Source organism: Diceros bicornis, chromosome 4 (genome assembly GCF_020826845.1).
Source record: "Diceros bicornis minor isolate mBicDic1 chromosome 4, mDicBic1.mat.cur, whole genome shotgun sequence".
Lineage (NCBI taxonomy): Eukaryota > Metazoa > Chordata > Mammalia > Perissodactyla > Rhinocerotidae > Diceros > Diceros bicornis.
Genome location: NC_080743.1, coordinates 44498873 through 44635405, shown reverse-complemented (window position 1 = coordinate 44635405; position 136533 = coordinate 44498873). Strand labels below are relative to the sequence as shown.

Genomic DNA, 136533 nt, shown 5'->3' with positions numbered 1-136533 from the left:
GAAGATCATATCTGATTCATATGTATCCCCAATACAATATTCTTTGTATCCTGAATGCCTGGCATACTGTTTATACATAATAGGGACTCAACAAACCTTTGTTGAAGAAATGACCCCCAAACCCAAACCTCCTCTTAATTTAGGTAAGGCCATCTTAGACCTACTCCAAGAGAACCTAGAAGATGAGAGAGCAATATGATACATTCGCGGAGCTGTAAGAACCACCTGTGGGGACCAGCAATACGCAGAGCACCACATTACCATGAATCAAGCCAAATGCCAAGTCCCACCACAATCTGGTGAGCAAGTAAAAGAATAAAGAATCCCTATCCCTATTCTCAAGTAACGACAAAATGGACACACACGGCAGACGCTCTATTTAACACATGGTAATAATAGAAAATTCCAAACTTCTAACAATAATAAGGTATCCTCGGTTACCATCCACACCACCACCACTCCACGGCCTTGAAGTCTACTTACTTTCATACTTTTCATGTGGCTTAATTCAATCATTCATCAAATTCACTTCTATCTCTGAGGAGCCACTGGTATACCAGTGGTAAAAATCCACATCCCACACCCTCTTCTGGGTCCTCTGAGCTAAACTCACCTGGGTACTTAAGTTTTCAAGAATAAGAGAGTCCAAAGCAATGGTGGAGAACACACAGGTTTTCCCAGTGCCAGACTTAGCTTGAACAATTAAATCTGCGAAGAAAGAACAATTATTACTAGGCAGTACTGGCTGAAGACGCTTAGGTACCGACACGAAATCACAGAGCTGGAAGGGTCTCCAGGGATCACCTACTTGGCCCCTACGCCTTTAGTTAACTCTCAAAAACGCATGAGGCCATATCCAGAAAGATGCCTCGTCCCTGACTCTCCACCTGATCTTCTCAAACTCAGAACCACTTGTCAGTGCTGGAAAGGACCCTATCTATCTTCAACGTCAATACTGCGCCCCTGTTTCACAAAAAAGGAAACTGAGCCGCTCTGCCCCAGGCCCAGCCCTGCACTGGCGGCCGCGAGGGGCTCCTCCCGGCCGGGCCCCGCCGCCCCTCGGCCCCCTTCCTCGGGCCCTCCCGCCCTCACCGAGCCCGCAGCGCCCCAGCGGGATGGCCTTGAGCTGCACGGGCGAGGGCCGCTCGAAGCCGGCCGCCCGCAGTCCCTCCAGCACCGGCCGCGACAGCAGCAGCGACTCGAAGTCCGCGGGCTCCGCCAGCAGCACGTCCCCCGTGCGGGTCCGCGGGCCGCCGACGTCGTGAGCCGTCCGCAGGCTCCGCACCAGCCCGGGGCTTGGCTCCGGGGCGGAGACTTGTGCCGCCGCCCGCTCCGCCGGCATAGCGGCCTCCACGGTCCCTAAGGCCGCTGGGGCTTCAAACGCCGCCGCCATGGTAGCCGCGCCGCCAGATCTCGCGGTACTGGAGGCGATGTAGAGAACCTGAAAGCGAGAAGAAGAAAAACTTTATTGGCAGTCTTCCCGCGAACACACGGACACGCCTTGCCTCGAAGAGGGTGACGGAAGTCGGAGGCTTAGAAAGACTCGGAAACAGCGATAACAACAAAGAATGTGGCTGGAGGAAGGCGAGGAGAGGGAGGAGAGGAAAGCTGAGGCTACCTGTGTGCGGCCTACAGAGGGCGCCGCGCGCTCACGGTGGGGGCGCCGCCCCGCCTCCCGGCCCCCTCGGGCGGGTCCGTGCCGCCCCGCGCCCCCGTCGCCACCCTCGCAAGGCCGTCTTTGTGATGCGCCCGGTGCGTCACGCTCCCTGCCTCCGCGCCCCCGCCCCGCGGTCGCCTCCTCCCGAAGTCTCCCGTCCCCCGGCCCGACCCGCAGCCTCTTCTGCGCTCGCGGACGGCGCCCCGCGTACAGCGAGACTTAGGGTTTACCCGCTGTCTGGTGTATGTCTGCCTGCAGTCCCGCTTTATTCACCTCTGTGGCCCCGGCCCCTGGCACAGTACCTGGCACAGCGTGACCGCTAATAAAAGTAAATTGAATTGGAACCGGGAACTGGACTGACAACTCCCGAATTCGTGTCTCCACTTCAAACCTCGGTCTAAACTAGACTTGTACCTCCGTCTGCCTTCTCAACGTCTCCACTTAGGTGTTTAATAGACATCTCAAATGTAACGTAGCTTCTGTGTGTTGCCCCGCCACCATCTCATGGGTGACAACTAACAGTCTTTACCACTTCCCCTTTAGGTCTCTGCTCAAATATCACTTTTTCAAATTGGTCTTTCCTGAACACGCTAAGATAGCTCCCCCATCCTGTCGGCTCCTCCGTCTTTCCCACCACTGTCTATTCCCTCGTTCTGCCTTATTTTACTTCAAGGTACTTATCACTACCTGGAATTATATGTGTGTGTTATTTGTCTCCCCCACTCTATGAGGACGGGACCTACTCTATTTTGTTTTCTCCCGAATCCCTAATGGGAAAAACAGAATCTGACACATAGTAAGTGCTCAATATTTATTGAATAGATGAGCTCCTATAACAGTCTTAGTCGTAATTCCAAATTTAAGTATTTCTGGAACCTAATCTTATTCACAATTCCAAACCTAAAGATACTCTGCATCCAACCCCAAGTTTCACCTTTGTCCTTTTATCATAATTCTGGTCGTTCTCTCTCACCCCCTTCACACACACACACGCACGCACGCACGCACGCACGCAGGCACACACAGAGTGATGATCCTGATTCGAAATGATGTAGGAGGGGCTTTGGCATGGTAATCCCATTGGAGAGGAGTCCTGAAGATGCATTTTACTTAGAAATTTACAAAACATTGAGAAAATGTCAACTGTCCATATGAAAGAAGGGAGACTGTTGGGAATGGGCACTAAAGATTCCAGGCTTCCTCTTAGTGCCCCACCTCTTTCATCCACTTCATCCCCAAATCCCAAATCTGGGAATTATTCTTGACTCCACCTTCTACTATCCCTCTCTCCTTTCTAACGATTACCTGGAGGGCAGGTAAATTTGCCTCCAAATATTTCATCCATTCCTTTTCTCCAGTCTCCATAGCATCTATCCTATTTTAGGCCCCTTCATTATCCTAACTATTGCAACAACCTCTGGAATGGTCCTCTTGCCCAGAATTCCTTCTCTCTCCTAGCCACCCACCCTATAAGTGCTGCAGCAATCTTTCTTAAGTGCATATCTTAGGTTGTTTGGGTCCAGTTTCAGATTCAGCTGCTTTTGACAACATTTTTATTTCCCACCCCAGGTTCCTACTTCACACTATAAATAATTCCAATCTAGCTCTTACAGTATTCTGTTTACTTGTTTACGTGTCTGTCCCTCACACTAAATGAACTATGAGCTTCTCAAGAACGGGAATTTTGTCACCCTAGGATCTCCAGGCCCTTGGTAGACCTAACAAACATTGAATGGCTGACACTTTCTTGCTCAAAAATCTCTGCTGGATCTCCATGTGCACAGCAGCATTCCTGTAGAACTCACACCAATCCCTGACAAAGAACCTGGCTCTCATCCCAAAAGAAACAAAAAGACTATTTTTCCAGAAAAGAATAACTATAGTTTTATAGACATTCTGTTATTGTGTTTGCTGTTTATGATGTTTTGTGGACACAAATATTGCAGTAATGTTACTAGGAATAAATTGTATTGCTATAGCTAAAAACACAAATCAATAAAATTTTTTCCTCAATAGTTAAAAAGTGTAATAATTTTGTTGACCATAATTTTTAGGGCTGTAAAGATAAAACACAAAGGTAAAAGACCATTTAATAACTAGGTAAGGTGTGAGAGTAACATACACAGAAACCAGGTGGTCTGCTGTCTGCCTCCTGGCCTCCCCCAGGAAAAAATCACAATGGGACCCAAGCCCCTTCTTATGCTGTTCTGTCTACCTGGAAAGCCTTTCCTCATCTTATGTACCTGGGAGCTTGAGGACAGCAAGATTCTTGTGAACTGAAGAAGTGGGAGTAAGACTTAGACTCAGAATGGATGTTGAGGTTCAAATGGTCCCATGCTATCATTTCGCAGTGGAGGTCTCTGCACCCAGAGGAAAGGAAAACAATGTAAATGAAAGCATGGATGTAAGATGGCCCACCCTGGGTGTGAGGATCTGGGGGAGGATGTGGAAAGAAGAGAAAGAGCTAAGGTTTTTATAGCCACTTTTTCTCATTTGGCCCTCAAAGCAACAAAGGGTAGGCAACATTATTATTTGCGTTCAGCCTGCAGACATCTCTTTATCCATTCTTTCAACAGAAATCTTCTGAACATCTAATATGAACCAGCCAAATGCTTGAGATACAAAAATGGGACAAAATAAACAGAGTCCTTGCCCTCAAGGAGAAAGACACACACAAACAGGTGGCACTGATAAAAGAGGAAATAGGCAAGTAGCACAAAGTGGTGTAAAATCATATGCAGTACTGACATTTTTCAGGGCCTTAGTTGCTCAAAGTGTAGCTGTCACGTGGGAGAGAGTGTGAACTTCTGAGAAATTGAGGAAAACAGCTTTTGGCTTTCAGAGAGCAATAGCTTTCTTCTCTATGCTCTTCTCATCCCCACCTAAAATCAAAGTGGTTTAAAACATGCATAGAAAAGCATGAGAAAGACTCGATGCACAGATCATTCCTTACCTAATCCCTGGAGCCCAGCACTTCGGCCAAGACAGCAGCACCAGGAGAGGAACCTGAGCACTCCCATGAAGCACTGGGGGCTGATTTTCTGAGCTGACTTGAAGCATAGATAAGGAGTTCATCAGGCAGTGGGGGTGGAGGGAGAGCTCACCAGGCAGACAAGTTAGGAAGATATTCTGGGCAAAAGGAACAGTTTGTGCAAAGGCGTGGAAGCATGAGAAACCACAGTAGTATAGGGAAGGTACGGGCTTTAGTGTGAACGGAGGCAAGTATGGCAGCAATTACCAGGAAAGCGGCTGCAGGGATATATTGGTCCCACATCGTGGAGGACCTTGTCTGTTACCATAAGGAATATAAAATGAATGTGTCGTGCTCTCCCAAAGCGGGGTAGTGTTAAGAAGCAATAAAGAGAAATTCAGTTGGAAATGTAGATTGGGGCTTGACTGATGGCAAAGGAGAGGAGTTTGGATTTTAACTTGCAAACCATGGAGGATCTTCTAAATTTGGGATCTAATTGGTGGCAGGTAACAGCAAGGCCCGCCTTACACACTGTTTCTTGCACCTAATAGCTCCTGGCTCTTTTAAGTGTTGACACACTGCTTTCCAAGAGCCAGTGCTTACCGTGTACTACTTATCCAGTGAACAGGGACTGAGCACGTGCTTCCTAGTTCTCTTTCCCACCTGTATTCTTCAGTTCATCTGCTCAGTTGAGCAGCTGCTCAGTGACAAGCACCACCAATAAACTTAAGTTATATTAAGTTTATCAAGTAATAATATCTGGCCTTCTGGACAGAATTTACTGTTTCATGACCCGCTCAATCCTATGTGGCTACCTCCCAACGTGGAGAATAACTGTTTTTACATGTGCCCCATGGCCTATAGGGAGACCACATCTTTGGTACCTTTTCAGACAGGAATTGGGAGAAGGGGCAATGCAGCAAGGTCCAGTCCCCTGCACTCTGCGCTGCCACCTCCCACCAAGAGGATTTGTCTGGCTGGCTTTTGGTAAAGAACCCCAGGCCATCCTCTTTCTCTACAGACAAGATTCCCCTCTGCCCAAGGCCCATGTTGATTAATTGCCCCCATTTAATACCACAGCCTCAGTCTTTAGGGAAGAAGGTGTCACGTTTGCTCTTCTCCCAATTCATTCTTGTCCAGGCAGCATAATAAATAACCTGCCCCTGTTGGCAGGGAGTTTATTAGAGACTGATGGGACATTTAACAATAAGTGGGGGCCTGTGATTTATTAGGTAGGGAGGTTCATGGCATCTCCGAAGACTGGGATGTGGAATTTAATTGATAAAGCGGCTGTCAGCAGCAATGAGATGCACTCAATAGAATACGCATTTGCGGGATTCTCTTTGGAGCTGTCAGGAAGGTTTCTGCTAATTATATTCAGCTCCTGCACATGATGGTCTCTGTTGGATATCTGGGTAAGAGACAAACGGCAGGGAGGGGTGCACCTGTCAGTTGCCCAGCCCGATGGAAGAATGTGACACAAATGAGCAAAAGGAAAAAGGATTCCCATCACCCTAAGTGAGGGTTCCCTTCAAGAGGCCTTTGTCTCTCTTCTGCGAGCTGCTCAGAGCAAGAGATGCTGAATACCCGTTTCCTGGAAAAGGAGGGAAATGAAAGAGTTAAACAGCAAGACAAAAGATTTGTTCTGGAATTCTAAACTCCCTAAACCCTCCGGTCTCTGCACCAGAGACACCCTGCCTTGCTCTCCAGCCACTGACACTCGTATATACAACACACACACCCAGCAGCACAGTTTCCCTCCTTCCCCCCAACACACCACAGACACCCCACATCCACAAAGCCCCCCTTGAACCCCTGGTTCAGGGGGCTGCTCCTCCTGTCACTGCTGCTTTCATGCCAAGAACAGAGCCGCAGAAACTCAGATGCATGGAGTCTCACATTTTTTTTGCTGTCCCCTAGCTCCGGAGACCTCAGAATCCAGGCTAAGAACCTGGAAATAAATGCCTGTGGTCTGGAGTGTGCAGAGCATACAGCTACCTTACTCCCTCAGCCCACCCTCCACTCAGTTTCTTGACAATAAGGGAGATTGGTTCTATCTCCAAGGGCCATTGATGATGGCACAGATGATGGCACCGCTCTGTCCTCAGGTGGCCTTGAGCCTTTCCAGGGCCACTTTGCTCACATTTTCTATTCCCCTCTCTATTCCAGCCCTCAGGCTATTGCTCTGCCTTAAACAAGGCCATGTAAGATACAGAGAGGGGCTTTCTCAAGCCAGAGCCTGTTTCCCTCCTTTGATCCTCCCGCCTCTATTCTTAGGTCCCAGGAGATTGGTCTGCCTCCTCCTTCCCTCCAGGGAGAGAAAGAAAAGGGGAGGCAATAGCCAGGGAAGAAGAAGTAATTGTCACTGTCTAATCTGAGCCTCGGTGGTGACACTGAGGGACCTCGGCGCGGAATGGATACAGCAACTGGTTTGATTAAATCAAACCTCTCCTGCAACCTTGTTAAATTAAACTGACAGGCTGGAAGCAGATGAGGGAGGGCAGGGGGATTGTCGCTTTGGGTGGGGGCAGGGGAAGGTTGGTAAGAAGATCAGATGGTAGCAGAGCGGCAGCCTGCCCTTTCTCTTATTTGCTGACTATAGATAGGAGAGGAGATTTATGGACATGAGATGCTTAAGTACCTGTCTGAGCATAGGCTGTGAAACCCACACAGAGGCAGACTGCTGCCTCCCTGTAGGCTCTGCAAATTCCCGTGGCAGTCAGGCCTCACATTTGGAACAGTGCTCTCGACATTTCAAAGGGCCTTTAAGCAATTTACCTTCACAACAGGCAGGTAGCAGAGGGATTATTTGCCCCACATTATAGCTAGAGAGACTGAGGCATCGAGAGATTACAGGGCCAACTAGAGTCAGACAGAGGGGCAGCAGAGCCAGTCCAAGACCCTACGTCTCCTGCCTGCCAGTCCTGGCCCACATTACCTCCAACACTATGCCATACGGCAGAATTTCCCAGGATTTATTCCCTGGAACACCATCTCTTCTCCCACCAGAGAACTGTAATCCACACAGCTTGCTTTGTGGGCCATCAGGAAAATGCCAGTTCCTACTGGCTTAGTGCAGCTCACCTGCAAAGCACACTGCCGGCTTACAAAGGTCATGAGGCCATTCTAACAAATTCATATCACTCTCCCACATGCCCAAGCTCTTCCAAGTCATTTCCACTCTACCTAATTACTATTCAGGAGGGAGGAGAGATATTGTTAGCAACACCAGCAAATAGCAATAGTAGAAGGATAACACTGATACCCTGCTGGCTTCCTCACCTGTCACCCAGTTCCTCACCTGCCAAAGCTAATTTTCCACTCACCAGTGGGTGAGAGCTCATTTCAGAGTGTCTGAGCCACACACACACACTCACACACGTACATGGATACACAATGCCATTGTGAAGAGAGTAACGCCTCACCCAGGGTGCCCTTGTTCTCACTTCAGATGCTCTCCAATGATTTGTTTATTGACACCTCCACCCCTTTTCCATCTCTTTTTCGGTAGGGAGGACACTGGGATGGGGATGCTGGTAAAGGTGGTGCATATTGATTACCAGTGCACGGCTGGGAGCCTATTGGACCTTGCCTCCTCCCAAGGCAGACTCATCACACACCAGTCAGTGATCAGATCCTGGGACAAGGGGACTAAAGGACAGGGGACGGGGGAGAGCAGCAGACTTCTGACCACTGTCACCACGAGGAAGCTGGGTGAGAGAGCTGGCATGATGTGGTAACGTTTGCTTTATGAGAACAAACAACTATTTGTTTGTGCCACACCGGCCATGGTTTCACCATGCTCTTTCCCTATGGTTATTGCATGTTTTGATCACCACTCTTGGCCTGCAAAAGACAGCAACCAGCAGACAGACAGATAGATTGAAGGTACTTAGATAAATATCACCAGCCTCCTAAACTCATCTTTGGTGTTATCATTGGGCACACCCAAACCCAACCTCTCCAATCTATCTATCTATCTGAAATCATAGAAAGATCTCCTCTAAAGCAAAGAGTTGGATTCCTCTAGAAACTCCTGCCAAAGTGAGGTGGAGAGAAAGGAGGTCTTGAGTAGGGGGGCAGGGGAGGGAAGGTCACTGGGTCTGGGTTCGTGTGCTGCTTCTGCCATTGGCAAGCTGGGTGACCTAGGGCAAATCACTTAACTTTTCTGTGCTGCACTTTCCTGACTTGTAAAATCAGATGCTTGGGCAGGAAATGCAGACTGTTCGAGTTGTAAAATTTTAGAGATCACAGAGAAGAAATCTGAGACCCAAAGAGTTAAATTACTTGTCAAAGGCCACATGGTGAGGCAGTGGAGTGACTGAGAGGGCGTGGTTTCTGGAGCCAGGGTCAGAGCGTCTGTGTGACCTGAGGGGGTTCTGGCTCCTCGTCTCCCTTCCTCGTCTGCAGAACAGAGGCGATAGGAGCCCCTGCCTCCTCGGTGGGTTTAGGAAGAACAGATGATGCCTGACACAAGGAAAGCCTTCAATAAATGTAAGCTAGCACCACTTTTAGTGACAGGCCGGAGGTTCAGACCCACATATCTTGATTTCTGGTCATTCCATGAGGTCACAATCCCCCAATTATCTATAAAGTCCTTTTCAGCTGCAAAATTCTATAATTCAAAGGCAGAAAAATTAAAATGCCAGTTATTTCCAGCACCCTCCGGCAGAGACACAAAAGACCATTTGGGGGATTCATTATTCACTCTCCATTGCCTCAGTCACTTTCTATGGATGATGATTCATGGGAAATAATCACAGCAAAGAAAACCTGTCCAAAGGCAGGGAGGAGGGAGGGCAGCAAAAACCCAACCTCCTTTGCATGTTCGGCTCCTATGCTTCGATACGCATCTCCATTTGTTCAGTGGTGACAGTGTGTCTTGGCCTTGTTGCCTTTCTGCTCTGGGAACTTGAGGCTGTCTCTTGGTCTAGACTGCTGCTGCTGCTGGGAGTCACTGCAGTCCCCAACCCCAAAACCCTGGTTTTGAGGTTGAGGGAGAGGGACCTGCCTCTCTGGTCAAGCAGAAGCCCTCACAGAAGAAGCTGTCACCCACAGCACTGGCTCCACTCAGGGGCTCCAGGCTAAGGTCTCCACCAGACCTCGGGGCCGGCATCTGATGGGGGCTAGCACAGTCCTCTGGCCCCTGCAAAGGACCAGAAGCAGCTTAGGAGCCAACCTGTGGAAGCAAATATGCAGTAAGCCAAACCTGAGACGTGATCTCTTTTTCTCCTCACCCCATGACCTCAGGAGGAGAAGTAGGTAGCCTTCTTTTTCTCTTGCTAGCAAATCCCTGGCAGGCCACCAACCCCTGGTCCTTGCTTACAGCTGCCAGAAGCTGGTGGAGATGGCCAAGTAGTGTGTATAAGATGAGCTTTCATTCTGAGTTGCAGGCCATGATAAGGTTACAGGGAAGCCAGCACTGGGCCTCCAGGGAGTCCAGTGTGGCAGAATGTCCCCAGGAGAGTGCTGGGAGCAAGTCACGTTTCTTCTCGGTGCAGTTCACATCTACCAGGTTAGTTTGCACAAATTCTATAAGTATTTCCCTTAGCTGTGCCCTGACATTCTTTGGGGGTTCTTTGCAGTTGAAAAATATTTGCTTTCCCAGCAAATGTTTGCAAAATGGAAATATTTGCTTGCCAAGGAGCAATGAGACCATTGCTTAGGCACAATAAGCACCAGGCCCATGGCTGCAAATAGTTCCAAATAGGGCTCAGTAGTAGCCCATAGACTAACTGCTCATTATTTGGACTAGCCTAATCTTGCACTTAAAATTCCCTCTGAATTGTTCAGGTGAGATAGCCCACTCGTCATGAAGTTTTCTCAAAATACTATACCGCTTTTTCTTCTTCCAACACCTTCCTTCTAGCCCCCTCCAAAAAATTTTAGCACCTGCATAGCCGATAGCCTGGTCTTGCAGCCCAGTGACTTTGTAAGGAGTTAAGGCTACAAGTGTGGTGTCTAGGTTAGCACTATGCATAAAAATGAGGGCATTCTGCGGATAAGCAACTACCAGGGCTCACCACCTCAATGGCTCTAGTTGTCTCAGTAATCCACCTTAGGGCACATCCCCCCTGCTCTCTGCAGAGTAGGGTAGTAGAAAGAGGTTACCTTGGAAACAGGTAGACCTTATTCCATCACCACACGCACCAATCTCTTTGGGCCTCAGTTGCTCTGTATGTAAGTGGGGAGAACAACACTCTATGTTTGAAGACACTGAAAGTTAACGGAGCTTTTTATGACCAGAGTCTTTGAATCCTCTACCCAGTCAAAAGAATTTTCAATTAAAACCCAAACCGAACCTTTCTTTTGGAACCGGGAAGCCTCCCAACATGTAGGCCACTTCGTCCCCCTGCTGTCTTCCCTGGCGTTGGGATTATAAGGGGCAGAGGAGCTCAGTCTTCTGTCTAAGGTGGACAGAAGAAGATGTCATGAAAGCTAGGGGTTAGATTCTTTCAAGAACAGCTGGGCCTCAGTCCTCCCCCATCATCTCAATGTGTTCACACTCAGACACGCAGTCTTTGTTCAGCACTTCTGGGCCTGCCTGCCAGGCGAGGTCCTCTGCCTGGAGAAAAACAGTACCGCAGTGATATCTGAACACATTCCAATAGCACATGTTTATCTCTAGGGTCACCCTTTCCTGTTGATGCTCAGGAGGTGTGAGGGGAGTGGGGAGGGGAATTGGGATAATGGCTGTTGGCAGCCACAAGGGGTGGAGGCATGAGGGCACTGGAGACAGGGACCCCGCCCTTGGGAGGGTGATGTTATGATGAGGTTTCCAGACTGTGTGTGGCCTCACATCACAATGAGCTCCCCAGCTCTTCCGTTACCCGTGGAGATGAGATGAACACTGCCTCACTGAGGGGTGCATCTTCCAGAGCTGGCTAGGACTTGGTGGGTGGGGACATCCAGGTGTGGGCCATAGGGTCTGGAGCCAGGAGAATGGCAGTGTTTCCATTGTTTAGTTTAGGATCTAAGCTTTGTTGGGACACAACTGGTTCTGCCTCTGCCTTTGAGCTCAGTCATTGGTGCCAGGACCTTCAGGCTTTGGCAGTGGGACAGAGGGGGCCACCCTCCCTGACTAGGCTGGGCAAACCCCAAGAGTTTGATACTCTTTGACACCATTTCCAGGAGCTGCACCCTTTCTCTCAGGAAAAGTACCCACCATACACTTAACCCCACCAGCAGGGGGAAGATGCCCAGGTGCCTTCTGAGGGTTCCACCCCAGCTCTGGATGGCTTTGAGAAAGTATGTTCACAACCAATCTCAAGACCTTTGATTTATTCTTTATTTTCAAGTGAGATAGTCTCATCCTCCCTCCAGGATGAGTTTTGGGGGGCAGGAGGGAGGAGGCTGAACCATTTCATTCCTCTTCAGCAAAAATGAATCACGTCCTCCATCCCCCATCCCCAGCCCAGGAATATTTACCCATGTTTATACAACCATGGCAACAGGCTTTACCAGCTACCACTTAAGCCCTTAAAAAAAGAAAAGTGGAAGGCAGCCCTTTTTCCTGCTGTCTCCTGCGCTGCCCAGTTGACAGAGCTACCTCTTCAGAAACAAGAGGGGAGAGAGCCGCACACAGCAGGGTGTAATGTCGGCCTCCTCAGGAGCAAGGGAGAAGAAAGTTGCAATGGCCCCGCATCATGAAAGGACTTCAGAGTTTGACAGCAATTATCCTCCAAAGTCCTGTGAGAACCTCACAGTAGCAGCACCTCTGTCTCATCCGGGCCCTCTCTTTTGAGAACTGCACTGAGATTATGGTCATAGATTTTTTTCTCACCACATCCTTGACCTTAAAAATGGATGGAATGCGACCTGGCTTTGCTAACGATGTATTCTTCATCTCTAAGATGGATTCCTCTTGTCCTGACTACTTCGCAGATCATTGTCAAAACAGAGTTTTATAAGGAGTATAAAAGTGTTAGATTCACAGAGGGTTAAACTATAAGCAGGGGAAACTGAGGTCAGTAAAAAGAAAGCATTTGTCCAAGGCCATACTATGTTGTCAACAGTCTAGAAGACGGTAACCACGCAGTCCTAAATTCTTGCAGAGAGATCAGCCTGCATCTCTTGGAGTTTGAACCATAGCCACCATCCTAACTTGCAAAAGGATTCTAGCCCATGAGCTCTCAGAGATGGAGAAAACCAAGGGCTTAAACTTGACTCTAAAGACTTTCAACCACAGACGCGCAAATGTTTACTCAGTGCCTCCTACAGCCTCTTACTGTGCCCGGTGCTGGAGATCCAACAGCGAGCAAGCATGGCCCTCCGGGTTGGGGAAGCCTTTTGTGGCGTTTCTCCCCGAATAAGACTTCCTCCGTGGACTCTAAGTCAATGGTCTGGTCTCGCTTTCTATGCCAGTCCCAGAAGATTCAACTCCAGAATTTGCAGCTGGACCGCAGCTCCATACTTGTGGGTGGCTCCTCCTCTCAAGACTCCTCGGGTCCCATGGAAGGAGGCCCCTTGGGGATCTTGGCTCACAACTGCAAGGAAGCAGGAGACCCGGACCCGGAGAGCAGAAGGAAATGTAATTTCCGGCTCTCTCAGCGGGCGTTGGAAACGCCTGAGCAGATTCTCAGCTCCATTCCGCAGCGGTCGGGTTTTCGGTGCGGCGCGGGATCCTGAGTAGCGACCGCGAAGGGAGCGCGGGCACCTGGGCCTGGTGAGCAGCCGCCGAGACGCAGGCTTCGCACCGGTTCTGACCCACTTGCGCCTCTTCTTTCTTTCTCTATCCCTCGGCTACCGCTTCCCCAGCTTCGTCCAAAGGGGGTACTCAGGGCTAGGCCAAGACTTAGGCAAGGTTCACTATAGTTGAGGACCTGGGGTTAAGTGGAGGCCATCCGACTGGACTCTGCCAAGTCTTCTCTTCTGAAGTTGTTCATTTTTATCCTCCCTCCCTCTCTCTCTCTCACGTTTCAACAGTAAGCAGAAGTGGCGCTCTTAGCGGACACGGATCGGAATCACGGCAGTGCCTGCATTCTCTTTCGCGCCTTATCTCGGGTCTTCTGGTTCTGTCTCACTCAGAGACCCCAAATTCTGCCTGAGGCAAACTTTCCCCGTTAATCACCTTGAAAAAACACGTCGCTAATTGCCCTAATTACTCTCGGGCCCTGCAACACCGCCCCCGGCGGGCCAAGCTGGGTAGCGCGGCGCCTGGGCACGGGGAGGGAGCCGCAGCCCGGGCGCGTGCGGAGGAGGGCGCCGTGCGCCCCGAGCTCGACGGAGGAGCGCCCCGGCCGCCTGCCGCCCGCCTCGGGTCCATCTGCCGCAACTCCGCGGCGCGGGGCCTGCTGGAGCTCGCACACCTCAGGTGCTCGGGCCGTACCTGTTGATAGAGTCGGAGCATCTTTGAGTCCCCCTCCCTTCCCCAACCTTACAGAGCGCTTCGCAAGAGGCCAGAGCAAGAGTTAGGATAACCGACGCCGGAGTACAGGGCAAGAGAAAGGCCTGCTCCTCCTCTCCCTGCCCACCCTATTGAAAGCAGCCCCCACCCCATTACCCGTTGTATGTTTTCATAAATAATCACTATCTGAAATTACCACGTTTATTTTTTATCTGTTTGTCTCATCCCTTCCCTCCTCCCGCCCCATGTACGTTTTTGAGAGCAGATACCTTGCCTGTCTTATTCAATATTCCCAGCGCTACAACCCTGCGGGGAGTACAGTGAACCTTCCACTGCTTTGTGTTAAATCAGTGAATGGACCGAGCGGCGGCTCCTCCGCTCCATGGGTGAGGAGTGAAGTGGGAGGACCCTACACTAGGTTGTCAGGTAGAGCCACACTTCCATAGTCCACTTTGGGGGGTAAGGAGGAGGAGCTGCTGAGCGGCGTCTGGGGTGGACGATGTTCCTTTCCTGATGGGAGTTTGGGAAAGGGCGTTGACACTATGGCACTCAGCCTTTTACTGAGACCGCTTCCTAGTGCCCACTCGTAAGACTGTGCTCTCGCTTTATAACCAAACTTGGGTCACGTGCTTTGTTGGGGGGCGTGGGCACAGTTTGATGTCACGATAACCCCCGCCGCGCCGCCCAGGACCAGGTGTCCCCCGGCCAGCCCCCCGGGAGCGGCGGCCCTCGCCCTGTGCAAACCTCCACCGCGGGTCCACCGCGGCAGCCCAGCCCGCGCCCCCTGTCCGCTCTTCTCATTGGCCGAAGGCATCCCCCCTGAATTCTCATAGGCTTTCCCACTTCTCCCTCCGCCCCCAGCACGGACCGCGCGCCGCGAGCAGCCGGGGAAGCAGCTCCAAGTCCGGGCCTCGGAGCAGAGGCTCGGTCGGCGCTGCGAGAGACGCGGCGCGCAGGGGCCGGGAGCGCAGTTTCAGTGGGGCGGGTGTTCCCACCCCGGACTCTCCCGTGGAGCGGAGCCCGGCAAATGGGCGCCTGAGGAGACAGAGCAGGGAAATGGACTGCTATTTGCGCCGCCTCAAACAGGAGCTGGTAAGAGAGGAGAGGGCGCCCGGGCCAGGGCGGGCTGCGCCGCCCCGACCGGTACCTGGCCCCCGGCTGGGCCCCGGAGCCGGGACGGGCGGGGCGGAGGCAGGCCGGAGAGGAGAGGAGGGCGCGCGGCCGGGCAGGCGGAGGGCAGGCCTGTTGTGAGGCAGAGGGCCCCGAGGAAACTTGGAGCGAAGATTTGTGAGAGTGAGGCAGACGCGAACAAGTGACAGAGACAGAGCAAACCCAATCCAGCCTGAGGGGTGCCTGGAGAGCCCGAGGGAGAGAAGAGGGCGCACCCCGGGAAGGAAGGACAGGCAGACGGATGGGACCCAGGCGCCCGCGCGCGGTGCTGGGGCCCTTCGGGGCGTCCTGGAGCGCTCGGGGCGCCGGGAGGGTGCGGGCCGGACCCTGCGGGGCCAGGAGGGCAGCCCGGGACTGCTCGCTCGAGGGGAGCTGGCACCGCCCGGGGCCCCCAGCGCTGCCGGGCTTGGCAGAGCTAGCGCGGCTGCGGGGGCAGGCTTGGCCGGCTGTCTGCCTGGGCTTGTCTGCCAGGAGGGAGGGGGCTGGCAGCTGTGATGGCGGGGGAGGGCCCTGCGGGAGGAGGGGCGCCGCCAGGCAGCTCGCGAGCGGGAGCTGCGGAGGCCCGGCCAGATGTCGGGTCTGGGCTTGGGGAGTGCGGAGGGAGCGTGCGGAGGCCGGGGGGTGCAGGGGCTGGGAGAGGTAGCTCAGTCTGGGGGAGATCACCCAAGTGTGGCGAGGGGTGCCTGCTTAAGCTCTGTTAGGTTGATCCTCACTGACTTCATATACAAACCCCCACCTGCCAGCTTTCCTGTTCTTCAGCCAACAGAATTCAGATATTATGGATGTCCCCCTCGGCCCCCGTGCCATCTCTTTGTCAGCCAGGCTCTCTCATGTCTTCGTCTCTGCCTCTTTTTGTCCCTTTTAGTTTGTTTCTCCGTGCGTCCACCTCTTCCCAGTCTCACTTTTCTCCCCTCCTCTTTCTTCTTACTTTTCAGAGCCAGGGGCACCCAGGCTCACAGCAGCAGACCTGGATCCAGAAAGTGCCAGCCCATGGCTCTCCAGATTCCATGACAGCCTCTCCCACTCTTGCCTGCAAACTCCACACTCTTCCGCTGGGGAGGGGACTTGGCAGCTGCGTCAGGGGCCGGCTTCGGGGGAGGGGGAGCTTGAAGCGGCAGGTGTTCTCATTGAGGCTTTCTGGTCAGGCCCCAGGCACTCTTTCTTCCTGTCTGTCCCACTCCACGGCCTTCTCAGGTCAATGGTCACTTCTCTGGTACTTCCTCCTGAAGCCCTTTTTGTGGTGACACTCAGATGGGAAAGTTTCCCAGAGAAATGCTTCTTCCGTGAGGCATGGAAGAGTCTCCATCCTGTCCCTTCCCATGCTAGTTTTCACATGCTTCCCATGTCACTTTGGGATGGCTGGCCCCAGCCCACACATATGCAATTCTGACTTTTCCCATTCATTTGTCCAATACCAGAAAGAAAGGTCAAGGTCCTCATAGATTATGTCTGAGGTCCAAGGCCCATGCTGAGAAAAGAATCTAATAGAATCCTCCTTTTATGCTTGGAATCTGGGTCCACACCACCCACCTCAGGATCTGCCTTAATAGAAGGTTTGTGGGTGTTCCTGGCATGAGCTTGAATTTTAAAATCCTGCTGATTTGCATTTTTTACAGCACCCTAGGTGGGAGGTAGTGAGGGGAGGAAGACAGTCTGTGGATGCCAGGAGAATAAAAGAAGCAAGCAGGACTCTGCACTGAGCTGAGCTCCAGGTCCTGATTTGTACCCTCTCCTGCCAAGGACGTGAGCCCCCTGTCCCCAGAGGAGGAAGGGGAGAGACTGAAGTCACCCAGCTCCCCATTAGCTTTCATTTGGCCCTTTGTCTGAGCAGTGTCAGCCTTTGACTCTCTTGGAGAGGAAGCCAAATGCCTGGCCTGGGGCCCAGAATGACACTCAGATGGGAGAGCTCTGCACTCCCCCCCTTGGTGCTCCGCCCCCTCCCCAGTGCCAGTCTGCCCAGAAAGGAGACAGAGCAGAGTGACAGGCAGAGCTATTAGAGTCTTGTTGGCTCCCTGACTCCTCAGCCCAGTGCTTAGGTAGCTGGCTCAAATCTCAGTGCCTCAGTTTCCCCAGTGGGAGTGAAGGAGAAAGTAGAGCTGAGTTAGTCCAGGCTCAGCCCTTGGCCCCTTGCTCTAAGGACTGTGGGATGAGTTCAATGCAGCTTGGTTGTAGCTGGGATAGGAAGGTGTTGGCTTGTTTATACCCCAGGTCTGCAGTGAGGTGGGAAGGGCATACAGTCGGTTTATGTCATGAGCTTGTGGCGGTGGGGGGGGGGGGTTGTTTATCTCAGGCAGAATCTTCCCTGCCACCCAGGAGGACTGTGGTTCCTGGCTTTGCCCTAAGTTAGTGTGTGCCCAGGAACGGCACTCATGTAATACTGGTCAAGTTCTGCATTCATTGATTCCACTAAATTCCCTTCAAGAAGCATAGTCCGGCAGATACTGTCAGTTCAACCCGCTGGAAAAGGAAACATGAACGGATTGTGAAGGGTATTCTGTGCTCCCCTCCTGAATCCTGGCCCTGTCCTTGGCCCAGAAAATCTAGACAGGAAGAATCTGTTCCTGAAAACCAAAATAGCAGAATTTCCCAATTTCCTGAAGCAGAAAATTTGCATTGTAACAAGTGAGCACTGCGGGGAGGCTGAGGGTTTGGGGATCCTGGCTCAGTTAGGTTGATATCTAGAGAACTGGCCCTTTCCTCTGCCTGGAAGGGGATGGGGATCGGGTTTCAGGGATGAAATGTGGCAGGAGAGTAGCAGCAGCTGACGCACTTCTTCATTAGGTGAGGGGGTAGGGCTGCAACTACCCAGCAGGGAACATATCTCTCCCCTCTCCAGCCGCCAAAGAGGGGCCCTGGCGAACACAAGACCTTGGGACCAGCTGTTCCTTACACACTGCTCCCTTGAGGGCTTCCAACAAATGCGGTTGACACAGGCACACAGAGGAAGCAGATGTAAGATGCTCACAGGGCGTTCCTCATGAGTTCAGACCAGTGTAGAGCAAATAGAGTGCACAAAGGCTGAATGAGCCGGGATCATGAAGTACAGCCAGGCTGGGGAGGCTTCCTGGAGGAGGAGGAGGTTGATGAAGGCCAGCTTCTGGAATATCCATCCTAGCTGAGGCATGGTGAAGCAGCAGAGAGACTCCTCTCAGGCTGGGGAAGGTGCTTTTGGGACACTTCGTGTTCCTAGAAGGCAGTTCTCTAGCCGCTAGTGGCCACAGGTTCAGGAGGTTCTAACATTTGGAAGAGGACCAGGGCCTAAAAGCAAAATAAGGAGGAGAAAAGAAGGTGATAGAGGAGATACTGTAGGAACAGCCTTCAGCTCTTGGGACAAAAGAGCAAATTGTTCCTGAGGCAGAAAAACCTTTTGCAAAGGATCTTGTAATGTGGTCTGCCTTGATGTTAGAGCTGGGGGAAGAGGACTTTGGACTAGACAATGTGGTGTGGTCAGTGGGAAGAGCGTGGAGCATAGGATTTGGGATCAGGCCAACTTGAACTCAAATCCTAGCTCTGTGTGACCGTGGCAGATTGCTTACCCTCTCTGTGCCTTGGTTTTCTCATCTGTAAAATGGGATTTTTAAAATACCTACTTTATATACCTACTGTGAAGATTAAGTGATGATATATGTAAAGTGCCTCCCCAGCTGCATGTCCTTAGCACATAAGACAGTGCCTGGTGTGTTGTAGGCACGTGGTAACCTCCATGTGATGATTTGATCAGACTGGTGTGCCTGAGTCAGTCATTCACAGAACACGTTTACTGAGTTCACACTATGTTTAAAGCACTTTACCAGGCACTCGTACTATGGTTACAGATATAAACAGACACAGATCCAGCCCTCAGGGAACTCACAGTTTAATAGGAGAGATAATAATAATAACATTTATTGGTGTTAACATTTATTGATATGCCAGGCATATAATGTATTATTTAATTGCCAGAGCAACACTAAGAAGTTGTGCTTCCATTAGTCCCATCTTATAAATGAGACATGGGGAGGTTAAGTGACTTGGCCAAGGTCATAGAGCTGATAAGAGGCAGAGCTGGGATTCAAACCTAGCCAATCTGACCACAGAATCTACACTCTTAATCAGCACATGTATGCAAACCTCTAGTACGGAAATAGGGATACGTGTTCTATGAAAGAGACAAGTTCAGTGCTCTGAGAAGGGAGAAATTACCTCTGGCTGGGGGAAAGCTTCCTGGAAAAGGTAGCATTTGAGCTAGACCTTGAAGATAAATAGGGATGTGAACCAGAGAAAAACAGCATTCCAGGCAGATAATAACACAACATGAGCAAAAGGTATAGAGATGGAAGTAATGGGGATGTTCTAAGACTGTCTAGCGGGGATGTTTGAAAACTCACTTGAGTTTGGCTAGAACATAGGGTGTGTGCAGAGAAATTGTGGGCAACAGAGCTGAAAGAGTTGTTGAGAGCAGACTATGGGGGACCTTGAATGCCATGCTAAAGAATCTGACCTTTTCTATATGCATTGCAGAGCAGTATGATCAGAGTCGTGCCCTGAGATCCAGCAGGTGGTATGCAGTGGAGGTGGGGTGGGGGGAGGAAATCGAGGCAGGAGGATGAGTTAGAAGGTTATCACAAGAGTCCATGCAGGAGAGTATGAAGGCCTGCACCAGAAAGGAGGAAAGGAGGGTAACTTCCTGAGGTCCTTTAGATGCCCAAGGAATTTGAGTGACTGACGGCAGTGAAGAGGAGCCAAAGCTGGTCAGGGGAGAAGGGCTCGGTGAGGCTGAGAGGCCAGTTCCCCAAAGGGGCAAGATTGGGCCCCTCTCTCCCCCTGTCTGCCTCTTGCCCGAGCACATGGCCCCAGTAGATGGTTCAGTTGGGAGAGTGGGCCCATCCGTTTCACACTTCTTTCTTTGCCCTCCTCCCTCCTCCAGCTCTTGGCACAGTTTCTATTTTACCTTCCTGTTGAGAGTTCCAGCCAAGGGCAGGGGGCTGTGAAGGTCCCTATTCACTGAGCTGGAGAATGGGCCACTTGGCAAAAGCAAGGCTTTTCCCATTTCCGGCCCTGAACCTCCTTCTAGCTTCCAGAAGGGCTGAAAGGAACTGTGTGGGGATCTTGTGAGTAATGGGGGTGGGGGGAGCGAGGCAGGGCACAGTGCCAGGTCCATGGGCAAAGCTGGAGCCCATGTCAAAGGATTCTGGCTGAGCTGGGGGAGGGTGTGAGATGGATGGATGGAGGGCACAGCTGTGGGATCAGTCAGGGGCCTAGGAGAGGGCTTGGGAAGGTTGCCGAGGATGCTCGTGTCACACTTTCCCATCCCCGCTCCTCCCACACCACAAAGGGCCCAGCAAGCGCCAAGGGGGAGGTGCTGTCCATGGGCAGCTGACCCCACACTACCCCCTCAAGGGCTCAGGGCTGGAGGTCCAGGATGGTGGGGTTTGGCTTCCCCGCGGCATCTTCCCCTCAGCCCCAAGCAGGCAGATCATCTTCCCTCTTCAGAGGATTCGGTGAAGAGACGCCTTCCCTGGAAATCAACTAACTGGGGCTTGGAGTCCCTCCAAGACTTCGTGCTCTTCCTCCCCACAAGTAAGAGGGCCAGGCTTGGGGTCCCAGTCCTCCCACTAAGACGCCTCGGAACCTCAGGCAATAGATCCGTGTTTCCACTAGTGGCACTCAAGATGACATTAGGTGATACTCAGATGAAAAACACATATATATACCATCTATTTATGGCAAGCGATATACATTTCACACAAGTTCCTATGTAAAAACGTTTATTTCTATAAACAATTAGTAGATTTAAGTAAAATGTTAACTAGGAGACTAGATCGTATGTAGATATGGTGAAAGTCATGAAGGCAGTCTAGGGAAGGGTGTTTGGGAAACCCTGAGGGAGAAGATGAACCTCTCAGATCTCCAGTCTCCTAATCCATAGAGTGGGGATCACTCCCCGCCGCCGGCCTCCCAGAGTAACTGTGGGGATCGGAAAAGGCACTATAGAGGAAGGGCAAGTGCCACACACATGGGAGGGACTGTCATTTTACAGAGGCAGAATCTGAAGCACAAAAGGTTGGAGAGTCTGCCCACTGTCACGTGGCTGAGTTAGTCCCCTAGGACTGCAGGCTGGGTCTCCAGATACAGCCCGGGGCTCTTTACAAAGACCAGGAGGGTGTCCGGCAGCCTCTAACACAGGGAGGAGTCCAGGGGCTGATTTAAACTGCAGGGGGAGAGACTAAAGTTTGAAATGAAGAAAATTTTTAGAATGAAACATTTCGAGGCCCAGGAGATGCTGGGGAGCGGGAGAGGGACTGTGGGGTGGGCTGGAGTCAAGGATGGTGGTGAGACCCTTCGTGGCCTTTCTCAGAAAGGATTCCCACAACCCTCTCTGGGATATGCTTATTAAAGTTATGAAATTGGAAGGTGGAGCAGGTTAACTCTGTGTGTGAGAGTGTGTGTGTGTGTGTGAGTGTGTATGTGTGTGAGTGTGTGTGTGTGTGACTGTGTGTGTGTTTGTGTGTGTAATTAGGGGTTGGGAGAGAGGGAGGCGGCTGTTAGATCCATTCTCACTCAAACTAATCAGAACCAATTAGACCCTCATGACTTTTCCAATGGACCCCTGAGGGCAAGTTCGGTATGATTTGGTCTCTGTCCTGAGGCAGGGCCTGAGGCTCTGAGGCCCTGGGAGGCCAGAGAGGAGCCTGGAGACAGGGATTTAATGGTGAGAATTTCTAGCTTGGGATTCTCTCTGATTTGGCCCCTCTCCTCTGTTCCCACCTCGCACTGCTCTCTCTTCTCCCTCTTTGGTTCCTGAGGCAAGAGAAACCCTGGGATCTGAGAAGGTCTCACGCTCTGGACGAAGACAGCAGCTTGCCCTCTGGCTCTTTCTCCTTGGGTGACATCATTCCTTCTCTTTGGGTGACATCTTTCCCTTGGGGCTGGGAAAGGCTGCCCTGCTGGCTCCCCTCCCGGTCAAGCTCCAGCTGATGCTCCCACCTCCCCACTTCCCCTGGCCCTCCCCACTTCCCACACTCTGGCTTCCTTCCTCGATTGTCATCCCTCGAACAGCTGCCTCCTGGCAGTGTCAGCGCCGAGCTGACGGAGCCGGCGTGAGAGTGGGCAAGAAGAGGCCGAGGCTTCCCTTCCTTCCTCTCTCCTTTCTCTGTGGGGTGTGGGGGTGGGAGGGAAGGGTCAGGACAAGAGATGTGTTTCTCCTCGATCAGACCAGATAGATGAATGGGATCCTATCATTACTGTGTGTTCAGGTTCACTGAGGAAGAAATGTTCTGGAAGTTCTTAGGAAGTCTTAAATTAAGATAACAGCCAAAATTCACCTTTAACAGCCACGCGTAAACACACATTGCCTCACCTAATCTGCACAATAGCTGTACGAGGCCGGAACTCTTATTCCCACTTTAAAGAATGGAGAAATCGAAAAACAGAATTTGAGTAACCTGCCCAGATCCCACTGCGGTTACACAGCAGAGCTGGGATTCAAACCCTGTTCCATTTGTCTCCAGAACCCAAGATCTTAACCAGTACAGAATATCATTTTCCATATGAGTGTAATTTCAGCTCTTGTTTACTTAAATAGGGCCTCTGTTTTACGCGCAGCCCTGAATTCATACATGCCCACACATTCGTTCTCACTGGAAAACGGTACAAAATGTCGGCATTATTTTTTAAGGATTTTTCCATACTAGAAGAGATTGAATGGAGTCATTTCATTCCTCCACTGCCTCTGACCTGGACTGTGTTCCGCCTTCTGGAAGGAAGCCTGCAAGCTCAGACTCCTTGCCTCCTGTGAAATGAAACCTTAAGAAATGTCCCTGACTCTTTCTCCTTGTGCAGTGAGTTACTGCCTGAGGGCAGCAGGCAGTCTGGAGGGGTGATTTGGGGTGCTCAGTATATGTTTTGTGGGTACGTAGCAAGCGCCAGGTGCTAGCTAGGTTCTGGGGAGACCTAACGATGTGCAGGTCTCAGTCCCTGCCCCCCTGCTGAGTAGATGCTCAGTAAATGATTCATGAGTGACTGGGCATTTAAATGCACGGAGGAGCTGGGGTGGGTACCTGAGTCGCAGGACTGCAGGGAAGAGCATTTTAAGTTTCACAGAAGCGGTTCTGACAGGAGCACGGGGAACGTGCGAGAGAGGAGAGACATGCCTGGAATGGAAAGTTGGAGTTCTGTCATGGTGGGTCTTGGCCACAGGATTTTATTATTAGGGGGATGGAGAGGCTTCTGAGTGGCAAGTGACATGATCAGAGATGTGTGCTGGGAAGACTGATCCGGTGGCTGGAAGGCCTTCGAGGGGGCTTCCGTAGCATTCCAAGGGACAGAAAGGCAGATGTGAGGCACCTGGGGACAGGAACAGGGGCGGTTGGATAGAAAAGCCAAAAATGACTCCGAGGTTCCAGGTTGGGGTGACAAGGAAAGTGGTGTGAGAGAGGGGGCAGAAACAGGGATGTCAGAGGAGAAGCGGTTTGCCAGGAAGGGACCTTGAGGAGTTTGGTTTGGGGCTTAGAGTCTCCTCTGACTCTGCTCTGGGTCTTCCCAGCTGCGGCCGAGCTGCCTCCAAAAGGAAGGGGTCAGGAAGGTGGAAGCCAAAGGGGTCAGAACAAGGGACCATCAGCCGGCACAGCCACTCTACAGGCTGTGTCTCTTGCTGCTGCTGCTGCCACTCAAATGGGGCGTGGTTGCGTGCAGGGCCCCGAACCACCACTTCTTCTTGCCCTGTTTTGGGGAAGGTGCTGAGTGTGGGCAATCCTACACCCAGCAAAGGCCTTCTTGCCTTCAGGGACAGTTAGTCCTCCACTGCCTGTTAGTGCTGTTGGCTCAGGAGAGCCTGGCCTGGCTCCTCACCACCGCCACGGCTGGGTTTGACAGGGGAGGGTTTGACCCCGAAGCCTGAGAGGGTCAGCTGCAGAGCCTCTGTGCCTCCCCTCGCAATCCCTCCCCCACTCCGTCCTGTGGGCTTAGCTCTGTGTGTTAGCACGAGGCCGGGAGGTAAGATGATGCCTGCGGGTCTCTGGGGGGCTTAAGAAACAGATGGTCCCCACACAAGAGGTTTGCTGTTGGTAACACGAGCAGATCTGGGAAGGGAGCTGGCGGGACCAAGGCAGCTTGGGCCCGGGGACAGGAACCTCGTGAATGTTATCAGACAAGCGTCCCCCACCCAGCCTCCAAAGTCGGCCCTCACCCAAGTCACTCTCTCAGCCCCTTCCAGCTGGCACCTGGGACTCGGGCCTTAGACACCCACAAAGGGACCAGGGAACTGGCCCCCAATATCCCCACTCTTTGCCAGGGCAGCAGAGCCAATTGGGCTGGGAAGGCAGGAAGAGCACTGGAGCCAAGTCTGAAAGCAGCTGAGGGGAGACAGGTGTTTGGAAGGGAGAGAAGGGCTGGAAGAGCTGGGCAAGGGTTTCTGCACACAGCAGCTTCCTGGCCCCCTTATTGCTCTCCTGACCAGCCAGATGAAAGGAATCCCCAAACCTACCCTTTCTCTCAGGGCATCTGAGCTCCTCCTCTTCCCGCAACGTCCCTTTCACCCCTTCTGCACTACCCTGTGGAGCACAGAGTGGCCTGAAAGTCCAGCCCCAGCGCCCAGCCATGCTGAGGCAGTGCTTGGAGTCAGGACTGTAGCACTTGGCGTGAGATGTCCTGTGTGGAGTCCCAGCAGTATGAGCTGGTGACCTTAGGCAGGTTGCTTCACTCGCAGGATGGTTAACTCATTTGTTAAAATGAGAACGATAAAAGCAACCTCATAGGGTTTATATGAAGATTAAATGAGATGATGTGCGTAGAGTACTCAGCACAGTTCCTGTCACACAGTAAATGCTCACAAATTACTGTCATCCTCCTCCTCCTCCTCCTCTCAGGGAGGCTCAGGGGAAGAAGAGGGCACAGACACAGAAAGGACAGAGATGGCCACAACTTTGTGTACCCTCACAATGCCCTCAGCTCCACATCTTACTATCTATGTAATCTTGAGCAAGTTACTTATATGCCTCAGTTTCCTGATCTATAAAATGAGAGCAGTAATAGTCACTACCTCATGGCGTAGTTGGGGAGATTAAATAGAGATTAATTTATACATATGCATACATATGTACACATATGTACCTTAGGACTTGCCTGCCTTAGCAAGTTAGCTACCATTAATATTATTTCCTTTATCTAGCCATATCAGTGTTAAAATTCCTCCCCTCCCAGCTCTGATCTGCAGTGTATGAGGCTGTACAGAGGTGGGGTCAGTGGCAGGCTGGAATGACCCTGGAGGTGTGTGTTTGGGGAGGGGGTCTAGGTTCAGGGCCAGTGAGGGGCAGCCCTTCCCCCAACACCCCGTGGCTCACTGGCCCTGTACCTTCTCTTTCCTCTGCAGATGTCCATGAAGGAAGTGGGTGATGGCTTGCAGGATCAGATGAACTGCATGATGGGGGCGCTGCAGGAACTGAAGCTCCTACAGGTGCAGACAGCACTGGAACGGCTGGAGATCTCTGGAGGGGGGCCTGCTCCAGGCTGCCCTGAAAGCCCCTGGACACAGCCGGAAACCCCTCGATGGGAGGGTGGCAGAGGTCCTGCCCGGCCTGTGGCTTGCTCCCCCTCCAGCCAACCTCCTCTTGGCAGCAGCACCAAGTTTCCATCCCGTAGGAGTGTGTGGGGGAGGGATCTGGCCCCCCTGCCCGGGACTCAGCTGCCAGAGCACCAAAGCCGTGCCCAGCAGGGGCCAGAGCTGGTAGAACCTGATGACTGGACCTCCACACTGATGTCCCGGGGCCGGAATCGACAGCCCCTGGTGTTAGGTGACAACGTGTTTGCGGACCTGGTGGGCAACTGGCTGGATCTGCCAGAACTGGAGAAGGGTGGGGAGAAGGGTGAGACTGGGGAGGCAGGCAGGCCCAAAGGAGAGCGGGGCCAGCCCTGGGAGCTGGGCCGCAGGTTTGCCCTAACGGCAAACATCTTTAGGAAGTTCTTGCGTAGCGTGCGGCCTGACCGGGACAGGCTGCTGAAGGAGAAGCCAGGCTGGGTGACCCCCACGGCTTCCGAGCCCCGAGCTGGCCGCTCGCAGAAGGTCAAGAAGCGGAGCCATTCCAAGGGCTCTGGACACTCCCCCTTCCCAGGCACTGCGGAGCCCAGACGAGGGGAAAATCCTTCCGCAAGCTGCCCTAAGGCCCTGGAACCCTCACCCTCTGGCTTTGATATTAACACAGCTGTTTGGGTCTGAATCCTAGAAGCAGAAAGTTAACTGGACCCAAAAGGGCCAGGTCTCAATGCTGGGCCCCTGGGAAGAAGGGCGGGTGGGCGGTATGGCTTTCAAAAGCCTAACTCCAAGTTCCTTTCCCAGAAAGGAGGGAGAAGAAGCAAGAGTGTCCGCAGAAGGGCTCACGGGCTGTTGTCGGGAGAGGCCATGGCAGGGGCTGGCTGGTGGGGGAGGTGAACGTTCCTGGACTGACTCTGTGTGTGTGTGTGTGTGTGTGTGTGTGTGTGTGTGTGTGTGTTGCTCACTGTGGGGCTGGAGGTGACAGCAGGGAGGGGACACTGGGAAGAGAGCGGGAAACCTTCTGACATTCCTTCCCTGTCCCCAAAGACCTCAGTGGAACAGTCTGTATGGGTTAGGGCACTAGGGCCTCAGATTCCCCAGAGGCCCCTAGTAAGGACACCATCTGTAGTGTCCTCAACCTTTTAACTGTTTGCTTCCCTGTCAAGGTGCCGCTCTAGACACAGGTTTTAAACCCCAGCCTCCAGGGAGTGGGAGCCACAGAGAGGCAAATTCCCACCCCACCCCTTCCTGCTGCCTCTGCGACTTCAGCCCATACCTGGGTCCTGAGAAATGGGCTGAATGAGGAGCATATGTATAAGGAGTACTTGGGGAAGCCCCAGATGCTCCTCACATCTTTTCAAAAGCACAGGAGAGGAAAGATGCTCTTTGTATAGCACTTTACATGTTTGGAAGCCTTTTCATATCCATTATCTCATTAGTAAGTGGCCAAGTAAGGCAGGTATTATCCCCATTTTCCAGAAGAGGAAGTAAGCCTAGATATGCTGCTACCTGCCCATGATCAGGCCCCAGGCAGGAGGCAGACCAGTGCAGGGCTGACAAAGGAGAGGCCCAGTGTGTGGGCCCTGGAGCCACACACACTCCTTCCCCAACACCCTGTTTCCAGCCCAGAACTCCACCCAGAACACAGGAACATGTCAATACACCAGTGAGGCCAAGGCGAGCCCAGAAGAAATACGCACTCACTTTAAAGAAGTTCCTAGCTCCATCCCGCGGCCTCCCCCACGAGGCGCAGCCCTAGGCCTCAGCTTCCTACCTCAGCCAGGACCAACCAGGGCGGAGAGGGAAGGGCCGGGAGCAGCAGCTCAGCCCCCGCGGCACCTAAAGCTTCCTAAAGCCAGGCTGGGCACGTGGCCCGGAGCGAGACGCCGCGCAGATCCCGGCGCCTCGGCCGCCCCCTGGAAGCTGCCGTCCCGCCCACTCCGGCAGGGAACGCCCACTGGCCGGGAAAAGACAATGTGGGTCCCTGTTTGGGCCGAGCTGGCCCGCGAGGGCACTCCCTCTCTCCTCCCCTTGCCGCCTCCTGGCTGATCTCCCCTCTGCCTGATGGGGGGTGACAGCTGCAATTAGAGGCAAGATGCCTTCCTGCCCTCCAAGCATTAATAGCAAATTGGAGAAGGAAAATAACAAGAAGGCTCTTCCTGCATCCTGGACCCCCAGGGGGCAAAGATAGAGCGAGGAGGCTTAGAGTGAGCAGCTCCACAGCTGGAGTTGGGGGTGCTTAGGGTCACTCTCAAATTCCCACGCAGTCAAATCATAGATGTTTAGTTTTGAGTTGCAGAAGCTGTAAGAGGAAAGGTGCTAATTTTTTTTTTTTTTTGAGCGTTCACTCTTTGCCAGGCAGTGTGCACATGTCTTACAGACTCCCAAATGACCCTATAAGGTATTTTCCTCTCAGTAAACCAGTGGAGGCTTGTAGGGGTCATGCAAGCTGCCCAGATCAGGCTGCAAGCAAAGAACTAGGATTTGAAACAGGGTTGTCTGGCTCCCAAACCCCTGTCCTTTCCTCTCCTGCTCTCCCTGGAGTTGGTCAACTGAGCTAGCCCTTTCTAGAGGAGTCTCCCCTGCCCATCCTCCATGTCTTCCCACAGAACTCTGATATGTCAGTCCTGGGTGAAGGCCCATTGGCTGTGGCTGCCTTTGGTGGCGGTGATGTGTGCGTGTGTAGAATGTGTGTGTGAAGATTACACTTACTGCTCCACTGAGTCCTGACAGGAGGGAGCCGTGGGCTGCTGGGGGGTGGAGAAGCCATCCAGCAGTTATTCAGGACGGCTCCAGCTCCGAGTAGGGAATGATTCTACAGGAAACCAAGTCACCTCGTGGCCATTCATCTGCGACTCATCTGTTTTGTGGACCGGTCATAGCAATTCAGGCCAACTGAACAAAACGTTATGAACACCCGCCAATGCCAGGCATGGGGATAGGAACTAAGCACAGAGCAATGAGAAGGACGGGGTTTCTGACTCAGGGTCCAGTGGGAAGGAAGAAGCAACTCTTAACCCATCGGTTAGCCAAAAGGGATTCAAGGGAATGAAAACTTATTTTAACTTGGGCCAGAACAAAACAATTAGGAAGTGACATTTGCTGCCAACATAGTTCACAGGTGTCGCCTTTCACCGTCACCTTTGTGTTCTTATTTCCTCCTCACCACACTCTGGGAGTGGCTGCTGTTACTCTTGTATTACACAGAGAGGCTCAGAGAAGTTAAGTGACTTGCCCAGGGTCACAGTGGCAGAGCTGGGATTGAAACCCTTCCAATTGATTTCCAGTCTTGTGCTTTTAAACTACCCCACAAATTGTCCATTTCTGCCCCAAAGCCAAGTCAAGAGGAACAACAAACCTGTCCTCCCCATATCATCCGGGCCCCTGCGTGGATAATACATGGAATGCTGACTGTCCGGTGGGGGAATTTAGCCCCAGTCTTGAAAGAGGTGATGTAACGCCCCGTCCACTATGTCATGCTTTGCTAATGAAAGATTATGGCCGATTCATTTTCCACCATAATTTTTCCTTTTCCCTCCTGGGCTCCTGCCGCGACAATAATGGAGACTGTATTTTATTGAAGGTGAGGGAAGAGGTGAATGGGAAGGCCTGGAGCCTAAGTGAAGCAGGAAAGTGTAGGGGTGGGAAGCCGTGTGTGTGGGGGGAGGTAGTGGAAGTAAGGGCAGAGAAATTGACAGCTTAATTCTGCCCCTGGGGCTCATTTTATGGTTAATTATGACATGTAAATAAGCTGGAAGTTCATTTAATACCCTCCCTGGCCTGGGGCCCTGCCTCACACCTGGCCCACTTCCCTGGCAGGTACAGGGGTCCCCTGACTGGCCCAGGCATCTGCTCAGGGCCCCACTTGCTTCTTTGTCGCCCTGTGGCCAGAGTGTGTCTATAGATGTCCCTGAGACCGTGAGCAGGAGCTAGAAGAGTCCCTGCTGGGCGTGGCGGGTGGCCTGTATGGTCTCCCTCTCTTCTCTTTCCAACCCTGAGACCTGGGACCCCTTTTTTCCAAAGGGCGCAGGGCCCCTCTCCCTCAAGTGCTTCCCCTGCACCCCACCCCACAAACCTGCCCTGAGGAATAGAACCCGGTTCAGCCCTGTCCCCACCACATCCCACTGTTCCCAAAGCCCTGTGGGGAGAGAGCTCCTCTGTCTTGCCCAAGACACACTAACATTCCCCACAGTGCCTCCATAAAGGCAAAAGCACAGCCTGTCTCCAGCTTTCAACCCATCTCAGGTAACCTCCCACCCAGGGCATTAGGCACTTCTGCCAGTGCCATGGCATGAGCACTGGATTTGGAGTCAAGACAGGATTGGAGACCCAGTTCTGTCACTGTGTAAGCTTGAGCATGTTGCTTGGCCTCTCTGAGCCTCATCTTTCTCGTCTGTGAAATAGGGATAAAGCAGAGCTGCTGTGAGATTTAAAGGACATAATGTACCTAAGAGTGAGGCACACCGCCTAGAACACAGCAGAAGCTCAATTTATATTGGACTGCCTGCCCCTTGCTCCAGGCACTAACCATGTGACCCCGGGCAAAAATGCTAAAAAATAAAAAGTTTTCTCTGAGCCTTGGTCTCCCCTTCTGTTAAAAAATGTATACTGGCCCTTATTACCTCACACAATTGTAGCCAGGATCAGAGAAGACAATAGGTGTGATCGTGTTCTTGTACATTGTAAAAATATTACTCAGAAGGGCTGTTATTTGCAAACTGGGAACAATTTACTTTTCCATGGAAGGATGATATGCATATGTGTGTGTTGGGGGGTGGGGCATGGAGAGGGCAGCGGCAAGGGCTGAGCTCAGAAATGGTGCTTCAGGATCCACTGCCTGAGGACGAGCTCTAGGGACACTCCCACCCCCTGCACCCCAGTTCCCCTCATTCCTGACAAGGACTAGAGAGTTGAATGAGCTAAGTCCTGATAGTTTTGAGAAGAGTCAGGCCCCTCATGGGCTCTCTGCTCTTTAAGGTCTTAGCCCCTAGAGTCCCTGCCAGGCCCCACATCTCTCCCTTCCTCCCTTTCCCAGCCACCCTGGGGGATAACAGCCCAACAGTGCTTGTGGCTGTCCTAGAATCCCTCCCCTCCGGATTGGGGGAGGCAGGGTGGAGACAGGTTTCTGTGAAGCCTCAGGCTGGTGCTGTCCAAGGAAGGGTGATGGGCTGGAAGGGCCAAGCAGACCCCGGGGATACAGGGCAGGGGCATAAGGACCTCAGAGTATAGTCACCCCCTCGGCACTATTATTAGAACGTCTCCTGCCTCCCTTTTGTCTCCTCTACCCAAGCCTTAAAATGGATGATGAAACCTCTCTCCCAGATTCCCTCTGAATTTGACAGAGGACTTCCTTCCTACCCCTCTCAATACCCTTCAATCAGCCCTGACATATCCCTCTTCCTCCCACCTCCAAGCCCAAGATATACCCCCCAAATTCCGGCACATGCACCCACACATGCACGCACAGCCACCACAATTAAGTTGGCCTTGCCAGTGTCCCCGAAACAAAGTCCACATTCTTGACCCCCACTGGAGCCCTCCTCTTTCTTCGTCCTGTATAAGTGTCCCCCACCCAGGGCTCTCTGAAAGCATCTTTGTGTTCCTGGTCAGAGAGAGGCCTCCAAGGAGCACTAAGTGGGGGAGCCCTTCTTAGGACACCCTGGACACAGCACTTGGGGCAATAATAATCTGACAAGGAGCCATGACATTCACCTTACACTTGGCCTTGTCCCTGCATCTTGGCCGGGCCCTGGGTAGAGGAGGAAGCAGGATCCTCGACTATACCAGGTCTCAGGCCACAGCTGCTGCACTCCTTGGCTTCCACTCCACAGAATCCCTTCACCCTGGATATGCCCCTCTGGGCGTATCCCTCAAGATGACTGCTCCATTCCAGGGACATAGGAATCACTGCATGAAAGTACCTCCCGCATGTTGGGCACCTCCACCCTCCCTGACCATGACCCAGCTCTGGCCTGTCTGCCCTGCCCCTCTTTCTGCTCTCTCCACTCTGAGAGACGTCCCCTAGTTTCATCCAACTGGCCAGGGAGGGGTGGGGTTCAGCACGGCAGATGCCACCTGACACCCAGTCTGAGGCTACTTCACGCCTCCCTCGAGGGGCAGGTGTTGGTTTGGGGGTGGGAGGGACAGGATCCTCGCTCACAGGAAGAATCAGGTTTTGTTTTCTTCTTTCCCCTGCTCCGCAAATGTTACTTCCGCCGGCTGCTCTCTCTTTCCTCCTGCGCCTCTCCCTTAGCCCCCCTCCTCATCTTCTCCTCCTGACAGAGGCTGGACCTGCAGCTGCAAGGAAATATGCTGCTGTGCTTTGGAGGACCAGGGAGGAGGTGAAGGACCGGGGAGGAGGTGAAATGTTGAGACCCTGACTTCATCCTCACTCGCATCAGTCTTCCCTTGGTGTCTGGAGGCCCAGCCCTGCCCAATCAGACCCCAGAGGCCTGGCTCAGCCTTGTTTCCAGGCACTTCTCATCCCCCACTTTACCCTCTAGGGAGAGGAGTGACTTCAAGTGTTCCAAGCTTGGGTTTTTTTTTTTTTTTTTTTTTTAATGCTCCTAGGTCTTTGCATCTGCTGTTTCCTGAGGACCCCAGTTTCCCCACTGCCTCACACTGGCTGACTTTTACTCATCCTTCGCTCTGCGGTTTAAATGGCATCTCCTCCATGAAGCCCTCTCCAAAGACCTCATCTGTGCTTGTACCCAACCACAGGACTTATTTTGTAATTATTTTGAGCACCTCCAGAGTGGCAACTTCCCACTACTCATTTCTGTGTCTCCAGCACTGAGCATGGGCTCTCAGTGTGACCTCTGCTTCTCAGTGTGACCCCAAGCCCTCAGCTGACCGGGCTCCTGCGTCTCCCGTCTCCTGCTAATAGATTGTGAGACCAGCAGTCAAGGCCTCCTCAGCTGCCCCCCAAGGCCCACTTTTCACTCCACTCTTCAGCCCACTCCCCAGGAGAGGGGAGCTGCAGCCACTCACTTTCAACAGAGCAAACTCTCTGTCCCCAACCCCCTGTCCAAGCTGTTGTGCAGCCCCCGTCCCTGGCCTGCTGCCTTGGCTTCTGCAGCCCAGCTCCCCAGGCTGATTCTATTCCCATGCAGGCTCTCCGACCCCTCCCACCCAGCTCCCTGTCCCCCTCAGGCTGCTGTCCCTGGCAGGCTGTCACCAGGCTGCCCAGAGCTCGGGCCCTTCAGATGATCACAGCCGTTTCTCTCCCATGCCTGCTCAATCCCAAGTGGATCCCAATTTCCAACAGGAGGACGTCGCCTTTACCCCAGCCTCCACGTTTTCTCCTTTTCTGCTTGCTCCCTCTCCACTGGTCTTCCTGACCTGGCTCATCTTGTTCTTTTTGGCAACCACATCTGGCCCCAGACTTACCCTCCCCTAGGAGTTTTTCCTATCCTGCTTTGCCAGGGGTCCCCACCCCTAGTGGGGACATTGAGTCTGCTAGATTCTCCTTCCCCCATTGTGATTATGGAGGGTCAGGGCGGGGCACCGGGGAAGGAAGCTGAGAGTTGGGTGTTGAGCACCCTCCCTCCCTCCAGCCCCACTACTGGCCACACTCCAGGCATTGTCTCCTGGGGTCTGAGCTGCCAGAAAGTCACCATGTGTACAGTTGTCTGTGTAGAAGTGGTGGGAAAGGGGAGGGTATCAGGCATAAAATTATTTTTAAAAAAGCAACAGAGGTTCCTCCAAATGGGTAAGTGCAGCAGCTGAAATCCCTGCCTAAACTCAGCTCCCAGAGCAGAGGTGCCAAGGCTGGTACTCACTCAAAGCCTCAGCTGGCACTGCCACACTGCATGACTGGCCCAGGGAGCTTGCTCATGATCACAGGGAGCACGGGGCCAGACTGACTGAAACAGGTGTCAGAATCACTGATCTGAGGTTCCAAGCATCTGTTCAGATAAGTGAATTTATATCCCAGATAATAAGGGGTTAGGCTCTGCACCAGTGATTTCAAGGGCCCAAAAAATTCCAAAGCTTCTGGCCTGGGCTTCAGGACCCTGCTGGGAGTGTAGGGATCAAATATCTTCTTCAAACTTCTCCATTAAATGTATCCCTCCTGGGGAAAGCAGTCAAGGTCACCTGTGACCTCCATGTTCTCCTTTGCTAATTCCTCTTCATCTCCCAACCAGATGATGGAGTCCCTGGACCTATTCTCTATCTATACTCAGCACTAGTGATCCTATTCAGCTTCATGCTTTTTAAATATTAAATGGTAAATCTCCTGTCCAGACCTCTTCCTCTGAATTCCAGACTCATATCAAACTGCCTATTGTACATCTCTAGAATCTGACACATTTCTCACACTTAGTATGTTCAAATTTGAACTCCTGATTCACTCCCTATTTCCCTTCCAAACCTGCTCCTGCCATGCTCTTCACTATCTTGATTATTGGCCAAAAATCTTGGAATCATCTTGACTCCTCTCTTTCTCTCACATACACTCTACACGTATCAGTAAATCCTGTTGGCTCCACTTTCACACTTGATTGTTCAGTCTCCTAATTGGTCTCTCTGCTTCCATTCTTGCCTCTCTATAAGCTGTTCTCACTCAACTCAGCAACCACAGTATTCCTGATGATAGGCTGAGTCAGATCATGTTATATTCTTTGCTGAAATCCATGGATCCCACTCAGAGTAAATGCTGAAGGAAATTTGCTCCCTACTCAATCCCACTACCTCTCTGTTATCTCCTACCACTCTCCCCCTTGCTCTGCTCCTGCCATACTGGCCTCCTTGCTAGTCCTCCAACATGTCAGGTACATGTCCACCTTACGGCATGTGCACAGACCCTTCCCACTGCATAGAAGGCCCTTCTTTCCCCTAGGCAGGTGTATGGGCTGCACATTTCAAATATTTATTCAAATATCAACATCAGTGAGACCTAAACCTTCGACCCACTAGACTACATTCCCTCTGCCCGACACTCCTGCCCCTTATACTGCTTAACTCTTCTCTATTGCACTCATCATTACACACACACACTTGTTTTTTGCACCTGCTAAAAACTCCACAAGGGAAGGGATTTCGATTTGTATTATTCACTGCTGTATCCCTAACATGAAGATCAGCACCCAGCATACAGCGCAAGCACAATATTTGCTGATAGTCCCATAAGGATCATGTCTTGTTCTGTTTTGTATGCCCTACAAGAACTTTTACATGGTTAAAAGTAAGCACAAGAACTTGCACACGGTTAAGCTTAAAAAAATGCACTAAAAACAACAGCTCAAAATAAGAGTCACATCACTGATTAAAATGGGAAGGTTTATTAAGGTTTTTCCTTAAGAGGAACAGCCAAGCCCATGCTTCTTAAGAGAAGCAATTAGCAGAAAATGTATGTCACACCTTGGGCCCAGAATCACAGGAGGCTTCTTAACAAGCCAAAGAACTTGCATCCCTCAATTTAAAGCTCTTGTTAATGTTGGCAAAACAGAATCCATGCTGCCTTCTCAGAAAACAGAACTAGGCACACAGTTCAAAGTCTCCAGCTGTTCTCAACAAGAATATTTAAGCAAGACATGGCAATAAATGTTCTGCACATTCAACAAACCCAAGATGAAACTGTAGTAAGAAAAATCCATGTTCAATGCAATGTCTGTACTACATTTTCAAGAATAACCTTCATTTTTTACATTTCTGGGGAATAGAAATGCTAAAACCTAGATGGTTAGACTGCCTCAAAGCTCCCATTCATCTCCCTCCCTGCAAGATGGGCTCTTCCCAGATCCTGGACAAGCACCCAAACCACTCTGCCCTTTTAAGTTTGGAGCTGGGTCAAGAGGGGCCATTTTAACACACACATTTAAGTAGCACCTTAAATAAGTACAATACTCAAATAAAACAAAAGGTTATTTTACAAGTTATTTTCCTCCTCCAAATACCTGACAATTTCTTCACACTTTGGTTTCACCAAACATATATAATTTATAAGAGTGAATTTTATATCTTTGAACACTCTACTATGATTGCTTACAAAGGAAAATACTGAGGTAATCTTTATTTCTCTTTCTGTCCCTCAGTCCCAAAAACAAAAATCAGACACACGAACTGACAAATATACATGTATCTACGAGAATAACGAGGCAAAATATTTGAAACTGGGCAGGTCCAGAAAATGCAGAATGTTCATATGTGGAGGAACATAGTTCCATACCAAGTAACCTATTTTAATAAAGTTAGTAATAAAGATCAGTATCTTCCCAAGGATTAACTTTTCCCAAGTACATTCCAACTTCAAAGAAGCAGATAGTTTCACTGAGGAGTAAAGGGTGGCTAATTATCATGGCAGATCAAGGCCAAAGAGTGATTAGTTCACAGTTGTAGGGGGGAGAGTAACACATCAACATCCATATTTCTCCAAACATTCCTAAGAGAACTAACCCCGTGACCACAGTTCAATAAATCACAGTATTATTCATATCGTTGATGAATTTCTTATCTATCTTCCCTGCCCAATTAGACTGCAAACTCTTGAGGGAAGGACTGTATGCCTCTCTGTGAGGCATGGAGTATTTGTTTATAGAAGAGATACCTTGAACACATACTTTTAACTCAATCTCGTAGAAGTGTTAATTGATACTGAAGCTCCCCCTGGTGGAGGGTAAAATTATAGTTAGATTATTTACTGTTAACTTCTAAAACTAGATTGGGGGCACCACTAAGCCATTCAAGTTGTTTGTGTTTTAGTGGAAAAAAGCAAATTATCAACTCTGACACCAAGCATCATTTAAGTTCTGTTTCTCATATAACCAAAGCCATCATTCAGTACTTTCAATAGCCACAAATACTAATATGGTGTCAGTTCTTGGATATTTATCATTTGAGAGTCATATAATATTCTTGAGGAATTATTGATTTTCCAGCTATAAAAAACCATCTTATTTTCAGGCACCCTCCCTGCTGGAACCAAGACTAAGGAGTTCACCTAGGGACAATATAAAAGCACACCTATCTCACTTTCTAACAGGATACCTTTCCATCTTGCTTAGCAACAGCAGATTTCCTTGAGAGAGCAATGCATATCCCTGATTTCAGCTGGCCCTGCTCTGCACACTACTGTATGCCACAGGGCATTTTTCTTCACAGTTGTACCTTTATGTCAAGTGGCCTGTATAAGATGTGACAAAGGAATCCAGTACCTGCCATTTTTCTCTACCATGCTCTAAAATAGAGGACACTGAGTTTATGCTACTAGTCAAGCAGAGTGTAACTTGGAGTTATTCTTATCAAATGATTTCTACTTAATCTGGCAAATGATTACACAACGCAATCTAAGTAACAAGTAATATTTAGAAAGTTTTACTCGTTTGTGAGATTTTGTCTATGATTTTTCAGTTCAAAGAATGTTTGAGAGGTGAGCTTTAAAGAATGACCAGAGGACCTTAAAATGTGCCACCCTAATGCTTCGCTTATTTTTTAAAATTTATTGCATTTATTAGATATGTGGTCCTCAATCCCAGACATGAGTATAACTGGATCAGTAGGAGGTAAGTATTAGGTAACTAAGTTTATTAGAAACTCAAAAGAATACAATTTCCAAATATCTTTTACAATATTTTAAACATTTTCTCAGGTTGGTCAGAGCTTACATTGGGAATCTGGTTTTTAAATTTCAAGTTAGTAACTGATGGGCTGACCACACTCCTGGAAAGTCTCAGCAAGGCATGAACACTACTTCACACCTACTTGCAACGAGACAATATCTAGATCCCTGAGCAATGGTTCAGACTTTCTAGGACTAGGCTCCTCTTTACGATTCAGGGACAAGGCACAGGGTTTCCTAAGCTTGTTTCTTTCCTTCTCTTTCCTCTTAACTGACTAACAAGCCGTTTTGCTCCACCTCTATGGAGAATACATAAGTCATATCACCCTAGGTCCATGTCCTACTTAAGCCTCATTTTCTGTAAAAATGGAAAAAACAGGGAAGGAAAAGAAAAGCACCACTATATAGCCAGCTCAAATTTTACCTTAGCAATCTTCCATAGTGCTACTACTATACTACTTCACAAGTGGCTGACGGAAAAGCAACGGTCACATCCTTTATATGCTTCTTCACTTTTGCCCACTTCTCTCAAATTCTTCAATCTACTATAAAGCAAATTTGAAAATTTTACATAACATTTCATTGGTGGACTTATACCCAACAAATTAACAATGACAAAAGATTCCCTTGATGAAATTACAAGCTGTGGAAGATTTGAAATAGTAAAAGTTAAACCCTGATACAGTATTAAACTTATCTTTTTACATATAAAAATAATACACAGTGGGATATTTTATTCAATAAGATACAATCTTTAAGATCAAGAGAGAATATACAAAACTATTTTATGTAGTCTGATGTAGTATAGTAGGAATAAACCTATCTAGAACAGAAAGTATGAAGTCTGTTCTTAGAGAAATCACCAGTTACTTAGGGGTTTAAAGCCAAGTGTTCTGCAGGTACTAGGCAGAAAGGAGCTACTGTTGCATTTAAAATAATGTGGTCATTATAAAATAAAGGCTTTAAATCTATAAACAATAACAAAAACACACAAACCAAATGAAAATGTACTAAAATTTAATCATCCATAAAAGCTGTAATTTAATCTGACAGTAAAACACAAGAAGCAATATTAGAGTTGGTTTAGTATATTATATATTTTAGCTTTGAAAGCCATAGAAATCAGTTATCCCAGTTTTTTTTCCTATAAAAGACCCATTTTTCCAAAGCATTATGCACAAACAATTTTAATTAGAATATAATGACAGAATGATATTTCATAATTTTTTAAATATAAAATGAAGTCAATGACTCAAAAAAGTTATCTGCTGTAATGAGTTTGAGGGGAAATTTCATAATCTATATATCATTACAGATATAAAGTATAATGGGTTCAACGTTTTAGTGCTTGACAGGGAGGAATCATGATAAAAAGGTCAATATGAAATCATTTGATTATAGTAGCAATATCTAACATTTGAAATGCATCCATGCTCTTTTGTATAATCATATTAGAGTCAAGTATATTTATTTTCACATCTGTTATAACTGCTATTGCAAAGGAGAAATACTATTGTCTTATTTTCTGAGAGATATACACAGAGCAATTTTTTTCTCCAGGGAACTTGTGCAAACCAATATAAGATCTAAATTCTTCACATAATATATAAAACAGGAGAAGCCTCTTCAGATGTATGTTTTGAAGTCTGCAATGCTGGCACTTCCCAATTAGGCAACAGTTCTTCATTCCTGTAATCTAGAACATTGAATAAATACAGATATAAACATATGGTTAATTTCTTGATGTCAGAAGATGGTAGTAAACAAGCAGATATCCAATAATATAGAGGGAAACAATGACTTTGGCTGATCGTTTCCATGGAACTAAATTATACTAAATAGCTACGGTAACAGGGCTATTTTGAACTCCCTTTAAAAATGTTAAAAAATAGTTTTATTATACTTAGTGTTTCACATTACATCTGACAGTACTGTCTATAAAGAGGTAAAGAGTTATTATTTCATTTCTATCCCATTATCTTTTTTTTAAAAGTTCCTTTTCCACTAAAGAAATGACACTTTTCTGCCTGCATAAACTTTTCACAGGAAATTCTTTATTCTACCATTTTATGCTTTTATATATTAGGATTACCACTTTTAATAAAGGTTAAGAGAAAAAGAGATGATACAGAAACAGCTGATCACCCTATTCAAGGGCAGAAGAATCAAAGTTAGTCTTCCTGCTGACGAGAAAAGAATTAGGTTAAAGGAAGAATTTCCTGAAGATGATTTCTCTCCTAGGTCTTTAAAAGTAGGACATATTAGAAAGAGATGAACATGTTCCAATACAATTGTGTCTAAAGGCACAGGCTAGATAAGCTGCCCTCAAGGCTCACAAACTCTTACTAAAAATGTTATAAGTGCTATTTAAATCTACCCTGGATCTGAGGACTTATTAAAATGGGATCAACATGGCACTTCAAGTCTATAATGACAATAAAATGCTCTGCAAAGTACTCTGATTGCTAACTGACCTATTATTTGGTATTATTAAACATCCAAAGAGATCTCAGGTGACTTATTAAATATAGTTTAAGTTGAATCAACATATCAGAGCCTAAGAATTTATGCAACCAGGATGAGAGTCTTCTTTCTAGAGCTAGACCAAGATTTCTCTCCTCTAAAGTAAAACTCACAATAGACTATAGGACAAATGAATTTTCACAATGGGCCAGGAGATGGCACCTCTTCCTTTAAACATAAGCTAAAAGGACATTTTCTGAGAATTGGAAATTAAAGTAGGGTCAGCTAAGGTAACGGTATCATGAGCCAGTCAACTATAAGACAGTTAAATAATATATTTCAGAACAGGAACTGGAGCCCTCATTTTCCCTACCTTCGCACCATTACCTAAACATAGGCCAGTAATTTTAACAATAGTCACTTTCAGGGAGCTGATGATTTATAATTACTGAATCAAGACTTCATTAAAAGCCTAAAAACCAACCATTTGGCCAGAGCTGTCTTTCCTAGAGCTGACTACCAGAGGCAATCCCTATGCCCCTTTCTCCTTTCTGCCCATTTTCCTTCTACCTTCATTTAAAAAGGGGGTACAATTACTCAGTTGTTTCCCTTCAGAGAGAGACTCATTCACATCTCTAAGGACACACATATGAGTTAAACTGGTGCTCTGGAAGAGGTAATCCACTAAATGGACCCAAGAGATTTACAGGAGTTAGCACAACCAACTCTCAAGTGGGGACAGCTGACTTTCCTCTAACTGGACCAAGCTGAGTAATATTCACATAATTAGCATCAAATTACATCATAAATCCACCCCGTAAAAATATCTTTTATGGTGTTGTTTATAGAGTTCATAAAGATAAGTAGAAACTGTTCAGAGGATTTAGACATATAATTAAAGAAAAACAAACAGTCCCACAGGGCCTGGTTTCTCACTTGACAGGCATTTTCAATGCTGCCACTAATTTCTCTCCAAAGGGCTCACTTAATGAAAACTTAAGCGGTACTTAAAGTCAACTACTAGAAGCCTAGAGATGAAACACTTGAAAGAAATCAACCCATACCTGAGAGAAAATGACTACCAAAACTACACTGACATATCACCGCACACCCAAGAGAACGCTCAATGTAAAAAGACTGACAATACCAAATTTGAGGAGGATGTGGAACTCATAAACTGCTGGTAGGTGTGTCAACTGGAACAACGACCTTGAAACACTTTTAGCAGTATCTACTAAAGCTGTCCATATACACAGGACAATCTGGCCATTCCATTCCTAATTATGTACTGAACAGAAAGCATGCACATGGGTATAAAGACTTGTACAAGAATATGCACAGAAGAATTACCCATACTAGTTCCCCAAAAGAACCCAAATGTCCCTCAGTAGAATATATAAATATATTGCTAGTATACTCATACAATAAAAATGAACTACTACTATATACAACAAGGATAATTCTCAAAAACACATTTTTGAGTGAAAGAAGCCATACATAAAAATAATATATTACATGTTTTGTTTATGATAAGTTCAAAGAGAGGCAAAACTAATCCATGGTGCTAGGAATCAGAGCAGGGGCTATACTTGGGGAAGAATGACTATTGTTATTACGGGTGTGTTCACTTTGAAACGACTCATCAAATGTGCACTTAAGCCTTTTTGTTTCAGATGAACCGCTGTTTCACTTCAATTCAGCACGAATTTCAAAGTGACCTTAAAAGGCATTCTATTCATTCAACCACTATTTCGTGAATACCCACTCTGTACCAGGTACTAGGGACACAGTGGTGAGCAAAGCAGATGTGGTCCTTGCCCTCAGAGAGCTTAGAATCTCATGGGGAGAGAGACAAATTATCCAACAGATGAACGTATCTACAAGTTTATTTATCACATTTGTAAGTCGCAGATGCCTGGAAATACCCTAACAGGTGAAATGGGAAGTGGTTAAGGTTGGGGAAAGCCCAAAATAAGATGAGAAAGGCATTTGTTCTGCTTTTAGCATCTTACCTGGCTCAGAGCTGCTGCTTACTGCGGGTCTAAAGCAGCAGACATGTTTTCTTTCTAGGCTTCTTCTTTTCCACTGGTGTTTTTCTATTTATTTGTCTGACCAGGTCATAAAATATCTAAATAAAAACAAGAAAAAAGTACTTATTCAACCAACATTTGAGACCTTGTTCCACAAAACAATCTTGGTTCTGTTAAGTATTATTCTGCTCTTGGATCTATATTTTGCTGCTTTAACAGCAGGTTTCTTAGAAGCCCCAGGTGATGCTCAGTCAGGGTAGAGCAGGACTGACATTTATAATGAGGGAAATACACCTGCTCTTACATATTCAATATTAAATTGAGAAAAAGAATTAGTAGTGAAAAATAGGGAGTGAAATTATATTCTTCATGGACTCTTCTATGCCTCAAAACCTAATTATTAAGAGAACAGCTAATGCTCAATTTGACACTTCATATTTATTTTTAAAAAACTTCAAACTTACAGAAAAGTTGCAAGAACAGTACCAAGAACTTGTGAATATTCTTTACCCAGATTCACCAATTAGTAACATTTTGCCACGTGTACTTTATCATTTCTCCCTCCCTCTCTCTCTCCACACACGTACTCTTATTTTCTAAACCATTTTGAGAATGGTTTAGAAAATTAGTAGTCTGCATACTACAGGTCCCTTAATAGTTGAATGTGTTTTTCCTAAGAACAAGGTTATTCTCTTACATAACCATGTTACAGTTATCACATTCAAGATACTTAGGTATTGATACATTACCTTGTATCATCTACATTCCAAATTCCAATTTTGTCAGTTATCCCAATAATGTCCTTCATAGTAACCCCTCTCCCCGGGAGGGAGAATCCATCCAGGATCACATACTGCATTTAACTTCCTGTCACTTTAATCTTTTTAAAATCTGGAACAGTTCCTCGGCCTTTCTCTTTCATGACATTGCCATTTCTGAAAAATAATGGCTAGTAACTTTATAGAATTTCCCTCAATTTGGATTTGTCTGGTGTTTCCTCATGATTAGATTCATGTTATATATTTTTTACTGCAACAGGACAAAAGAGATATTGTGTTCCTCTCAAGTTATCACATGTAAAAGCACATGATCTTTGCTCCCCCTGATTTGAAGTAACAAATAATATCTGTTAATAAATCTTTTGAATTCATTTTGGATGAAAAATGCAAGGTATCAAAGACAAAAATACAATAGTACTTATTTCACAGAGGCAGATTATTATCTTTTTTTGGTGAGGGAGAGTGGCCGTGAGCTAACACCTGTTGCCAATATTCCTCTATTTTGAATGTGGGACACTACCACAGCATGGCTTGATGAGTGGTGTAGGTCCTCGCCTGGGATCTGAACCTGCAAACCCTGGGCCGCCAAAGCAGAGTGCACTGAACTTAACCACTGTGCCAACGGGCCAGCCCCCGAAGCAGATTATTTTAATTCTGATATGCTTATATGTTTTATAGTGCTAAATATGCCAAAGTGTTGGATCATGAAATAGTTCAGCTGAATTTGGTTCTCTGCTAGAAATGCAAACACTCATTTACTAGTGACCTGGAATAGAAATGAATATCACAGAAGCTCCTTACTATTACTTATCTTTAATAAACAGTACTTTGTAGAAGTGTATCAAAATGCCCTGGCTTTTAGGAGCATTACAGAGACAAATGACAAAATGAATATGCACTCAACAGACTGTGTCAATGTCAATTTTCTTGATTTTCATAATTGTGTTGTGGTTGTGTAAGAGGATGTCTTTGATCTAAGGGTACATACACTAACATTCTTAGGAGTAAAGGAGTGTGATATGTAAACATATGTGACAGACTGGTGAACGTATGTGACAACTGGTGAATCTGGATGAAGGGTAAACAAACTCTTTTTATTGTTCTTACATCTTTTCAATAAGTTTTTTCTTAAGATGGTACTCAGATAAAACAACTATTTACTTTTTTAAATGGTTCAAAGATTACAAGGCTAAATTGACTGTTAAAAAGAAGAAGAAGAAAAAAACACTACTGGAGTGATTTATCCCAAAGCGATTCATTTATATTCTTTTCTTTCTGCTCCATCCTCCCCACTCCCATCTTCTTCAAACCATTTAACTCTCTATTACTTTATTTCTAAGTAAGCTTGAAAACACAGAATTTATGAACAAAATGGTAGTTTCTGTTTCACAACTCCAAAGTCCAAGTTGCTTCACAGCTCCGAAGCCCTTTAAGAAATGAATGTGCATAAGCCATGAACAAGCTCTCATTAGTTCTCTAGCCTCGATGCTTAAGCTATAAAATGAAAAATAATAAAAGAATAAACTAAACAGTAAATTAATCAAAATCACATGTTTCTTCATGCTAGCCAGTTTCAGGTTTCTGGTACTACACAGAAAGGTAACTGATTTTATAGTATTATCCTCAGTGATTTCTTGGGCAAACATTGCCTACCTCACAGTAGCAGTTGGTTCAGGGATGAGGGCAAGTTTGAACTATAGTTATTTGGTTAGACATGCTGAAAGTCCCCAGCCTAGGTTCTTCCTCTCTCTAAACTACAGAAAAATCTAAAGGGAACACAGAATAGTTTCTCAACCCTCTGCCATTCCTCAGTCGGGATGTCTTGATTCCAATTATTATTCCAGCCTCAGCAAAGAATAATTAATTCTTAAGACAGATGTGATTTTGGTATAGCTATGTACTACTTTCAAAACATAGCAAAAATGGTGTGGATAAGAGAATTAGGGGGCTATTTAGCCAAGCAGTATGTCCCTGTATGATTTCATATTTGAGTCCAAGAATTGAATCTTGTGAAAGTATGATCCCTCTACCTCCAGGCATTCGGAAATCACACATACGTTTACAAGGCATTAGCTGTCTGAGGAACTATTAAGTATCAAAGGAACTCTGTAGCTGAATTATCAGGCTATAAAGAGAAACATTAAAAGAAACTCAATTACACCCACAAGAATTTCTAGCATAAAGCTTGTACGTTTTACAAAAGAGTAAAGATTCTTAACTAGCTAATGTATTTAATTTTGTTTTATTGTTTTTCTATTTTTGTTTTATAAATCCTCATGTCAAGGGTTGACTTCAAGACTGCTATGAAAAAGTGGCTCTGCTGCACTGGAAACCGCGACTCAGAGGGCAGTTCTACAAACATGTCATGCTTAAACAGTAAGGAGCACCTCATTCCTACTGTGCTCACCGGACCCTGGCCCAACCCAGGCTTAGCAGAGCCCTATGAACTTGGTGGGTAGGTGCCAGTGAGGGTGAGGACAGGGCCAGCAAGGAACCAGATTCCTAAGGCCAACCATTCTACCAATGGTGATCTTGCATTACTGTTCCCTTAGCCAAGCTCATTCACCAATCTTAATATGTTTTATCTCAAAGTTACCTTTTTTTTTTTTTCTTGGAAAAGTCAGACTGTACTAAAAACTAAAATTTTATGATTAGCCACGTTTTGCAAAATAACATCTATGAAACTAATACCACAACGGAAAAAGTTGAAGCTGGAAGCATATCATCCTTCCCTTCATTTAGTTGGCAGTGAATAAGAAATAACTGTTGTTCAAGATCTCAGCAGGACTGTTCCCCACTAGGATGTCAACTTCCTTAGCGCAGGAACAGCGTCTGTCTGGATGACTGTTACCCTGGTGTCTAACAGTGCCAGACACACAGGCACACAATAGATATTTGCTGAATAAATGAAATTTATGAATTTCTTATTTTTATATACTTGTTAAAATTGGTTTTACCTAAAAAAGCCAGCTTTGACATTCTTGATTATTTGTAAAACAAAGGACTTGCAGCAAGCTTAATTTTTATTCTTTTAGATGTTTAAAATAATTCGGTCATTTTAAAAGTCAGACAATAGTCTACAACCATAATATTAGTCAAGGACAAGTGACCTACAGCACCAATGGCCCAAGAGGAACATCAAGCAAAAGCACAGGACTCTGATAACCTAACCCACTCTTAACTCGCATCTATGGTCTAAGTGAGCTGGACTCTGATTGATTACTTGTTACGTTACAAACGGCAAGCACATTGCCAACTGAAGACTTTTGCACTAACAAGAAAGGAAAGAAGCCTACTCTGGTTTAAAAAGAAAAAAAAAGGCTTCTGTTAAAATTAACAAAAGCAGAGAGAACCTCAAGTTTTTGCTTGGTTGGTGGTGGCAGTTGGGGACTGCACTAATCTTTCAGGAATTCAGTCAACTACTGGCCCTTTACACCCAAGCAGACAGCTTATTTGTTAACAATTCCTGTCCACAACTATGTTCTCAAGATAGGGGAGTGCTTACGTTGGAAACAAAAAAAGCCTTGTGCACTTGCAGCATCAGGCCTAAAAGACAAGTGAATTACAGTTCCGTGTCCACACTCACACCAACTCCTCCCTTTGAGTCAATGCACCAAGGGAACCCGGGACTCAAAACACCAAATTCTGTGATATCCATGAGGTAATAACATCTCTCTGTATAACATAAGTTCATTATAATAATTTGATATATATATGATTTCCATTTATATATACCTATATAGGTAATTATTACAATACAAGGGTGATGTGAGAATTTTCACACACACTCCTTTCTGGCATATCATTTAGAGGCTCAGCAGGACTTTAAATATATTCTTTAAGTTAAACTTGCTCTTTGCCAATAAGGTAAATGTCAGTGTCCTCATTATAGCCATCAAAGTGACTTTATGCAAGTCAAAGAATAGTTTCTTATTTATTTCTTTATTTAATCTTTAAATTTTTTTTGTGAGGAAGATCAGCCCTGAGGTAACATCCATGCCAATCCTCCTCTTTTTGCTGAGGAAGACCGGCTGAGCTAACATCTATTGCCAATCCTCCTTTTTTTCCCCAAAGCCCCAGTAGATAGTTGCATGTCATAGCTGCACATCCTTCTAGTTGCTATATGTGGAACGTGGCCTCAGCATGGCTGGAGAAGCAGTGGCTCGGTGCACACCCGGGATCCAAACCCGGGCCGCCAGTAGCGGAGCGCGCGCACTTAACCCCTAAGCCACGGGGCCGGCCCCCAGAATAGTTTCTAAGAATTACTTACTGTTGTCTACAAATTGATAGAATAAAGACTGCTTAAAAGAACAAATTTTGTTCTTTAAAAAATTTGTTTTTTGCTGTTAACTTTAAAGAAAGGAAACTGAAAAGGCACTTGTTTGTGCTTCCTAGCAGCTGTAGTTACCTCATTAACGTTGATCTTTGACTTCGCAGAAGATTCTAAAAAGGCACAGTTACACCACTGTCTTGCTAAATTCTGACCCTGTTCTTTGCCAACTACTCGCTCATCTTCCAGGTCACATTTATTGCCAACCAAAATCATTGGAACCTGTGAGAAGGAAACAACATAAAATGAGCACTAACATATTCATTACTTAGCTTCTTATAAGTAAGCAACTGCCTGCCACCAATTGAAATGTATTAGTTAGCAAGAGAAGCTTCACCGAGTGCTTAAAAAAAGGTATATCTATGTGTGTTGGGGGGAAGAAGGTACATGGAGGGGGAAGAGCTAGGAAAAAATATGGAAGAGATTCTACTACAGTGATCTGCTAAATTATTTTAAGAACACAATCCCAAAATTCTCACGTGGACTACTATTAATTGCTGAACTTCCAAGTAGAAAAATCTGAAGGAAAAAGGAACCTCCTGCAATACAGAGAAAAAGGTATTTTTGGGCCGTGATTTAAGTGCTTCATCTCACAGGTCCAACAAATGCCAAAAGTAGTGGGAAGACCAATACAGTAACAGGTTCTACTTCTACATTTGACATGTAGATCTGAAGACCAGTTTAGGTGAGATGCTGAGGAGGATTAGCAATAAAAATAAAGCCATAAAGCAGGTATGTCTTCCCTTTTTCTCCATACCAGAAATTCTTGGCTATGTCCATACATAACTCCCTACTTCCAATAAAACAGGTCACTAACAGTATAATGTCCTTAGTTAAAAGGTGTCCAGAGAACAGTCATTTGTTTGTGAGGTGAAGGACACTATACAAAAGAAAGAATTTAAGGGACATGGTGAATCTTGTACCTAAAATAAGCAATTACCAAGAGTTAGATGAAACACACTAGGCATCTACAACTCCATCTATTTTTAGTTTATTACATGGGGTAAAGGGATTAATATCCCAAAGTTCAGTGATTTGCATGTAACTGGCTATGAAAACAGAACCGTCTTAGATAAATTAGTCATGGAAAGGAAGAGAACTATTCATTAGGTTACGGTTGGTCATGAGTGATACGGTATAAATCCCTCCCACCTACAATATTACCCAAAGTTAAGATCCTGAGCAGGTGCACATGTTCCCATTAATAATGAGAGAGAACACACAAAAACAGAAAAAAAGGTACAAATGAAATTTTATATCTTAATTTATACAACTGAAAAGGAACTCTCTGTAGCTCAAAGTTGAGGTAAACATGTAAAGTACACATCCCATCTTTGCAAAAAAAAAAAAAAAAAAAAGAACAATGATGCTATTCATCAAATAAGACAAGAATTCTAAAATAAAAATAAAATTAAAAAATACAAAAACCCAGTTAATTAAAATCTTTAACATAATTCAAAGGAAAAAACTGTATTTGAGTAAAAACTATACCAAAAGAATTTTAGAAACAGGAACATACCATTATGGTTCTTAATGACATTCTTTGAACAGTTTCTGACATCACCACCACCTTTCAAAGCTCAACCTGAGTCCCACTTTACCAAGTATTCTTCGACTCTTCTTCTTTTTTCACTGCATTTATCACGCACATAGCACAATGAGTACTTTATCATATATGTCCTCCTTTTCTAACCATTTCAGCATATAACTTGTAGGTTTAGAAAGTTTTAACATTTTTTTGGTCACACAGGCTCTTTTAGGCATGTGGAAGATACCCTCCAAATTCCCTACTGATAGAGAAAACAGACACTTTTTATTTGGCCACAGAGAGACGGCAGTATGTCTTATGGAGATAAAAGTACTTACATCTTCTGTGTCCTTAACCCGTAAAATCTGTTCCCTCAGGTCCTGTAAGTCATTAAATGTGGACTGAGCTGTAATAGAATATACTAGTGCAAACCCTTGGCCATTCTTCATATACAAATCCCTCATCGCTGTAAATTGCTCCTATAATAAAAAACACGCAATTATAAATATGATTTCCTGAACATATATTGGAACAATTTAAATCATAATAACCACAAGTGAGCTCCTAAATTTTTTTATTACATGCTATCATAACAGAAAACATAAGACATAATACATGGTTTCTAGAAACTCTGAGGAGAATGTTCTTGTTCCCTACTTAACGTAACTAAAAACAGTGACAATGAACTGTAGAATTAGAAGTGAAACCTTAACCACCTTAATTTACTTTTGTGAGATTTAGAAAAGCTGTATATAATTCCCTTTTATTTACAGATCCTAATTATATTATTTTGATGCTACTGAAGATGATTTCCAAGGTAGTGTTGCTGGAAAAGAGAAGTCCAAGTACTGAACCCTGAGGTCCTCCAACATTAAGAGGCTGGGAGAGGAAGAAGAATCAGGAAAGGAGACTTAGAAGTAACCAATATACAGAGAGAAAACCAAGCAAGTTTTTTCTTGAAAGCTAAATGAATAAAATTTTTACAGAGGAGGATAGTGATCAACTGAGTCAAGGGCTGCTGCAAATTAAAGGGAGCTGAGTACAAATACAGGCGATTGATTATGAATGACAGACCATGGACATGAAGCCATGTGAAGAGGTGGTTGAGGATATGAGGGTTAATCAAAAATGTTAGGATAAACGGACTGCAGGTTCCAGTGAAGTTAAAGGGTATGAAAGGAAGTGAGATGGAAAAACAAGAGGTGGTTACTGGAGAGTGGGATGCTTGAAAATGAGATTAGGGATGGTATTACAGTTACTGGTATTCACATAGTCTAGGGTAAGACCATGGGTGTGAATGGCTGAAGCAGGATGGAGGTCAAGGAACTGACAGGCCAAGGTGCTAGATCATCTCTAATATCCGTATAGATTCTATCTGGATACTAAAATCACTGAGAATTCCGACTGAAGCAGTATTGCAGAGGGAGCAAAAATCTTCAAGGAGTAAGGGGTGATCTGGGACAAGACTGATGAGCATCAACTACTTTCCAAGTTTTATGCAATTAGAACCCAGTGCTGAGTGCCAGGATGGGAGAAGTAAGTACAAGACATCTGAGAGCACAAAAGAAAGATCTCTGCAGGAGGGAAGAATTTCTTTAATTTGGACAAGCGGAAGAAGCAAGAACGCCCTCATGTGTGAAGGTGGTGAAAGAAGTAGCAAGCATTCTTGTTAACTGCTGGGGTCTCTGGGAACGGAGGGGAATTACTGCTGATTCAAAAGCTAAGAAAACTGGGGGGATGGGTGGCAAGAGGGGGAGATCTCTTGATTCAGCTGATGTAAAAAAGACATAGTTCCGGTGATCCAAAGCTCCCTGTTGGAATCAAGATCCATTTTCCCACAAAAGCCTGGAAAAATATAGCGTAATTAGTACCATAACTGCTCCAGTCTGCTTACATGCTTGTTTGAACTACCTGAAACTTTCTCATCATTTATAAAATTATAGCGGGAAATTTTGTGCTAAATTTTAAACAACTTATAACATTTAAGAATACCATCCATTTTAAAGCTGGGAATTGCCTAATACGAAAGTCTATGTATACGGAGGAAAAAAAGAAAAGAAAAATCGCTTAATGTGGCATTTTTTTTGTGGCAGTATAACTGGAAATCATCAGTAATTAATAACAAAATTATAAAGGTGATAACAAATGAAGACAATGAAAATAGCAAATCCACAGAATATACTATATAACAGGCACTGTGCCAAGTGATTTATAATCATGATCTCATTTGATCACCACAAGCAGGCTATGATGTACTAATGTCATTATACTCAATTAAAGATAAGAAAAACGAGGCTCAAAATAATCCTAAAGATTGCTGCCTTCATCATAAAACATGCATCTGTCACCAGCCCTTTGAGATGTTAAAGTGCTAATAAAAAGCAAAAATAATTTTTATAAAAACGAATGGCTCTGGTGCCAAGAGACAGTCTTATTTCAACCCAGAGGAATACCTATCTTAACTAAAATTTGAGATTTAAAATACCTTTTTAAAAGCACGAATAGCATAATCCTTACCTCAATACAGGGAGAAGAAACCTAACACAGATTCTGTAAGTGAACTCAACATACAATTTAATAGTGATATGTAGGCATTAAGTACATCATAGATGGTTTCATGCACATAAGAAAATTTAAGAAAACCTACATTTAGAGAATTTGTTCTTAATCACAATGATTACTTTTACTCAGAGGAACTACTCAGATGACAAAACTTGTTAACAAATTAAAATCTAACCAAAAAAAAAGAAAGAGAGAAAACATACTTACTGTTCCTGCTGTATCCAGGATTTCGAGCATACACTGTTGGCAATCTACTTCAACTTGCTGTTGGGGGGTGGGGGAGATTAAAAAGTAACATCAAAATGTTAGTCTGTTTTCCTTCCACCTCTTCACTCAAAGTACCTATTACAATCACAAAAGCCTTTCTCCAGCAGTTTGCTGTATTGGTGGAGAATTAACTTGGTACTACAATAATAAGAACGGGTCTCAAGTATGTTCTATTAATATTATAGAAGCCAGGACTGTTAACGCTGAGTGTAGATATTTTCTGACCACTGTAAACTCTGAGTAATGATTTTTATGTTATTATTAGAAGGCAAATGGTTTTACTGTGCAATTTAAGAGAAACTGCAACGAACAGGTATAGTTTCACCAGAAAAAAAATGCATAAATTATGTATGTTTATATTATTTTCAAAGAAAACAAAGCACAAAAGTATTAAATAGCTCAAAATGCAGACAAGATTTTGGGGTAAAGAAAATTTTGCCAAGCCACCAAGTTCAAGTTGTTAAAGTTTTACTAAAATGTGCCCCAAATTTAATCCATACGAAAATTTTAATTTAAAGAGATAAAGGGAAAACAGAAGTGCTAAAATAAGTAACAGTGAACTCATACAGTCCTCCAGACTAAGAAAAAGGTACTTCTTTGGAAAAGATGAAATTTTATACACTGAATTCTATTTGCCCAGTGTTTTATGAAAAAAGTGTTTTATGAAAAAAGAGAACGTAGGCCTAAAGAAAGTATCAACTACCAACTGTGTGGAAAATTTTTAATATAGAAGGGATTAAGAAAAGTGTTAAATCTTCAGCATTCTAGGTACAGATCTGCGTTTGTAGTTAAAGCTTTAACCAGCAACTTATTTTGGAGAAATTTCAGTAAAGCCACGCTGTCTTCTAAAAATAAACGTATTAACCTAAGGACTATTTTAAACTCTGCTTCTGTGTCAGGTCAGGGATTGATGGAGAGCGCCACTGGCGGTGCCACAAACTCACTGTCCCACCACTAATGGGACTAATGTGGTAACCTGCACAATCTGTAAAAAAGCATGTCTAATGAATAATGAATCAGGTCTGTAGTTTCTCAACGTATCCAGAGCACAATTTTGTTTCCAATTTGCAGATAACTAAACTGCTCTGCCAGTACTGCTTGATGAACTTAATTTAACAAAAGCTACAGCACTATTAAAGGTAAATTTTAAAATATCTAACAAAGCAATCCTTTCCTATTTGTTGAAAGATAGGTTTAATCTTTTAAATTTTTTTTGTATATCCTTGGCTACTAGTCTTTCTTATAAATACATATGTTTTTCCCCTCTAATATATTTGGGAAATAAAATCATGAAAATTCTCCACAATGCTACCTAATCTTACAATTAAATAAAACAGTATTTTTTCTCAAGACCAACTATTCAATTTCTTTTCCTTTTAAATAAGCTTTACTTTTTAGAGCAACTTTACGTTCACAGCAAAACTGAGCAGAAAGTACAGAGTTCCCATATACTCTTCTCCCGTTCCCCACCAGCTTCCCCAACTGTCAGCATCCCGCACCAGAGTGGTACATTTGTGACAATCAATGAACCTACAACAACACATCATTATCATGCAAAGTCCACAGTTCGCATGACAGTTTGCTCTTGGTGTTGTACATTCTATGGGTTGGGACAAATGTATAATGACATGTGTCCACCATTATAGCATCATACAGAATCCAACCATCTAATTTTTTATAGTCTAAAGGTGAAATATCTTTAAAGTTACTATATAACTAAACAAAAATAAAAACTTTCAGTCACTGGATAACTTCAAGCATAGAAGTGATCTTAGTTTTAGTTTACAAAAAGAGTCATCAAAAATATACCTACTATTTATATGCAATTTTTCTACATTAAAAAAATTTCCCATGAGGAAAATGTGTACATTAAAGAACAGATTACTAATCAGTAACGGAACACAGAGCTCTCTACAGCTAAGTAGTATTCTATGAGAAATATTTTGTCTTGATGAAACTTTTAAAAACAGATACAGAACATTTGTATCATTTCTCAAAATTATTTTTAAAAAAGCAATTCCACAGAACAAGTTTCAAAGCCATAATGAACTACTTGTAAGCAAGTGTTTACAAGTTTCACATTTTACCTTTCTGTAGGAATCTTCTATCGTTGGATCATATTTTTCAACAAAAATTCCCTGAACAAATTGAACTGTCTAGAAAAGAAAGGCAGAGAAAAGTGAAGGACTTAAAAGAAAAATCAACCCCTCTTGAATGTTACTTAACCTTACAAAGTGGTAAACATTAAATGAAATTAAGTGAAATTCTGGATAAATATGCAAATGTAAAGTATCATTATTTTTCAGTATAAGGTTACATCCATAACTAAGAGTACACTTACTATGAAAGAGCTGTTCATATTAAAAACTGTCAGCAATATTGCTGCTGACATTACACTGTTAAATAATTACTATATTAAGGTTTAAAACACAACAAAGATACAAACAAGAGCATAGCCTCAAACTCATTAAAAAATGAAAATGTGGGGCCGGCCCGGTGGTGCAAGTGGTTAAGTGTACGTGCTCCGCTGCAGCGGCCTGGGGTTCGCCGGTTCGGATCCCAGGCGCGCACTGATGCACCACTTGGCAAGCCATGCTGTGGCGGTGTCCCATATAAAGTGGAGGAAGATGGGCATGGATATTAGCCCAGGGCCAGTCTTCCTCAGCAAAAAAAAAAAAAAAAAAAAAAAGAGAGGAGGATTGGCAGATGTTAGCTCAGGGCCGATCTTCCTCAAAAAAAAAAAAAGAAAATTTATCAATATGTAAACTATTACTCCTTTAATGTATCAATAGTAAGTTTATCTCATGCCTGTGTTCAAAGGAGAGACAAAAGGTTCTAAATTTTAAAATGTCTTGAAACAGTGTAATTTCGAGGGAAAAGAAAAAGGAGATTAAAATCTATTTAATATTAAATTTATAATCATATTCAAATTTCATATTCACCCCAGAAGTAGTTATTTTTCTCATTTCCCAGCTGAGACTCAAACATACACCTGCCTGATTCCAAAACCTTACTCTCTTCATTGGAAAACAATGCCTACTTAGCTTTTTCAGATTATCTAATTTTATCTCTAAGATTTCTATAAGCACAGACTAGAAACTAAGTATTTTATCATTCGGTAAATGAAAAGTAGTACAGAGATGGTTGTGAAATATTTCCTGGACAGCTTTAAAACAGGGTCTGGTACATTGTTGCCTAAAAACAAAGGTAAGAATGTGGACTGAGGTCAGTGGACTGAGGTTAAATTACCCAGAGGAGTATTTTATACCTATTTTAGCTTGAGCTAAACAGATTATAACTTGAATACAGTAAACTTCAAACTTCTTTCTCCTACTAAGCTCCTTTTCTTCAAAGGAAACTCAGGATATAATCACACCAAAAACTTTAATCATCATTTTCATCAAGGATTTAATCACCTCATCATCTTAGTACTACATATAATTTAAATATGAAAAAGTCTAGTATGGCTTCCTAATAGGCTTTAGACTAGATCAGAGATTCTCAAAATATGGTCCAGAGCAGAGATTTAGACAAAAACTATTTTCCTAATAATACTATGATGTACACTCGTTCTCCCATAAATTCAGAGTGGAGTCTTCCAAGGGGTATATAACGTATATGCTATCACAAGAGATCGGATGCAGAAGAAGGTATGAGAACCCAAGTGCCTTCTAGAAGCCAGACGTTAAAGTGACTTACAAAAATGGAAAAGAATCCCACACTTCTCATTTCTTTCTTACTAAAAGCCATCTTTCATTACTTCTCTGAATCTCATCTTCTCAGTTCCTGGAGACATCTCATTCATTCATATAGATTTTTATTTTATTCTTTTAGTTTTCCTACTGGATCCTCTCCTTCCTTCCTCACCTACTACTGTCTTTTCTGTAACAATTATTCTCTTCCTCTCCTATATCATCATTTTCCTTTTCACTGGACTATTGCCTCCAGCATACAAACATGCTCTACTCTCTCTCACCCTAAAACAAAAACAAAACAAAAACCTCCCTTAACTCCATGATCCCTCCAGCTTTTGCCCCCTTTCTCTGTTTTCTCTCATAATCAAACTTCAACCACAATGGTGGTTCCATTTCCTCAGCTCTCACCCTAGGATGGTTATGGCACCATCACCTTACTGAAGCTGCTTTATCAAGCCCGGCTACCTCCAAGTTCCCAGATCATCTCTTTCCTCTTCTTTACTTGACTTCTGAGCAGACAAGTAAAGATACATTCTTTAAATTCAAGTACAAGATATATCCTTCTATGCTGGATCCTTCAATTCTACCTACTCTTTAAAGGTTGAGAGGTACTCAGAGATTAATCCTGAGTTCTTCTCTTCTCTCTCTAGTCTCTCCCTAGACAACCTCATTTATTCCTATGGATTTTTATTTTTAATTATTTTATTTATTTTTGAAAAGGTAATTCATGGACATAGGACAAAATACAAAAGTCACTAAAGAGTATGAAGCAGTAACTAACCCTACCTACCACCTTTGTTCCCAGCTATCCAATTCCACTCCCAAAGACGCGACTGATATATTATCTGTAACTTATTTAACCTTGCAGAGATAGTCTATGTATTTTATAATATCTCCCCCCTCACTCTCTCTTAATAAGACACAAATGGTAGTCTACACTGTTTGGTACCTTTTTCTTCCCTAAATAATACATTTTGGATATCATTACATATAAGTGCATGTTGAGCTGCTGTATTCTTGTTAATGGTTATATAGTATTCTACTCAAAATATGTATTAAAAACTTACTTAACTAGCCCCTACTGGTAGGCATTTAGGTTGTTCCAAAGTCCTGACACTGTAAAGAATGTTGCAATGGATATCCTTGACCCTGTCATTTTGTATATGTGGACTTATGCGTGAGATAAACTTCCAGAAAGAGACTTGCTGAATTGAAAGTTACATGCATTTAAAATGAGAGATATTTTCAAACATTCACCACGGAGGTACTAATTTACACTCCTAACAGTAACACAATTCTCATGAAAGTAAATACCATTGACATATTCATGGCACCCCAAATCATACCACAAGTCTCTCTTTTAAGCTCTTATCTTGAGGACCCAATTGTTTATTTGATGTATTTACCTGAACATCTCACAAACATATCAAACTTGACATGACTCTTGATTTTCACTCTCAAATCTGCTCATTCTCCAGTGTTTCCCTTTACTTAAACAGTCCATCCATAAAATTAGTAGCTCAACTAGAAAGCTGGGAGTCATCCTTCTCTCCTAGTCCCCACATCAATCCAGCATTAAATTATGTCAGTTCTATCTCCTATTTAATTCTCAAAACATCTACTTTCCTCTTCTTCACTGCCATGGCCCTAATCTAAGCGTCCACAAACCATAACCTGGTGTACTGCATTAATTTCCAACTTGCTTCCACATCCACTCTGCCTCTCTTCTAAATGACTCTACACTGAGCAGTCAAAGTGCTCTCTTTAAAACATGCATCTAATTCTGTCACCTTCCCTCAAAACCCCACCTTCAATGGCTTCTTCTTGTCATTAGGACTAAGTCCCAAGTCTTCATACAGTTTTCAAGTCATGATCTGGCTCCTGCCTACTTTTCATGTCATTTCCCTCTACTTTCCTCCCTGTTCATTCCTGCCCCAGCAAATGTGACCTTTCTCTCAGTTGTTCTCTCAGTGCTAACGCTAATTTAGGTTCAGTTGTCATAGGGGTCTCTCTTAACAATCTGTACTTTTCTTTCAAAGTATCTCTCTCAATTATAATCAAGTAGATTTTTGTTTAATTATGTATTTATTATATCTCCTCCACTATAAGGTAAGCTCTATGAGGGACTGTGACTGTTTTGTTCACAGTCGGTAAACCTGGAGTCTGACATTATAGAAGCTCAATAAATATTTCTAAATGAAAACAGCATGTCCACAAAAAATAACCTTCATTCCACTTAAGTCTGGGGTGGCGGTTGAGTAGGACTTACTCCACTGCTATCTGTAATAATCAGTCTTCCTCACTGGAATGTAAGTCCCCTAAAAATGAGAACAATCTTACTCCTCTTCAAATCACGAACACTAGTGCTTGACATACAGTAGGCAGCCAATAAATACTTGGTGAATGAAAGAATGAATGAGCCACTATTATAAAACTACACATCCGTGGTTATTGAATGAGTCCCTGTTCCCTGAGGGCCAGATACTAGGCATATAAAAAATACTTTATTCTTTTAGTTTTCTGTTTAGTGACTAGAAGTTTTAAAGTAAGCAAATAACAATGTTCTTCTTGTATTATACTAGTTAGTTATAGTTAGGTGGCTAACTTACCAGAGCGGACTTCCCCACGCCTCCTGAACCAAGGACCACTAGCTTGTACTCACGCATGATGTGGTCTGTTTAAATACTGATAATCTGAAAACAAATAAAAATCAAAGATTAATAAACATGCTAAGAATAGCCTAGGAATGTACAACTGTTACATGAAATAATATTTGATTTTGTTTTTTCCCTTAAGACTATCAAGGAGAACCATGCGGATTTGAACTACTGCCAGGCATTTTAATTTATTAATGATCATCTTTGACTAGGCATCAATCATTAGCCTGTTTATGTTACTTCTAAGAGTATTCGATCAGAAAATAAGACAATTAAAACTAGTAGTTGTCTTGTAACTACAATCATGAACCAAATTCTTTTTTTTTGGTGAGGAAGCTAGGCCCTGAGCTAACATCTGTAGCCAATCTTCCTCTTTTTGCTTGAGGAAGACTGGCCCTGAGCTAACATCTTTGCCAATCTTCCTCTATTTCGGATGTGGGATGCCGCCACAGCATGGCTTGATGAGTGGTGTAGGTCCACTCCCAGAATCTGAACTCACAAACCCCGGGCTGCTGAAGCCGAGCACGTGAACTTAACCACTACGCCACCAGGTTGGCCCCATGAACCCAATTCTTTACGAAGCTATTATTTAAACAACTTAAAACTTTTTTTGAAAAGTTCACTCATGAACTTATTAATATAATGTACATGCTGTTTTATTTGCTTAAAATATCATAGTAATTCTATACTGTTTTGTTCATTATTGTATTATAGCTGAAACCATGTAAAATAGTACCTCAAAAATTATTAGGATATGAATGGGAGATTATGGAAGAAATTGCTAAAACTTTATAGGTAGGTATTAGTAATACACTCCATAAGGCCCAAATTGCTAGAGAGAAAAAAAAAGGATTATAAACTTTATTTTTTATCTCCATGGTTATCTTAAGAGGTAAAAACACAGGAAAGAATTTTCAGTGGCCATGATGAATTAAGTAGGAACGAACCTTTCATCCCACAGTAAAATAGCTAAAACATAAAACAAAATTATGAAACAACTGTTTTCTGACATTGGACAATAAGCAGCATAGGTCTGTGATCTCTGAGAGACGAGAAGGAAATGAAGCGAGACCTACAACTGCCCTGGCTTTCTGTCTAGAGGCACTTTTCAGACTGTGGTGCAGGGAGGAAGAACTCAAGCAGAGACCAGAGGGATATCAGGGAAGAGGTAGATGCACAGAAAATTCCAGAAATCTGCACAGGGTCCCACTTGACTCTGTGGCCAAACACTCAAGTGGGCCAGGCATGCAGGATGAAACTCCATGAGGAAGGTAAACAATAAATAGGGCTTTATAAGCTGAACAATTCCCAGATTGCTGGGAAATACTGCAGTGCTGACCGGAAGTCCTCCTTGTCGAAAAACAGGCAATTCACTTGGAACCCCAGACGATTCATATTTTAGTAGGAGAGGTAAACAAGCCCTAGAGTAACAGATACCCTGGATGCTTCCTAACAAAGCTTAAAAACTATCCTCAAAAGGGTCAAGCCGATCCACAGATAACTTAACTGCCTGTCAGAACAAAGTCCAAAATTGTTTAAAAGAAGCAAAAATAATAATAATAAAAATTTAAAAAATTCCACCATTCAACAATATAAAATTTACAATGTCCATAGTATCCAATCGAAAGTAATAGACATATGAAGAAGAAAGAAAATGTGACCTGAAACCAGGGTGAAATGAGTCAACTGAACGGTCCCAGAAATGAGACACTGGAATTAGATAATAAAGGACTCTAAAACTGCTATTATAAATATGTTCAAGGATTTAAAGGAAAATATAATGAGGAGAGAAATAGTAGACATAAAAAAGAACCAAAACGAACTTCTAATGTTCAAAAACAATTTCTGAGAGGGGAATATCACTGGATGGGTTTAACAATATATTAAACACAGCAGAAGGAAATTTGAGAGAACTGAGATGCAGATAGAAAAAAGGTGATAAAAAGGAGGGTAAAGAGGGGGGAGAGACAGGGGAAGGGGGAGGGAGAAAAGAAGAAAGAAGAAAAATAAAAGAAGAAGAGAACCACAGGACAATATCAAGCAGGCTAATATATGTGTAACTGGAATGGGGGGGTAGTTGAATAAACAATAAAAGATTTTCCAAATTTGATAAAAACTACAAATCCACAGATCCAAGAGATTCAATGAGCCCTCTCTTCAGTAGAAATACAAAGAAAAGTACAAGGCACAATAACCAATTCCTGAAAAGTTGTCAAAAAGAGAAAATCTTACAAGAAGCTAGAGGGAAAAGTTTAGATACAGAGGAACAAAATTAAGAAAATACACAGACTGCTTGAGAAGCTATGCAAGACAAAAGAAAATGAAACATCTTTAAAATGCTTAAAAAAATGGTCAACCTAGAATGCTAAATACAATGAATATATCCTTCAAAAATGAAACAAATAAAGATTTTTTTCAGATCAAAAAAAAAGAAAGAAAAGCTGGGGGGAAAAGTTCACCAGCACACACTTAAAAAAAATCAAAGGAAGTTCTTCAGGTGGAAGAAAATGATAACAGATGGAAACTTGGATCTACATAAAAGAATGAAGATTGCGAAAGGAATAAAAAGATCCAGAAATGGTGGGTGAGAGTAAATCTACAAGACTTTTTGACCACTGAAAGCAAAAATAATAATAATGTACCATAGAGTTTACAACACATGCAGAAATAAAATATATTACAATAATAGCACAAGAAAAGGAAGGGAACTGGAAGTATTATTTTTCAAGATTTTTACATTATACCCGGAGTAGTATAATATTATTTGAAGGTAAACTGTCATATGTTAAAGATGCATATTGTAAATCCTAGAGCCACTATTGAAATAAAATAAGAGACAAAGCTAACAAACCAACAGCTGAGATAAAATGGAATACGAAAAGAATCCAATTCATCCAAAAGACAGCAGCAAAAATACAAACAAACAAGCAAAAAAGAACAAAGAAAAGGGAGAAATACAAAACAAATAGCAGGATGATAGAATTAAAAGGTAACCATGTCATTACATTAAATGTAAATCATCTATTCCAATATTCCAACATTCTAATTCCAAGGCAAGATAAAAAAGCAAGACCTAACCATACGTTGTCTTCAAGAAACAAACTTTAAAGGTACAAGAAAAGTTAAAAGTAACCATTTACTGGTGACAAAGTCACAGTTGCTGCTGATATTACTTCTGTGGTCTGTTACCTGCATTCAAAATAGAAGCAAATACTATATTTCATTTAGAGGTTAGTGAAAAAGATGTATATATTTTTTCTATACAAGTGCTGGGGACCCTAGATTATGAATCCCTACCTATTCTAAGCAGTTAGCATTTTAGGTTACTCTAGTCAGACTGTTCTCAAATTTTTTGGTTTCAGGTCTTCTTTATGCCCTTTTAACATTCTTAAGAGCTTTTGTTTATATGGGCTCTCAGGAATGGATGTTGGATGTTTTTCTAATACTTTTTCTGCATCTATTGGTATCATATGCTTTTTCTCTTTCGTCTACCAATATGTCCACTCTTAGCACTTCTATTCAACATTGTACTAAGCTAGGTATAGTATAGGTTCTAATCTATGCAAAAGGAAGAAGTAAAACCATCTTTATTCACAGAGGACATGATTTTATATGTAGAAAATCCTAAGGAATATGCAAAAAAGCTACCAGACTAATAAGTGAATTTAGCAAGGTTTCAGGATAAAAGGTTGACTAAAAAAAAAAAGCAATTGTATTTCTGTATACTGGCAAAGAACAACTGAAAAATGAAATTTAAAAAATACCATTTCCAATAGCATTCAATAAGAAATAAAATACTGGGCTGGCCCCGTGGCTTACCGACTAAGTGTGCGTGTTCCGCTACTGGTGGCCCAGGTTCGGATCCCGGGCGCGCACCGATGCACTGCTTGTCCGGCCATGCTGAGGCCACGTCCCACATACAGCAACTAGAAGGATGTGCAACTATGATATACAACTATCTACTGGGGCTTTGGGGAGAAAAAAAAAAAAGGAGGAGGATTGGCAATAGATGCTAGCTCAGAGCCAGTCTTCCTCAGCAAAAAGAGGAGGGTTAGCACGGATGTTAGCTCAGGGCTGATCTTCCTCACAAAAAAAAAAAGAAAGAAAGAAAAAAAAGAAATAAAATACTTAAGAGAGAAATTTAACAAAATATGTGCAAGACTTGTATACTGAAACTATACTCACAGCTGAGAGAAATTAAGGACTTAAGAAGAGATATGCCATACTATATTAAGATATGCCCATATTAATTGTTAAGCTGTCAATTCTCTCCAAGTTGATCTACAGACTCAATGTAATCCCAACCAGCGGTTTCTCCTTTGTAGAAACTGACAAGATGACTTTAACGTTTATATGAAAATTCAAATAGAATAGCTAACAGTTTTCAAAAAGAAAAACGAAGTGTTACACTACTGGATTTCAAGACATACTATAAAACTACAGTAATAAAGACAGTGTTGAATTGGCATAAGGACCAAAATAGATCAGTGGAACCAAATTAAGTCCAGAAGTAAAACCATGCATATATGTTCAGTCCATTTTTGACAAAGGGACTGTGGTACCCCATCCTCCAGGATGGCCCCCAATGATCCTGGCCTCCTGGTATTCACAACTTGTGTTGTTCCCTCTTAGTATTCATATCCTTGTGTAGTTTCTTCCCATACTGAATCAAGACTGGTCGTGTGACCAACGCAATAAGGCAAAAGTGACAATATGTGACTTCCAAGATTAGCTCCTAAAAGGCACTGTACCATGATCTGTGGGATCATTCCGTCCAAGGGAAGCCACTCACCATGTCATGAGGATACGTAACCAGTCCTCCAGAGAAGCCCATCTGAAGAGGAACCGAGGCCTCCTACCAATAGCTAGCACCAACTTGCCAGCCATGTGAGCGAGCCACCTTCAAAGCATTTCTTGCAGTTTTAGTCAAGCCTTAATTCAGATGATTGTAGCCTCACGAGACCATGAGTCAGAACCTTTCAGCCAAGCCACTCTCAAACTCCTGATCCACAGAAACTGAGAGACAATGAGGGATTACTGTTGTTTTAAGCCAATAAGATTGGGTTAATCTGTTACACAGGAATAGATCATTAATACAGGGGCAAAAGTAATTCAATGTGTAAAAGACAGTCTTTTCAACAAGTCAAATTGGGAAAAAAAAAAAAAAGGAACTTCAATTCTTATCTTTGTTCACTTTGTTCCTAATAGCCAAAACCCAGAAACTACCCAAGTATCCATCAAGAGGTGACTGGATAAACAAACTGTGGTATATCCAATCAATGGAATACTATCTAGTAACAAAAAGGAATGAACTACTGATAGATGCAACAACATGAATGAATCTCAAAAACATGCCCACCAAAATAAGCCAGACACAACAGAGTAAATACTGTATGATTTAACTTACATAAAATTCTATAAAAGACAGAACTAAGTTATAGTGCCAGAAAGCTGCTTGGGACAAGTGATGACAGGGCATGGATGATGACTACAAAGGAGCATAAGGGAATTTTTCCAGGTGATGGAAATGATCTGGAAACGACCTTAATTTTGGTAGTGGTTACATGGGTGTATAATTTACTAAAACTTACTGAACTGTATATTTAAAATAGATATGTCTTATTACATGTAAATTATAGCTCAATGGAATTAATTTCAGAAAATTCAATGGGGAAAAAAGGGGACATTTCTTAGGATACCAGTTACATACATAGCATTATGAACTGAATGTATCCCCCACAAATCCTTATGTTGAAACCCTTCGCCCAATATGATGGTATTAAGAGGTGGGGCCTTTGAGAGGTAATTAGAATTAGATGAAGTCATAAGGGCAGAACCCTGATGAATGGGATTAGTGCCCTTAAGAATCCCAAGAGATTGCTTCTATCTGCTCTCCCCGCCATGTGAGGATACAAGATAACAACCATCTACAAGCCAAGAAGCGGGTCCCCACCAGACACCTGATCTGCTAGTGCCTTGGTCTTGTACTTCTCAGCCTCCAAAACTGTAAGAAATAATTTGTTGTTTAAACCACTCAGTCTATGATAATTTGTTACAGAAGCCCAAACTGACTAAGAAACACAGTAAGGATAAATTAGTAGACTATGCAATGGATACGATGGCAAGTATTATTGTTGTTCTGAATCAAACATTTACAAAGTATCTCCCAGGTACCAGTTCTATACTAGGTGCCAGGGACACAAAAATGAAAAGTGTATGTTTCCCATCCTCAAGGAGCCCACAGAAGAAGCAAAAATAACTACAATATGATGTGATTAAAGTTATTACAGAGACAAAACTAAAGGGCTGGGGAGGGATGGAGGAAGAGAAGGGAGTCCAGGATAGTTTTCAATGGAAGGTACACAAGAGCCAAGTGAAAAACTGAATAGAAATGTTCCAGGTACATACAGAAGGGCATTCTAAGCAGAGGAACCAGCTTGAGCAATACTCTAAATCATGAAGTACAGAAGATTCAGGGAACACCACGTAGCTTGGTGTGGCTAGAACATAGCATTTAAAAAGAAGGTACGGAAAATGAAGCTGAGTACGGAGACTAGGTTATGCTTGCAAAGGCATCAGCCATGTGAAAGAGTTTACATTTTATCTAGCAAGCAATGGGGAGAAAACAGTGATTTTTTTTTTTTAAGTAAGATAGATATATATTCTGGAAAGATAACTGATAACAGTATATAAAATGGACTCAAGGAAGAGAGACTAGAGGCAGGGAGAATAGTTAGGAAGCTACTGTAATAGCTTAGGTGGGAAATGACACAGGGCTGTACAGTAGCACTAGGGCTGAAGAGGGGACAGTGGTTTTCTGAAGGTAAATTCTGAAGGACTCTGCAGCCTGAGTAGAGGTTATTATTAAGGGGAATGAAGAAGAGTCAAGGATAACTCCTAGATATCTAGCTTGGGCAAATTAAGTGGCTGGTAGCACACCTCCATTAAGCGAGGAAATACAAAAGGAGGTTTAAAAAGCAAGTTAATACTTTGTGCAAAAATTAAGTTTGAGATTCCTACAGGAAAAGCAGGTAGAGACATCTGATAGATATTTAAAAATCCACATCTGGAAGCTTGGTAGAAACCAGTGGGCTAGAGGTATAGACTTAAAAGATGGTAATAGTTGAAACCATAGCAGATGAGATCAACCAGGGAGAATTTATTCAGTGAAAACAAAAGAAAGCTAAGAACTGAGCCCTGAGAAACAACCACACCTTGCTAAGTAGATGGATAGGAAACCTGAGGAAAAAGTGAGGTGGGAAAGGTTTGTGCTGGACACTAGTCTTTCTATACTTCTATCTATATCAGGTGGTCCTCTCATTTCTAAGAAAAAGTAAAAAATACTGACTGTTAAACACAAGAGCATATATTTCATCCAGACAGATCCCCATATCCGTATCCCCCTTTCTAAGCCCATAGTGATTCTTAGTCTGGGACTCTTGCCATTTTAACAAGATGCAAATTCATCATCTCTCTAATCCAAAAATGTGTATCTTTCAAGAAGGAATCCTAATGTACCAAAGCTCATTTATACTCCCCAAACTGCCTCCTAGAGCAATAGAATTTGGGAAAAGCACTCAGGACAGGGCCAAATTATTTTGAGTATTCTGCAACAACAAAATATTTGGCCCCTGTTCCTCAACTCAAGTGGTAAGATATTCAAGTTTCAGAGCCATTTTTCTCATGTACTGTATGTATAGCAAATTATTTTCCTTATACCTAACAAATACCATAGGTTGTGAACGTATACACGTATGGACATGTGCGAATACAAGAATAATAGAGCTCAGATAAGAAAACACACACACACAAATACCCAATATGGAATAATGTGGATTAATATTTTCTTTTTAAAGGGGGTTAGTTCTAACTCATTACTGCCAAGTTAGAAAACCACTATGTTCTTCCAAGCAAATCCCATGCCTTTTTATGGAAATCTCTTGTGCCCTGTACTCCCAATACAGCACCAGAAAATTTCTCACTCTGGTTAAGATTCCCTGACAAATAAGGAGGACAGGAATAAACATTACACTATGTTTAAATTTTAAATCAATCTTGAGTTCCTAACATTATGGTACAAGTTATAACAATTTTTTCATTCTTCCTTCAGCAAAACTACTTCCAAATTTCACAAAATAACATGACTTGATTATCTTTGTGATGTAAATCAATCCCAACTTTGTTGTTTGTGTTTTTAAATATGTAAATTAATTATAAGATGAAATAGTTTCTCCTACACAACTGAACCAACAAAACAAAATTTATTAAAGGAAATTTAGTTGTGATGAAAAATTTTGGAGAAAAAATTTTTGCCATTAAGGAACACTGAAGGGAGTTTCTTAACAAGCAGTTATATTGTTGGTTATATTTAAATATTTACAGAAGCTGTGAATATTTTAAAACTGACAACTGACCACAACATGCTGGGGGTGGTGGCGAGTAAATATGGAAATCATGGTAAGATTTAACTTTCTACAATAAAGAACAATGTTCTTCATAGTACATCATAATGGAAATTCAACTTTTTGTAACATGAAATCACATTATTATCTCATTGAGAGAATCTCCTCGATACTTTCTCCTCTTGTTCTTCTCAAGACTAGTACTTTGGGGGGAGGACGTATATAGAGCTAAAGTGTTCAGACATAACGTACTTGTAAATGAAGTTTATAAATTAGTCTCCACACTCTAAACCCAGGCACACTCAGCACAACAGCACTTCCTACCCCTTCCCACAGTGAAAGGAGATAAGCTCCTGTAAAGAGGCCAACAGGGATCTCAAGAAGAGCAGACAATTCATCACCGTTTTGAGGAAAACAATTCGACAGAGGCAATAAATTCAAAAAACAGAAGAACAAAAACCAAAGAAAACAGAGTTAAGAGGGCCTATAAAAGACCGTAAAATAAATGTAATATCCTTAAAGAAACTTGTGAAGTTATCGAATCTGTGTAAAAGACACATTGGAGATTCAGGGAATACAAATATGACCATCAAAAAAGAAAGTTCACTAGATGGGCTGAGGAGAAAAATGGATATAGCTGAAAAGCAAGTTAGTGAACCTATAATATACTGAACCCACTCAGAGTGCAGAACAAAAGGAGAGAGAGGTGGAACGTATGAAAGAAAGAGGTTAAAGGATGAATCCCAAAGTTCCACCAGCTATCTGACAGGAAGTCTAGAAACAGAACAGAAGAACCAAAGAAATAATAGAAGGACATTTGCAGAGGTAAATTAAGAAAGTTAGGACTCGTCAGATTTAAAGTGCCCAATGAATGCCAAACAAAATAATAATAATAATAATAATAATAAAAGACATTCACAACTGAACATATTGTAGTTGAAATTTCAAACCACTATAAGCGAAGATAAATCCTAAAAAGCTTCTAGAGAGGAAAAACATATTCCCCTCCCCTTGAATATGGGTGAGATTAGTAAACGAAATATAGCAGAAGTGATGCTATCTGACTTCTGAAGCTAGAAATGGTGCCAGATCTTCCTCCCAGATCTCTATTTTGGGAGCCTTGCCTTTGGGCCCAGAGATAGAGACAGACAGAGTTGCCTGAGGAGCCCTAGCTGTTTGAGCCCTCCAAGACCTGTAAGTAAAGAAGCTTTCAAGATGACCCCAGATAGCCACCATCTGACTGCAACACCCTGAGAGACCTTAGGCCAGATCCACCCAGCTGAGCCACTCCCTAATTCCATACTCATGAAACTATTAGTGATAATACATGGTTATTGTTTTAAGCCACTACATTTTGGAATGGTTTGATAACTAAAAACAGAAAGAAGAAAGGAAAAATAAAGGAACAAAGAAGAGATGGACAAATTAAAAATAAATGGAAAGATGTCAGACAATCCAAATATATCAGTAATTACATTAATAAATACTCGATCGGAAAAAATGAAAATTAAAATACAACGCAAATATATAAAGCAAAAGGTGACAGAACTAAAGGCAAAATTAGGCAAATACCCAATTATGATTAGATTTTAACATAATGCTCAGTAACTGATAGACAAGGATGATAAAATCAGTAAGGATATATAGAAGATATGACCAAGTAATGAATCAACTTAACCCAATAGACATATATAGAACACCACACCCAACAACTGCAAATTACACAGTTTTTTCAAGTGCACATGGATCATTTACTAGAACAGACCATGCTAGGCCATAAATCAGGTCTCAACAAATTTCAAAGGACTGAAATCATACAGAGTGTCTACTGTAACCATAATGCAATTAAACGAGAAATCAATACAAAAATATAACTATATCATCTCAAATGTCTTTAAGTTAAACAACACAATTCTAAATAATACATGGGTCAAAGAAGAAATCAAGATGAGAAGTAAACAGAACTAAATGATAATAAAAATACATATCAAAAATTACTGGAGTTCATACTCCAACAGTCAAAAGAAAATGATTCAAGAAGTAGAAAGGCATAAGAACAAGAAGTCATGGCCAGCAAATAAATCAGTAAAAATTATAGTTAGAAATCTAATTATCACTGTAAAATATGTTCAAAAATCTGGAAGTAAAACTCTTGTGATTATCTTAACATTTTGGTTTGGGAGGAGTTAGGAAGGAAAGTAAAGGCATGTTAGTTTTTCTCTTACTTGGGAAAAGTATAAAGATACTGAATCTCTCTCTCTCTCCACATTGAAAGAAATATAAATCTAAACATGTGAAAAATGTAATGTCAACAACTAGATTATACGTTACTTAAAAATCACTAGAGGGGCCAGCCTGGTGGCGTAGTGGTTAAGTTCAGGAGCTCTGCTTCGGGGGCCCACGGTTCCCAGGTTCAGATCCCCGTAGACCTACACACTGCACATCAAGTCACACTATGGTGGGGTCCCACATACAAAACAGAGGAAGACTGGCACAGATGTTAGCTCAGGGCCAATCTTCCTCACCAAAAAAAAAAAAAATCACTAGTGGAAAAATGGGAAAAAAACTTGACCAATTCAACCAGAGTGAGATTATGAAAAATAAACAACAGGAAAGAAAGGTAACAAAAGATAACAGGAACAAGAGAAAACAGATCAGTAGTCCCAATATAATAAAAGGAAATCCTCCTGAATCCTAATTATGCAAACTGCAAATGATAAAAGCTTATTTTATGAAGTCTATGAAGACAAATAAAAGACTTAGAAAAAAATACACTTAACTTACATGTAGCAAATCTTAGGACATGTTACATGAGTAGTTGGTTTTGTCTTGTTTTAAATATTAAGTCAGTACGGAACAATAGAATGCCTGAACCACAGTTAAGTGTTTCTTTTGTGGCAATTCACTTTTTAAAAATATCTCTAGATATGGTCATCTAGCCCTTTGAACTGTACCCTCACAAAACAGTTCTTTTCATTTCTGGGTAACCTAATTGTCAGAACATTCTTTACACTGCTCTGTTTCTTTGTAGTGGTCACTTGGGTCTCTGCCCTTTGATGCTAAAAAGAGTAGAGAATTCCTCTTCCAGGCTATACTCCATCAAATATTTGAAGACAGTTATTCCCGTCCCCAACCCCCTCTTTTAAACTATCCTCTTTTAAAATAAGCAATCCTACTCTCTCTTTCAAACGATAAAATTTCAAATTCTGTAATCATTCTGGTCTCCTTGGCAAAAGCTTTAGTTCTTAAAATATATGTCTCTTAAAATAAAAGTAATATATGCTAATTAGCACTATTAGCAGGCATTTTTAAAAGGCTTATAACAGAAAAGAACAGTCACTACATCCCCTTAACCTACAACAGTTACTTCAAACTTCTAGCTGTTTCTTTGAGTGTTTTCCTCCATATTTCTAAATAAGATCTTTATACTACTATCTCTTTAAGTTTTAGATATTGCTATTACGGTAGATGAGAATTGTACCTCTCTCTAACAACACATAGCAAAGTAGTATATTAAGATTATATTTCCTTTTTCCTATAACTTGTGTTTATTCTAGAATTCTCTATCAACATAATTTTCCACCCAAACTTGCCAGATAATCTATCAATTTCATTCTCTTCTCCCCCACCCCCCAATCCTTCCTGGAGCTTGCTATAACCTGTACCACTTGCTTTCTATGCCTGCAGGTATCTGTATACCTACCTAGGACTTTCTTATTCGGGTATTGGTTTAGAACAGTGGGCTTCAACATGCCCCTCCACAAAGCGTTACACTACTATTTGCTACTGCTCCTCCAGAACATAAGGAACCTGCCCCAGGAAGTCAACGACTTCTCTAAGCACACAGTTTAATTCAGCAAACAGTGTAAAATGTACTTTAGGGCTGGCGACAATATTTTTTTAAAAAGACAAAAGAGAACATTAAATTACAGATCATTCTCAGTATTGTTCCATCGCTTTTTGGTACAAGCATCAAAAACTTATTAGTAACACTTTAAAAAAAAAAACACGTTCAAAAGCACAAGGTTTCCACAATTTCCTCACTTCTTTATATGTTAAAAAGGAACATAAATTCTACTTTTAAAAGAAATTCATCTACCAATTATCCCCAAATAAACCTTTATCAAAATCTTGTAAAGTATGACTGAGACAGTTATCCCATTCATTGCACCCTTTAAATTCTCCTAAAATTCAAGTAAAGGATTAAAATATTTAATCCAACCCACTTATTATTCAGGAGTAAAATTTTTGGCAAGTTTGACAAGTGGTCTTTTTTTTTTTTATTGCAGTAACATTGGTTTATAACACTGTATGAATTTCCGGTGTACATCATCATACTTCTATTTCTGCATAGATTACATTATGTTCACCACCCAAATACTAATTACAATCCATCACCACACACATATGCCAAATCATCCCTTTTGCCCTCCTCCCTCCCCTCTTCCCCTCTGGTAACCACCAATCCAATCTCTGTCTCTGTGTGTGTGTTTGCTGTTGCTTTTGTCTTCTACTTATGAGTGAGATCATATGGTATTTGACCTTCTCCCTCTGACTTATTTTGCTTAGCATGATACCCTCAATGTCCATCCATGTTGTCACAAATGGCTGGATTTCATCGTTTCTTATGGCTGAGTAGTATGTCATTGTGCATATATACCACATCTTCTTTATCCATTTGTACCTTGATGGGCACTTAGGTTGCTTCCAAGTCTTGACAAGTGGTCTTGAAAGGCTTCATACGCTATTATGACAACACATGTGATAATCTATCATTTGAAATTATTCCTTAAACAAAAATGTGTGAGTATACTTTTCTCTCTTTTATAATCTGTAGCATCTGTAGTTATAGCTCCTTTTTCATTCTTATTATTTATTTATGCCCACTCTCTCTTTTGATCAATCTTACCAGGTTTGTTAATTTTATTAGTTTTTTTCTAAGAATTAACTTGGGCTTTGTTGATCCTTCATTGTAGGCTTGTTTTATATTTCTCTACTTTCTGCTTTTATGTCTATTATTTCCTTCCTTTCTTTATTCTGTTTTTTTTCTAATTTAGATTGGATGCTTGGCTCTTTAACTTTCAGCCTTTCTTCTTTTCTAACTAGTATCTCAGACTCTCCATCAGGGATCACTTTCCTTCCACCTAAAGTATATCTTTCGAATTTGTCTTAGTGATGTTCTATTGGTGGTAAAATCTCTCAGTGCTTACTTATCTGAAAACATGTTACCTACACTCTTGAAAGATATCTTAGCTTTAATAGTTATTTACTCTTAGCACACTGTCATCATTATTCTCTTGTCTTTTGGTTTCAATTTTTCCTTTCAATAAGTCAGCCTAATTGCAGGTCTTTTGAAAGTAATCTGCGTTCTCCCTCTGGCTATTTTTATTATCTTTGTGTACAAATTTTAACATGCAAATTTTAACTATGAAGTGTTTAGGTTTAGATTTTTATCTATCCTGCTTAAGATCTGACTTCTTGAATTTGTGTCTTTTTGCAGTTTTAGAAATTTTCAATCATAATCTCCTCAAATATTATCTCTACTTGATTTTTCTTCACATCTAGCTTCTGCTTAGATAACTGTTAGATCTTCTCATGCCCTTCTTCTATTAGCTAGGATGTAGACTAGACCGCTGTCATAAGACACCCTACAGTGGCTTAAACAAAAGTCAAGTTTTTTTGTTTCCTCTCTCACACGACAGCCGGAAGGGATAGTCCAGGGCTGGTTTGGCAGTTTAGCAGTCTGAGAGAGCTAAGCCCTTACATCTCATTGCTCTGTCATTCTTAGAGTATCACCCTCTTCCACATAGCTAAAAATACTTCACCACCATGTCCAGATTCCAGTCCATGGAAAGGAAAAAAGAGGAAGGAAAGGGTGTATCCCTTTCCTCTTAAAGGCATAACCTATAAGGTTATAACCTACGCATGTGTAACTTCCACTTGCATCCAAATTGCCAAAATCTTGTCACATAGTCAAACCTCACTACCAGAAAGGCAGCTAAATGGAAGCTGTAGCTGGGCAACAAAGCACCCAACTAAAACATTCATTGCTTAGAAGGAGAAAGGAATCAAGAACAACTAGCAATTTCTGCCACAACTTTCCAATTCTCTTTTCTTCTCTAACATATTTTCCACCCCTGTCTCTTTATTTTGGTTAATTTATTTCTCAGATCATCTTTCAGTTCACTTATTCTCTAGTCTTACCTATTGTTAAACCTACTATTGAGTTTAAAATTTTTTATTTATATTTTTCATTTCTAGATGTTCCTTTTTTTTTGGTCAAACCTATTGGTAATTTTTCATAGTCTCTCTCTTTCTTATAAGCAGTATCGTGAAATGTTTTAAAGTCTGAACTTAGGATCCATACTGCCTGGCTAGAGTCCTGCTCTACCACTAACCTCTAACTACAACTTTTCCTCCTAAATGTTGAATACTGGGAATGCCTCTAATTAACAGAAGAAGGGAGAATATCACAGTATACAAAAATATCCCGTATTCTGTGCCTTTGGATATGACATGCGCTCTTGGATCCACGAGCTGTCAAAAAAGAATGAATGCTTATCCTGTTTTAGCAACATAGTAAATCATCAAAAAGCGCATCAAAGGGGACTGCTTTTTACATGTATTACCATATACTTAGTAAAATGAATATTTTTCAGCAACTGTCATCGTCACAGGCAAAGAAGACATTTGCAAACTATGAAGAAAATTTTATAGGCAGTGACTAATACTTTCTAGGTTGACAAAAGAATTCTGTTTTCCTTAAAATACAAGGTTTACTAAACTAGGTTTACTAATTTATGGTAAGCATAGCTAAGTATATCAATTCTAGAATATTGATAGATATAATTCCATAGAGGTATTTAACATTATTCCCTTAATGGCATTGCCACATAAATTATATATTCACAATTTTCATTTAAGACTAACATAAAAGCCATAGCTAATGAAAACGTATGAATTTAGAATAATTTCTAAAGAAAATGGCATAACTGTCACTAAATTTCTGAAATCTTTATTCTTCTTTTTTTTTCTTGAGGAAGATTGGCCTTGAGTTAACACCCTGTTGCCAATCTTCCTCTTTTTTTTTTCTTTTTTCTCCCCAAAGCCTCAGTACATAGTTGCATATCCTAGTTGTAGGTCCTTCTAGTTCTTCTATGTGGGACGCCACCTCAGTATGGCTTGATGAGTGGTGAGTAGGTCTGTGCCCAGGATGCGAACCGGCAAACCCCAGGCTACTGAAGCAGAGCACATGAACTTAACCGCTACGCCATGGGGCTGGCCCCTGAAATCTTTACTCTTTAAAGACTACTTCAGTTCCTATAACTAGCTCAAATGCTGTGATCATTCCTGGAAGGGAAAATAAAATAACGTGACCAATAGCAACTGAACTTTATATAGTATTTTGTCATTTACAATAGCAACTGAACTTTATACAGTATTTTGTCATTTACAAAGGTCTTTCCTTTATATTTTTTAGTTCATCACAATCAAAACTGTATATCCTTATCCCCATGGATGAGGAAACTATACAAAATTTATTTTGGATTAAATGACTTAGGTGCAAAGTAACTAGGAGACTATGTTCAAACCTATTGTCTCCTGATTTTAAATGCCATTCTCTCAATGTATTATGCTTTGTTATATAACAACAACACAGCAATAATACTAGCATACATTTACTAAGGGCTTACTACATGCAAGGCACCATTGTAAGAAATCCTCACAAAAAGCTTATGAGGTAGGTACTAGTGGTTTGCCCAAGCCACACATCAAGGAAGAGAAGCCACAATTCAAACTCAAGCAGCCTGGTTCCAGAGTTCACACTCTTTAACCAACATGCTAACTTGCCTCTACTCATATACGTACATAAAAACTTAGATACACATAGAATACTTCTGGAAGGAAACTGAGGAATGAGTGGACATGGAAAGAAGAGAGATTTTTCACCGTATGCTTCACATGTATTATTTGAAGGTCAGGCAGAGGAAAGGATGGGGGTGGAGGGAATATTATAGACATGGAATTCCATGAAAAAAGAGACAGATTCAAAAGAATGAAGAGTCTACTGAAAAAACTATTAAAAAAAAAGGCTTAGGTGGCTTGAGCATTTACAGAAAGGAAGGAGTACAGATATGGTTTAAACAGTACGTTAGTATCCTAAGAACTTGAAACTTTCCTATCTAAGGGGGAAAGCCACCTAAGGCTTTTGAGCAGAGGATTGGGGGGAGGCGGGGGGCAGCTCAAAGAGAATTGTGTAGGTTGGAAAAAAGGAATGAGAAACCGGAGCAGGGAGACCAGTTAGGAGGGCAAGGAATGAGGCTGAGATTTGAGACAGAAAGAGGGTTAATTAAAGTAAGGGACATAGTTCAGCAACGTTGCTGTGAACACCAAATGAGATAATGCATGTATGTACAGCACTTAGCACAGTGCCTGGCAGATATTATCCACTAAAAAATGACCACTACCATCACTGTTTTACTATTTTGAGAAGAATTGTGGAAAGGTTACGTAAGATAAGAGTGGACAGCATTCTCAGATTAGGAACCCCAAATCAGGAAGCAGCATGACAAAATTTATTGATTCTGAACCTTACTGAATTGAAGGATCCACAGTTCTTTGAAAACTATAAACACATAGGGGGAAGTGGAGACCAAGGAACCCAAATTAACAACACCTGATCAAAAGGAAAGCTCTTTCTGCTGGCACATCTGGATCCAAAACCAAGATCTATAACTTTTATGAGCCTGGACAAGTTATTTGCCCTAATTAATATTCAATTTCCTTATTAACAAAACAAAGCTGGATTAAGACGCGTCATTGGTTTCTGATAATTAAACAATGTAACATTTTAGGTACATATAAACTGCCTAAAAACGTAGGAGAAGTTAAATGCTTTTCCCCTCAACTATAGTGAAAACATATAGAGGATCGACGTTTAGATTTGATGAAAATATTGCCACGTTAGAAAACTACTGTTAGGATCCTAGTTTTTTAGTCTGTTTGCTTTAAGAACTTCAAATCTATCTTAGCATGGCCAGAGTGTCATGAGTTTCCAATTCTCATAAACTCTGAAGTTCCACACAGGTTCCTGTTGCCAGAGGTTATTGGCTTTGTGACAAGAAATAACACAGGCACAGACACCTTTGTCTTTAAAAAATCCTGTTGAAGACAATCTTAGTCCTAATCAACTTCTTTATGTCTGAGATGAGAGGTCAGAAAAAACATAGTACGAAAATTATTTAAAGCCTTGCTTTCATGAGAGATGAATTAATTTGATCAGGTCTAGAAACTGGCCATTAAATAAGAACAATTAACATAATTAGGGATCTTTGATTTTGTACCCAATGCTAAGAAATATACAAAAAGATACATGGTTATTGATTTACAGAATTTCTAGGATTTATTTTGAAGAAGAATTACATTGAGTGAGCGATTCTATTTTCTCATAATAGAACCAAATGGAGATTCTGTAAATGGGAGATCTTAATCTGGCAATTAGGAGTTATGAACTGCTGACCATGTATGTTTTATAAATGGATTTCTTCATAAGAATCAAACAGTTTCAAACATTCTTTTTTTTATGGCCATCAACCCTAGTAGACTAAGCTACCATCAGCTTATACCTGGATCACTGCAATAGCCTCTCATCTGGTCTCCCCACAACCAATTTCTCCCCCTCCAATATTTTTTCCACAATGAACTTTATAAAAAGACAAATTTACAGAGAAAACTGGACTGTGGTTACCCGGGCAGTGGGGGTGGGGGGTGGGCACAAGGGGTAAAGGGAGTCATATATGGGGTGATGGACAAACAAAAATGTACAACCCAAAATTTCACAATGTTAGAAACCATTAAAACATCAATAAAAAAAAAAATAAAAAAAAAAAGACAAATTTAATCATGTTACCGACCCTCCTCCCAAATCCCTCCAGTTAGATACTTCAGTGATTTTCTACTACCCTTAAGGATAAAGACCAAAAATGTTAACATGGCCTACAAAGATCTGCAGTTTTGTCCTTAACTCCCACTCTAGCTTCATCTTACAATGTGCTCCCTCTAGTTCTCAACGCTCCAGCCAAACTGGCTTTCCTTCATTTTCTCCAATATGCCATGCTCTCTCCTGCCAAAGACACAAGTCAGCTGGTAAAGTGTTTTGGTAAGGCAGGAAAGGTAAGGGAGTTCATAGGGCATGGAGATTTGTAATTTGAAAAAAAGAGAGATTTAAGCAAAGACCTAAAAGCAATGGGAAGTTAAGAGAACAGAGTTATGTAGATATCTGATGGAAAGGGAAAAGCCTTGAAATGCCCAGTAACTTCTATAAAGAGAAAGGAGGGCACCCTAACTGGAGGGCAATGAGGAAGTGATTAGTAGGAGATAAGGTAAGAGATGAAACAGACAGCTAAATATGAGCTTTTAGGCCATGGTAAGGTCTTTGGCTTTTACTTGGTGTGAGATGGAAAGTCACTGGATGGTGTTGAGCAAAGGAAGACAAGTTCCCACTGAAATTTTAAACAGATCTCTCTAGCTGTTATGTGGTAAAAGGAAGCAAGAGGTCAAGGGCAGAGGCAGGGAGAACTATTTGAAGGCAAATAAAACAACCCAAGAGACGGTAACATGGACCGTAGCAACAACAGTGGAAGTGGTACGAATTAGTTATCTTCCAGATATATTTTGAAGACAGAGCTAAAAGGAGTGAGGAGTTGGGAGAAAAAAAGACTTAAATAATGAACAGACGATAGACACCAAACCACAGATCCCAGAATGTTCAGAGAACATCAAGCAGGATAAATACCAAAACATCTACACCTAGGCATATGTTCAAACTGCAGAAAATGTTGAAAGAAGCCAGAGAGAAAAAAACACCTTACTTATAGAGGAGCAAAGATGAGAATGACATCAGACTTCTCTTCAGAAATTACACAAGCAGGGGCCAGCTGGGTGGCGCAAGCGGTTAAGTGCATGCACTCCGCTGTGGTGGCCCAGGAATCACGGGTTCGGATCCTAGGCACACACCGACACACCAATTGTTAAGACATGCTGTGGTGGCGTCCCATATAAAGTAGAGGAAGATGGGCATGGATGTTAGCCCAGCGCCAGTCTTCCTCCACAAAAAAAAAAAAAAAAAAAAAAAGGATTGGCATGGGATGTTAGCTCAGGGCTGGTCTTCCTCCCCCCCCAAAAAAAAAGAAATTACACAAGCACAAAGAGAGCCAAGTGAAATATTTAAAGTGTTGGGGGAGAAAAGCCCATCAGGCTACAATTCTGTATCCTGTGAAATTATCCTTCAAAATGAAGAAGAAAATAGACTCCTTCAAGCAAACAAAAGTTCAGCAATTCATTGCCAGTAGACCATCCCTGCACAAAATGTTAAAAGAAATTCTTCAGAAAGAAGAAAAATAACTTAGGTCAGAAACTTGGACCTAAATACAAATGTATGAAGGTAAAATAAAATCTTTTAAAATCTTTTATTTTTCTTACCCTTAATTGATGTAACATAACAGTTTGTTCAAAATAATAGCAACAATACATTAGGTGATTTTAGCTTATGGATAAGTGAAATGAATGACAGCAACGTTATAAAGGATTGGTGAGAGGAATCGGGAATACTCCGTTATAAGTACTTACATTACCTCTGAAGTGGTATACTGTTATATGAAAGTGGACTTGGATTAATTGAAAATGCATATTTCAAATGTAAAGGTAATAATTTAAAAAAAGGAAAAATAGTATGGTAAGAGAGAAGAAAAATGAAATCACACAAAATGCTCAATTAAGAAGGCAGCAGAAAAAAAGTAAAAGATAAAAAAAGAAACAAAGAACAAGGGCAATGGACAGAAAACAGTAACAAATATAGCAGATATTAATCCAAGTACATCAAAAATCACTTTAGGGGCTGGCCTGGTGGCGTAGTGGTTAAGTTCGCATGCTCTGCTTCAGTGGCCCAGGGTTCACGGGTTTGGTTCCTGGGCGCGGACCTACACACCACTCATCAAGCCATGCTGTGGCGCTTATCCCACATACAAAATAGAGGAAGACTGGCACAGATTTAGCTCAGGGACAATCTTCCTCAAACAAAAAGAGAAAAATTGGCAACAGATGTTAGCTCAGGGCCAATCTTCCTCACACACACGCACACGCATGCAAAAATCACTTTAAACAGCAATGGTCTAAATACATCAATTAAAAGACAGAAAATGTCAGGGTGGATCAAAAAACAAGATCCAACTATACGTTGTCTACAAGAAACCCACTTTGAATATAAAGACACAGATAGATTAAAAGTAAAGAAAGATATACCATGGAAAAAGATATACCATGCTAACATTAATCAAAAGAAAGCTGGAGTAGCTCTATTAATTTCAGACAAAGCAGACTTCAGAGCAAGGAAAAATTATCAGGGATAAAGAGGGGCATTACATAATGATAAAGGGGTCAATTCTCTAAGAAGACACAACAATCCTTAACATGTATGTGCCTAACAACAGAGCATCAAAATACATGTGGCAAAAACTGATAAGCAGCAGAAATAGATGAATCCACTATTATAGCTGAGGACTTCAACACTCCTTTATCAATAACTGACAGATCCAGCAGGCAGAAAATCAGTAAGGACATAGTCGAACTGAAAAATACTATCAATCAATTGGATCTAATCAATATTTATAGAATACTTCATCCAACAACAACAAAATACACATTATTTTCAAGTGCATATAGAACATTTACCAAGATAGACCATAATCTAAACTATAAAATACGTCTTAATAAATTGAAAGGAATTTAAATCATACAAAGTATGTTTTCTGACCACAATGGAATTAAATTAGAAATCAGTAATAGAAAGACAATCAAGAAAATCTCCAAATATCTGGAAACTAAATAACATACCTCTAAATAATCTATGATTCAAACAAGAAATCAAAAGGAAAATTAGTATTTTGAACAGAATGAAAATGAAAATACAACATATCAAAATTTGCAGAATAGAGAGCCCAGAAATAAACCCTTATATAAATGGTCAAATGATTTTCGACAAGGGTGCCAAGACCATTCAATGAGAAAAGGACAGTCTTTTCAGCAAATGGTGCTGGCAAAACTAGATATTCACACGCAAAACACTTAAACTGGATCCTGACCGTACACCATATACATAAATTAATTCAAAATGGATCAAAGACCTAAATGTAACAGCAAAACTATAAAACTCTCAGAAGAAAACACAGTAGAAAGCTTCAGGACATTGGATTTGGCAATGATTTCTTGTATATGACATCAAAAGCACAGGCAACAAAAGAAAAAATAGATAAATTGGACTACATCAAAATTTTAAACTTCTGTGCATCAAAGGACACAACCAATAGTGTAAAATGGCAACCAAAGGAATGGGAGAAAATATTTGCAAATCAAATGACCAATAAGCACATGAAAAGATGCTCAAAATCACTAACCATTAGGAAAATGCAAATAAAAACTACAATGAGATACCACTTCATACTCATTAGGATGGCTACAAACAAAAAACTAGAAAATAACAAGTGTTGGCAAGGATGTGGAGAAACTGGAACCCTGGTGCACCACTGGTGGGTATGTACAAAGGCCCAGCCACTATGGAAAACAGTATGGTTGCTCCTCAAAAAATTAAAAATAGAATTACTGCATAATCCAGCAATTCCACTTCTGCATATACATCCAAGAGATTTGAAAGCAGGGACTCAAACAGATATTTGTAGTACACCCATGTTCACAGCAGCATTATACACAGTAGGCCAGAAGTGGAAGCAACCCAAGTGTCTACCAACAGATGAATGGATAAACAAAATGTGGTATATACACACAATGGAATATTATTCAGCCTCAAAAAGGAAGGTAATTCTGACACCTGCTACAAGAATGAACCTTGAGAACATCATGCTTGGTGAAATACGCCAGTCACAAAAGGACAAATACTGCATGATTCCACTTATATGAAGTAACCTAGAGTAGTCAATAGTCAAATTCATAGACAGAAAGGAGAACGGTGGTTTCCAGGAGCTGCGGGGAGGGAAGAATGGGGAGTTAGTACTTAATGGGCACAGAGTTTCAGTTTGGGAAGATGAAAAAAATTCTGGAATGGATGGTGGTAACAGTTTCACAAAAATGTGAACGTACTTAATGCCACTGAACTGTACACTTAAAAATGGTCACAATGGTAAATTTTATGTTATGTGTATTTTACTATATATGTTTTCAAATTAATGTAATTCACCATATTAATTTAAAAAACAATCACAGGTAGAGGAATCAGCAACGGAAGAAAAGCAGCAGCAGCCAGCGAGGTAGGACGAAAACCACGTGTGCAGTTTCTTGGAACAAAGAGAAGAAAATATTTCAGAGAATAGGAAGTGATCAACTGTTAAATGCTACTAACAAGTCAAGCGAGATGAGAACTGAGAACTGACTGACCACTGGAGGTCACTGGAGACTTGAGCTATTTCAGTGGAATAACCTAGGGACAAAAGCTCAATTGGGTTCAGGAAAGACAGGAGGTGAGAAATTGGAAATAGCATTATGGACAATTTTTTTGAGGACTTTGCTTAAAGAATAGAGAAATGGGGTGGTCACTACTACAGGGGAAAGAGGACTTGGGTTCAAGAGGGGTTTTGTTTTATTTATTTTATTTTTATAGTAGGTAGAAGTTCAGTACATACATGAAACATTTAAGAGCTACTCATCCAGATTGAACTATTGTCAAGACTAGGGTTACCTTTTGACACTAGAGGTTACAGTGTTGCAATTCTGAATCTTGCTTTCCCTCCCTTCAAACATTATCTCATCATCTTTTTCCAAAGTCATTAAAATTTTTAATAAAACTCTTTAACAAATAATATTGTAATAAATGTACAATTTAACTATCCTTTTTGCTAGATATGTCCAAATGTTCTGTTATTATAGATAATGCTGCAATGAATCTTTGTGCATAAATTTTTATACAGAGTTATCATTTTTTTCTTTGGGTTACCTTCTCAGATGGATCACTACTAGATCAAAGGTTAGGAACAATTTTAAGGTTCTTTGTGGAGAATGATAGTTTTATCAATTTACATTCCCATTAGGAATATGTGAATTTAATTTCACCATAATCCCTAGTGGGCAGAGTTTCAACTTAAGTTTTTTTATTTCAACTTAAATGTCCTCATTTTGTTAACTGTATCATCAAAAATGTATTATTGTACTTTTATTTAAATTTCTGATTAACTGGTGAGGTTAAACTGTTTTTCAAATATTTATCAGTCACATCTTTTTTCTTTTGTGAATTGCCTAATTCTTTTCTCATTTGTCTTTGAAATAAATTGTTTTTCCTATCAATCAGTCTGTTCTGTTTATTTATTAAGGACAGCCACTCTTGATTATTCCAGGTTTTCCCCTCAGGTGTTATCTGTTTTTAATTGTTTACCATACTGAAGTTAATCATGTCAAATCTATGTTTTCCTTTGTCATTTTTCCCTTGATAGTTCATAACTTGGTTAACTGCTAAGGATTGGCTATCGGTGGATTAAAGCAAAAGACTGAGTATAGGAATAGAAGTTCTGTTGTAAGGAAGTTAGAAAGTCTCTTACACTATTAGTATTTGGTTTATTGTATGGTCTTCACTTAAACGAAAGTTTATAAATGTATATCCAATAAATAAATAAGTATATAATAAAATCTGGTAAAAACAACTAGAAAAACAGGACTTGAATTCAGAACACCTGTAACTGAGTGCTGGCTCTACCACTTATCAGCTGAAAGACTGGACTTCTTAACCTCACTCAATTCTCATGATCTAACTGCATAGCACTTATTGAGGGCTTACTATGTGCCAAGCATGATTCTAAGAATTTTACTTCTGTGAACTTATTTAAACACAACTCTATGACATCATAATCATCACTTTTCACACATACAACTTAGGTTAAATAACTCATCAAAACTCACACACGATTAGTAAATAGAAGAACCAGGATTTGAACCTAGGCTTTCTGACTCCAGGGCTCCAATCCTGGCTCCTAATCACTCTGTTACTTGGCCTCTTTCATCTTGGAAATGAGAATGATACCATCTATCTCACAGGTATAGTGAGAAGATTAAATGAGGCAATACACACGAAAGAACTTTATAAAGTAGAAAGCAGCAAGTATAAGGATCAGTATTATTAAGAATTTTTGTTCAGGGGCCGGCCCGGTGGTGCAAGCGGTTGGGTGTGCGCGCTCCGCTGCGGCGGCCCAGGGTTCGCCGGTTCGGATCCCGGGTGCGCACCAACGCACCGCTTGTCGAGCCATGCTGTGGCGGCGTCCCATATAAAGTGGAGGAAGATGGGCACGGATGTTAGCCCAGGGCCAGTCTTCCTCGGCAAAAAAGAGGAGGATTGGCATTGGATGTTAGCTCAGGTCTGGTCCTCCTCACAAAAAAAAAAAAATTTTTTTTGTTCTGAATAATAACAAAAAAATCAGATACTCTGTATGGCTTAAAACCGGTTAAAAACAAAACAAAACAAAAAAGATGGTAGCTAATTCCTCAAAGCATATACTACTGAGAACTAAAATCTCTCTAGTAACCTGTTAAAAGTATGATGGCAGGCAGCCCTTGTGCTCTTGCTTTCTGGCTGGAATAAAAAATTCCCACCTTAGGCTAGAAGAATATACAACTTACCCCATGAAAATCATAGTGCAAAGTACGATCCTTTGCAGGCCAAATCAGTTAAATATGCCAGTTTAGAAGCCCCATGAAAAAAAGAGACTCAGCTTGTCTTTCTTCCTCTTATGTCTTCCCACTTCTTCCTCTTCAGCCAAACACCAATATCTTGGTTTATACCCCTTCCTAAGATCTGCAATGCCATACCCACTTCCTCTTTTTCTATCCAAATCTTTCATGCCCTTTGGGGTACATTTCAAGCCCTAACTTCAAAGTTATATTCACGCCTGCAGTCTTCTCTTCTTTATCTGAGCTCTCATTACTTCTTTCATAAAAACTACTTAGTCTCTGGTTATATTTTCTTTTGTTGAGATATAATTCACATACCATAAAATTCATCACTTTAAAGTGTACAAGTCAGTGGTTTAAATTGTATTCACAAGGTTGTACAATCATCACCACTATCTAATTTCAGAACATTTTCACTGCCCTAAAAAGAAACCCTGTATCCATCAGCAGTCACTCCCCATTTCCCCCTCCCCTCATCCTCTGGCAACCACTAATCTACTTTCTATCTTTATGGATTTGACTATTCTAGACATTTCTATAAATGGAATAATAGAGTATGTGATCTTTTGTCTGGCTTCTTTCACTTATCATAATGTTTTTCAAGGTTTATCCATGTTGTAGCATGTTATCAGTACTTCATTTATTTTTATGGCTGAATAATATTCTGTTGCATGGCTATACCACATTTTGTTTATTCATTCATCAGCTGATGAACACAGTGTACAAGTTTTTATGAGAACATATATTTTCAATTCTCTTGGGTAAATTTGTAGGAGTGGAATTGCTGTATCATATGGCAACTCTATGTTTAACTTTTTGAGGAACTGCCAAACTGTTTTCTACAGCAGCTATACCATTTTACATTCCCATCAGCAATGTATGCGAGTTCCAATCTCTCCACATCCTTGTCAACACTTGTTATTGTCCATTTTTTGAATACAGCTATCCTAGTGGGTGTGAAATGGTATCTCACTGTGGTTTTGATTTGCATTCCCTAATGTCTCTAGTACATTTTATGCGATATATATTCCTCTAATTCATACTCAGCAAACTTTTTCTCTAACAGCCAGATTCATGCTTTGTGGGGCACATATGGTCTATGTTACATAGCTTCCTCTATTTTTTGTTTGTTTGTTTTTTAAACAACAAAAGCAAAAGCCATTCTTAGATTGAGGGCCATACAAAAACAGGCCTTAGACTGCAGTTTGGTAACCTCTACTCTGATTGTTTCATAATTAGCTTTGCATTCTCCATCAACGTCAACTTTACTGAAAGCAAGGTAAGGACTATTTTTTATTCCTTCACAGTGATTATCACAAAGCCCATGATACAAGAGCAGAGGTTCTAAAAAATATTTGAACTTCTTGCACAAAAAATAGCTCTAATTTAAAAAAATATATGTATCTCCCCACAGGTATTTACACAATATAAGAATACTAGTTTTTTAAATGATTACTAAAAGTAAAGTCATTTTTATTTTGAAATTGGGCAGTCTGACTAAGAATATGGTAAGAATCAGAGAAAAAATTTTTTCATAATGCCCTTTAAATCAAAATTATATTTCGAGTCAATTAACTTATTAATATAACTTTCTAGCACCAAATTTTTCTTTTTTTTTTTTTTGCTGAGGAAGATTTGCCCTGAGCTAACATCTGTTGCCAATCTTCCTCTTTTTTGCTTGAGGAAGATTCACTCTGAGCTAACATCTGTACCAATCTTCCCCTATTTTGCATGTGGGTCGCTGCCACAGCACGGCCGCTGACTAGTGGTGTAGGTCTGCGCCTGGGAACCGAACCTGGGCCACTGAAGCGGAGTGCACCGAACTTAACCACTAGGCCATGGGGCCAGGCCCATAGCACCAAATGTATTTTAAGGACATACTACTGAATCAAATATTTCCAAATCCTAAAGCTACAAATGAGATTAAAATTATAGTAACATACTATAGCAGAACTTGATTATCTATTCCTCTAACTTGATATATAGCACCCCAAAAATCAAAACAAAACAAAAGGTACATACTTCTGACAATTGTGAAAAGCCAGTAATTTCAACAATTTGAGTTTTACATTCTGGAAATTATAGGTTGATCAGATAGGAGGAACTGATTCTACATGGAAGCTCTTTGATACAGTAGAATGAAAACTAACATAAGTGCAGAAATATAATTAACTATTTATCTCTGGGCAAGTCACCGAAGTTCTTCAAAGCCCAAATTTCTCATCTTTAAAAGTAGAAATCATTCCATCTGTCCTACCTTTTTCACAGATTTGTGAAAATTAAATGAGAGAAAGTTTACAAAAGTTTGTAAACAGCACTCTACAAATAATATTACTCATATACTGTTAGAAGAATTCTAAACCCAAACCAAGTTTTCACTATTAAAATAAGTATAAACCAGAGTTCTCTGGGTCTTCATAGTTATAACAAATATTTTTCCTAATAGTTCTAATGACATCAATGAACACTACAGTGATTCTTTTTTAAGGCTTTCTAACAGGAATGGAAATCAGCATGAACTGGTCTCATATTCTGAATGGCATAAAGGTTAACCAAGTGCATAAAAGCATTCAGACCGGTTCCTCAGGTCTTAGGAATCTAAGACAACATTCATTCTTTTGCATCTTTAGCTTATTCTAGCTAAAACTAATAACGTACTAAATATTTTTTTAAACACTAAACTGCCTGCTAAAAATTCAATGGAAACCAAGCAGTAACCTCAAAAATCAAGTGACAATCAGAAGCAAAGTTCTGATGAACAGAAAAGAAGGGATAATAAAGCAATGATATCTAATATTCTGTGCTAGGTACTTTATATGGACCATACCATTTGATTTTCATGACCATAAGGTAGGAGTACTATTATTATCATTCATATTTTATAGCTAAAGAAAGGGAGCCTAATAAAAGCATCTAACCACAGGTCACAGATCGTAATTTGCATAGCTGGATCAGTATTCAGGCAATGTGATTCCACTGCTCACATTCTTAACCTAAACTCTATCCTGTCTTCCTAAATTGTGTTTATCAGATTTCGTTTTCTATAGTAAAAGCAAAACAAAAACAAAATCCAAGAAAGGGGCAAAAATTCCAAATATGTGCTTCATCTCATTTTTTTCCATACTCAACTACTAGGAAACTGATAAAAACTAGTTAATGACCAGGAGACCACACAAACAAAATAGGGTGACAGATGAAGGGCTGAGGTAACATATCCTACATATACTCATTCTCATATCCACTTCTAATTTTTTTAAGTTCAAAATTAAGCTGTGTTACAGTACATTTCTTTGCTCACAGTGGATGAATTCTTTTACTGAAAGCCCATTCCCATGACTTTAAGTCTACACTCAGTGTGGTTGAAAACACACTAGAGTACTTGCTGCGAAGTAGGAGTACATTAAATACTTGAAATATTGTTGGCAGAAATGATCACCAGGAAATATTTGCAATCATCCGGGTCTACCCACTTTTATCAGCATAACCAACTAATCCCACCTCTAAACTTTTCCTAACCCCATTTTTACTTACATATAGACATCAATGCAAGGTCTGTACATAATGAGGCTGCGTGTTTGCAGAAACCAATATATTACAACAGTCTCCTTGAAATGCAATTCTGTTCAAAGCTTTAAAATACTTTTCACTACGAAAATTACTTTTTTTTTTATAACTTTTTTTTGTGTGTGAGGAAGATTAGCCCTGAGCTAACATCTTATGCCAATCCTCTTTTTTTTTTTTTGCTGAAGAAGACTGCCCCTGGGCTAAGATCCAAGCCATCTTCCTCTACTGTATATGGGACGCCACCACAGCATGGCTTGACAAGCAGCGTGTCGATGCGCACCCAGGATCAGAACCTGCGAACCCTGGGTTGCGGAACACACGCACTTAACCGTTGCACCACCAGGCTGGCCCCCCGAAAATTACTTTTGAGTACAACATTTCTGCTGGAAAAATTCTGACTAGACAGAATATTAATTCTGGAAAATATCTGCTTAATAACAGTATTTAACTATATATATTTTTTTTGGTGAGGAAGATCAGCCCTGTGCTAACACCTGCCAATCCTCCTTTTTTTTTTTGCTGAGGAAGACTGGCCCTGGGCTAACATCCGTGCCCATCTTCCTCCACTTCATATGGGATGCCACCACAGCATGGCTTGCCAACCTGTGCGTCGGTGTGTGCTTGGGATCCGAACTGGCGAACCCCAGGCCGCCGCAGCGGAGCGCGCGCACTTAACCACTTGCGCCACCGGGCCAGCCCCTCTAACTGTATTCTTTTTAAATTATGTCTGAATGAATTGTATCATTCTTTTATCTAAAGAATATAGTATGGGAAAAAAAATCCCAAAATCTTGAATTTGACATCAGTATGTTGAAGGGCAGTGACCAAGGGTCATAAACATGAAAACATTTACAGATATTAAAAGAGCTGCCAAAGAAGTAACATTTAATAAAATAAACAATTAAAATTACAAAAGTAAAATGTGGGAGTATGGGAGCAATCTTTAAATTGTCAAGAAAGAAATATTCCCATGATATATGATAAAACTTCTAAGCAACCATACACACAAAACACTACAAGTAAATAGAAATTATAGCACAGCTGAGCAGTGACTTTGTTATAAAACATCTGAAAATAAAATGATTATAGAGGGATTTCTATGTAGAATTAGTTCTAGACACAAAGTACACCAGCTATTTTCACTAAAGAGTAGAATTCGCAACACAGTACAGACTAAAGACTGATACTGCTATCTACAACATTCACACACATTCACACTGATAAGAAGAAATTTCTCAGTATCTAAACGTATCTTAATCCTTTGCCATGTATGAAAGTAACACAACAATAGCATATACAAATTGTGAAATTTGAAAATGCTACATATAATCAAATGATGAAATTACCACTCAACACTGTGCTTGAGTCTAATACCTTTGGACTCACATAATTCTCAAGGTTCTTCAAAAATGGATTACCATAATCTTTTGTTGTTAAAATATAATAAACAATTTACCAATTTAAATAACTTCACATTAAATATACCAATCAATAAGAGATAAGTATTAAAATTCTCTACAACCATATAAACAGCTTCCTTTGAGGCCTAGATTTGGACTAAGCTTGTTAACTGGGAAAAAGTATTTAGCCAAACTGAAAACCACCTGAATACAGGAGACACCTTAAGTATTACTAAAGCCTTAAGGGTCAGAGTTCAAAGGGAGAAACTACAATTAAACATCTAGGATTATATTTTCTAGAAGCTACAATCTTAACATGTATTAGATCTAGGGGCCTGTTTCTAACAATGCCTTTCACTGGCTAGAAGCAAATAATTGAAATATTAGACCAAATCAATCTATAAGGTATACTGAGCACAGCAAACATCAAATTTACCTCGATATCTAGATCAATACAGGAAAAAAAAAATTATAATGGTCCCTAATACCACAAATACCTATTATGTTTATCTACTAAGGATATGAGGCAGGGAGAGAGAAAGGAAAATAAAACCAGTGACCCAAATTTACCATGAAAAAAATACTATAACCCCTTTTCTCAAAGTGTTAGTTTGATTAATTTATCAATTGTATAGCCTTTGGGTAACAAAAACTGTGGAAAAAGCCCAACATTTTTCTGAAAAGCAAACTAGTGCTGTGTTGAGAAGGTAGCTCCACTCTGAGGGATGCAGTCACTTATTTATAATTTTATTTATTTATTTTTTCCCCCAGAGCCCCAGTAGATAGTTGTATGTCATAGTTGCACATCCTTCTAGTTGCTGTATGTGGGACGCGGCCTCAGCATGGCCGGAGAAGTGGTGCGTCGGTGCGCACCCGGGATCCGAACCCAGGCCGCCAGCAGCGGAGCGTGCGCACTTAACCGCTAAGCCACGACGCCGGCCCCTGCAGTCACTTTTTATTCTCTTAGTCTGCATTTGCTGAAATTTATTTACAAATTGGGCACCAAGTTTAAAAAAAAAGAAAAGGAAAGAAAGGGAAATCTGATAGAGAACTTCAAGACCGAGACACATGCTGTCTCTCCAAATTACAACAAAATATCTCTAGCTCTAACCTGCAGGGCCCCTCTACTAAACGGGCAGAAGTTTACTAGTGGATACAAACACACTAAAATGAAAAAGCTTGCCAAATTAATGTTATGTTATGAGAGAAAAGAGAAAGAGTAGGAAAAACCTGGTCATTTCCCAGGGGTTCTGTCAAAACTAGGGTGGTGGAGCATACAAAAGGAAACAGAAAGGTTTACTTTCATGAGAATACCTTATGATCAACACACAAAAATGTAGCAAAAAGCATTGTGCAGTCCTAACAGGACTCATTAAAAAAGTTCCTCATCATTAGGAACTATTGGTAATTGTCGAAACTAATTTCCCTTTTTTCAATACCCGGCCTGGGTGGGTGGGTGGGTGTGTGTGTGTGTGTGTGTGTGTGTGTAATTTGAGGAAAATCCCACAGCACAGGTTTTCCACTTCACTGAAACTTCAGATACTTTGATCCCTTTATCACCTCCCAGCTTATTATCATCTCCTCTCTCTCCCTCCTAAACCTGGGCTACAAGGGTGATCATCAGTGCAGCTTAGTAGCTAAACATAGACTTTGGAACCTCACTTTTTGGGTTTGAAGTCCAGCTCTGCCACTTACTCAGTCATCATAGGCAATCTCTTAACCTCTCTGTGCCTCAGTTTCATCATGGGGATAATAGTGCCTACTTCACAGGGTTATTTTGAGTAAATGAGTCAATATATTTAAAGCATGCTCATAAATGTGCCTAGCACAGAGTAAGGGCTCTGTAAGTCTTGCTCTTTATCATTACCATCCTTGTGTGAGTTATTCTTTGCCCAGCCACGTCTATTCCATGTATTTCTGTCTTCCCCTGCAAATCAGACAGTATACATCAACCATGAATGAATCTTAAAACCTCTCTTCATTGCTGGAGAATATACCATTATGTAACTGATGTCACTACTACAAATTCCTAGTCTGAAATTTCACCTGGGCCCTCAGTACTGCACATCAATTCTTTTACCAATCTTTGCTTCACTTTCTCCATCCTTCCCTCCCCTCACTGATAAACTTATCAAGTCCAGTCACCAACATCTTTTTTCAAGTCCCACTCAGAAGATGAAGCTGTCCCTCCTCACATTTAAGGTGAACCCTTCCACTTGCCCTCTACTAAAATTCCCTCTGCAATTCTCTGTCATGCAAGCTAGAAACATACAAGGCATACTTGACTCTGTTCCCTATATACAACCAATAGCCAAGCTAGTTCTGTGGATTTTATCTCCTAAATATTTCTTAAAATTGTTTACCCTTTTCATCCCTATTACCACTGTGTTAGTTAAGGCTCTCACCATCTCTTAACCAAATCCTTCCAACAGAAATCAAACAGATTAAGAAGAATCAAGAACACACAAATATCAGAAGCTGAGGTAGGAGACGTAATATTGTGATGGTTTTTCAGCCTCCAGTCTTATACCCCTCAAATTCATCCTCCAATATAAGCCTTAATGATTTACTTAAAATGCAATTCAATTGTGGTTCCCTTGCCTAAAATCCTTAAGTAGCATATACAACCCTCTTCCCATAAGTTCTTAACCTTTCAGGTTAAGAGGGACTTAACCTTTCAGGTTAAGAGACTAGCCCCTCTTCCTACCAACCATGGATGTACTTTACAAGGTACAAAAATCTCTTGAAACGGGGCCAACCTGGTGGTGTAGCGGGTAAGTTCGTGGGCTCTGCTTCAGCGGCCCAGGGTTTGCAGGTTCCGATCCCGGGCACAGACTGACACACCGCTTGTCAAGCCATGCTGTGGCAGCGTCCCATACAAAAAAGAAGAGGAAGATGGGCACGGATGTTAGCCCAGGGCCAATCTTTCTTAGCAAAAAGAGGAGGGTTGGCATCGAATATTAGCTCAAGGCTAATCTTCCTCACAAAAAAAAAATAAAAAATCTCTTGAAACAAACTGCTATCCAAAACAAAATAAAAACAAACCTCTTTTAAAGCATAAGTATAATTTTCTGGAGAGAGGAAGAGGGCCCAAAATTTGGTCCAAAAATTTCAAATTCTCAGTGGGGTCATAGACCCCAAAAGGTTCATTACTCTAGAAGAAAAGGCCCAAGCTCATTATTAAGGCCTGTAAAGGTCTCCATGATCTGGCCCTGGTCCATGTCAGCCTTACCAGCTGTCCCTCCATGTGGGCAGATATCAGGACTTGGTGAAGTGGACATCTGTTATTTTTGCATGTCTAGTATCCCTTCCTCCTTCTTTTGGTAAAAGCATCCTGACTCTCTGTTGGGAAATAACCCTTGACTCCCTGAATGCAGTTTTGGCGGGAATGTCAACCAAGATGTCCCACCATCCACTGGGCAAGGGAGACATCTCACCCAAACTCAAGCTAGGTCAATCAGGCTGAATGTCCTAAGAGGCTGAATCTTCAGCATAATGATGTGAAGACAGAAAATGGTTTGAGCTGATTCATTCTGACTGTGGTATACTAAAGACTGTTCAGTCCTGCTACCTAGGTCCTGACTCCTACAAACTGCCCTGGTTCTTTCTGGGGTTTCCTAAGGCTTACATGCTCATTTCTTACTTAAATTCTGTTATTCAACATCCTTCAAATAAACATCTTTTTTTCTGCTTAACTATTTTAGCCATTTGTTCATCCTTTTATTGGAAAAATATTTACTGAAAGGTGTTGCTGTAACCACATTTTGTAAATGTGGTTAACATCTACAATCAGTTGACCTTAAGTAAAGGAGATTATTGATAATGTGGGAGGGCTCATCCAATCAGCTAAAAGCCCTTAAGGGAAAAACCAAGGTTTCACTGAAGAAGAAATTCTGCCTTTCTCGCTCTCTCTTTCTCTCTCTCTCTCTCTCTATAAATATATATAAATAAACTGGGGGACAGCCCGGTGGCATGGTGGTTAAGTGCACATGCTCTGCTTCAGCAGCCCAGGGTTCCTGGGTTCAGAGCCTGAGTGCGACCTACTCACTGCTTATCAAGCCATGACATGGCAGATGTCCCACATATAAAGTAGAGGAAGATGGGCACGGATGTTAGCCCAGGGCCAATCTTCCTCAGCAAAAAGAGGAGGATTGGCAACAGATGTTAGCTCAGGGCTAATCTTCCTCAACAAAAACAAAACAAAAAAATACATACATACACACATATAAATACATATATCTATATATAAAATGTAAGTGTATAATGTGTATGTGTGTGTTTGTGTGTGTGTGTATCCTACTCTCTGTTTCTCTGGAAAACTCTAATATAAACACCTACTATATACTGGTGCTGAGAACAAGACAAAGTCTGTTTCTGTTGCTTGCAACCAAAGAACCCTAAGTACAGTTATATATGTCACTGTTAGAGGAGAAGAGTCCACAAAGATTTCACTGTTTCACACGTGCTAATAGTTTAAGATCAAAGCTGTGAGTAGAATTTTTAAATTCTAAATATGATGGCAATAAAACTAATTTTAGAGATTCCTCCAAAGTACAGGGAAATTAAAGACTGAAGGCAAGCTTCAGAAAGAAAGAGTGTCTAAAACAGTTGTCAGAATGTGCAGGTTCCTTTACTCTAGAGTTAAGCGATCAGTACAGTAGACCTGCAGGCCAAATGTGGTCCACTGCCTATTTTTGTGTGACCTGCAAACTAAGAATGGTTTTTACATTCTCAAATGATTTTTTTTTTAAATCAAAAGAAAAAAAGTACTTCGTGATGTGAAAATTATATGAAATTCAAATTTCAGTGTCCATAAATAAAGTGGACACAGCAATGCTCATCTGTTTACATATGGTCTATGGCTGCTTACCTTACAAAAGCAGAATTGAGTACTGCAACAGAGACTATATGGCCCTAAAAACCCATAATATTTATTATCTGGCCCTTTATAGAAAAAAGTTTGCTGACCCTTGCTCTAGTTTATCAGAGAAAGCATCAACTTATCTTCAGAAGGAATGGGCAAGAAAAGGGTAGGAAATGTTAGAAAAGAGGATACAAGAAAAGGAATAAATTAATTTTAACTATTATTTATTGAGTACTTACCACGTACAAAACACTATTTTGAGCACTTTACATGTATTAATATTTTTAATTCTCACAACATTCCTATGAGGTGGAGACTATTATCCCCATTTTATAGATGAGGCAGAGAGGCTAAAACAAACTTGCCCAAGCTCAACAGACATAAATTGCAGAACCAGGATTACAACCCAGGCAGTTCGGCTCTAGCATCTGCGTGGTTAACCACACCACCATACTACATCACTTTATCTTCTTGTCTATCTAATCTGCACTGCATAAATGATGTTGATTTTCCTTAGAAATAAAGTATTACAAATTCTGTAGGTGAACCAACACTGGAATAAATGAGGAAGTTTGTGGCTGTGCATTCCTTAGATAACTTGAGGGATTACATAGACCTATGCCTGTCTCCCTTCTTGAAGGCAGCAAACTGAGGAAAACGCCCCCTTGGATTCAATCATTGACTTCCTCCAAACCACAGGTGAACTCAGAAGCTCAGGCAAGCTTCTATATGCAGGCTAAGATAAAGCATGTTCTCCTCCCACATGTCTTGCCTCATCATGACCAATTAAATAAGAATCTCTGGATGGTGAAGCCAGGATGTGGATATTTCTCAAAGCTTCTCAGTTAATTCTAACATACAGCCAAGCCAGGGTTGAGACCCACCACACTATACTTCTCTCTTTTCAAGGAGAAGAGTGGTGATTAAAAGAAAAGAAGACAGGTGAGGGGAGGAGAAAGGGTAGAGATGGAGGAACTTGACAAAACTTGTCTTTGAAGAATGGAATTTTTATTTAGTATCACAGCATGCTAGTAAAGAACATTTCTAGTCTTCATGTCTCACCTCTACATCTGACAACTTAAAAAAAAAAAAAAGGAGGTATGAAAACAAAACTAAATATTTCTTAACATGTATGTATGTATGTTCACACAGGAAATTTCTATAAGGATACATAGCAAACTGATAACTATTATTTTTACTTTATCTGTATTTTTCTTTGATCTGTATTTTTTTACGTTACTTGTAGTTCTTTTTATAATGTATTACTTGCTAGTTAAAAATAACGATTTTTTTTAAAAACAGTGTGACTAAAAGGATGTTCAAGGATTATTTTAATTATACCTTGAACAGGAAAATAATTATATAAAGAGTTAGTAAAAATTACTTGAAGCTTTCCCGAAAAGCAGTTTACTTTTTGTCAGAGCATAAAACATAAAATCTCCCAACTTCTATGTGCAGTGGAGATGTATATTCTAGCAAACCTATTAAAGAATCTTTTCCACCAGATGGCTATTACTAATTAAAGTCTTACTGGTACTAATTGATCACAATACTCAGTGTGAGGGGAAAATATTTTCAATAATGAGAAATAAGGAAATGGAAATATTTTGAAGTTTTACAAACACAAATATCTATCACATATTCTAACCTTTATAATCACTTATAATCTCATATAACATTTAGTTAAAATCAAATATCCTCCTTATATGGACTTTTCATTTAAACGAATCTGAAGTTTCTGATATGGCTTCAGGATTCAGAAAACAAAGAAGTGGGCATGGGGGCAGGCAGGGCAGCATCCAAGCAATCACAGAGACTTGGCCAAAGGTCTGAAGTAATAGTGAGTTAATGCTCAAGCATGGGTTGTCATTTGTTTGCTGCTGTGATTCTGACTAAAGGACCCAGCCTCATGTGCATTCACAAAGTGTTTTAAGTTAAATTTTGCACCAAAGAATAAAATCTCCAACCTAGTTAAATGGTAAGCCTCAACAGACAAAATCACATTTGAGATGTTAATTTTTTTAAACATCCATGCAAAAAAAGACTACTACCATGAGGGAAAACAGTTGGTTTTTCACTTTGCCAGATGTGGAACCATGACCCAAAGCAAGGTGAACTTCTGTAATGAGCCTAAGCTAGCTGTGATGACAACTCAGCTCCAAAAGGCTACTCTCAGAAGTCTTGTCTGAACTGCCTATGTACTGAACATCATTTATTATATTTATTTTGATTAATCTTCATCCTAGTGGTGAGCGTAGTACTCTCAGGAGAAATTTTTCAGTACAAAGGTAAACTAACTCTTCCAGAACACTAAGAGCATTTGAAAATCTCACTCGAAAGTGTCCTAAAAAAAGAAAGTTAGCATAGATAGTATCACAGTTAATAGGGTCAGAATCAACATTTAAAGATTTTAGTAATGGTATCAGCAGTTAAATTTAAATTTAAAGGAGAAATTGCTGCAGAAAAAATTAGTGCTTTATAAAAAAAACTAAAAACATTTCTACTCTGAAAACCAAAGCATAATCCTTTTGTAATGTTTAGTTTCCCATAAAGAAACCTGCTTGAATCCAGCAAAAACATTAATTAGATTAAGATTCTGTAAAAAGTCAAGTGCTGATTCACAAAAAAGTGACCTAATATAGTATTTTGAATTTTATCAGACAATAAACCTCAAAAAAATGTATGAATAAGTCTGAAGACAATACACAACTAAAGGAACACTACAAAAATAGCATAGTATGAGATATCTAAATTAAGGACATTACGAGAAATGTAAAAAAGAGAGAGAGAATATATCTCCTTTTAAAAGGAATAGAAGGGGGCTGGCCCAGTGGCGTAGCAGTTAAGTTCACACGTTCCACTTTGGCAGCCCGGGGCTCACCGGTTCAGGTCCTGGGCACGGACGTACTCACCGCTCATCAAGCCATGCTGAGGTAGTGTCCCATATTGAAGAACTAGATGGACTTACAACTAGGATATACAACTATGTACTGGGGCATCGGGGAGGAAAAAGAAAAAGAGGAAGATTGGCAACAGACGTTAGCTCAGGGCCAATCTTCCTCAAAAAAAAAAAAAAAGAAAGAAAAAAAGATAGCAGAGAGAATATTATGTCCAAGAAACTTCAATCAATAAACCAAAGATTAAAAGGCATATTTGACAGAAATGTTTTAGTTCCAGTATTCCCAGAAAGCTCAAAGCTCAACAGCTTGTATGTTCACTTTGCAACTTAGAGGTACTTTTAAAGTTCTGCATTACTGCCAGGCACTAAAAGTTCTCAAGTCAAAAAATGTTAAGTCCTCAAAAATCTGTATTATTCTAAACTAGTTAAAATACATACACTTGTCTTTAAAAAACAACCAACCAGCCAAACTTAAACTGTAACTTGTAATCTGAAAAATATATAGGCACATCTGCCTACTTAATAGAACATTTTATATTTCCAGATATAAAAGTACAACACTATGAAGTTACAGTAATTAAATCTAGTACCAACATCAGAGTAGGCAAATAAAGGAATGAAAAAGAAGAGAAAGCCTTAAAAAAGACTAAACCATATAAAGTACTTCCAATTCTTAAATGACCCACCAATTCCACCACAAATGGGAATTTACAACACACAAAAACACAAGCAAACTAAGATGTATGCCAAAACAACAAAAACCCAGGAAACAAAAGGTCCTTCAATAGAAGAATGGATAAATTATTATACATTAATACAGCAGAATATTGCTAAGAAGAATGAGGTAGAATTATATACAGTGGTATGAAAAGGTGACCAAAATACCTTAGGCAAAAAAACAACCTGTCATAGTTAAGGTTCAAACTATTCTTTTTTAAAAGATAGACAGATATAGTTATATAAAACTATTTATGTTAGAATATACACAGGAAAAAGCTGGACAAATATTCACATTAATGGCGGGTGTCTCTGGGGAAAGGGACTTTCACTTTCTAAGTTATACATACTAAAAATATTAAAATGTACAGAATAAAACAATTCTAGTTCTTGGAATTTATCCTAAGGAAATAATTAAGAATGTATGGAAAAATTCAACTACAATGATATTCATAGCAAAGCTTTTATAATAAAAAATGGAAAACTATCGGGAATCATTTAAAGAAATGATGGCAAATTCACATAATGGAATACTGTGCATTGATATTATTTATCCATTAGATATGATACTATTACTTTTCATGAAAAATTCAAAATATATTCAAAAGGGAGCATGAAATATTATGCATATGATCTCATTTTTTTAAGAAAAAATATACATGCATTGAAAACCACTGGGAAAGATGTATACCAAAATGTTAAGTCTGGAAGCTAAAATTAAGGGTGCTTTTCCTTTTAGTTTATACATCCATTCTCAACAGGAGCAATACTGCACCCAAGGGGGTGAAAATTGTCTCTTCGGGAGCAAAAGAAAATCTTACTCTTTTAGTGTATAAAGCACAGATAAATACACAATACATAAACAAATACATAGTACACCTGTGGTATTAAAATTTCATGACGGGGACAATTAGGAAAAAATATCTAAGAAGGCAGGGCGGGGGAGGGAGTAATGATAAAAAGGGTGAGAAACATTGCCTCACTGGTACTTTCTCATTTTTTTCTACAATGAATTTGCTATTACTTGGGTTTGAATAAGTAATATATGTAAATTGAACTAATTAAAAAGGGACATACAATGAAAAGTTAAAGACATAACTATTTTCATTATTAAATATAAAATTTATTCCTATACTCCTAGGGCTTTAAAAATACAATACAGACTATTTTTCGGGTGTCTGTGTGAGGAAGATTAGCCCTGAGCTAACATCCGTTGCCAATACTCCTCTTTTTGCTGAGGAAGATTGGCCCTGGGCTAACATCTGTGCCCATCTTCCTCTACTTTGTATGGGACGCCGCCACAGCATGGCTTGACAAGTGGTGCGGCGGTCCGAGCCCGGGGTCCGAACCTGCAAACCCTGGGCCACCGAAGTGGAGCACGCGAACTTAACCGCTACACCACCGGGCTGGCTCCCAGACTATTTTTTAAATATGATACTAAAGTGAAAATACAGAGAGAAAGAAATTGAAAAAGTACTGCATCAGAATCAGCTGGGGTCACCTGCAGGAGTAAACTACAGATTCCTTGGCACCATGCAGATCTGATAAAATCAATATTTCTATGGTTGGGGCTAGTGGCTTTTATTAAATGAGGCACACACATCATCATACCACTTTACGGAAATATGAAATCCAGACAGATATATTTTAATGTGGTCTATAAGAAATTTTTAAAATTATGTACTTAAGTAATAAAAATAAAAATAACCTAAGAGCTGGAAATCTAGGAATTTCTGCTAAACTCCTCGTTTCCCCTTAAGGAACCTGAAGATTCAAATTTTTTCACAAACTATCCAACACATCCTATTAGTCATTATCTCTACTGGGTACAGGGTATTGTGAAGAATATAAAAGAAATAAGCAATATTCATAAATTTTGCCACTAAAATAAACTCACTTCACTTAAATCTGCAAAAACCAGCATTAACCACTGGCTTTCTCAGGCCACCATTACTCACAAAGAAACAGTTTTTAATCCTATGATGAAAATTAAGCAAGTAGGGAACAAAAGTCACTACTGGGTAAAAATAACTGGGATGCTGTCAGCTACACTCAATTCTCTAGTTAATATACTTGTTTGGCATGTCAGCCTTGAAATACACAGGGTTCAAAACTCTGCCTACACCAAATTACAAATTTCCCATGTTAAATACTCTGGGTTTAAAATGTTAAACCACGAATACCAAGATTTATTGTATACATAAATAATGAAACTATCTAATCGCATAGCTAATAGTCTCACTTAACTAAAGGCATACACAGGATTGGTCACAATAGCAGATACAAAGCATAATATATTGCTCCAGTCCCTAGGCAACTCCTACCCTAACTTCTTATAGATATCAATGTCAACTTTTGGTGGAAGTAATAATAATGGCAGTGATAAGATTTAAGTGTTTTTTTTTAAGCGGCAGGTATATTGATTTAATACTCAAACAAGTCTAAGAAATAGGTACTGCTCTTTTTCCATTTACAGATGAAAAAACTGAGAAATAAAGAGGCGACGTAACATTTGGTAGGTATGCAAACTTTCATGGAGTGTTTTGCCTGCCGCCCACAAATACAATTATCAAATGACCAAATGTTCAAAGTAAGATTTGGCGTATCATTTATATAAATAAGTTTAAATCTTGTAATTAAACAATTATCCATGAAACAGTATATAAATGAATGCAATGAGGCAAACCTGAGTTAGAAAAATCAAAGTTTTCCAAGTCATGATATCAATAGTACAATATTTTTCCCATTCTCACTCCCTACACCCAGAAAATGAAAACTTAATTTTGCTTGTTGTTGTTTTAAAGTACAGATTTTCTCATTACATATAATCCCATCTCAGGAATGCATTCTGTTTATTAATTCATTTGTAAAGCCTTTAACTCATTTTATCCTCTAAGAATCTCTATCTTTAAAATTTTATTAAATTTGATTTCACATTCTGTAATTAATTCATTTTAGAACTTTCATTTTCTGGTTATAAAATATATGAACAATGTATAAAATTCAGAAAATAAAAGGTTTAAAGAGGGGCCGGCCTGGTGGTGTAGTAGTTAAGAGCACGCACTCCGCTTCGGTGGCCTGGGGTTCATGGGTTCAGGTCCCGGGTGCGTACGACGCACCACTTGTCAAGCCATGTTGTGGCGGCATCCCATATAAAGTAGAGGAAGATGGGCACGGATGTTAGCCCAGGGCCAGTCTTCCTCAGCAAAAAGAGGACTGGCATCAGATGTTAGCTCGGGGCTAATCTTCCTCACAAAAAAAAAAAAAAAAAGGTTTAAAGAGGAAAATAAAAATCACCTGTAATCTCAACTTCAAGATAACTTCGGTCCTTTTGATATTTTCCTTTTAGCCTATACTACACATGAATAGACATTTTGTAAAAATAAGAATTGAAATCATACTATGTAAACCTGCTTCTTCTCCCTTAACAATAGAGCACTTTTTAAAAAGAGTGCAGACAAATGTAATTATGACTGATTTTCTGCAAAACACTTTGGCTTATAGCAGAAAAAAACAGTCATACTGTGAAAATTAACCACAGGGTGATGAGGGGATGGTTGATCCTTTCTATGAACAGTTCTCTCTCTTCTGCAAGTATTTGAATGTTTTAAAAAAATCATTTTTAAACTTTACTGATTAAATAGGCATTTTCTTTGCACTACTAAAAAATTTCACGTCCATCTTCAGTACGTCAACATGTAGAAGACATTAAACACATGGTTTTGGAAGCATTATAGCTGCAGAAGACTAAAACTGTGACAATTCACTGTAGACACAAGCTCAGCCAAGTACACTTGAACCTAAGCAGAGCCAGCTAAGAATATCACAAAGCAATGATTCTTTATACCCAGTGTCTAAGGCCTACTGCTTACACATACATGCAAGCAGATGGCACTGAGTGGTGACACGCTCTCAAGCTTGTTCTATTGATGACAGTAGTAATGGGAATAATAGAATGCCTACATCCTTTAAAACTGTCCTACCCATGATTTCAACTGCAGATTTTGGTTGGTTCTTGAATTATAGTGCCGTCATATTCCAATGTAAAAATTATGACATTTGAGTACTAGTGAGGAGTTACTAAATATTTATTTAAAATTCAAAGGGATGTTTTACAATGGAGTTTGTCCTAAGTGTGAAACTCAATATTCAAAAGGCACAAGAACTTTTTTTAAAAGAGTATACTATGTGACCAATTTTGAGTTACTTAAGTTTCACACTTAGCATTTGGATGTAACAGAAACACCATCAAAATAACCTAATATCTCATAATCTAAAGAAATAAAAGTGGGTCTGAGATGTAAGATTCACCTTCCAAACTCACTTGCCCATGGTTTTTCTTAAATTAATCTGATATTCTTAAATAATTCAAATATAAAAAAGTTTCACCCACATCAAATTTTAGATATACAAATCTATAGGGCAAATTTATACTTGTTCTGTATACACAAAACAATTTTCTGAAGCATGAAAATTTCATATGCCAGGGGTTATGTATGTCATTACTAAACCGATTATATGATTAGAATGGAGAGCAGCAGGATACAACAGAAGAGCAGTCTAAAAGCTGTCATACAGACATCTAGCAAAAAAAACAAGAGCACTTTGAGGATACCAAGAACCAAAATATCGTACAAAGTTATCTTTTATAGACCTGACATATTATAAGCTTAGTCTCAGACACCTAGAAACAAATTTTAAAATATGTTCCTTCTTCACAAACACAATCCTTTTCATTCTATGTAGGTTTACTGTATTTCCAACTCAAACAAGACAGATCCCATACTTCATGAAGTAGTAATAAACTGCCACATATGGTGACATTCATCATATCCTCTCTGAAGGTCCCTGTAGGCGACCATATCTAACCTAAAGTGTTCTTTATACCTGTTCAACATCAATTTATCTCCTCAAAGCCCTCATCAATTTCATTTCTCTTTTTGTGAAAATAAATTTCTTTTCCACAGTCTAGCATAGCAACTTCCATGTGTTATCCATCCCCCTATGGTAAATCCTGTATCACAATCCCTTCCCTTTCTCAACCTTCCACTAAAATAGTTTCTTTCAATCTCTCAATTATCTGCATAAACTTTCATCGCTTAGGTATCCATTCCCATCAGGTATTCATTTAAAAGAACTCTAGATTTAAATTTATTAAGATATTAATTCATTTGAAGGATTGGAAACTATAAATATGCAGTTTAGAGATCTCATACTATTATTCTGCCTGGGTTTTAACATCAGTTGAAAAAAAAAAACTATCCCATTATGTATTTTCTTTAAAACCTACTAACCATTAAATGCTCCAGAATTATCAGTTCATATTTCTGAACAACAAACCACACACTTTTAGAAGACAGAGACACATGTCCCCCACGCCTCTGAAACAGTCAGAGATCAGCCACACGTTAGCTACATCAACATTTTGACTACTGTTGTTCTACCACCTCATTTCAGAAAACTATAGTAAGTTTTCAAACAGTTAAAAAAAAAAAAAAGAGATACAAACAAAACCAAAAGATGATATCTTGCATGTGAATAATACAAGGGTCTAAAGCAGATCTTTTTTTTAAAGCTGAAAACATTATGGACTACTCAGTTAAAATCTAAGTGAGAATTACACTTTCCAAGTTTCTGGTCTTTATTTCCCTCCTCAAGATTTCTACTGTGTGATTTATTTTAAGTAACTTAAACCTCATTGTGTGTGTGTGGGGAGGGGGGAGTTTTGCAGAGAAAAAGATAGGCAAAAATTATTTCTGAAGACTTCTCTAGACTCATCCAGAAGAAAAATGGTGTGTGTTGCACTTAAGAAAGGATTACAAGGATAGAGGTAGTCTTCTGTCATTGACCTACTCATTCATTCATTCATTCATTCACTCATCCATTCATGTTTGCATGTAAGCAAAATACAAATATTTATTGATCACCTATTTTGTGCTTTGTACTGCAGTAGTCCCTTCTGGAAGTCTGCTGTCAGCATTATCCTCTATAATTAGAACTTCTGAATTTTCATAAATTATAGAATTACCTTGAGTTTCATCATCTGTTAAAAAATGGACAATATCTATTTCACAGATTTGCTGTGCAGATTAAATGGGATGTAAGGGCTCTACCTTCAAAAAAATATTAGTTCCCTTCTCCCTGTAGGTTCCTCTAGAGATTAGGACATTTATCAACAGTTCTCAACCTTACTATGAGAAATCTTTTATTCTCCACGGATTCCACTGTCTTGAAAGATTTTGTCTACCAACTGCATTGACATTGTATTAATCAGATACGTAATGGCTAATTCGAACTCTCCAATTGTCAAAAGACTAATGTAACTCAGTGCTAGGTTCTTCAGGTGCAAGCACAACGTTTTATTTCATTAAGAGCCTGCAAATCATCACAACATATGATAATGATTTGTGGTAATTAGTCTCAAAGGTTTGAGTCAGTATAATTATTGGTCAAAGCAAAGATACATATTTCACCTGTATAAATTTATTAAGAGCAAATATATGATATTCATAGGCTCTTTGCAATACTAAAAGTAACTCATTCCTATCTCTGCAGACTCCTGGGAAAGACATAATTTATGTACTATAAGTTAGTGATTTCCTATGTCTAGAGAAACTACTGGTTACCCCACAGATTTGTTTTAAGCCAGTATCATTAGTAACATCATCTTCAAATTCAAAAGTTACACGTATTTATCTATAAAGGTAGGCAGTGATATCCTGTCTTTCCTTTGTATTTATAAGAACAAAATCCAAACCCCTTACCATAGATTTGGCAATTTGTCCCTTGCCAACCTCATCTACCAGTCTCTTCTCAGCTTCCCGCAACAACCTTCTCAAACATGAGTGGCTGCTTCCCAGTTTAGGGCTTCTGCACCAACTGCAGCCTGGTTCACTCTTCCTGCAGGTCATCACATGACTGGCTTTTTGTCATATGGGTCTCAGATTAAAAATCATCATCTCAGAGAGCTTCTCCTCAACACTCAATCTAAACTCTTCCACCATTCTATCATTTCATGCTGGTATAGCTTCTTCACAGCATTTGTGACCTCTGAAATTATCTTAGTCACTTATTTGTTTGTTTACTGTTTCTCTCCACCACCACCACACTCCACTGGCATAGAGGGCAAGTTTTATTCACTGCTCTATCTCTAGTTCCTAGAATAGTACGAGGCACCCCAATAATCACTCAGTAAATATTTGTTGGATAACTGACCAAACTGTTTAAGATTATTTTGGGGAAGGACTCTGATTTCTCAGTCAAGAATTTATATTTAGCATGCAAAACTGCTGATTCAAATGGAATAAGAGAAAAATGTTCTTTTGATAAAAAGAATAAGAAAAATGTACACAATATTCTATTCAGCCAGTGGGCTTTATTTTCTTTTATTCCAGTCCTTTGGGATAGAAGGATATGAAAGTCTATTCATGTGTCACATTCTTCATATGTCACCTCATGTAAAAACTGAATGAATTTTTTTTTATATTTAAAAAAAAATTTTTTTTTCCCCTTTTTTCTCCCCAAAGCCCCAGTAGATAGTTGTATGTCATAGTTGCACATCCTTCTAGTTGCTGTATGTAGGACGCCGTCTCAGCATGGCTGGACAAGTGGTGCGTCGGTGCGCACCCGGGATCCGAACCCGGGCCGCCAGTAGCAGAGCGCGCGCACTTAACTGCCAAGCCACGGGGCCGGCCCCCTGAATGAATTTTTTTAAATTTCAGCTTTATTGAGGTATAATTGACATGTAAAATTGTAAATTTTCTTTTTTTTTTTGTGAGGAAGATCAGCCCTGAGCTAACATCATGCTAATCCTCCTCTTTTTGCTGAGGAAGACCGGCTCTGAGCTAACATCTATTGCCAATCCTCCTCCTTTTTTTCCCCAAAGCCCCAGTGGATAGTTGTATGTCATAGTTGCACCTCCTTCTAGTTGCTGTATGTGGGACGCAGCCTCAGCATGGCCGGAGAAGCGGTGCATCGGTGTGCGCCCGGGATCCGAACCCGGGCCGCCAGTAGCGGAGCGCGTGCATTCAACCGCTAAGCCATGGGGCCGGCCCTGTAAATTTTCTTATAATAGTATACCATGAGCTGTTAGCCACTCAGTCTAACAACTTATTTTTCCTGCCAAGATGCAAGCAGACTTCTCAGAATGTAAGACATACACACTGGGGAGGCCCTAGCTGCCATCACAGTGACAGTGCCAGAATGGCCCAGATCAGGGAAGATCCTGTTCTCAGTGATGGTTGGGGAGGAGGAAGGAAGGGTAAGTGTGATCAGTCCTAGGAGAACGATTGTAGTTCTGATTTCTGTTGACAAACAGAAAGACCTTCAAACCAATTCAAAATAGACTCAACTGGAGTCTCATAGTTTGTGACATTAAGTCACTGTTTTAAATATCTGAGGTCTCTTTAGTAACCAAAATATTCAGGTGACCAGATGTGGGCATTGGGAGTTTCACATAAGAAAAGCACAGTATTTGTAAAGAGTAATACAACACGCAATCCCCAATACTATGCGCTACATTTGCTTATTAATTTAAAAATGTTTTCAAGGATACTTTTAAAGGGAAGAGATTTGAATAAAAATAATAAGGACTTTATTTCTGAGTTTAAAAAATATTTGAATACTAAAAGAAACATTAAGAAAGGTATAAAAACTCAATGGTTTAAAAAATGCAAACATCTGGAAAGTATCAAAAACCTGTATTTATTTTTTAAAAATCAGGGGTTGCTTCTTTTCTCAACTGCTAATATTAAAGGAAGACAGCGAGCAGGTAATTCACAGCTCATGTGAGTTTACTTATCAGTCAAAGAAAATTAACATCAATCTTTAGGCTTAACTTGCTTACGTATGTTATTCAGCCAAGTGGAAAGTACAATTAGAGTAGAGCTAGAGCCAGCTACTACATTGACTAAGAACGGCATTAGCAAATTCATTTTTTTAAATTAAGAAATTAAGGGGGAACGGAGAGAAGAGAAGTACTAAAAGTAATATTTTTCTAAAGATCATATACTCTATTTCCTATTTTTCAATTGCTCCATATTTCACTGCCCTCAATACTCTAAGCTGCTTAACAAACAAGAAACCTATACTTCACTTTCCATCACTTCTGCTCACACAACTGATGTTTCTGAAGTCCAGTGGCATTCACAAATGCTGGAAAGACCACGTGCAGAAGAATTTCACCTTACAGTGAAGAATTTTAAGATAATACCTCCAGAAATACAACGTCTAAAAGCAAGGATTCCCTGTTAACTAAGAATTCAAAATGCTAAATAAATAAAATTTCTGCAGGAGACTATGCACTTGTCAAAGAAATAGCATAAACATATGCTTTTTACTGATGAAATAATAGGAATCTTTTACCCTTCAATTTTATTTATTTATTTATTTATTTATTTTTCCCCCAAAGCCCCAGTAGATAGTTGTATGTCACAGCTGCATATCCTTCTAGTTGCTGTATGTGGGACGTGGCCTCAGCATGGCCGGAGAAGCGGTGCGCACCTGGGATCCGAACCCGGGCCGCCAGCAGTGGAGCGCGCGCACTTAACCGCTAAGCCACGGAGCCGGCCCCTACCCTTCAATTTTTAAAAAAAACGTACCAACAGCCAAAGTGTACTAAGTCCCGCCTTGTCTCAGAGCTTGCCTAAACTCCACGTAGCCCGTTCCTTAGACTCAGACTCTTTCTTTTCAATTTCATCTCCAAAGTGGGTACACTTGAAGATACAGAGATCTTCACAACAGTAACTCCCAGCAACTCCCCCCAAAACCTTCCTTGTTTCCTTTAAACTTCCAGATCTTAGATCTTGCCTTACCTGTGTTATTAAACCAGCCTCCCTGTCTTTGGTCTTTCTTCCTCAATTCATTCTGTACTCTGTAGCCAAATTCATATTCCAAAAGATGAATGCTCTGATCAGGTCATTGTCCTCATATGAAATCTTCTCGTGCTCCTACATAAAGCCTATACTTCTCAACCTCACATTCAATGACTTCCAAAGTCTAGCCCCAATCAATCTTTACGGGCTTATTGCCATATTTTCTAATTATACAAGCCTAGGCTTCTTCAAATCTATCTCCTGTCCTCCAACTTGTCCAGAACTTTCTATCATGGCTCAAGTCATTCCTACCACAAAGAATGTCTACCACTCCCCTCCAGCTGCCACTGCTCAGGGCCCTTTTGCATCTCTGCATTTACTCATGTAAACAAGGACACACAAATGATATCTCCTGCCCCACCCCCCAAAAACTGGCAAAAAAAAATATTGACAATAGCTAGCTTTTACTATGTGCCAAGCAGTTTTACACAATATTTCTAATCTTCCTAATAATCTTATGAAGTAGGTATTATTATTCGCCTTTTAAAGATGAGAAAGCCAAAGTTCAGAAACATCAAATCATATATTTAGTAAGTTACCTCAAATTACATACTCAGTAAGTTGCCTCAAATCATGTACTTAGTAAGTAGCAACGCAAGGATTTGGGCCCAGGCTGCCTAACTCCAGAGCCACTGCTCTAAACACGAAGTTGTTTTTTTTAGTCTGAACCATGTAACCAACCCCTCATCTTCTGAAATAATTTAGTGGGACATAATATTTCTACTTACTACATACTACAAAATAAGTTTTCTCATGTTTGTCATTTTAGTAAAGGGAGAATATTAAAATGCTATTTCTTTCTAATAAAAGAACACTCAAATTGCAACTTAAAGGAATGTCTTTTTTGTCACAAAGATTTCTTTTACCCAAAGTGTTTTCAAAGAGATTCATTCCAACCAACTTTTTCAAAGATGACTGCAAATAACTAATCATACACTATGATGATTATACAGATTATTAATATGAGGATTTTGCGATGACCACCCAAGAATTGTAAAAAATATCTATCAAATTGGCAAAGATTATAAAAACTGACCTACTCAATGCCATTGAAGGTGCAGTGAGACACACACTGTTATACACAGGGTAACCACCCTCTGATCCAGTTATCCCACTTCTGGGAATCTATCCTAAAGGAAGAAAAAAAAACAGAGATGCAATCAAAGATAAATGTACGAAAATGTTTGCCAGTGTTATTTAAAATAGTAATATTATAAAGAATCAACCTAGAAGTCCCACAGTAGGAGACTAATATCCTGTTCAGACAAAAAAGTAGGAGCAAAACAGCATATATAAAAGTATAATTCCAATTTTTTTAAAAATTAAAAAATCTGTACATGCAAGGAAAGAACTAGAAAAATGTACATTAAAATGTTAGCAGCAATTATCTCTGGGTCATAGTTTATGGGTGATTTTCAATTTCTTCTTTACATTTATGTTCTTTTCAAAATTTGCCACAATAGAACATGAATTAACAGGAAAAAAATGTTTAAGCTGTTATAACCAATGAAAATGATCCTGAACCTAACAAGGACATATTATTTGGAATAGAAACTACATTTCCTAGTGCAAAGAAAACGTCAAGCTTGTTTTGTTTCCAGCTTTTCTTAAGCTCAGGTTTACATTTAGGCTGGGTAAAGAGTGTCATCCAAGACTCAGTAGTATTCATGAAACTGCACAAGGTTCACCATCTAAAAGTCAGCCAATGCTCCAACAGAAAGTACCATAATTCAATGAACTGTTTTATTGTATGGGTATTGAGAATAATACTGTGCAATTAATCCTAACTCAAAAAATGCAAAATAGGAAAACCAGAAAACCTATTCTTGTTCTGTGAATTGACTAAATATACTGTTGTTGCCTTATAAGCACATCTTAGTTAGGTCTGGAGGGGGGAGGAACTTGAAAATAAAGCTGGCAAGCTACCAACATTCACTAAAAATGCACATTGATGCGTTTTGTCTATATGCATATTTCTGTTCCAGTGGATAGTTAACCTTAGTGGCACAGGATGATTTTAATCAGTGTAGAAAAAAATATTAAGCTGTTCTACAAAAAAACAACTTCTCATATTAAAAGTAGAATTAAAATTGCTAGCTGAACCAGGAAAAAAACTTCCCTACAATATGACATATACGCAGGAAAGCAATTCACACAAAAAAAGTCAAAGTAAAATAAGCAGGAAAGCAAATTTATTCTTATTTTACTATTATTTTAAACAACTGGGAAACTGGTTTGCTCTAATACTAAAAAGCTGTTAGAAAATAAAACCACTGAAACAGTCGTTGAGCAACTAAGAGAGAATTTAAAATATCACATTGATTTTACTCAGAAAATAAACATCATTCTATTTTTACCCTACCGTGAAAATACATTTATTTATAAAACATATGTCAGGTTCTGGCAAACAAAATAAATTACTAAACTATAAATTCCTTAAAGTAGAAACTACAGCCTCACATCTCAGTTTCCATCAAAGAGCCTAATATTGGGTCACTCAAACATCTGTTCATGACTGAATCTGAAATCTATTAATGAAATTATGCAACATTTTCACAAGCATACAATGGAATTTAAAAGGTATTTCAAAAGACATCAATGATTTGGGCTAGATACTGAAAACCCATAAAGCCCAAAGATTAGTGTTAAATTTCAACTGCTAAAATAATTAAGCTACAGTTGCTTGCTTAATGTCCTGTAATACAGCCAACTTGTCTAGAACAGAATGATCCTATTTATAAATGAATTTAAAAATATCACTGAAAATACAGTGAATGAATTTACTCTCTGGATTACACATCTGACAGATCTGAAACGCTCAGTCTGCAATAAGAGAGAATTTCCTACTACTAACTTAGAATCTTACAAACTGCATTTGGGATTTGTCCAAAGAAACAGTTGTACCCAGTTCTTCATGCATCTCTTACTTCACACTTTTGTCATTGATAACTAAACCACAGCTCTATCTTGAGCAAAGCTATTTTTTACAATCAGAAAAAGTGAGTATAACACAGCATTGCAAACAACCGTGAATGTTACAGGCATATATACTTGTGAGTTCAAAGTAAGGCACTTCCAGTTTTAATTAATCCAATAGTATCTTTTATCAGTTATAACATGTAGTTTAGTATATTCCTATTCTTATGAAATATGGCCTAATTTAAATATATTCTGAAACCAAACATAGGATTATGTTTATTCCAAGTTTGGTTAACTTTATCATTCCCCACTTTGAAACACTCTATCAATGTGAACTAAATAGGCTAGAGATAGGAAGCTATCTGGGAAAATTGGATATGCAAAGAAATTTTTTTCCAGATTTATCTAACCTATTTTATAGCCTAAATAAATAAGTCATTAGTACCTCAAAAAAAAGCTGTTAACTTGTCTAATGATTGAAGTTAATTTCACAGAACATATTTAATCCACGTGTATATCACATACTTCTGAAAATTATATTAAAAGGATTATTCTTAAACCACTTATAAAAGTACACTATTTCTTGTTACAACTCCACCTTAATCATCACACACAATACTGGTGCAGGTGTGTACCTTCTACCTCTAAAAGGCCTATTTTCAAGCGGAAATGAGAGCATGGCATAGTTCTCTGTTGAACTGCTTTGTTGATCAGAACATCATGATAAGCGAAGCTTATGGGTTCAATACTCATCTGGATCATTTAACTTTGAAACAAACTGCCCTCTTAACCAGTCATCTCAAAACTGTGTGTAAAGAAGATTGGAGAGAGGGTATATGAATCACTAAGTGCAAACTCACAACCACTATTACAAAAATTCAAAATGCGAATGGGCCAATAGTCTCTCTGTATATGAAAAGCACATAAAAACTACCACTTCTAATTCCCAAATTTCACACATAAAAGAAGGAAAAAATGGACGCTTCATCTGTCTCCGTAACATACGAAAGCTTAAATATTTTTATGTTTAACACTAATCGTTTCCATAAGATGTGAATTTGGCATTAAGTCATACAGCAATATATGACATCAGAACGAGCAGAAAATACTTGGAAGTATGCCATAACGCTTTTTAAAATTGATGAGTTTAATCTGAAAAGGAAGATTAGAAGTAAGTTTATGTTCACAATTTTAAACTCACTACAACATTACGATATAAATGCTTTATATGAGATATTTTTATTGAACTTCTAAAATAAGAGAATTTTAGAACTGAGAGGTTACAGGTTATCTGAGGTTCAGTGAACATTGGCTTGGTCCCTAGCATGTGTCAGACACAGTGGTAGGTGCCTGCAGGTAACTCAATTAGTTCAACTTACTCACTTTATAGAAGCTGAGATTCCTCCACTCACGTCAAATCAAGCCATCTAGATTTCAGAACCAGAAATGCTGAGCAACGTCCTCACAATGGTATAATTTCTATCAAAACAGACCGGTATCATCTTCTCTTATAAACTAAATAAATTTTGGAGATACAATGCTGACCTTATTTAACAGAAACAATAATCTCTATGTTTTGAATAACTATAAAGAATTACAACAATTTAAAAGCTCAACTGTGAGAGTCCTCAACTAAGTACCAGTTGCATAATTTATCACAAAGAACTAACCATGGGGCTGTCATAGCTGTAAGATTCTAAAGACATCCACAACAGAAATTAAACAAATTGCAGACACTATTAAAAAAATCCCTTTGTAAAAAAAAAGAAAAGAAAAGGAATTATCGACATGAAAAATTAGATGCTTGAATGGAATGCTTATTTTATATAAAAGATCATTAACAAAGTCCACGGGTAACAGTAGACACTGGCAAGACTTGAAGTTATTTAACTATTCCATTACAAATGACAACAGAATGTAAAATTCTCTGAGGACAGAGACCCTGTCTAATTCATCTCTGTATCCCCCAACAATGAGCACCCTGTTGTTAAATGCTAGAGAGAGAGGTGAGCCAACATATGAACTCTAAATGCGAGCTACTGGAAAATTCAACCTAACAATCCTTTTATAACTCAAATTATTTTTAGAGTATTAAATAATAATACTCAATGCAAGTGACATTGCCATGAAACTTAAGATCAACAACTGTGGCGTCACTTTAATTAGTACAACCCACTCTTTGAAGGAATTCAGATACACCAAGAAGACAAGTATATTCAGACTGTACTTTGATTCATCAGTTCTTCTGGAAATCAATCCCAAGGAAACATTCCAAAAGAAAGAAAATGTTGCATATATAAAAGCTTTCATTTCACAGTTATTTTAATCGGAGGAAAAGGAAACTACCAATATGCCCAACAGCAGGTAGATGGACTATTTTGCAACCACTCAAAAAGGCTTGAAATGAAGATTAACTTCCTAATTGGTCTTCCTACTTCCACTCTTGCCTCCCCCCATCCCTGCTAAGTTGATTTCCACACAGCAGCCAAAAGGAGTCTCACAAACTTAAGTCAGAACAGGTCTCCTGGAACAGAAAACCCTCCAATGGTTTTCCATCTCATTCAAAGTAAAATCCAAATTCTTACCGTGGCCTACAGGCCTCACAGGGGCCTCAGCTGCTTCCCTAACCTCAAGCTCTCTCACTTTCCCTCTTGCTTACCGGCCTCCTAGTTGTTCTCAAAAATGCCAAGTACAATGAGGGGTCTTTGCACTTGCAGTCCTCTGCCTGTAACCTTTCTTCCCCAAGAGAGCACACATCCCTCACTTCCTTCAGGTGCCTGCTCTAGTCTCACATCTTCCCTGGTTACCCTTCTCTGCCACTGTTTCTCTCTATCCTCTCACTCTACTGTTCTGCAGAACTCTTATCATCTGATATAGTCTATATTTATTTGGTTATAGCCCATCTCTCCTGATTAGAATATAAGCTCTATGACAGCAAGGACTTTGTTTTATTCACATAATAAGCATTCAAAAAGCATTTGTTGAATTAATATTGAATGCTGCTATAATAATTATTAACTACATGAAAAACCACACATATAAACAAGCTTGGAAGAGAACAGGAGAAATGAACAGTTTGATTTGTGCACATTTTCAAGTGTTGATCATATTGCTAAGAAGGAGTTTGTACAATAAAAATCATAAATCAGTCATGATTATGATTTTAAGCTGCCAAAAGTGACAATAACAATCTTATTTCTTTGGAAGTCATCAGTATATTAGTTCAAAACTGACTGGTAATAGTTATTAATGAGAACTTTTCACCATAAAATGGTAATAACAATCACTCTTAAATCTTGTTTCCAAAGACCTGAAGTTTAGTCTCTAAGCATAGACACTGTCATTCCTGAGGCCACTGAGAAAGTGAACAAAGGCTTTTGAACACTTTTAATATGTAACCGAATAATACTCAGAGATTCCAGTTTACGTTGGAAACAGGTATCCATAACTGGCTTCAGAGGGTCACTGAAATGCAAAATTTTGTGCATAAATGCTATTACTTTTTTTCTGGGGAAAGAGTCTATATATTTCATCATATTCTCAAAGGTGTCAGTAGCCTCGAAAAGGTTAAGAATTATTATTTCATATATTGGAAGTGAAACGCAATATTCTAATATAAACTACATCTCAAAAGGATAGAAGCTATATAATACCTAGACACATCTTTGTAATCCTTCAATTCATTCAAGAAACACCGAGTGCCTACCATGTGCCAGGCACCATGTATGATCCTCAACACCTTTCACCTAATCATACTTTGTAGTACATAATTCAAAATACCGAGGAAACAAGATTCACTGAAACACCAGACTGAAAAAGAATTTCATTCAACCAACACAAATACAATTTCAAAACAGAAAGTGTTTTAAAAAAACCATAATAAAGACAGAAAGGAGCTTGGGGCCTGATTTAGTGCTTATTATGTCAAAATATCACAGATCTCACTTACAACAAAAGAAAAGAAAAACTACACTTACGCATGCCCACCCCCACACACTGACAGGAAACCAAAAGAAAGTTTCCAAATCCTGTTTCCAGCAGCATCCCTTCTGAGACTGCCCTTCAGCATACTTTTGAAGGTAGGAGCCCCACGTTGGAGAACTAAGAGCTGATACCTTACTCTTTCTGTGGTAGAAACAGAAAAAAATCATCATCCCACACCCAGGAAGCAGAAAACTGTGGCCACCTGTAAGGCTGTGGCCCCTTAACCTCCTACCTTCTTATTCCCTTTCATTTCTTATGCTCTCCTCCCTCCAAAGCAGTGACAAAACGATCCATCTTCCCTCTCAAGAATACATAACTCCTCAATGCTAGTTTTTGCCAAGAGGTCAAAAGGTCCCCTAAACTCTGGTTCTTAACCCTGTGAGGAGATTCCACTTTTTAGTCTTCCCCTCATCTTCTCCCTGTAGCAGTAAATTACACAATTCAGCTGAAGACACTGTCCTTAACTTCCTGAGCGAGGGGGGAAGCGACACTCCTACCAGCCCGTTTCTAGAAAGACAAGAATCACACGGAGACCTCTTCCCTAACAAAATTCAGGAAAGAAGTAGAGCCTCAAGAAAAGCAACGCTGAAAAGGCGAACACATGGCATGCTACGGAAGACATGGGGGAAGGAGGGCGGGAAAGGGGCTGGGAGATGTCGAGATGTCAGCCCTATGCACTGGGGGAATAAAGGAAGGGAAGGGGGACCCTGAGCCCTGACAGAAGTGAATAGAGAGACGGCAACGCTCCAGTCTACCTGCACCTCTTCAGAGAGGAGGGAGGACAGAAAATTCACCCAACCCTCCAACCCCCTTTTCGCGTGCCCCCAAAGGGAGAGCTGGGTTTGAAGGCAGATCTGAGCCCAGTCTGGGGACAGGCAAGAAGAGGAAAAAGGCAGCGATGTCCAATCTTCGACAGCTCTCAGGCGGCGAGGGGCGAGGGCACTGTGTCCGGGGAGACGGCGAGGGAAATCGGCTTGTGCCATGACACCTCGGGGAGTTGGAGGGTGGGGGACACAATGTCCTCTTTCTCTCCCACACCCGGCCCGGGCCCCTCCCGTCCGTCTCCCGCAGGCCCAGCTACAGTCGACCGGCTCGGTCTGCGGGCGTGGTTGGCTCTGGCCCCGGCGGCGGCGGCCGGGCCTCCCCGAGCCCTGGCCCCTCCCGCCGGCCAGGCCCCCGGGCCGCCGCCCCGGACACCGAGGGAACGCGGAGGAGGAAGGGGGAGCCAGGGGACTGACCAGCGACATGAGCCGCCTCAGCCCCAGCCCGGCCGACCCGCGCCCCCCGCTCCCCCTGGAGCCGGCTCGGGCTCCCCGCCCCTCACTCACCCCCCCGGTCCGGCGCCTCCTCCACCTCCTCCTCCTCCTCCTCCTCCCTCCTTTCGGCCGTGGCTCCTGCTCCGGCTCTGCGCGGCGTCGACGGCAGCAGCGGCGGTAGCGGCGGCGGCGGCGGCGGAGGCGGCGGCAGCCTCGGGAGCGGCGGCGGCGGCGCCTCCAGAACGCGCACGCACGCAGCACGCAGGCCCCACCCCCTAGCTCCGCTCCGCCCCTCCGAGTCGGCGACGGGGAGGTTTCGGCCCGCCTTCCCCGCGGCGTTCCGGAGTCCGCTTAAAGGAGCCGCGCAGGAAGGAGTGGGGAGCGCTAAGAACGATGGGGGTTGCAGCTTTGCGGAGGGCGGGGTAGAGGAGTGAGTGAGGCCGGAAATGAAATGAGGTAGGATCCGAAGATTCAGAAGGAATAGAATTTTGGAGGGAATGGAACCATTCGACAAGTATTGACTGAGCACTTGGTGGGTAGCAGGCACTGTTCTAGGCACAGGGGATAAGGCCATAGGAAAGTAGAGGTCCTCGTGGAGCTTGCGTTCTGGCGGGGTGGGAGAGAGGGAACCGACAACAAACAAGTAATCAAAAATTTCAAGTAGTGATAAATGGTGTGAAGAAAAATAAATCAGGGAATGGGGTGACTTTATAGCTGGCCAGATAATGCTCCTCAGAGGAGACCTTTGGGCACATACACATACGATAACGAAGGAGTGAGCCTAGCAACCACCGGGGGTTGTGGCGCACTGTAGGGGAACAGGCTGAAAGAACCAGCCATAAATTCATTGGTGGGAACATGCGTGGTATGTTGCAGGAATAACAAAAGGTCGGTATGGCTGAGTAGAGTCGGCTGGCTGTAGGGCAGTAGTAGTTATGCTGAGGTGGGGATGTGGCTAGATCCAGCAAAGGAATGACTGCATCTGATTCTCATTTTTAAAAGTTACTCTTGCTAATGTGTGTCAAATACACAACAGGGAGGCACAGATGTCTGCAGGGAGACCACTAAGAAGGCTGTTCGTGGTAGCTTGGACTAGGATGGCAGCAGAGAAGGGGTGAGAAAAGGTCTATTCGGATATATTTTGAATTGGAATGGATTTGGCAGAGAGTGTGTGAAGGAACAGAAAGATCATGGATGATTCTTAGGTTCAGAGCCTGAAGGATGCGTTAATGGTGATGCCATTTAATGAAATGGAGAAGACTCAAAGAGGAGCAAATCTGGAGTGGGAGAAATCAAGAGTTTTGTTTTCTACACGTTACCTATGAGGTGCCTGTTAGACATCCAAGTGGGGATGTTAAGTAGGCAATTGGATACATGAGTCTGAAGACAATAGATGCTTTTTAAGTCTTAAGTCTACACAAAATCCCTTAGGCAGGGGGAGTAGCTGGAGGAGAAGACCAAGAGGAACTCCAACCCTCGGAGATTAAGTAGAAAAGGCAAAGGAGCTACCAGTCAGATAGGGGGAACACCAGGCAAGGGTGAAGTGTTGGAAAATAAGAGAATTGTTTCAGGAAGGTGGGAGTGATCAGTCTTATCAAATATTGCTGAAATAAGTAAGATGAGGACTGAAAGTTTGAACAGCGCCTTTGGGCTGCTGATGACCTTGACGAAAGCAGTTTCACTGGAGTCACAGGGGAGAAAGCCTGATTAGGGTGTGTTAACAGGAGAATGGGAGGTAAGGAAGAAGTGTTTACAGCAAGTGTAAACAGCTCTTGAGGAGCTTTGCTGTAAAGAGCAACTGAGAAATGGGCAGTAGCCAGAGGAGTACTCGGGATCAAAGGAGGGTATTTAAGATGGGAGATGTTTCCTCATCTTGGTATGCTGGAATGATCCTTTAGAGACTTAAAAGTGATGATGCAGAAGATAAGAGGAGACAACTGGAGAAAGGTTGTCCTCAAGTAGGTGAGAAGCAATGGGACCTAGCACAGAAATGAAGGGGTTGGCGTTGGATAGGAGCAAGGATGGTACATTCACACACTATTTTTGAAGAAAAGGCAAAGTCTGTGGGTGCAAATGCTGGTGGGTCGGGCCGTACATTTGGTGGTGGCATGCTCAGGCCACTCTGGAGCAGAAGGAGGCAGATAGGACCTGATTTCCAGCCCTTTTTCTGCCAGCTAAGCTGTGTGCCCTGGTGGAGCCACATCAGCCTGGAGGAAGGGGCACTTTTTCTAATGTCTCCACGTGGAGGAGTAGTGCCTTTTAGCAATCCTACACCACACACACTGTACCTTTTCCCATTTGTGCTGAGCTCTGTGTGTGCCGGCTGCCTCACTGGGTTTGATGAGGTAGATCTGGGCTGTCCTTTCCTTTACTCTTGATAAACAGCTGGGAGTGGAGAGGGGCTATTGACTAAGGAGATAGAAAGTGAGAAAGAATTCCCTTGGAGAGTGGAAGAGTTACTGGAGCAGTGTAGTAAGGACAATGCTGAGGGCCCTCTTGAGTTGGTGGTCTTGTATTTAAAGTGAGACCACTCAGCAAGGTGTGTGGTTTTTCTCCAGCCACATTCCACGCTTCGGGGGTCGAAAGAGAGATGGATTTGACCAGGGCTGGGTTTTGCTGATGAAAGTCAGTGAGAGGGGGAGGGCTATGTGCCAGGGAGTGGTGATAGTGATAGACCTTGGAATCTCAGCTAGGAGGGAAGAGAGGGCAAGGAAAAAAGCAGTGAGGTCATGGTTTGGAGTCCCTGTGGGAAAGAATAGTTCAAGAGGAAGCAGTCAAATAAGTGGAGGCAGGGGGACTTTCCAAGGATCGAGCATGGGGAAGGGTGAGTGAGGCAGTTGGCAGAGAGGAAGTAAAGGTATCTGTGAGAAAAAAGGCTTCAGGCAGGCATCAGGGGGCTGAGGAAACAGCAGAGTCCTGGGGCTCCTGTTCTCACAGTACACGGGAGCCATGGTGTGGGAGAGGTGGAGGGAGCCGCGAAAGCTGCGGAGAAACTGAGCCAGGAGGGGGTAAGCCAGCTGGACTCAGCTGGGGCTCCTTCACAGGCCTTGGGAGAGCCCGCTGGGTGCTCTGCTTTACCTGCTCTTTCGTGTCACCATGGACACCTGAGCATTTATGTAGATACTTTATCTTGCCTGGTGTTTGACTGAAACTAAACGACATCTTTCCTCCTAAATCCAGCTCCTCCTCCTCCTGACTTCCCCCTTTCTGCTCAGGGCACTACCTTTCTCAGTTACTCAGCCACCAAACCTCAGCTGCCTTTAATCCTTCTTCCCCATCCCAGTACCCGATTAGTCCCCAAAGTGTAGCAATCTGCACTGCCCAATAGAATATTCTGCCATGGTGGTAATGTTCTTTATCTGCCTAGTCCAATACCATAGTCACATGTGGCTCCTGAGCGCTTGAAATGTGGCTAATACGGCTGAGGAAGTGGACTTTAAGTCTTATTTAATTTTAATGAATTTAAACTTAGATTTAAATAGCCACATTTAGCTGGGGGCTCCTATATTGGACAGATAGAGATAGCTCCTTCCTACACAGTGTCTCTTCCATCTGCCCCCTCCTGTCTGTCTGCGTTGCCACTACCCTAGGTCAGGTACTGATTCCCTCTAGTCTGCACTTTGGCTATTGTCTCCTATTTGGTCTCCTGCTTATTTGCTTTCCCTACAATCCATCTTGTGTTCTTGCCAGAACCATATCCCCAAAGTAGTAGCCAGATCGTGACTCCACCCTATTTCAAAATTATCGGTAGTTTCCTGTCAAATTACGTACAAACTGCTTACTCGGGCATTTGCCCAATTATGGGTCTCCATCTCACTTTTCCAGCCTTACCCTACATTTATAGAGCTGGTTCTCAAGCAAAATTGAACTAATAGCTACAATTCCTACCAACTTTTTAGAAAGGAGCCAACTCGTTTGCCTAAATTGTCTCTGCCTGGAACAGTGCCTCCCTTCCCCCCTTCCAGCCCCCAAATCTGTTGAAATCCTTGAAGGCCTGTCTTATAATGTAGCTCCTACCTGGAACCTTTTCTGATTTTTCCTCTCCTCTGAAATCCCAGTTTCTGTTTTTACCTCCCCTGTGGCTTTTATATGCTGCCTTGTCATATATGTTGTGTATTCATTTTATTCTCATTACTAAATATTCCTCCTTGCAAGTTACTGTTTTAATTATGTTAGTGCCTTTTGCAGTGTCAGTCTTGCTCCTTAGATATATGAGATGCTCCTCAACTGGCCACTGACTTGAGTGAGTTATACATTCTCATGGAATCTGAAGAGCATCCATGCCTCTCTCTCTAACTCTAAGAGTAACATTACTAACCCTCAAGAGAAAGTCTTTATACTCTGGGAGAAACAAAAAGAAAAAGAAGCAGAAGAAGCTGAAAAGCAATTATTTCCTGGCACTCCTGTTACAATTGAGAATTTCTTAATTTGGAAGGCCAAGTTTGGTGCAGAACTCTTGGAAGTCAAAAAGAAACAAATGCAAGAAAGACAAGCAGGAAAGAATAAAGTGGGAAACAGCTATTTAAAACATAGTCTTGACACATCTGCTATCCAGTTCTTATAGGATGTTGGAAACAGTGTGAAGGTAGACAAGTATTTGTTCCAGGAAATGGAAGACTTGGAGCTGGAGGATGATGAGGATGACCCAGACTACAATCCTGCTGACCCAGAGAGTGACTTAACAGACTAGTGGACTCGCCTCATCTGCAGAGAGCCTTGACTGCCACAGCATCTGTGGCTATGCTGAGAGGGTGCTGATTTTCCTTTCCTTTTTGCTAAGAAAAAATCATTTTCAGGAAAATATTCTTCTGATTAGCTTTTATCGTTGAACTTAAACTGACTTTAAAATTAAAAACAAAAACAAAACCATGAGATTTCCTAAGATGAAATTGAAACTTTTGAAGAGAAATGGACTAACTATATTTCTTTTCTGAGAATTTCTTCCGAATGCTTCCCAAACTTCATGTACTTTTACAACTCAGTTCTAGCTTGTAATCCTGGAGAGCCTGGGTATGCTTAGAACTGGCAGGACCAGCATAGCTGCTCCCAGGGTCAATTGATAGAAAAGCCCTTTAAGAAGCATTCAGATTGTGATATAAATCAATAAAAAGGGGCCCCATCTAATAAATATTTAGAAAATGTATTTTTACACCTTGGACTCCTAGAAAACTATAATCCGAGAGTAGAATTACGTATGCTATGCCCTGCAGTACCTAAAATACTTTTCCTGTTGGTGCAGTGGTTTTAAGGATTTTAATGTATAATATTTTACACAAAAAATATACCTCACACATTTAGGAACTTACACACGTTTATTCAACAAACCTTAACTGACTGCTTACTACTTGCCAAGCACTTCTGCTTGTTGCTGAGGATACAAAGATAGGAAAGATATGGCCCCTGCCTTCCAGAAGGGCACATGGTAAAACAATGACCTGGCATTGGTATGTCATTTTACAGTTTTCAAAATGATTCCACAGTACCTAACTTAATCCTACCAGCAATATCATTAAAGTTGGTATAAGTCTCACTCTGCAGAGAGGAAAACTTGCTCAGAGGGACTAAATGAATTGCACAAAAGCACAGAGCTATTAATCGGCAAGATCTCAAACTGGAACCCAGGTCTTTGGGTATCAAAACATTGGTTGAATTAGAATGTAAGTTCCTAGAGGGCAGGACTTGATCTGTTTTGTTCATTACAATATTCCCAGAGGCTAGAATAGCAGGCATATAGTAGCTTCTCAATAAATATTTCAGGAGTGTGTGTGCGTGTGTGTGTGGAGAGAGAGAGTATAAGCCAGCCATCTAATTCATTAGCATATTTGTATATTTTAATTAATTATGTGCTAAGCTGATCTTTCCTATATTAGTGCAATTCAAAGTGTGGTCCATAGACTGGTGCTGGTCCATGAAATTATTTATTACCAGTTGTCTGTCCGTTGAGGCTGTTATAACAAAATAGTACAGACTGGGTATCTTATAAACAACAGAAATTTATTATTCACAGTTCTGGAGGCTGAAAATCCAAGATCAAGTTGCCCACATGGTCGTGTTCTTTTGGGGCCCTCTTTCTGGTTTATAGCTGGCACTTTCTCACTGTGACCTCAACCTGGTGGAAGGAACTAGGGATCTCTCTGGAGCCTCTTTTATAAGGGCACCGATCCCATTCATGAGGGCTTCACTCTCACGACCTAGGCACTGTCCAAGTCCCTGCCTCCTGATATCATCATCTTTGGGGGTTATGGTTTCAACATATGAATTTGGGGGGGAAACAGACATTCAGACCACAGCACTAGTTGACTTTAATATAAGTACAGAAAATGAGAGTAAGCAGTGGTAAACTTTGGTGACAGCTTGACGTTGCTGTGATGTACAAGCAAAGGGTCGTAGACTTGTCTAGCTGAGCAGGGCGTAGACCTGTTCAGGTGTTGTCCAACTCGTGTGTTTAGTCACGTGTGCTATAAACTGTACCAGTCCTACAGCATCTTATTTGATCCTGACCATTTTGGCCACTTGCCACCCATCTTCTCCTGGATAGTCTTTACTTTTTCACAAAGACAACACGCCATGCCTTTGGAGTGAAAGAGACAGCAACAGATTTAAATTTTTTTTTTTAAAAACTGCTTTTTTACCACAGAAGCTATCATCTTTTCCACTTTGTGCTGCAGAGGCATCATTGCTTAGTAACTAAGCATGTGGACTGGAGTGAGACTACCTGGCACTAAATGCAGGTTCTGCCACTTACCAACTGTGACCTTGAGCAAATTGCTTAACCTCTTCCATCCTCAGTGTTCCTATCTGTGGTATGGTACTAATAAAGTACTAATAAAGCACAAGATTTCATAGGGTATCGGTAAAAACTAAGTGGTCAGGTGTGTAACGTGCTCTTCAAATGTTTTTTTATGTTGTAATAAATATCAACCATTATTATTACATCCTGGGTTCATAAAACTTCATACTATTCAAAAGATTTAAAAATCTTGACTATAGAGTTAATTCTATAACTATCCAGGCTTGTAAATAGATAGTCATTTTTCAATTATCCACATTATTAGAAGATAATAAAGATCAGCTAATTCCAAAGTCCTTTATATTTGTTTTCTAACACATTGTCTGATGTCCGGGACAATACATTTGTCTTCTAAAAGACAAATGCCATTAAAAGCCGTTTCTATTTCTTCAACTCAGGTTATCTGGGTGGTGAAAGAAGGCAGCCAGCTAGATATATGTTGTGCATTGCATGAAGTACATTAGAGTGGAGAGTGCACACCCATAATCAAGAGTTGTTGGTTTTGTGGTGTGTATATTGCCTAATTATATGTTTTATACAACAGACTTTATATATAGGGTCTGTTTGCTAAGCTGCAGCAAGCTCATTCTTCTCCATTTCCTTCTGTGAACCTCGTCCTCTGGAAGGAAGCAGCTACTCAGCCATGCAGCTCTGCAACTCCTAGAAAGAATCAAGATTTTTGCAGCAAAGAAGTTGGATAAGGATGAGCGCCAGACAGAACACAGCTGGCCACTGAAGAGAAAACCCAGTGTAGGCAGGAGGCCAGCATGTGCCAATAGTAAGTGAAGTCTTTTCTCATCAGAAGAGAAAAGCTTGTGCTTATAGCACTATCGGAGAAGACTGTCCCCAGACCGACCCAGCCTTCAATAAATGGAGGGAAAAGGAATCCAAGATGATTTGCCCTAGCTTTGTGGATGTGAGTTAACATTTATTCTGTAACAAAACTCAAGCATATGTAAACCACAAATTAAGCAACCCGATATATACATATATAGATATATGAATTTACAGAAGGCAGAAAAGTGTGGTTAGGGTTGCTAGATTTAGCAAATAAAAATACAAGATGTCCAGTTAAATTTGAATTTCAGATAAACAACAAATACGTTTTTAGTATAAATATGTTCCATGCAATATTTGGGATATGTTTATCTGAAATTTAGATTCAACTGGGCATCCTCTATTTTATCTGTCAACTCTAAGTGTGGTTAAACATGTAAGCTCTGGAGTGGCACTACGTGTGAATTCAAATTCTAACCCTGCCCCTTACCAGCTGCGTGACCTTGACGAATTACTTAACCTCTCTGAGCCTCAGTTTCTCTACGTGTAAAGTGAGGATAGCATTTACCTCATCGAGTTGTTGTGAAGATTAAATAATATGTAAAAAATGTATAATGGTAACCGACACATGGTAAATGCAGAAAAAAATACTAGCTACTTTTATAGGAAAGAAATAAATGGGTATTTACTAACCAAAAAAAATTTTTCAATTGATATTGTGAATCCAAATGCCTTTTAAATATTTATTTATTTATTTACTTTTTTGTGAGGAAGATCAGCCCTGAGCTAACATCCGTGCTAATCCTCCTCTTTTTGCTGAGGAAGACCGGCTCTGAGCTAACATCTATTGCCAATCCTCCTCCTTTTGTTCCCCCAAAGCCCCAGTAGACAGTTGTGTGTCATAGCTGCACATCCTTCTAGTTGCTCTATGTGGGACACAGCCTCAGCATGGCGGGAGAAGCAGTGCGTCAGTGCATGCCCGGGATCCGAACCCAGGCCGCCAGTAGCGGAGCGCGCGCACTTAACCGCTAAGCCACGGGGCGGCCCTCCAAATGCTTTTTAAAAAAACCTAGGTGGAGAAGTTCTTTTTCCCCTATTTCCATGATTCTTTCATTTTGTTTACAACGAATTAAATTAATACAACTTTTAGACCCACTGTCTATGACATCGAGGAACACACAACCAGGATCTTCCAGTATCGTCAGACTTTCTGTTTCTTCCCTTGATGCCTAACACTTGGACCCAATCTTGAAGACATCCTAAGCTCCAAATTTCCACTGAGAAATTTGGGCAAACTTTCATAAAGTATTACTCGAGTGTTTACTAGATGAGACTCAGGAGCCAATGCCAGCTCTAGAATGGGGTTCCATCAGAATGGTATTTGTTGTAAATGGATTTCTGTGCTTTCTAGGTTAAGAGCAACCAATTTGTACAGAGAGTTGCAGTTCTCGCATATAGGATTCTATTAGCACAAAGTTAAAAATCAGACTAGAAGAAACGTGGTGAAATGTAAAGAGCAGTAGAGCCAGAATCCAAAACTCTGGTTCTACCACTCAGCACAATTCACTTAATACTTTTGAACATTTGCTTCCTCATTTATAAAATGAAAACATCAATACTACCTTAAAGGGCAAGGATTAAGTTAAATGAGATAATATAATGGACAATGCAGTACTGGGAACAAAATAAGCACTTGATAAATATTTGTTAATGGGAATCTATTTATTCATTAGAAGGAAGACCGTACACCAGAGCAGCCTTACAGAAAGATATAAGCCTGGGATTTGTGCTACTTTATACTGCTGAGCTAAAACAGTGACTCCTTACTCTGTCCATGTCTGCTTCTGGATGAGAACCAATAACTTCCAAACAATGATACAACCTAAGGGGAATTCAAGCAAGGACTCCATTTTTCTCATCTCCAGTGACTCCTCTGTGTGTGTGTGTGTGTGTGTGTGTGTGTTGGGGGGTGGGGTGGGTTGGCAGTGAGTGGTGAGACAGGGGAAAGGCCAAAAAAGGAGTTGGAAATTTCCTTGTCATTTTAATAACTAGTTGAGCCAGATACCAAACTTTGTGTGTAAAAAATATTAGTTTGAGGCCAGAAAGTGGAAAACACACTTCCAGTAAATTTACAATATTAATTTTGAGTTAAAGGAGCAAAGCCCAAATTCAAACCAGATTCAGAAATTATGACCTCAGCTTTTACAGAGTTTAGACTGATTAGGCTTGTTACAAATTAACCGAAGGTAGAATGTGTTAGGGGAAAAACATAGGAGAGAAAAATAGAATTCATGAGACTGCTCAAACTTAGAGGATGAAATTTCCTGTCTCAGCGTTTGCTGCTAATAAATGAGACTCAAGCAAAGGGGTATAGTATTTTCTAAGGAGGAGTGAAGGGATGAGTACTAGGGTTTTACCAAGGGGATTACCAAGAAAGTCACTGGTTTGGGGCTGGAAGGTCATAAGGAGTGCATAGCTTTGCAGGGCAACATAGGGATGATGGTAAACTAGAACAGTAGAGCTGGTGGTTGTAGAATGAGCCAATGAATCAGCATTTATATGTTGACTATCAAAAGCATAATAAGCATTCAGGGGATACAATGACACCTAAAGCGGAGCATCAGCACCCAGTGTGTCTAGTTTGGGGGAAAGTAACCTAGAAGCCTAGGAGAGACAGAAGAAGATAAAAGGAAAGCTCTAGAACCAGAGGGTTAAGAAATCTTGAGTGACTAACATTTGAGTAAAAAAAGCAAGGGCTGAATTCTAAAACAGAGAATAGAAATAGAATTTGCCACCAAAGAGGAAGACTCCTGACAAATTCATTAAGTGTCAGGTATGCTGGGGACATGATTGAAGGCCTCGCTTGGGCTTTGAACTTGGCAAAGGGTAGAGGGGAAGCATTTCTCAAGCTCTTCCCTTGCCTTCTGCAGAACTGAGATGCTGGTGTACAAGAAGAAAAGCCAGGGCATGTGCATCTCCGGACAACCTTCTGCAATGGAGCATAGTCTGGGAGTTGTAGGGTTTTTCGCCACCCCTCTCTTTACTGCCTGAGCTGTAATTGCCAAAATGAACAGGTTATCACAATTTCAGCCTACGCAACTATCTCACTAATGCTCATTTGCTGACTTTAATGAGTTTCAGAACCAATCTGTGATCTTGCAATCAGCTCAGGTTTATCACCGAAAGAAAGCACTGCAAGTCTCGTTAGAGAGGTCAGCTCTGCAAAACACAGACACATTGATATGAAAATGAATTCAAATGAATTCTTGTGGGCATTGTAAGGCCTCGAAGTTCCCTAACACCATTAAGCACAAAAGTGTTCGATGTTGGATGTCCCGATGAGCCTGCTCATGTAAGATACCTGTCTTGCAAACTACATTCAAATATCCTTTTGTTCTCTCTTCAGATCTCACGGCTTCCTCTGCTCTGCCTAAAAAGGAAAACTCACGTCTTCGAGCTGTTACAATAAAACTATTGGCAGCGTGTAAAGTGAGAACAGAGCCTTGCCTTAATTTATTGCACCACACAGATTTACTACACATCAGAGTAATCATAACAACACCGTGACTTGCTGCCTGATAATCTCTTCTGCTCCAGTAGGAGTGCGGTGGGGGGAGCTTGCAGGGCCTCGCAGACTCCCTGTATGGTGCTAAGCACCGCCGGGCACACTCTTGGCTCAGTGCCACGAGATGATGTGGTACTACTGGGTTGTGCAGCGCCAAGAAGTGATGCAGAGCTGGGGAGGAGATGTAGTGTTTGAACAGAAAACACTGGAAGCCATTTGCCAGGTCTGGGAGAGGAGTGTTTCCACAGTTGCTCATTGCCAGGCATTCCCAACTACCTTCTTCTCATAAGAGGTTCCTCACCTGAAATATACTGAGAACACAGTTTGAGAACCATAGAAGTGAGCGAGTCCTGTTTACAGGGTATTTTACCTGCGTTTAGGCAGCACCACACTTAGAATCTGAGACCATCAAAGTTAAATCTGTTCAGAGTTTCTGAGGTGCAATTAACAAAATGCAGAGTTAAAGACAATCACCCCTCGGGTCAAGGGTCTCCTTCAGGGTGCCAGCCTTGCTTCTGGACTGCCTGCTTCTCTGTCTCTTCATCATAGCTTCTGAGTCCTGGGGTGCCCAATCAATCTTGGCTGCTTCCAGGGAAACTGCTCTGAGGCACTTGGGCACTCAGCTTGCCCATGATGACAGTGACATCCTCACAGAGGACAGCGTCCATCAGAGGTGCCCTCCTGCTGCTCGGCTCACTCTGGAAGCGTCTCATTAGGGTTTCCAATTTTTAAGATAATGGGAAGTTAATGGGGATTATTTTGATTTTCTCTCACCAGCCAACGCTTTTGTAGCCGAAGCCCTGCTGCCCCCAGCTGCACTGCCTGAACAAATTGCATTCTGAGCAAGCGAAAGCTGTGGCCCAGGAGACTGCTGACATGACCTCAGAAGTGCACAGTCCAATCCTATTTCTCATTTTTCTTTTCTCTTATGCCAAGAGATTTGCCTGTAACAGCATTTGGATTTCTGGCCATCTTGGTGACCACTTTGGACCCTCCCTTTCCCCCACCCCAGTTTTTAGAGAGAAACATCTTTAACAAATCATCAATGGTCTAATCAATTAATGCCAAGCATTTGGGAGGCTCAGGCTTCTGCTGCTCCTCTCCTCCCTACCACGTTTTATAAAAATCAAGAATTTAGTCTGCCCACGATCCATGACCTGGTTGTACTCTAAGACAGAGATTCACCCTCCAAGGACAGTTCCAAGACCAAAATGATTAGAAAACTATGTAGGATTAACCTTCACAGGAATCAAATGACCTCAATAAATCATTTTTGAAACCATTAGGCCCTGGGGATCCAAAGACATTGTCCCTGTTCTCTGCCAAAGCTTTGCTTTTCTTCTCAATAAACAAATGTAAGTTTCTTTTTGCATTGGTAAGTGGAGGTCAGTGGGGTAAACTGGCCCTTGGGGATTTTTATCCTGCCAAAATGATGGCAAACCACAAAAACGTGCAAACCACCATCCTTAGTAGACCACTGTGTCCAACACCTCTCACAGGATAGGCTGGTTTGGGGTGTCCCCTTCCTCTGTTGGCCATTAGCTATTAGGACCACTCGGCAAATCCTGAATCTTGGAAATCACTTCAGTCCTATGGTTGCTGATTCTTGGCAGGTAAGCAACCATATCAGTCTTCTGTTTGAGGTTCAATGGAGTATTATCACTACTAACTTGAACTTCGGGCAGTAGGTCTTCATCTCCCAACTAACCCCAAAGCAATCTAACGGTATGGAAACCAGAGTCAGAGAGGTTGATGAGTCACAGAAATGGACACAAACACGGTCCTGGGTATGTTCAGAGAGGCGACAGGCCCGGATGCTTCAAAACACATTGCTGATCACTTGTGATGGAGGACCCAAGACTGTTTTAACTAAACAACTGTTTTGAGGATGAATTTATAAGTCGGGGAAATCACTGTCCAGCCATTTTGTGGGATGGTTGTCAATAGATTGGCCCAAAAAGAGGAAGAAAGAGAAGAGCACCAAAGAAGGCAAAGACAGTGCAAGATGGGAAGTAGGTAGAAACTGCAGTATTGTAAACAAATAAAAAAATCAAAATTACATCGGGAGTGGGACGCATTGTTATTTATTTGATGATGATTTTTTTTCAGTTTGTTGTTTTTTTAAGGATATAAGCTAAGCTGTGGACATCTTGGCCACTGGGAATTGATTTCAAGTGGAACTGGCATGTAATAGGGCCCCCTGAGAAGAATTTGGATCAAAGTGTGGTGGTGAGGGGGAACATGGAGGAGATAAGAATGAGGCAGAGGCTTTAGTCTCCGGTCACCCCACTTCAAAGGACGCCTGTGTCACTGAGAGTGTTCAGGAGTACAGACAGTGTGCAGAAACTTGGCCCGCCAGCCCCTGATGCTGACTGATATGGCAGTTTCACTGTGGAGCACTAGGCAAGAGCTCATTTGCTGCCTTCATCAGTCTGTAGGTGCTGACTTTGCTGATAGAGGCTCCACCGCAGCCACAGGGCCTCTTCCCACTTCCTCCTCTTCACCCTGCTCTTCTCATCAGAGAAGCCAAGGTCCACCCTAGCCTGCTTTGCATCTCTTACATCAGAGGTTTGGGAAGCCAGATTGCAAATGATGGTTGCAATCTTTTCCTTTTGTGCTCTTGAAGATTGAGCTGAGAGGCAAAGAATAAGTGGCCCAGGAGCCAACAAATGCTTATATTTCCAAAACGAGTCTGAAATGAAGGTCATCTGAAAATATGGCTGGAGGCAAAGACAATTTTCAGGGGAAAAGCTGAATAGGATCTCATAGAGTCTCAATTCTACAAATTTTACTTGTTTTGTTAAAAAGGCAAGGAAAGAAAAAAAAAAGCTAGATACTATCCTGTTAGGTGGCCTGGTATGAAGGAGAATCTAAAAGATGTTCCCTGTTTTTTTCATTGCAGTCCTGAGCAGTTCAACTGGGAAGAATGGGTTTTGTATTCCAACACACCTGTTTATGCCTCAAACTTGGAAGGAGAGAGGTGAAAGTATTTTACAAAGGAAAAAACAAAATAATTGTTATCTAAACTTTTCTAACTTGACAGAAATTGAAGTTTAATTTACAAGCTAAAGGAACGTTCTGTTGAATCTTCACTGCACCCCAGCTAACACCCTACCGCTTGCCACAGCTCTGTCTAATTTTGGCACCTTTCATCTCAGAATACACAGTAAATACTAATTAATTTTCACAGCATCCTGAAATGGGGTGTCATTCCAACTTATAGTGATGACAAGTTGGGCAGTAGGTAGCAATTTTCCTTTGTTCTCATTACCCTTTCTATATGCTGGGAAACTGAGGCATAGAAGGCTTCAAGGTTCTGGACCGTATCAGTGGTGTTCCAGGAACCAAGACTTGAGCACTTCTGTCATCTCTGGGAAGTGGCTTTTTGATTCAGCAGCGGTACTTTCCAAGGTTAGCACTTGTGTGTGTCAGCACCTAAGATGACTCCCATACAGGGGGCCCCAGGTTCTTGGCCTCTGCTTCGTCTCAGAAAAGTTGAAGAAAATAAGGTGGTTGGAGATGTAGGGTGAAGCCTCACTGAGTTTGATGGTTGGGTGCTTGAATGGGTCCTGGCAGGGAAGGAGAAGGGCTCTGTGATCATGAATTAATATAACTAAGGGGATTGGATTGGAGACTCTGCTTTGTCCTTCAAACTCTGATAAGAAGCTGTCAAGACTTGCACTACCTCCTCACTTGATAATGGAGCATCACAACACCATGGCCAAGCCTGACCCCTAGCCTAACTTTTCCTGCCCCCTTGGGTGTTGCACACATCCATCCCATCAACTTTGGAAAGGGGCCACATTGGGGTAGATTTTCCTGAGGCCTTATTTGTTTCCACCTTCAATAGAGATTAACAGGACACATTCCTAGGTTGATCGAGATGGTCTTAGAGTAGCTAGATAATTCAGTATCTGCTGGACTTTGATCATTTTTTTAAAGTGCTAGACGAGAAAGATGGACCATTTCCACTAGGTAGAAAAGATTAGACCAATGGGTGCTTGTTTGCTCCCACCTTCATGATCTCTTGCCTCAGAAAAGTAGGAGAAAAATAAACTGAAACATCATTTGATGTATGCCCCCTCCCCACAGAGTAGTCCAATTCTGTATCTCTGCAGGAAAGGAGGAAAGAGGGAGCAGAAACTGACTCTTATTGAGTGCCAACTCTATGCTGGTCACTTTATATAAATAATTTAATTTAATTCTCCCTCACAAAACCCTACTATGTAGGTATTATTATCCCCATTTTTATTTATTTATTTGTGAGGAAGATTGTCCCTGAGCTAACACCTGTGCCAATATTCCTCTATTTTGTATATGGGACGCTGCCACAGCATGGCTTGATGAGCGTTGTGTAGGTCCGTGCCTGGGATCTGAACCCGTGAACCCCGGGCCACCAAAGCGGAGTGCACAAACTTAACCACTACGCCACTAGGCCAACCCCATTATCCCCATTTTTAAAGACAACTCTCTTAGGCTCTTGCAGTTAGGAAGCCATGAGGTTGAAATTTAAAACCTAAGGCTTCCTGACTCCACATTCTTTCCATGAATATCGTTACCATGCTGAAGTGCCCATTTTGCATGAAGACTGCCTTGATACTGAACCCAGCCTATAGGAGGAAAAGAACAGCAGTCAGGTACTGTCTCTTATACAACATGGTTATCAGAATGTCCTTAATGACAGGAAGGGTCAGGATGTCAAACGTTTCAAAACCCTGTTTGGCTGCAGGATCTGAATGAACACCGTTCTTTCCAGGGTGTGGTGTGCAGGTCCTTGCGAAGTGTGATCAGCCTATGGAGGGAGACGCTCTATGACTTGTTTGTTGAAAAATCCAATTAGAGTTTACCCTTAATCATTTGTCAATCAATTTAGGGATACCTTAACTAGAAGGACCTTCAAAATCATACTACTCTTTACTCTTGTCATAAAAATAATTATAGCCAAATTTATTGAGGGCTTATTATGTGCCAGGAACTGTTCTTTAGGCTTTAGATGTGTTATTTAATCCTCCAACAATCCTGTGAGGAAGGTGCTATTATTTTCTCCATTTTACAGATGAAAGTACAGATGAAAGGCACAGAGAGGTTAAGTAACTTGCCCAAGATTACACAGGAAGAAAGTGGCAAACTGGGATTTAAACTTCTAAACCTGGACGCTTATTAACTATATTTTCTACTGCCTGTCGTCAGGGAAGATTGTACATAGATAGGAGGAGTTGTTTCTGTACTTGGGGAAGAAGATTTTTCCTTCCTCATTTTCCATTTCTAGAGTAATAGAAACCTTCTGCCACAAAAAGCACTAGGTCCCTTTACCCATATACAGGTTAACCTGCTAGAGAAGTCTGCTGAGTTTAACTCCTCAGTCCTTCATCACACAGCTTTGTTCCTCTCTTTCCTTCTCCTCAGCTGGGCTTCAGCATGTTCCTCTTGTGATGGGAATGAGGGGCGACTGTAGACTAGGATCTTCTTTCTCAGCCATGGGTTACCACCCTCTGGTGTGGTCCTTGTCCTCGACTCCCACAGTCAGTAGAAAGTGGCTGAAATTCCACTCCTTGAACACAAAGGATCCCACCATCATCATTGACCTCACCAAAGAGAAGAAGGCAGTTTACCCACAATGAAGACTGTGGTTGAGGTTAATGAATGTGTTCTTATATTGTCTAAATATAAGTCTGTGGACCTCACAGGGAACAGACCACGCCTTCAAAGAAAGGCCACCCTCTATGGCCATGGAGTGAGGAGAGAGCGAGATTGCAGCAGCCTCAGCTTTTGATTCTGACTGTGAAACTCACATCTGCCTCCCCTTTCATGTGTAAACCAGGATTGTAGAATTACTCACTCCACTCAGATGTGTAAAGAAAACACAGTTTCTTTTTTCTCTAAATCACTCTGATATCCCTTATGAGCCTCTACCTGCTGGATAGCAAGAGGGAAAAAACGAATTCTAGTTCAATAGGTTTTAAAACTTAGTCATTCAATAATTTAAACAGTTTCTTTTCTTTTCTTTTTTTTTTAATTATTTATTTTGTGAGGAAGATCAGCCCTGAGCTAACATCCATGCTAATCCTCCTCTTTTTGCTGAGGAAGACCAGCTCTGAGCTAACATCTGTTGCCAATCCTCCTCCTTTTTTTTTTCCCCCCCAAAGCCCCAGTAGGTAGTTGTATGTCATAGTTGCACATCCTTCTAGTTGCTGTATGTGGGACGCAACCTCAGCATGGCCAGACAAGCTGTGCGTCAGTGCACGCCCGGGATCCGAACCCGGGCTGCCAGTAGCGGAGCGTGCGCACTTAACCGCTAAACCACGGCGCCAGCCCCTAAACAGTTTCTTTAGGCTTAACTCTGTGTCTTTGGGTTAAGGCTCAGTCTATCAGATTCTTCCTTTCTGCTTGCTTCTCTGTAAACAGTACTCATGGTTCTGACACCAGGCCCCTGGCTCCCTCAACCCACTGCTATACCCTCTCAAACACGGTGCCCTAACGAGGGATTTCACGGGAATAGGAAGGACCTCTCCTGCCCTTGATGTTCTCTTAATTTATTTCATTCTTCAGGCAGAGACCCGGAGAGGAGAGGCTAGGAGACGACAAGGGAACTCTGGGCCTGGCATGTGGCCGTCTGCTCCATCTCCTTCTAGAGTCTGACTGGAAGAGGAGGCCTGTTAGCCTCGATCACAAGCAAAGGAATAGTCTCCTGACACTAAGCGGGAAACTCTAAAATCAGAATGCTTGGTTCTTGAACTTCCGAAGGGTGTAAATTATCCAGTTTGTTTTCTCAAGTTTGTTGTAAGTAACAGTCCTGACTGGCCTGAGGCATTACGCCTCCAGAGAGGGCCTCTGGCATGTGGGCTGCAAGAAGAAGGAATTAGAGAGGAATTGAAATACTGCATTTGCTGAATATTGTCCTCATTATATCGATGTTGGCTTGGGGTGGTTGCAGGGGAGGGAGTGATTCTAGAATGTGCTTAAAAGCACTCCTCAAAGGAGAGGCAGTGTAGTGCAGTGCTTAATGTGTGGACTAGGGATCCAGACTGGGCCCTGCAATTTCCTTGTGATTTGGACAACTTTATTTATGTGTAAACTCAGTTTCCCTATCCTTAAAATGGGATAATAGCAGCATCAACCTCATAGGGTGATTACAAAATTAAATCTGTTAGCATATATAAGGAACTTAGACTTCCACCTATCTCATAGGAAGCGCTCAACAAATATTAGCTATTTAGATTCCAAACACATATGACGTATAACATATAACAGATTTTAAGCCTTAGAAGCTTCTTTTGTATGATATAGGGGAAAGAGTGTGGCTTTTCAAAATAGACAGCCTAAGTTGTATGATGTTAATGTTATATGGCCACTGTGAGGCTTGGTCTGAAAAATGAGGATGATAATAGCATAGGATAGCTGTCAGAATTAAATGAAATAATGTGATGTGAAACACTTAGCAAAAAGTTTGGCACATAATTGAGGCTCAGCCAATGTTTCTTCCCCTTCCTCATGTCAGTAACATGCTCTCTTATATTTGTTTACTGTTATATCCTTAACCAGGAATCTTAAGCTTTTATAATCCCGAAGCCCAGTAGATTCACTGACAGATTCAAATGGGCCTCGAAATACGGAGTTCAAGACCCAGAACTCTTCCTGTCAAGTGCAGCTGATCAGAGGACAGTTCCTGTCTTCTCATCTTCAGATCTTCTAGGCATATATGTTTCTCCCTTCTCTTTATAAAAGTTACATTGTGGTCTGTTGGAGGTATTTGCATCTGCTTTACTCACATTGCTCAACCCACACTTGGAGAGAAATGTGTTGCATAACTACTAGCAGATGAATTTTTAAAATATCACTTTTTCTCTCCTGGCACTCAGTGAGAGAAATGAGCAAACATAAACAGAAGCGTATCACACTCGAAACATAGCAGATGGGTTTCTGCTGGGGATCTGGACTTTCCTGGAGTTTCACATTTGGGAGATGTAGGATTATGACAAAATCCTTTTGTAATGCTTTTGCTTTTTGTTTCTTGGGCACAATATTAATTGCTTAATGACTGGGCTTAATGTACACTTTCAGCCCAAATTTTCCCTCTGGGGACCAAGCAGGATGCTGTAAGCACTCTCTGTAGGAAGAATTCTCTTCCTAAACCTAGCTTAAATCCAGTTTGATTAAGGAATCAAGGAGAATAGAAAAAGAGAAAGTTTATCTTCACTCCATGCTGCAAAGGCAGGGGAGAAAAGGAAACTCTTCTCTTCCCATGTCAGATGGCTTCATGCATATGACCAAGAGTTTATTATGGATATTAAAAAATGGAAACTGATTGCACACACTCTCTGACCAATCCTGATTTGGACCAGCTCAATTCAGACCACACATCTTGAGAAACACGTCTATACCTGGGGAGTTGATCATGAGCAATCCTTAACTCCAGCCCACACTTTTGGCCCAGACTTGGTAAGATATTATTTTCATTTATTCATTCAAAATATTGTATTGAGCATCTACTATGGACTAAGCACTGTTTTAGGAGTGGGAATATATCAATGAAGAAGACGGGTACGGTCCCTTGACAAAATTCAAGTCTAGTGGGAAAACAGACACTTATGTTATCATCTGATCATTCTATCATACAGGCATTAAAAAGCACAGTAAACCAATAGTTTCCATTTCCATCAACCATAGTATGTCCTAAGGACTGGCCTTGGAGAAAATAGGAGGTGAATGCTCCCTGGGGCCTCCTATTGTCAGAGCCTCCATGGGGTCTTTAAGACTACCCCATGGAAGAGCTCCTCATCCACAGTTGACTAGGCTGGCCCCTAGTCTTCATGAATTGTCCTTAGGGCCTCTCAAGAGAATGCTGTGAATGATCCTGCCTGCCCGTAATGGTGACTTCTGGGTCTCGGAGAAAGCCCCACCTTTAATGATTAAGTATTAACCCATTTTTTATTACAAGCATATTTATCTGTTAGGTTTAACAAGGGAGGCAGCATGATGTAATGCAAAGACCACAGGCTTTGAAGTGAGCCCTGGGTTCTAATCTTGGCTCAAACATTTATCAGTCATGTCCCCTTGGAAGAGTTATTTTACTTTTCTGTAGTTTAATTGCCTCATATGCAAAATGGGGAAAAGAGCACTTAACTCTGGATTGTTGAGATTTCTTAAATGAAATAATCTCTAAGAAGTGTTTAGCATGGGGCACATTCTCCTCCATTATGTTCAGGAACTGCCTGTATGTCTATATGACACAGGACTTGCCTTTGAAAGAAAATGGCATTTGCGTGAAATATTTAATGATAACCATACAACTATGAGCTATTTGGTAAATGATAAATTATACCCGTAGCTGACTCTGCCCATCCTGACAGGTGCCAATTCTTTCTGCTTCTGCTGCCCTAACTCTGCAGCTCAAAACATATCTCTCCAGCAAGTGACCCAACCAGGGAAGCTCAAAAGAAATCAGAATGCTCCAGTAAGAAATCAGAATAAGAGATAGTAAGACACTTTATAAATATTTCACAGTGAGATCCTCAGCTTTGTCAAGCTAAGTGTAGCCCCTATCGTTTATTTTACTGTTCTTTTCACTCATTGAAAATATTATCTGTTATCTCCAGGATGCTTGAAAATGTTGGGCTGGAGATGGAACTTGTGGGCCACATTTGGCAGGGAAATATATAGCTAGATGCTGGTGACATTGCCTTAAGCAATTTCTATGTCCTTCAAGACCCCTGTACCAGAAATCTATGAGTCTTATAGCTCAAGAGGGACTAGATTCCCCAAGGAGTCCGACTGGCAGCTCCCTCTGATTATCTGTCCTACAGGTTCCTCCTGAAGCTCTCAATTTACCGATCCAGATATTGTAAGATTTACCACTTGGCTAAGTGATGGGGCTGATGCAAAAGTCTCCAAATTTTGTACATTAATTAAATAAAATCTTATAGTTTTAAAAACTAGAAACAAATGTAGTGTCCAAAACATAGAGGATGATTAAGTTAACTCTATGGATTAATAGTCAACCATTAATAATTATGGTTACATAATTTCCCATATGATGACAAGGAAAAACAGTACGATATATATTTAGCAAAAAGCAGTGTACAAAATTCTACATACAGAATGTGTTAAAAGAGTAAACCCATGCCTATAAAAGGACTGGAAGGAAACACTAAATGTTAACTTTATGAGTGTTGGAACTATGGCTAATTTTTTGTTTCTACTTTTATTTTTATAACAAGCATATATGGTTCATATTGTCTTAAAAAGCATTTTGAAATGAAGACTTCTGAGGCCTAGAATATGGACTTCCCTGAGATGATTTTCGTGAATCATTTCCAAAGAGGATTTTCAGTAATTTTATTGGTTGGCTCAGCTGAGTGTAAATCAAAATGAGCAGAAGCAGCACTTTTAAGGAACTTGGGGATCAGAAAGTTTACCTTGATCAAGTCTTGGGTTCTGGTCTTTTTTTACAGTGTCTGTCGTTGTTTTATTTCTAGCTGCCAACCCTTGTTAGCTTTAAGTCTCACCACTTCCTCTTGAGATCAAGCTTTGCTCTTTCCAAGTCATGGCATCTGGTTGTGCACTTATGCGGGATAGGGGAGGGAGGGCTACGGGAGATGAAACCGAAGGCGGATTCCAGCCCCCACTGCAGGGTCAAGTGAAGCGGAGCACGGCTGCAGGCTTGAAAACCCAAATCAACTTATTTTGTTTTCCTCTGTTTTTAAGCTCGTCCCCAAACTTCCTGGTTTTGACCTAAAACAAGAACCAGACAGCTTGTGAGCAAATCCTGTCATCCTCATGATCTGAGACAACCTTTCTCAGGGACATTTTATAATTTTTTTTCAAAAGATTCTCTTGGCAGCCATACAACATTAACAGTCCTGGATGCATCTTAGCCCTTGTTCCTTGCACACATGGTTTTCCTTTCTGGCTTCTTGTGACACTTTAAAAGTCTTCAAGAAGGACTGTGGGCCGGCCAGGCTGATCCCCATGAAATCAGACCATTAGACATGTTCCAAGAGCTCAGCCTACTCCACTCCTTTTTCACTTAGAAAAGTATGAAAAGTAGGAGTCATGTCCTTAACTACCAGGATACATGCCTAGTGTCTTCTATGCCAAACTGATCTTGATGGGGCAGCGTCTCCGGATCTCTCAGCAGAGCCACAGCTCAAGTTGCCCATCATGTTCACCCCATGCTCAAGCCTTAGCCTTGAGCTGGTCATCCAGCTACACGGTTATGCTTCAAGATAAGGTTTTGGGAAAATGATGCATTCTGAAAAATCCCAACAGAGAAGTACAAAG

At 41.5% G+C, this 136533-nt stretch overlaps 3 protein-coding genes across 4 annotated transcripts in view; 1 reads left to right on the top strand and 2 right to left on the bottom strand.

The window, feature by feature from the left end:
- DDX20 (DEAD-box helicase 20) overlaps window positions 1-1472 on the bottom strand; it is a 10632-nt gene extending 9160 nt beyond the window's left edge. The window contains exons 1-2 of the mRNA XM_058538787.1: window positions 1093-1472; window positions 614-708 (exon numbers count right to left, since the gene is read on the bottom strand). Of these exons, the coding sequence (XP_058394770.1) occupies window positions 614-708; window positions 1093-1393 (396 nt within the window). The 5' untranslated portion in view covers window positions 1394-1472. The remainder of the gene's footprint in view (window positions 1-613; window positions 709-1092) is intronic.
- A 13381-nt stretch (window positions 1473-14853) lies between these two features.
- INKA2 (inka box actin regulator 2) lies at window positions 14854-30461 on the top strand. The gene is made up of 2 exons (XM_058538786.1): window positions 14854-15066; window positions 25493-30461. Exons 1-2 carry the CDS (start codon window positions 15031-15033, stop codon window positions 26333-26335), a joined length of 879 nt encoding a protein of 292 aa, XP_058394769.1. The 5' UTR covers window positions 14854-15030; the 3' UTR covers window positions 26336-30461.
- A 7750-nt stretch (window positions 30462-38211) lies between these two features.
- Window positions 38212-114279, bottom strand: RAP1A (RAP1A, member of RAS oncogene family). Of its 2 annotated transcripts, none has more exons than XM_058538784.1 (8): window positions 114194-114279; window positions 57475-57558; window positions 53258-53326; window positions 51111-51167; window positions 48680-48820; window positions 46892-47035; window positions 41687-41802; window positions 38212-38907 (listed from the first exon to the last, which is right to left on the bottom strand). In XM_058538784.1, exons 2-7 carry the CDS (start codon window positions 57529-57531, stop codon window positions 41716-41718), a joined length of 555 nt encoding a protein of 184 aa, XP_058394767.1. In that variant the 5' UTR covers window positions 57532-57558; window positions 114194-114279; the 3' UTR covers window positions 38212-38907; window positions 41687-41715. The 2 variants fall into 2 exon arrangements, with proteins under 2 accessions (XP_058394767.1, XP_058394768.1); XM_058538785.1 differs by lacking the exon at window positions 114194-114279 and adding an exon at window positions 106999-107067.
- Between the last annotated feature and the right edge of the window lie 22254 nt (window positions 114280-136533).

What these genes read in the sequence shown, in the direction of transcription:
- INKA2 (XM_058538786.1), top strand. Translation starts at nt 15,031, where the DNA reads ATGGACTGCTATTTGCGCCGCCTCAAACAGGAGCTG. An exon ending in GCCGCCTCAAACAGGAGCTG is followed by an intron (nt 15,067 to 25,492) that starts GTAAGAGAGGAG and finishes TTTCCTCTGCAG; the next exon opens with ATGTCCATGAAGGAAGTGGG.
- RAP1A (XM_058538784.1), bottom strand. Translation starts at nt 57,531, where the DNA reads ATGCGTGAGTACAAGCTAGTGGTCCTTGGTTCAGGAGGCGTGGGGAAG. An exon ending in TAGAAGATTCCTACAGAAAG is followed by an intron (nt 51,168 to 53,257) that starts GTAAAATGTGAA and finishes ACCCCCCAACAG; the next exon opens with CAAGTTGAAGTAGATTGCCA. An exon ending in GGGTTAAGGACACAGAAGAT is followed by an intron (nt 47,036 to 48,679) that starts GTAAGTACTTTT and finishes TCCTTCTCACAG; the next exon opens with GTTCCAATGATTTTGGTTGG.